Source organism: Euleptes europaea, chromosome 4 (assembly GCF_029931775.1).
Source record: "Euleptes europaea isolate rEulEur1 chromosome 4, rEulEur1.hap1, whole genome shotgun sequence".
Lineage (NCBI taxonomy): Eukaryota > Metazoa > Chordata > Lepidosauria > Squamata > Sphaerodactylidae > Euleptes > Euleptes europaea.
Genome location: NC_079315.1, coordinates 57,933,659 through 58,077,837, shown reverse-complemented (window position 1 = coordinate 58,077,837; position 144,179 = coordinate 57,933,659). Strand labels below are relative to the sequence as shown.

The following is a 144,179-nucleotide window of genomic DNA, read 5'->3' as shown; positions in this document are numbered from 1 at the left end:
AAAAAGGAATTGCAGCTATTGATGTAAACTTCTACTGGGGCCAGCATCCTTTCCAGGATAGTTCTGTAGTCAGAATGCTCATACTTTTTTTAGGGGTCTTAGGCCATTTGGCCTAGGATTAGGGTTGCCAATGGCAGCTTTGGCAATTGGACTCTATGGCATTGAAGTCCCTCCCCTCCCCAAACCCCGCCTTCCTCAGGCTCCACCCCAAAAACCTCCCACCAGTGGCGAAGAGGGACCTGGCAACCATACCTAGGATGACCTGTAATTGTCCTGATATGGAAAAGCAGAGGGAAGAAGGGCTGTAGGAGGCACAAACTATGGAAATGCCATATGCCTTCCCAGGAGACTCTGGGGTATATTGGTACTAAATATGTGGCCTGGACAAGTTGAAGGGCTCTCCCTCAAATGAGGGTCAAGAAGGCAGCCCTGGCTCTGAACAAGTAATCACATCAATGGGTCTGGATACCAGTGACTTTGTTGATCTCTAGTGCTAACCATTAATGAAGTGTGAAGAAAGAAATCCCTCAAGATGGTAGTGGTACTGAATCCTTCATAACTTTCACTCTGAAGTTTCAGTAAGAATTCTTGTGTCCTAACGACAAATCACATTTTTTAAAGACTGTATTTGCTCCATAGCTTGACATGACCGCAAATGAATGCAAATCTACAGACTCGTTTCAGTTGAATGTACAATGCTGCAAAACTGTCTGACCCACAAAACATATGCAGTGTGTTGCAGGTCCGTTGTATATCAGATGGTTATTGGCAGACAGCAAAACCACATAAGCAAACTCACAGAATGAATGTAATTGCTGGCCTGCATGGGCGGTGCTAGGGGATGTGTCTGCACCAGGATATCCCAAACTTCTCTAGTCCTGATTTGATTGCCTCAGCTACTCCTCCAGTATCCACCATATCAGTCCTGTGGCTTTGGTCTGTGCTGCCACGGCAGAACGATTCTATCTTTCAGTCTGCAATTCAAATAAACAAGAACTAGCTCAGAGGGTTTGTTTCCAGGGGGTATAAACCAGCACAATTCATCCTTTATCCCTTTAAATCATAAAAAGCTTAGATTTTTGAGCAAAACAACGATAATTGATGACAGATACATCACTGACTTGTGGATTCCACATTTATCTCACCATAATAATTTTCCACTCTGTTGAGTAATGAGAAACAAATTGGCAACAGGCTGGCACCAAAGCAGATGGGAAGGCAGATTTAACAGACTGTCTAATTACGGTAAATATTTAGGGAAGGAAATCTCCTTGCATTTCAATCTATGTTCAGCTTGTTTGTTGCATCTAAGCAAATTGAATTTCCAAATACAATTACCAGTATGCGTCTATGAAATCTTGTAAAGGATTCATTAGGAAAGGAAATTGGCAGCATTCACAATAACATAAACAAGGAGAGAAACCTATTCCTTGTAATGGTTTGATTGTATTCCTAAAAAGGACAAGCCAAAAGACCCAGGCTGTGGATAATTTTCTACAGGAGTAGAACTTCTCAGCATTGTTTCAACCATTGCATGTTTGCTGTCCAGAACACACTTCTATACAAAGTGTGAAAACAGTATGAAGATTGTTATATGTGGGTGGGCGCACCCACCATTGTTTCACTGGTCCTGTGCAGACATAATGTTGCTCAACTCCTAACAAAGTCAGGAGCATGCTGCAGTTTGTGAACACTTTCATCCCTTTGCTGAGCTCTTGTGAATATTTCCCCTACTTACAATTTATTATTTATTTACTTGGCTGATGCTGGCAACTTGCTGGGAGAGTCTGAGGGGTGGGGACAAGTTTCTTGTCAAAGAAAACCATAGACTTTGGGGGGACCCCTAGAGTGTCACTCTGGCATGATGATGTTACTTTTGGTTTTTTGCCAGAAGTGACATCACATGTTGGTATGATGCTGAGGAGCCACCTTTATCCCCCCCCACCAGTCCGTTAATCATTGGAGGGGAAATAGGGGCCTGCCCCCCTCAATTTAATATATTTTTATCCTTTCATTTCTCCAAGGAGCTTACATCGGTATCCTCGTCTTCATTTTACCCTCACAACAGTTCTGCGAATTAAGTTAGGCTGAGAAAATGTGACTGGCCCAAGCTTATTCACTAAATTTCATGACAGTTTGAAAATTGAACTTGGGTTTTCTAGATCCTAGTCCAACATGTTAACCACTATACAACACTGCCTCCATCGTTTGCTTTAGCCCCTGGTAAGCATTAATTCTGCCTTAGCCTTAATCATATTTAATACTAATCCCTCATGTTGCCAGTGGGGTGTAGTGGTGTAGAGCAGCAGACTCTAGAGAACTGGGTTTGATCTCCCACTCCTCCACATGAAGCCTGCTGGGCGACCTTGGGCTAGTCACAGTTCTGTCAGAATTCTTTTAGCCCTGCCTACCTCACAAGGTGCCTGTTGTGGGGAGAGGTGACTGAAAGCTGCTTTGAGACTCCTTACAGTACAGAAGACGCGGGGCCGGAAAACCAACTCTTCTTCTTCATGGTTGGTGTCAGTGCAGGTATAAAATTCCTTCATGGTCATAAGAAACCACGGAAGGGAGGAGGGAATTTTTGCCAGAGTGAGGAGGTTAGAGAAGGCAGCAGCATGAAAGCATGTTCCTAATCTTCTTACCATGATTAATAGATTGCAAATATCCTATTTGCATTGGGTCTCAGTGTGTATATGGCAAAGTACAACTTGTACATGAGTAGTGGGGTGGGGGGAAGCCTGTATGCTCTTCAAGTTGTTGTTGTTTTGCCAGTTTTCCTACACAGAAGTGCCTTCATCATACGAAATGTATCCCATTTGAAGTGACCTTCATATATTGCCCAGACAAGGTTAAAAAAAGAAAGAGTTGAGAACAAGATTTTTGTCAAGGGCTCAGAGTCATTATACTTTCACATATCTTTCAGCGCAGCCCAGGAATGCTCTTGCAGACTTGTAACAATATTTCCATACTGCACATTTATAGCCATTACTCATTAAGTCAAATGGTTAGCACATGAAGTCATTATGGGGGGGGGGGGAAGAGAAGGATTTAAGACATAACATTTGCTGGATGCAAACATATGTGTTTTTGTTTGTTTGTTCTGTTTTTTAATCAAACTAGTTCACAGTCAAAGCAACATTCCCCTGACCATATAGACTAGGTGGAGATGGCTTTTGGTATGAAAATGGCTTTTGAATTAGTTTTCATAGCAACATTTTGCTTTCAGTTTGTTGTCAAATCAGCGGCATACACAATAGCCTCAAAGCTATTCAATCGACAAAGACAAAATAGCTCTTTGGTGCTTCAAAAAGACATTAAAAGAGGTTCAAGTTTGATGATAGATATGTCAACTAAAGCGGTAATCCTAACAACACTTACCCAGGACCGGGAGAAAACCCTCTTGAATAAAACAAGGCTGCTTTCTGAGGAGACGTGTCGGATTCCATTGTAACTCTTTAGTTCATTCATTGACAGGAACCAATTTTAATTGGTGAGGGGAAATTTTAATGAGTGGGGCTGTGAAATAATTATACACTTGTATTTCTTCAAAGCTATTCTTATGTGTTACTGTGAGAGGAAATAAAAATATAAATGGTGCATGGTAACTTTCTCTCTGTCCCTGCTTTGGTGGCTTTAAGAGCAAAACAATAAAGCAAGCAAAGCATTTCCAACTTGTTTTCCTCTATGTTTGGGAAAAGTTAATTTCTTAACTTCCAGGGCCTGTAAAGATGCTAAGTGTGGTATAGTGGTTCAGAGCAGTGGCCTGTTTGGCCACTGTGTGAACAGACTGCTGGACTTGATGGGCCTTGGTCAGCAGGGCCTTTCTTATGTTCTTAGCAGTAGACTCTAATCTGGGGAACCAGATTTTATTCCCCACTTTTCGGCATGAAGCTTGCTGAATGATGTTGGGCTAGTCACAGTTCTCTCTGAACTGTCTCAACCCTACCTACTTCACAAGTGTCTGATGTGGGGAGAGGAAGGGAAGGTGATTGTAAGCCAGTTTGGGACTCCTTAAAGGTAAAGGAAAATCAGGATGAAAACCATGAACACATGAAGCTGCCTTATACTGAATCAGACCTTTGGTCCATCCAAGTCAGTATTGTCTACTTTGACCGACAGTGTCAAAGTAGCTCTCCAGGGTCTCAGGCTGAGGTCTTTTACATCACCTACTTGCCTAGTCCCTTTAACTGGAGATGCCGGGGATTGAACCTGGGACCTTCTGCATGCCAAGCAGATGCTCTACCACTGAGCCACAGCCCCTCTCTAACTCTTCTTCTTTTTGATGCATTACCTTTCTGATCTTCAGGCCCTTAAGAACAAGGCTTAAATTGCACTGGGGCTTAAGCCCCCTTCTCTAGAGCTGTGGCTACTGTCTCAGCAGTTGGTACCATGTCGTTCAAGTACATGTGAAGACTTCTGACCCATGTGGTTCAGCTTTCTGGTGTAGTAACTGTTGCCAACATTGTTATTTCTATACTGTTCACTGTAGGGTTGCCAACTCCAGTTGGTGAAATTCCTGGAGGGTTGGGGTGGATCCTGTGGAGGGTGGGATTTGCGGGGGAGGGACCTCAAGAGGGTATAATGCCATACAGCCCACCCTCCAAAGCAGCCATTTTCTCCAGGGGGAACTAATCTCTGTAGTCTAGAGATCCACTGTGATACTGGGAGATCTCCAGGCTCCACCTGGAGAATGGCAACCCTACTTTCAGGTAAAGGCTTCTGCTCACATGGTTTCACTTTCTGACTTGTGTATAAATCTTGGGAGGGGTACCCTGGGAGATCCATGTGAGTTATTTGTGTTATAAACACATGGGAAGTCTGAATGTAGAAGAATATGAACGATTAACTTTCAACCTCTTCTCAGTGCTAGGCTTGGACCTGGAAAATGTTATGTGATAAAAAGAGTGCATCCCCCACACCAGTAATTTCAAACAGCCTCCCAAGCATTCAGAACTTGAGCAAAACTCCAAGGTCGGCCGACGGCCTCCCTCTACAAGCATGCACTGTGATATGCATTGAGTAAATTGATGGCTGATGTGTGGAGGATCTTGCCTTGAAATCTTTTTCACAGCCATGTGATACTAAGAGAAGATACTTGGGGGGACGACGACACATATTGACTACCTTAAAGGGTTAAGGGGGAAAGCTTGATCAGTTTCATTTGATCCGTTTCAAAAGCTGGAACCTCATAATGGAGCAAAAAAAGAGCAAACACACAGCAAAGTACAGAGAAGAACTGAAATGTACTGTGTTTACTCTGTCTCTTTGCAAACCTCAGAGCAACAAACAAAAGCAAGCAGACAGCCGGCACCTTAAGATATTCAATCTGGCTTGGGGGAAACACACATTGATTTAATGAAGAACTCCAGAAGAGCTCTATGATGAGGGACCAGATACTCCTGTTTTTTATATTCTTCAGCTATTTATTAAATTTATTCTGCCTTTCTTCCATGCAGCTCAGAGCAGCATACATAGGGTCCCCTGGTGGTCTTCACTGACCAGACCTACTGAGCTTCAGCTAGGCTACTAAATCATACTTTCTGACCGTGCCTCAGGAATTACTACAGCACTGCAGCCAAAGGTACGGATGGATATTAGGATGATATAAGACCAATATGAAGTGAGATTTTTTTTCAAATGTGAACCACTTTGTAGGGTTAGCAACTGCATGGTGAAAAAAAATCCTGTCCTGTTAATAGATGTTACTTACCTCCATGCCATGAAAAGCTTCTGCTACCCATTTCCACAAAAGAAGCCTCTGTTAAAGGGACAGGATATTTTTCTCCAGCCCTGTTGACAGCCCCACCACTGCTGCTATCTTTCCATTCTCTTCCCCGGTTCCCTTCGGTTTCCCCAGCGCTTCCTTCGGTCTTGACTGCTTCTCATCATTACTCTGGATCACACCGGTCTTTCAGTCTTTCTTGCCTAGAAGCCTGTTTCTCAAGCCCCTGCCTCATTAGCCTCTCCTTTCCTAGCTCCTTCTACCATCCCTGTCCAATAGCCATCAAAATCTGTATTGTAGTATATGTGCGTGTGTAAAGTGCCTTCAAGTCGCAGCCGACTTACGGCGACCCCTTTTGGGGTTTTCATGGCAAGAGACTAACAGAGGTGGTTTGCCAGTGCCTTCCTCTGCACAGCAACCCTGGTATTCCTTGGGGGTCTCCCATCCAAATACTAACCAGGGCTGACCCTGCTTAGCTTCTGAGATCTGACGAGATCAGGCTAGCCTGGGCATAGGGGTTGCCTTTTTTCCTCTTTCTGCTGATGTTGCTTTAAAGCAGCTGTGCATCTTTTTTCACTCTAATTTATAAACACTGTAGATTACAAACCACCAGTCCATCCTCAAATGTGATTCTAATTTTACTAGCAGGTCAAATGTATTAGTGAGGTTAATCTATGACAAGCAGGTCACACACACAGGATAAATGTAATTCACAGTAGGTAGCCGTGTTAGTCTGTCTGCAGTAGTAGAAAAGAGCAAGAATCCAGTAGCACCTTAAAGACTAACAAAAATATTTTCTGGCAGGGTATGAGCTTTTGTGAGTCACAGCTCACTTCTTCAGATACCGTTATTTACAGGATAAATGGACAGCGATATAATCCAAATCAGTTCTATGATAGCAGTACCATACTTTTCTGGTATTTAGCAATAAAATAGAACAGATTCAGCCAAAGTCTGTTGTCATACATGAGAGGACTTCTACGCATCAGGGTATTCCAAACAAGAGTCAGCTTTCCAAAATTTTAGGGATGTTATGATTAATAAATAGTGTGTTTGGGAAAATAACTGCAAAACTAGGCAAGACTCTGGGAAATCTATGACTTTTTGACCAAGTGATTTTTAACTGGTAAATAATAGCCAAGGAGGTGAATTGGATTGGGACTACAGTTAGGGTTGGCAGGTCTGGGTTGGGAAATTCCTGGAGATTTAGAAGGTGGGGTAGGGGAAGTGAAGGACCTCAGCAGGATACAATGCCATATATTGTACACTCCAAAGCACCTGTTTTCTTCCGGGGAACTGATTTCTGTTGTTTGGAGATCAATTGTAATTCTGAGAGATCGCCAGGTCCCACCTGGAGGTTGGTAACCCTAGCTACAGTACAGGAGGAAAGGCCTGGGCTGTTAAGTCCGCGTGGGGAGGACACACGAGGTCGAGACGGAGTTCCAACAACAACGCTTTATTGTGGTGAAGAACAGAACTAGGGAACACAGTGTAAACAGCCCTGCTTATATGCTCCTCTGGCCACCTGCGGCCACTCCCCCCCTGATCCGTGATAGGGGGGAAACAACCCCGGGGTACCAATGGCGCGTGCTGGCTTAGGACCAATGGCACGCGCTGGTTTCGGCCAATCGCGTTAGCAGGGCTTTGGAGCCTTTGCACAGGACTCAAGCTCCTACGTTCCCCTGCATATCCCCTAACTATATACATACACAACATGGGTCAAGCCCAGTTGCATGTTGAGAAAACCCAAAAGGGCTTGCTGGAGACATCTCATTTCCCCCTGAACCCCCTTCCCCACACTATCTCCCCTTTTCTGCGTCCTGGCAGTCCTCATACCCTCAACTTTCCCTGTTTCCTTCTCTTTGTCCCACCAACCAATCTTTTATCTACCCTGCATCTTCAGCTACATTTATTTTTTCATTAAAAACCGAAAACATTTTATTTTTAAAAAACCAAGCAGAGCCCGCACACACATGCAAGTCCAAAAAAAGTACAAAAATCAAGTTCAACCATAATACAAGCAACACAGCAGGAAAAGCAAAGAACCAAACAGAAGGAAACAAAGGCCTTAAGGCCTTATTAGGCCCTTTGCACCTTCCCTGCAACCCACCACCAGGCCCAAAGAACAAATGTAAAGATAGAGAACTGAGAAAACTTTAAATAGTTTTAAAATTAACCAATTTGTTCGATCCAGTCGATGATCAATTATCTTCTCCAGGCAGGCAGGTTCCATTGCAGCTCCAGTTACAGCATACTTGCAGGCAGCGGCAGCAGACTTCCAGAGGCTAAGAGCAGTAGCTGAAGGCAAGCTGAGCAGTGCACACTCCAGAAACCTCTCTTTGTAATGGAGTCTAGCTGCAGCCAGGGTCCGCTTTTTATACTCTTTGCCCATGCTCAGAAGAATTTGAAAGGAAACCAGCCATGAAACAACTCCTGTGATTGGGCAAAGAGCACTCCCCCCCCAATGTGTAATTCTATTTGCCATTGCCTCCTTTTACCCCCCTCCTGCTCCCTCAGAAATCTGCTAGTGGGGGGGGCAAGGTTGTTGGACTCCACATTTGAAACCAAACAATGCTGTAAAATAACTCTTGTGATTGGGCAAACAGTGCAGCTCCCCCTAACATGCTCTTCTATTTGTTCTGAGAAATGCCTCATTTCCCCCCACTCCTGTTGCCCTGGAGATCAGTCCAAAGGCAGGAAAAGGGCATAGGGCAAGTCTGCAGACCTTTAACTGCTGCTATTCTGCATTCCCAAATAAACCTAAATCAAGCTGAATGTTCTGAGATTTTTTCCAGGTTTGGGATACAGGGAGATTCTCTGATGTGCATTCAGCTTTAAAAATACCCATAAATACCAGTAAGGTGTTTTTTTGGCTCTGATATACCAAATGCACATCCCTAGCCAGGTGGTAGCAAATCACCTGGCACTTGCTGCCAGACCTAGCCTCAATGAGCCTCAGAGTCCAAGGGCCCTGTTCCCTTCCCTTCCCTTTTACTGACAGAAACAAAGGCTTGAAGGCTGGCAGTAGTGTGTTGCTGTCTAGCAACGACCACTGAGGTGTTTTTGTTCTTTCTAAGATTTTGGATTTTTCTGCAAACCTGAGGCATTTTTCAAGTTTTTAGAATAATTTGTCTTGTCTGTTCATTGCTCGATCTCTGGATTTATGTATTCCCAGATCTGGCAGTGTTGAGAATTAAATGTATTGGTAACCAGGAGCCATTTGTCCTGCAGAAGTAAGTACTCCGCAAGTAGAGATCTTTGTCTTTAACAACTGTTAAAAGTACATGAACCACCCCCAAAGTAGATAGCAGCCATGGATAAAATATAAGATTATGTAATGTAATAATGTTTAACCTGCATCTGCAGGGGAGATGTTTCCTATAAGTTCATTTTGGAATAAAAAATTTGTTTCCCCACCTCACTTCCCTGCTGCCTCAATCTAATCTATGCATTTTTCTCTCCCTACCTTCCCAAAATGTGTGAGGAAGAGGTTTATGAGGAAATGGATTTGCCTCTTTGTAGTTTGCCTGTGCCCTGACCTGGATGGCCCAGGCTAGTCCAATCTTGTCAGACCTTGGAAGCTAAGCAAGGTGGCTCTGGTTAGTACTGGGATGAGAGAACACAAAGGAAGTCCAGGGTTGCCAAAGAAAGGCAGGCAATGGCAAACCCCCTCTGTTAATCTCTTGCTTTGAAAACCCTCTGGGGTCACCATTAGTCAGTTGCAACTTTATGGCACTTTCCATCACCACCATTTTGCCTGAATCCCAGCAGAACCTGAAGGAACATACTGAATCTCGACTGGCTAAAACTCTGGCAGAATGTATGAATACTTTATTATTGAACAGAGTGTTCCACTGGTTTGATACATGCTGCCCAGATCCTCAGTTCCAGAGGCCCAGACAAGTAGTATGGTTGGACATTTACAGCCCATTCCTAATGGGGGGGGGGAGCCACAGCAGCTGGGACAGTGCAGCTGAGAGGCCTCCACAGAGGCTTTCCGGCCACTGCAAGGGGGGGGGGAAGCCTTTTTTCCAATATAAGAATTGGAAAAAACACTTTTCCCCCCATCGGGGAATGTGAGCCTGCACCAAGGTGGTGCAGGCAGGGCAGAGTCCCAGGAGGTATTCCCGAGCTGGAAGAGGTTAGGAAGCTGACTAGAGTCAGCTCCACCCCTGGGAATGCCCCTAGAATGCCCCCTCATGCCAGCACTGCTATTCTCTTCCAGGATTTAGTTCCCAGAGAGACTGTGCTGGCAGAGGAGCCCTGTGCAGCTCCATGGCACCCTGGCGCTGAAGGGAATGTCCCCTGTGCCAGCTTAAGTGCCTCTTATTCCGTGATATGAGGGCACTCATACTGGCACGGGGTCACGCCACCTCCACACCACTTTCGGCCCCCAACCTCAGTAATGAACTGTCAATTTGCTAGTGAGGGAGGTATAGGCAAGATTCTTTTCTGGATGGACATTTGCCAGTCCTCCTGCCCTGGGGTTACGACTATGCCCCTAAACACTTGTTTCATGGATGTACCTGAACATTCTCTCATGTTTGTTGGAAATTTAATTTATTACCTGATATACTCACTAATCACCTAGCCACATTAACTCTGGAAGGAGAATCCAATAGCAAAAACAACAGAGTAGGAAGCTCTTTCAATGAGCATATTAAAAACAGGATGATTGGTCTGAGTATGTAAAGAAGAGACACCACATCTTGCAAGGGACACTGTACACATTATCACAACAATATAATGCTTACTTCTCTGAAACAAAAACAAGGTAACGTAACCTTTCCATACTATGAAGGCAGTTAAGAATTAAGGAATAGAAGATGCAGATGCTGCAAAGCAAAAGGGCAGGGGAACTCCATTTTAAGAGATTAATTAATTAGAAAAACATCAGAAGCAAAGACACACATGTGAACATTATTATTGGAAAGATGATTTTACTAAAGAATTTTTATAAATGGAAACTGCTTTAAGTTCAAGCCATACTTGAACACAACCATATGGGACAGTTGAGAGCAACAGCTGTGCCTAAATATTTTCCTAAGAGAGGAACATGCATACTCAATCCATTCTGTACCCAAACAATATTTACGTCTCTCAGGTTGATTCACAAACACGTTTGCAAGGATTGTTGTTACCACTTTAGCTAAAAAGCCCAAGCTGGCTCTTCAGTTACAAAATGCTATATATCAGCATTAAAATGATAAAATATTCTGTGTCTTTCGGTGCCATATTCTGGATCCCAAAACTGGAAAGTGAGAGATTTTTAAAAAATCAATTTGGCAGTGGTTTTTTGAAAGAAAGAAAAAAAGGAAAAACATTTTAAAAATAAAACAACTGAGCACAGTCATAATAACTGTATGTATTACTATAAAACATAACGTGGGCAGATAGATTGAAATATATCCTATGCATATGATCATATATTATGAAGCCCCTTGAATTTACACTTTACAAGCACAAGGAATTACAGTCTAAATAAAAGAATGACAGATGCAAAGCATGGTAATTATGAATGGTGAGAAAAGAGTATTTACATTATTAAATAAGCAAAGGAGAGAAAGAGTGAGAAAAACAAAAATCTGTGTTACAATCATTCGCATAGCCTTCATCCCAGTAAAATCTGCCCTGCTGCAAGTGGAAACAGGAAGGCAAATGAGAGAGGCCCCGTTGACCCAGAGAATGCAGATCCTGTTTCAGGAGGTTATAGCTCAAGGCAATGAGCCCATGGGAGCTGGTGGTGGCTATTCATTTATTCAGACATATAGATTATCCTGTTCCAAAAATGGACGACTGTTAATGGCCATTTCCCATAAAATCTTGTCCAATGCTATGAGAATGATGATCACACTTTTCTTCCTAGTCCTTCACAGGGAGTTTTTGACATGGTATACTGCCTTTTGTGGAGCAGTGTACTTCTTTCTAACCCCGTTGCTTGTTTTGGATACTGCTCCTTGAGTACTGAGTGACAAATCGTACCTCCTTTCCATAAACTTTGGTTCTTCCAGCCTTTGGAAACCAAAACAATTTCCCAACAGTGTCACACTAAACAGTATCTTCCAAGGAATTTGTATTAGAGTCATAGGAGGCAGCTGAGGGCGGAGATTCCTGGGAAGACAGGAACCTCTGATGGGTGGTTACTGTTGTGTATGTATATTGTTGGGGAGTAAGCAAGGGAGACTTAGGAGCTTGAGTTCTGCATGAAGGATCCTAAACCCTGCTCACCCTATTGGTCAAGCAAACGGACCCCATTGGCTCTAAGCCAATATGTACCATTGGTCACCAGGAGGTTATGTCCCCCTATCACGGATCAAGGAGGGAGTGGCCGCAGGCGGCCAAGGGGGCATATAAACAGGGGTTGTTCATTGTGTTAACTAGTTCTGTTCCTGTAACCAATAAACACGGTTGTTGTTTGAACTCCGTCTCTGACCTCTTGAATCCTTCCCACACGGACTTAAGAGTTACCTTTAAAACACATTATTCTGTGGTGTTTAATAGCTGTTTTGCAAATTATTTCAGTGTTGAAGTTGAAGTTTGTCTCATTAGGGAGACCGTTGGCTATTGCTGGACAGTCTAGGGCCCTCTTGACTGAGTGAAGAAAGCAGAGCAGAATGGAGGGGAGAAGATGGAGGAGAAAGCAGAGCAGGGGCTATAAGAGGGACCGAAGAATAAAAACTGAGGATAAGAATCCTGCCTTGTGTTGTCTCCTTCCCTGCATATAACTACAAAATCCTCCTTATGATTAGAACTTACTTTCCTTTTCAGCCCCTTTTTAGAGTGGGGCCCAGTTACAAGTGGCTTTGGAAATTAAGACATGACCAGCATATGCTACAGAAAAGGGTTGACAAAAACCTCTGTATTCTCCTGGCATATACCACAGATGGGGCAAGACTACCAGATACAGTTTTTGAACTAGATTTTTCAGAAATATGATACATCCCTAATGAAGCACGAATGTGCTGCAACTTCATTTGCTTCAGTTTGGTGTTATTTGGTTGGTTCATAGCATTTGGTTTGCTTTAGTTGTTTCTGTGACTGTGCCCAACCCTTTCACAGGACTGGAATTGCATCCTGTGGACTTGGCACTGACCCATGGCAAATGACCTGAAATTGCTCGATTTACTCTTAGAATAGAAATGTCATGGTCATAACATTTTTTGTGAATATTTCTTCTTTGATGTGTAATGAAAAGGGCAAAGTGTGGTATGAGTGCAGTAAAAATTTTATTCCCCAAAAGCGGATTAGAAGAGATTGGTACTGTGGAGTTGATTATGTGGGGACTAAGTAGACAGAAACTTTCTTCTTCTAAGGTAATACAAAACAGCAGTGTTGCTACCTACCACAGATATGAAGGACAGCACCCATGCACCAGTTACATTCATCTGTTCAGTGCCTTCTCTTTATTCCTTTCCCACCGAGTGGCTTGCTTCATGCTGACTGAGCTTGAGTTTTTTCACTTGCTAGTCAAAATTGACCGAACAGCCTGCCTGAAAATGTGTGGAGGGCTACTTTGTTCTTAAAGTTTAGAAGGTCTAGAAAGACTGAGCTTTTCTCATGGTACCTTGTTACCAGTTCTGCTTGGTTTGGGCTATACATTGTGCATGGAGTTTTGTACTGAGTTATGCTGATTTACATGTTATTCATTTTATACAAAATATAAGCCCTACATAAGTGACTGATATTTTAATATAGCTCTATTTTTATACAAGATGTATTTTATTGTGGTTTTTGCCTCAGCATATTGTAGGCCTTTTTGGATGAAATCCTAAGGACTCCGGAAGCCCAGTCCTAAAGGGGAGGGTAGATCCATGGCAGCCAGGAGCGGTGCAGGCTGCGCTGCCTCCACAGAGGCTTCCCAGCATTTTAAAAAGTAAAACAAGAAAATGCTCCCATAGAACAAAGTGAAGTTACGCCACCAAAAGAGGTGGTGAAGCAATGCTGCAGCATGAGGGGGTCTTCCTGGAATGGAAGGGGTTAGAAAGCTGCCTAAAGGTAGCTCTGCCCCCAGGAATGCCCCCCCCCCCCACCCACACACACAAGCCCTGGCTAGCCACGCCGCCTGATCGAATGAGGCATATATTACTGAGCAGTACTCCTGGGATATAGCCTCATTGACAGAGCCGCCTTTGGGGTATGAGAGATGGTGAATTAGGCAGAATTCCCCCAACGCCTTTTTGGAAACGGGGCAACCGTAAATGGGCCGGCCGGCCACTCACCCCACAGCACACTCTTCTAGAACCTTCTTGGCTACCACCTCAGGTATTTAGCAGGCTGAACGCAAGTTCCTGGAATCCATGGGGACACGCAGACCCATAAACAAGATCCAAAACTCCTTAACAAAACCCTCCCCAATAAATGTAGCTGCTTCCCTGTCCAATAGTGGCCTTAACACCTCACGCCTGATAGGTGTTCTTGCCAACTCACTTAATGAGGTTGAATCATTTGCTGCTTCATGTTGCATCCCTGGCTCCCCTGTCCTTGCGAGCGGAGGGCTGGCCTCCCCAAAAGGGCTGTTGCCCCCCTCGCACCCTTTGTGCATGATGCCCTGGGGTGGTGACCTGAGCAAAGCTCACAAATGTGCTCAAATTTGCACTTTGTTCTAGAGCAGGACCCACGGCTATACTTCCAACACATCCTCTTAAAAGCATCCCTTTTATTGCTCTGTCCTTTCCATTGTCTGCTTTCCCTTTTACGTGCTGGTTAACCACCAGGTTCCCGATATTATTGTTAACCAAGTTGCACCTGGTTTTCTCATTGTAGGAGATCCTTTTCTTGAAATCCTCATCATAGTCAAGGGCTGCCGCTTCTCCTGTCATCTCGCTAGACTGGAACACTGACATCATGTAATTAAGCAGATGCCACTCTCGTTCTGGGTACGCCATCGTTATGACCCCTGTGTAAACCCCAAAGCCTTTAAACCAACTCTTAAGTGTTCATTCCCCAGTGTCTGCTTTATTCCCTCTCCTCTCTTTCTTAGAAATGCTGGTGCCTCTACCCCCCACTGAATCCGGTTTAATTAGGGAAAAGAAATCCACATAGCATCTGTCTAATATTTTTTCATGTATTTTATGAGGTAGAGGCAACCCTGGAGGGTTCTCCTCTTCCCCATAAGTGGGTGAAATTCTCCCCTTGGCCTTGAGCCTCCTTGCATCCCATACTGTTTTTGATCCCCCTTCTTCCTTGGAGTCTCCCTCCTCCCCCTTTCGCCTCAATGCCCAAGTGGACTGGCTGGGTACTTTTGCAGCAGCCCGCCAATAACAAACCAGAACACTGTCTGACTCCTCCCCGATGAGGACTCACCTGTAGTTCCCTATGAGGCCTTGCCCCTTCTTCTTGCCCAGGTGTTTTTGCTTGAGCCCTTGTTACCATCCTTGCTGGTGCCTCATATGAGATCCAGAGCTGCTTGATCCCCAGCTGCTGGAGCTGGAGGAGGAGAGAGAATCTCTCCTTTTCCACCACTGTGCTCTTCCCTGTGGGTGACCCCCAGACGTTGTGGTCACCTCTCCTGTAAAGCTGGTTGCTGCCCCTGTTGTCTTCCCTGCCTTCAATTGCCCCACCTCATCCAAGAGTCACCATCTTTGAGAGGCCCTGCAAGGAGGGCTCTGCTTGCTCAAAGGTCGCTAAGCATTGGGCACACACTTCTTTACCCATTGGGTGGGTTGACGTCTTAGCACCCAGGGCTAATGATTCCCAAGACCTACAGTGCCCCCCAATGCACCCCCTAGTGTGTGTGGTTGATACCTGTTTCTGACAGGCCTTCCCACCGCCTCCGGTCTTCTTCTTTGGGGGCATGGTTCCTGTGCTTTCTTCTTCTTTGCTCCAATCCAAGTCACTGGCCAAGCTCAGCCCAGGACCCAGCAGGCAAAAGACATGGGTGGGGGTTGTTCTCTGTCTGGCTCCTGCAACAAAAAACTTCCTTTCAAGTGATTCAGTGAAATGGTGCCAGCAAGAGTTCTTCCCCGCTTATGATTCAGCACTGGAGGTCAGCCTCCGTGATCCTGCAAGGAAATTCAGCCCTTTAGCCCCCAAGGCTCAGCAGCGAAGGTCCCTCTGCTATTGGCTTCACAAAAAGAAACCGACTGAGGAACCAGCCAAACGGGGCCTCCTTATATGCTGGGAAGTTGGACTTGAATGAAAATACCCAGGTCTGGCTTCCCTGCTGGCCCTGCTCCCTCCCAACTAGGGCTGTAATTGGCCCATTTGAATTCCTGGGGCTGGCTGAGGGTGGACGCTATGCTCCCAGCCCACAGGAGAAAGCCTGACCTTGTTCCCAGGCCACGTGGAGCCCTGTGACTGGAAAGCTCCACCGTGAGCCTGTGCCAACTCCCTGCCTGCTTCAAGCACAAGCATGCAAACAGGGCTTTCAGGTAAGTTGGAGCCCTGCTTAAGCTCACCTATGAACTGTTCATGTCTATGGAGATGGAGGTGGAAGGAAGATCCCATGGATTAAAGGGGGCGCCGTGATGTTCTTTTTATTCACATGTTGATCTTCCTGTGTTTAAGCAAATGCCTCCATTCAATGTCTCTCTCTATGGTCAGCAGAACAGTGTGCTGCAGTTTGTAACGTTTAAAATAATAAACCCACTGCATCTCAAAATATATTTCATCTCTCTGAATTCTTTGTTAAAGTGGAGCCAATAGACATGTGTGTGCATGTCATGATTGTACCTCTGCAAATAGAAAACAAACATTAGCACACATAAAAATCCAAAAGTCATATGTGCCAATGAAGTCTAAACTGAATGTTTCTATCCAAGGAAAAAATCTTGAGGTTATATAGGAGAAAGCTCACTGAAAAAATGTTAGCTCAGTATGTTGTGGTAGTGTAAAAAGCATTTTAAATATCTGTGCCCAGGGAAGAAGTTATTATTACCCAGAAGGCAAAAGGAAGCTTGTAAAACCTACAAGAAACAGATTGTGGCTTAACGATTAGCATACTGATTAGATCCAGAGGAACAGTAAAGAAGAATGAATTTACCATAAAGCATCATTCCATATGAAGAGAGACTGGTACTTGAAGACTGATGCTAAGATGGTAAAACGAAAGGTATCAGTCAGCTGCTTTGAACATCTGGACCCTGCATATTCTGAGGGACCAAACCTGCTTTGTACTCAGAAATCTCCCCTCTTTATTTTATTGTAAGCCACCGTCCCCACTGAAGAGAAAAGTGGGATGCAACTAATTAATTTATTGATTGATTGATTGAGGCATCACTGTGTGTGTGTGTGTGTGTGTGTGTGTGTGTGTGTGTGTGTGTGTGTGTGTGATGGGCCTTGCTTTTGAGAGCTGGATGTGGCAAACTTTACATTCCTATGGTTCTATGCCTGCAATTCATCTTTTCTCAGGGTGAGTCACTTTATATGTTAGTGAAGGCCAGCAAATAGTTTGAGGAAGAATCCCACAGGGGTATGTTCGCATTGGCATACTGGGAACTGTAAAGGATAATTTGTATTATTAGCACTGTAAAAATGACGAAAAGCTCACATCTTCCACATTTTCTTTACTGTGAGTGATTGCTAGTATAAACAAGCCCATAGAGAAGGTTGGATATTTCCTGTATGGCGGTGGCTCTTGAAATGAAACAGCTGGAATAGATGGAGGGAGACCTTAAAACTCTTAAGAGTGAAAAAGGCAAAAAGGTTTTACAATTCTAGTTTCAATTTGCAGAAACCAAGATCTTCCCCACACACACACACACACACACACCAAGCCAAGCTTTTGGCATTTAGAAACATAGCCCCTGTACAACATAGGAAATTCACAACTACCTCCCCTCCCCAGTGCCCCAGTGATCCCTCCTCTATGCCCAAAGAATGGCAACAAATTGCCAGGATCCCTGGCCAATCTGGACTGGAGGGAAAATCCTTCCTGACCCCAAAGTGGTGATCAGCTTTACCCTGGGCATTTAAGAAAGGCCCATGAGAGCCCAGCACTGACTCATTCCTTCCTACCTTCCCCCTCCTAATTTGCCTAAGTTCACAGAATTAGCATTGCTGTCAGATGGCCATCTAGCCTCTGCTTTAAAACCGCCAAAAAAGGAGAGCCCACCACCTCCCGAGGAAGCCTGTTCCACTGAGGAACTGCTCTAACTCTCAAGAAGTTCTTCCTAATTTTTAGCCAAAAACTCTTTTGATTTAATTTCAACTCATTGGTTCTGGTCCGACCTTCTGGGGCAACAGAAAACAACTCTGCACCATCGTCTATATGACAGCCCTTCAAATATTTGGCTATCATATCACCTCTCAGTCATCTCCTCTCCAGGCTAAACATACCCAGCTCCTTCAATCTTTCCTCATAGGACCCCTCACCATCTTCGTTGCCCTCCTCTGGACATGTTCCAGCTTGTCAACATCCTTCTTAAACTGTCGTGTCCAAACATCAATAGTTTTCTAAGTATGCCATTGGAACAATAGAGGTTTCATAGCTATGAAACAAATCTTTATGAAGGTTCAGAGGATAGTTAGACTCATACTGCAAATATTAAATGGAAATTATTTGAAAGTTCTTCAGTTGGGCAGAGTTGAGAAAAAAATATTCCAATAGCATTACAGTCTACATGGCAGAGAAATAATCAAAGCAAAGAACAATAAAGTACAGTAGTATCACTGTAACAATAAAAGTAGAATGAAAAGACTTTTAAATACTGGGGTGGGGGGCGGGTAGGAGAGGTGAAATTACACATCCAGGACAGAAGGCCATATATTATGCTTGGATTGCCTGTCATATTTTAACCCCATCCTTCCTCCAAGGAGATCAAGGGTGTATATATGGTTGTCCCCTTTTCTTTTTTATTCTCACAATAATTTTGTGAAGTAGATTAGACGGAGAGAGAGTGACTAGGTCACCTAATAAGCTTCATGGCCCAGTGGGTACTTGAACCTAAATCTCCCCAATCCTCATCCAACACTGTAATCAATATACAGTACCACACTTACCAAACTGCTTTGGGAATTAGAGGAATATTTATCAACACTGTTCATGATAATAGGGCTGCCAACTTCTGGGCAGTTGTCTGTGGAAAAAAGCAGATTAAAAAAAATCTTTTCAATTTTCTGAGTTGACTTGCTCCCACAAGGCAGGTTTCTCTTAACGCAGTAAATGAATTCCATATTGCTCACAGGCCCCTTTAAAACCATGTTGTACTTCTTATGACTATGATGCCCTAGCCAAAATCAATGTGAAGCAGACAAATTATGGGGCGCTATTTTAGTCTTCCAGTCAAGATTAAGTTTTCCCACACAGACTAACGAAGTGACAAAGCAGAAGAAAAACTCTAGAAATTGGGCTATCTGCGCATTTTTTGCTGTTGTGACTTTTGTTATCATTACAATAACAACTTTATAACCGTTAACTTAAAACTCTGATTGAAAGTTCCTCATTTAAAACATAGCAATGAAAGTTAGTTTACGATAGCAACAAGCATGCTCAACATGTCTAATTCATACCAATAGTTTTGCCCGGCTTAATATCATGTCACCCAAAGGATAGAATCTGAGGCAGAAGCAGATTTATCCATAATCCAGTGACAGTGACTGACTATATGTATATCAAGGTCAGAAACAGATAAATAAAACAATAATGTATCATATCAACAAGCTGAAAAATTGCTAGACAGCTTGTCTGGATTCAGAATATATTAGAAAAGGGATCTCATTTTAAAGTGAAATTGCCAATTGGGAATACTGTGGGAAGAGGAAAAAATTGGTAAAGATACTGGTGGGGTATATTCAACCATGCAGTTACTCTAATAGATTTCTGCTTGCAGAACACAGAGTCCCAGTTTCCGCTGGTTTTCTTCTCCCTAACTATGCCCCTTTTGCAGATCCTAACTTTGCCCCCTATGCTGTCCTTGAAGGTCCATTTGATCCCCAGGAACAAAGGTTTAAGTGGGCTTGGGGGACTGCAGCACAAGGGAGAGGCCAAAAAGGCCCACTATGCGAAGTCCACAGATGGTTGAATACACACTAATTTCTATAAAATCGTCCCACATTCAAAAAACTACAATTTTTATCCCATTTAATCTCACAACTGCTTTGGCTCTTTCATACAGGAAAACCTAAGTTAAGAGGCAAAGAAACCCTGCATTCAAGTCACTGCTGAGCCATGAACGTACCAGGTGCCTTTGGGCAAGGCAAGTGAACTTTGGGCAAGCACCCTGCCCAAAGGGATGTTCTTAATGACCTACCTCATGGTTGCTGTTTTATTGTTCTGAAGTGTTATCAGTTGGTTGTTGAGTTTTAAAAATCTGTTCGTTTCTACTGCTCTTGTTTGCTGATTTTATTTGGGACTGAAGTTTCATAATCGTAAGCCACTGTTGGTGCTAGGGCTGTTGATTCGGTTCGGCCCGAACTGAAAATCAGCCGAATTTCCCCTGATTTGGTGGTTTTTAGTTCGGGAGGAACCGAACTCAAAACTGGCGGGCAACCGGGGGGGCCGAATTCAGCGAGTTCGGGAGTTCGCAAATAAATTCGGCAAATTCGGGGCCGTCAGTAAGCAGCATAACCGTCAGTAAGCAGCATTCTCCTCCCCCGGCCAATCGGTGGCCAAGCTGGGTCTTCTTCTGGCCAATCAGTCAGGATTGAGTACTGGAGGAATCAGCTGATGTGCGGCCCGGCCAGGGAGAGAGAGAGAGAGAGAGAGAGAAATCCTCGTGTGAGTGTGGGGGGTGCTTGTGCACATTCGCTCCTTTCTGTGGCTGCAGGGGGCGTATTTTTTGGGGTACAGAAACAAAACTTTCACTGGAGCTTCAGATGAAGCTTCTTAAGATACCCCCCAAGTTTTGTAAACATTGGGTCAGGGGGTCCCGAGATATGGGCTCCCCCCCTTTTTCTTTCCATGGCTGCAGGGGGCGCATTTTTGGGGGTACAGACCCCAAAGTTTCAGTGGAGCTTCAGATGAAGCTTCTTAAGATACCCAAGTTTTGTAAGCATTGGGTCAGGGGGTCTCGAGATATGGGCTCTCCCCCTTTTCCCTCCCCCCTTTTTCCATTTATGTGGCTGCAGGGGGTGCTTTTTTGGGGATATAGCCCCCAAACTTTTAGCATAGCTTCAGACAATTATTCTTAAGATACTACCCAAGTTTTGTAAAGATGGGTTCAGTGGGGGCAGAAATATCGCCTCCCCCCTTTTCTCTTTCCATGGCTGCAGGGGGTGCATTTTTGGGGGTGCAGATCCCAAACTTTGAGCGGAGTTTCAGACCAGTGTTCTTAAGATACCCCCCAAGTTTTGTGAACATTGGGTCAGGGGGTCCCGAGATATGGGCTTTCCCCTTTCCCCTTTCCCCTATTGGGATGAATGGAGCAGCCGATCCTGTGCATCTTCTCCAGAGCAAAACCTCCGGTGCCTAATTGGAATCATCTTGGATTACAAGTCCTCTTCAGCCCCTCTTGATGGAACAGAAGACAGCCACAGTAAGACCCCTTTGGGGGCTTTAATCTATAATTTTTCTCCTGTGTATGTGTGTGTGTGGGGGGGAAGCAGAGTCTGTGTGTGTGTGGGGAGGGAGCAGTTTCTGTGGGTGGGGGGGAAGCCAAAGGGGGCTTTCGTCGGTTCTGCCTGGGGTGTGTGTTCCCCCTCGAGTCTCTCGCTCCCTGGTTTGAGGGGGGAGGTTTCAGTTGTGTGTTGCAAAGGTGTTGTTTAACAAGGTTGTGTTGTTTTGCAGTTGTTTTGCAGTTGCTTTGCAAATTTCTCAGCTGTTGTCGGGGCTGGGAGCTTTGTGCATGGGCGGCAAGCTCTGCTGAGAGATGCACATTAAGGGTGGGGGGACCCCTTTCAGGGCCCATATCTCAGCCCCCCCTGACCCAATCTTTACAAAACTTGGGGAGTCTTTCAATAAACGTCCTTCGAAGCTCTGCCGAACGTTTGGGACCTCTAACCCCAAAAATGCCCCCCCAGAGCCGCGGAAAGTCGCGATTGTGTTTTTAATGGCTTTATTCGAATTTTTTTCCGAACTTTGAATTCCCGCCGAATTGAATGGATCCGAAGTGGGGGAGTTCGGACTTCGGCATATCCCGAATCTAAACGAGCTGAATTCGGCTGAATCCGAACTATACCGAATTTTTTTTAATTCAACAGCCCTAGTTGGTGCGGTGGGTCCTATCCTCTCACTCCAGCGAGCAAAGTTTGAAGCCTTCTTCCTGCCTAAGCAATCTTCCTCCAACAAGTGGTTCTTCCCAGTGTTTGTAGTTTTCCTGTTTGTTTCACGTTGTATTTTAATGTGCGAAATTTTAGCAAGCAAGTAAATACCGAAATAATGAAGATGCTGTAAATAATAATCTCCCAACTCATCACATCTATAACATTTTCATTTCACTGTTCTCCAAGGATATCAGATATCATAAGCTACTGTTTCCTCTTCTGAACAACCCTGTGAGGTAGGTAGGGCTGAGAAACAGCGATTGGTCCAAAGTCACTCAGCAAATGAATGACACAGTGTGTATTTAAATTCAGGAGTCCACAGTGCAACAACACTCTGATCACCACACCAACCTGTGTAATTTGAATAGAATTAGTTTCCCAGAGCCTATTCTGAGGGGCTGTCAGAGACTGACTATGGTAGGTGACTGTTATACCTACTGTTGCCAACCTCCAGGTGGTGGCTGGAGATCTCCTGGGATTACAACTGATCCTCAGGCAACAGAGATCAATTCACCTTGAGAAAATAGCCACTTTGGCATTATACCCCATTACCGTCCCTCCCCTGCCCAAACCCCACCTCCTCAGGCTCCCCCCCAAAAAAATCTCCAGGTATTTCCCAACCTGGAGCTGGCAACCCTAGTTATACCACGTGGGTCGTAAAATTCTCTTTACCACATAGATACAAATAACTAACTAACTGCAGGCTGAGTAATATGGCTGCCCCTGCAGAGTGACAGATAGGCTCCGCTGCCTCATTGCAAAAACCACCACCACACACACATATACCAAGGAGTTGAACTTGAAGAGACCGCCAGCTCTTCCTAAATATTCAGGGAAAGAAAATAAAAGAGTTCTCTTGGGCCTGGGAGACTCTTTCTATCCCCCTCCTTAAAGAATTTACCAGCATTACACTTCTCCTCTCCCCAGGCATTCTTTTTTATATAAGGGTACAATAGGGTGCTTAAGTTTTATTACTGTGTTAGCTGAGTACTTCAGTCTATATGCCGTATGTCCCTCTAGAGGCCAGCAAAGTATCAGAAAACAGTTGCAGCAAAAGACAGGATGCTGCTGTGTAAACCCAAGACTTACTGCACTCTGCATAATACATTACAATCTTCCGCCAGCTTTCCAAGTTCTGCCTGGCTGTTTTATTCAGTCTGACTTGTACAGCACTTAGTGCTGCAATTTAAAACCTTTCAGTTCCTTGTTAGAACCACAGATGTTAAGAAATGCAAATATGCTGTTCAAGTTAAGGCCTCCTACCCGGATGTCCATAGAAAATATCTGCTGGTTTTCAAAGTAAACACAAAACCATTCTACTTGGAAAAGGCAACAAAACCTTTGCAACCATTCTGTGTTTTAATTAGAGAGATGGAGGCAGGGAAATATGTGTGTGTGTGTGTGTGTGTGTGTGTGTGTGGCCGTCAAGTCACAGCTGACTTATGGCGACCCCCTAGGATTTTCCAGGCAAGAGCTGTTCAGAAGTGGTTTGCCATTGCCTGCCTCCACGCAGGCTGAGAGAGTTCTGAGAGAACTGTGACTGTACCAGGGTCACGTAGCAGGCTTCAGGTGGAGGAGGGAATTGAACCCAGTCTGTGGTAAAGGAGGGGCTGTCCCATGTGGTTCTGGTAACAATTAAATCTCTGGCTCATGTGGGAGGAGTAAATGATATAGGTAAAACCCATACCAGAAACAATGGTATGGACTGTGGCAAGGGGAAGGATTGTACATGAGTTGGTGCTACATAGAATGCTCTTCATACATGACTGGACATACAAATGTTAGTGGTTATGGGATATTTCCATGGGGAAGTGATTTCCGCACTGCAAAGGTAACAAGGGTGATGTGTCAGAGCATTCATGCTGTCAGTTAGCATACTCTGAAATGTTTCACATGATCTATCAATAAACTTTAAAATAGAACTATTTTTATTGCTTTTCTATCGATTTAGTATTCCTTTCGGACATTTTTTACTTTCACTGGGCATTGATCCTTCACTTAGCAAAACTCCTCCATGGGAGATAAGGAAACATTTGACTGAGTAAGGGTTTCATGATTCTACCTTGTGTATTTTTATTTCTGCCTCAGGGAAAAATGATCCTCATTTCTGTTAACAAGCCTTTAAAAAGAGCAACATGAAACGTTCCTTTTGCAATACTTGCTGGTTTTACTATAGGGACTCAATGTGAGGTTGGGGACCTAGAAGTTGAATTTTCCATACTTTCATAAGAAGAAGGCATTTTTCAAAGAGGCTATAGTCATGTGGGTGGGCAAAAGTACGGATGGATAGACAGACGGAAAAGGGAGTTTCCTTCGTGGGTTTCCAATAATTGGTATGTGGTTTACATTCCATTCATCTGAAGGACTGGGATATTAATCAAAACCAGACACAGGCTACTAAAACTACCTCTAGCATTCAAAAACATGTGCCACTGTGTTTTCTCACATGCGTCTTTGCCTTGACACCCACAGTCCCCTAAGAGAAGCTGTGGTCACTTATTACCATAAGCTCAGCTGCAGGTACTATAACAGGCACAGCCTTGTAGATCTTTTCAGGGAGAGGTTTTGCTGATTGCTAGCTTCAGAAGTGAAATTGTTTTGTAGTCAGCAAGGCCTCTTTTCTCTCTCTCTCTTTCAAATTGGCTTTGCTTATATGCAGGAGAAATTGATGTGGGGACCATCCGGCTTTGGGAAAAACCTCATCTGGACAGAGTCATGGAGGTCTGGCAGTCATATCTGGCACCTGGTCGTTGGGCATTAAAGCATCCAGGCAATGAATAAAGTCACACTACTGGCAGTGGGGTTTACTGTGTGGTTCGGAAGTATACGAAGGACTTGGATGGAAATGCCTCACGTGGGACTCAGTGTTAAACATACTTTTGAGCTTTCTCCCAAGAGAGGTGCAAGGAATGTGGCATTGGCTTTGCCAGCCAGTCACACAGAGAATTGGCTAATGAGAAAAGGATGGCCTGGATACCAACCTGTGGTTGTTGTTGGCCAGAGCCACTGTAGTCCAACAGATAGCATCTTGGAGATCCGGGGTCAAATCCAAACATAGCCACTGATTACGGGGTGGTCTTTAGTTTTTCCATTAATCATAAGTAAGTCTCACTTCACACTTGTAAAGCACAAGAGGCATAATCATAATTAGGGATGTATATTAACTAACCAAAACAATTAACCAAATCTCCTGTCCTTCTTAATGTCATTATGTCAACAAATCCAATATTTTAAAAATAAAGACAATTGGTGATATTAGCTAATATTCGGAACTCTTTGTTATTCTAGTGCCTGGCTGTCTTATTGAAGAACTACTGGAGTTCACATCTCCCTTTCTTTGTTGGTGGTGCTGATGCTGTGTTTGAACTCTAGCACTCTTTCTAATAATTTCTACCATGGATAATTATTTGTATCCTGTTTTTCTCTCAAATGGGGACCTAAATTGACTCATAAAAATTAATTTCAAACAAATGTAAAAAAAAGTATTGAAAAACAAGCAAACAACAAAAAGTAACCAAGACATCCACCAGGTCAATTCAAGTGGTCAAGGATACAGACATAATCCTCGGGCTAAGAACCATGGGCAAAGAGCCCTTTGGCTCGAGCTACTTGCCTCACACCCAAAGGTGCTCTCCCCTGGCCATGCCCAGGCCATAAATACCTGCAGCAGGAGAGGGAAAAAACTCAATCTAGTTATATCCTTCTGCTGAACCATTCATACTACCTTTTTCAAACATTCCAGAAAAGGCAACAGTAAATTTAACATTTTCATTTTATATTAAAATAGCAAAGTAACCCATACTTAAATACGGTGACTGGGCAAGACAGATCTTTCTACAAACCTGAAAAGGTCCCCATGTTTGCAGAAACATCTGAAATCTAAACACACACACACAAACACACAACATTGGGGTTTTTAAAAAACCAGAAAATGATAAAAGGAGTGTGTGTAGCTTTAAGCAACGGATTCCTCCAATGGCTGTTGCTAGGCAAGCACAGTATTCTAAGCTTCAGTTTCTGTGAGTAAAAGGTATTGGGAGAGGCCAGGGGCCAGTAGTCTTTGATGGAGGACTTACTGGGGACAAGGCTAGGCCCCCTATTTTGGTCTTTGAGGGAGGACTTACTGGGGCCAGGCCTAGGGTTGCCAGTTCCAGGTTGGGAAATTCTTGGAGATTTGAGGGTGAAGTCTGAGGAGGGCATGGTTTGGGGAGGGAAGAGGACATGGCAGGGTATAATACCATAGAGTCCACCCTCCAAAGCAGCCATTTCCTAGAGAATAACTAGTGCTGCCAACCTCCAAGTGAGGGCTGGAGATCACCCGGAATTACAACTAATCTCCAGATGACAGAGATCAGTTCTCCTGGAGAAAATGGCTGGTTTGGAGAGTGGGCTCTATGGCATTATACCCTGCTGAGGTTGCTTCCTTCCCCAAACATCCCCCTCTTAAGGCTCCAACCCCAAATCTCCATGAATTTCCCAACCTGGAGCTGGTAATCCTAAGGGAACTGATCTCTGTAGTTGGGAGATCTGTTGTGATTCGGGGGGTGGGGGTTGCTGCTGCACTGCTGTGGGGCGGGGGGGGGGCTGGAGAAGAAGCAGGTAGTTAGCTAGGAGCACCTCTGCCATTGCTGCTGCTATGGAGGAGGAGGAAGCAGGTGGGAAGCTGGGAGGGTGATGGGGGCCAGAAAGAGAAAGAGTGATGAGGTATGGGCCAGAAAGAGGAAAGTGACAGGCATGGAGGTGAGAGAGAAAGACATGGGCTGTCTTAACACATGGGCACACTGGGCAGTTGCCTGGGCCCCCCACAAGTATAGGGGCCTCATGCTAATCTACGTATGTTGTGACTTGCATATTTAGCATGTGTTTTACTAAAGATAATGAACAAAATTAATGTTAATTTGGGTTTGGATTAAGAATAAACACTGAAGTATAATTAGGGTTCCCAACTGCCCAGTTATGACAGGCAATCTACCGCTCTTTGCTGTTGTTGCCCACCAACTCTCATCTGGTCGGAGGGTCGAAGTAGGCAGGGGAAGAGAGGAGGCGTGACTGGCATCATCTACGCGATGACATCACTTACCATATAAGTGGAAGTGCCAGGGTGAGGCTTTGCCTGCCCCCTCCTGTTCCTCAGTCTCCAAGCAGCCACCCCCCACCGCAGCTCAGATGTTTGGCAGCGGTGCAGGCTTTCTCATTCCATCTGTTGCATCTCTGCAGCTTCCCTGGGCACCCCAGCAGTGAAAGCCTTCTCTGCCTTTCCTCCCGGGGAAAGCTGCTTGGGAAGCAGGGACGTCAGGCAGAGCAGCAGAGAAGGCTTGTACTGTTGGGGTGACCAGGGAAGCTGTGGAGATGAGACAGAGCTAAAGAGAAAGCCTGCACCACCGCCAAACAGCTGAGCCGCGGTGGGGGGAGAGCGTCTCTGCCGCTCTGCCCAACCTCCCTGGTTTCCCAAGCAGCAGAGGAAAGCCCGCGCCACCGCCAAACAGCTGAGCAGAGGTGGGGAGGGGGCGAAACCAGCTGCTTGGAGTCTGAGGAACAGGATGGGGCAGGAAAAGGCTCACCCCGGCACTTCCGCTTAAATGGTGAGTGACATCATCGCATAGGTGATGCTGGTCACTGCCCCTAACTCCGCCTCCCTAAATCTCCCACCAGTTGTGAGGTGGGACCTGTCAACCCTAAGTATAATGTAAGCAAGGACTTGTTCATTATGGAAGCACTTGTTCATTATGGAATAAATATATCTAATTTTATTGACCATTTTCATTTTTATTCCTGTGAGTGGTTGTGTAGGTAAGGGCTCCGGTGCACTGCTTCTCCCGGGGGCCTAGAATGCTGTTAAGACGGCCCTGGGTGGCAGGAGGGAGAAAGTGAGAGACTGAGAGAAGTAGGGGGAGAGGGAAGGAAGAAAAAGTGGGAGGAATGGGATAGCTGCTCCTGTGCATTTCTTATGGGTCCCCACTTGATGAAATACTAATGGCCGTGCAAATCCTATGAAGTAGAAGCACATCTAGCAGTAGTTGCAAAAGTAAACAATGCATAAACTCCTACATAGGGTTAGTTTAACTGCTGGAAACTCCTCCATATGAAGAAGCCATATGTTCACAGCCACATAAAGTCTAACTTAATGCTGTCATCAGGAACGTGATGGTATAAAACACCATAGGCTGTTTTGTGTTTTTTTTAGCCACATTGCACATATCACTTCTAGGAAGCTGAAAAACCATAAATGTGTGTACTCCCAACATTAGCTTTGCCTCATGGCTACCATGCACAGGAGATTCCAGCCTTGAAGTGACCCACAGAACAAAAGGATTGGAGGCACTGTCACACCATTAATCAGAACACCCCAATCAGTACTCCCGCAAGTATTTCTTGAAAGGCAATCCAGATCATGCCCAATTATTTGATGCCTTCGAATCCACTCTGGTTTCCACTCACACTCAGTTGCAGATTTGATCCATTGGCAGCTTGGTTCCATGCTCTGGTTTGTTGCCGCCAAATGAATTTCAAAGTTCAGGCTCGGAAGCTTATACCCCCAAAATCTTGTTGGTCTCTAAGATACTACTGGACTTCCACCTAGGGTTCAGGCATAACACATGGCAAGTGTTGTAATGTTTGCCTTTTACCTTTGGACACCCACTTTTTTCAAAGGACAGCACCATTTAATTATATTAATCCTCAGAAGGCTTTTGATACAAGGAGTGCGTGCTTACATAGTGCTTTGGAAGGGTAGCTGTAATTGGTTTCCAACCTATCTGATCAGAGGAGGGTAAATTCCTGAGCAAGTTACAGCCAGAGCACCACAGGGGACTCCTATTGGTACAGTCAATCTATTTAATCATTTCCTCAAAGTCCCCCCCCCTTCTGACCATGATCTGGTAGCCGTCTTTACACATTAAGATGGAGCAATCTGGCCTTTGAAATTGAAACAGCCACACCCTAATAAACATTCAGGTTCTCCCCCCCCCCGCTTCTTTTGTGGGTAAGTGCTGATTTAAGGTTATTTTGTTTAAGGGGGGGAAACCCTGAGTTAAATAAGTTCGCTTATTCGCTTTTGCTGATAGTAGCAGTCCACCCACAGAGCCCTTTCAAATCTTTTCAGCGTTTTGGAAAGTGGATAAGGGGCTCATTCAGTGACGCATACACATTTTGCTTGAGCCCGGGCTGAAGCATGCATTTCATAAAATGAGAAAATAACCTCAGACCACACACACAGTGCAATTTCTGAACTCCAGCTCACTCCCTTCTTCTTTCCTCTGCCCTTCCCCCTCCCCCTCCACATGTACCCACTCCTTAAAAAACAAGATGATGACTGACATTCTTAAATCCTTTAAGTATTCGTCTACAACTAACGGCAAAGGGAGGTTTTCAGAGCTTAGGTGGCTGATTGTTAGAAATGAGCTGATGAAAAAATGGATTACTACAGTATGTGCATGCCACGCTGAAGAGAAATCACAGCAATCCTTCACCCCACTCACTCCAGCCACCCACCCCCTGCCTTTATAGGCAGTTCTCAAAAGAAAAGGCAGCTGATATGCTTGCAGTTTTACAGAGTGCCTTTTAAAGGGTGTGCTTGGGAAGGAGGGAAGGGAGGGGAAGAGGAAAAGAACAGACTGGGAAGCAGAAGACAGAATTGGAAAGCTCGTCTTGTTGTAACTTGTCTGGTCAAACTCAAATGAGAGCTTGAAAATGGCTTCCTCCGGTCACCAAAGTATATTGCGCTCATGGGTTTTGCCACACGTCTTCCCTCAAGGCAGAGCTACTGTTGGTAGTAGGTAATATTTTGGATGCAAAGCACTAAGAGAAAAGCGATAATTGTATTTAGATAACACATTCAGTACAACAGCAGTACAACAGCACATGCACATACCAAGGATGGGTAATAGTTTGGTACCTCATGATCACAAATGCTCCCCAGAAAACGCAATAACTTCTCTGCATAGTAACTGATTTACTAACATCATAAGTCACGTGTGGAATGAGCTACATGTGAGTATGAATACAGGGATTGGTTATCATGTCCTTTTTCCCGTGAAAAGGGCCAAAAAGTGTGGTTAAATCAGATGAATCTATAAATACACAAGGATGCCTGCATTAAATGCATTATATACAATGCATTACATGGTAAAAAACAAGGCTGGCCCAGTGCATGAAGGACAAATGTCTGAATCAGCTCATTGCTTTAAGATAATGGTGATTACCCACAAAGCCATTATATCCCTTCAAAGGTGCTTACAGGAGTGAATGTTCACTTTTAGTAAACATGCGGAAATTTAGTAAATATGCGGAAATTCATTACTGCAAGAAAAAATAGGAGTGCTATGTGCCATCATAAGGACTGGCCCAAACCATTTTGTGATATCATGCAATGCTGAAGAAAAAGATGATATGCAGTTCGAAGATAACATGTAATTTTATACAGTTGGAAGATTATGGTCTAGCAATGCTCTTTAGCACTGCAGGAATCCTGGAATGTACCTTTTAGATCAGGAGTCCCCAACATTTTTGAGCTTGTGGTCACCTCTGGAATTTTGAGGCAGGGTGGCACCACAAAGTGGCTGCTACAGAAGGCAGAGCCAAGCACAAAATGGCTGCTACAAGAGGTAAAGCCTATCATGAATGAGAGCAGGAGGGGCTGAGATTGACCAGTGAATGTGGTGACAGCGGAGATGGGAATTTTCAACTTGTCTACATAGGCATGGTTTTCAAAACTAGGAGTGATCAATCAAACAATCTTTAATTTACAGTCATTTGACCAAATCAAAATAACATACGATCACCATAAAACAATATTAATTTCTCAACAAATCCATAGATAAAAATAATCGACACGATCCCAATAAAATCCCATTTCTGAAATGGACCATATTCTAACTTCTAAAAGGTTTATCTAATAGCATTTACTATTTATGACTTACTGTACCTCTTTCCGTGCCTTATATATAGCGGCACAAAGTTCAGCCACACATCTCGAGATTAATGGGTTACTATCTTCCAAAAGTCGTTGAGTACGAATTTCATCAGACAGACCCATATTGTTTTTTTAAAAAATTCCTGGATAATCTTGACTCTTATCTCATGATGGAGAGGACAATACAGTAAGGCATGCTCACAGGTCTCAATTTCCTCATCATTACATGGGCAAGTTCTTTCAGAGAAGGGGATTTTCCTATATCTGCCTTCTATGACAGCCAAAAGCTCCACACCTGGCTAACGTGAAAGCTCTTCTAAATTTATTCACCTCCAATGTCGTCAGACATGGGGCTGCCCTCATCAAATGCCTGGATTCCTGTGAGGCTATAAAACCAGGCGATCTTGCAAGGTCATGCTGCCTCTCAGTGTCTTCTACTCTTTGCCTATTTTTTTAAACTGCTCTTCATTCATTTTCAGTAAATCCTGGGGTGAGAACCCTAGTTTCCTTTAGTTGCACCTCCTTGAACCATTTGGATTGATATGTGTCTTGACTAATCAATGCAAGGAGGCCGGATTTCTGTTCACTTAGCTTAGCCCACATACAGTATTAAAGGACATGAGGTGGATTTTGGCTTCAGTCCTCATCATACCTGACTCCAATCGAATCAAAGCATTTGGGATGAACCTCGGTACTTGCAGAATTGCACGTAAAAATTTGGACTGCACCTTTTCCAAAACCTTCATGCCTGAAAACCAGGAGTGAAAACACACACATACACAGCCGCGGCCCTGGAGTGGCTGGGTGGATTGGCAGACAACTGCCTGCCAATACTACCCACCTGGCAACCCTATACCTATTATAAACAGCTCCTTAAAAGAACACGTGGTACCCACAAAAAACTATTCTTAGAACACTTTAAAAGATACATCTAGATGTATCTAGATATTTCTAGATATGAGGGCCAGCGTGGTGTAGTGGTTAGAATGTCAGACTAGGATCTGGGAGCCCGAGGCTCAAATCTTCACTCTGCCACAAAAGTGTAGTGGAAACTGCGGAAGACCATTGTACTACGAGGAGGTAGATGGTGGTCAATGCAGCCCTTCCCCATGTGAGAGCAATCTCAGGTCATTAACTTGCACACAGCACTGTAAATGATGAGCACCTGGTGATGGGGGAAACGGTTAGTTTTCACTCTGTTAAAAGAAGGGGAGGGCTTCAGATAAGCCAGCCAGCCAGGAGGAGGGCGTCTGGACGGCTGTCAGAGAAGAAGTGGCTTGCTTGCCTCCCAGAAGACAACTTCCCATCCTTATTTTGGATTCAGCCTGGATAAAGGGTATTTTTTTGTTAAAAGATTACTTAGCCTGGGTAAAAGGGTGCATTTTTTGTTTAATAAAACTGTGTACTTTGTTTTCCCCCAATACTTGCCTGTTGGAATAATTTCTTTACCTAACCATGGGTAATACAATTGGCGCTGTGAGCAGGATTCCAGAGGCAATATGGGGACAAAGGAATGCATGGAATGTGCAAAGCTGCGTCCCAGGATGGTCATGTACCAGTGCATGGGCCCCAGCTGCACACATGTTAAATTCAATAACCCCACCTACCAAATGGGATACAGAGCTGGAAAAAGCAGGAGGTCCCACACCCAGGGCAATAAGTAAATGCTTAAAAAAAATAGGAATAAGGGAAGGTGCAGGTGTAGAGGAATGTGGCAAAGTGGGTTGGCTACTTCTCACTGCACTAAGAATGGTCTGGGAGTTGTTGGAAGCTTCTTGGAAGCAGGTGGAAGAGCAGGCTGCAGAAATAAGTGCCTTAAAAGAACAGCAACTAATTCTGCAGGAAGCCTTGAAGAAGGCAAGAGAAGGCAGGAATGCTGCTGAGGAACAGGCAGGGGCTATAGCTGTTCGTGTCACGAAGATTAAACGGAACCGGCAGCAGAAGAAAGACCCCTACAAAATCAGAGCACTCAACATCCCTAAAGACTGGAGTTCCTCAGGTTCAGGGGATTCCAGTGAGGCAGAGTGGACTGAGGGGGAAGGTAGTAGCGAGGAGAAAGTGCACGTAAGACCTCTGGTTACCAACAAGGCCAAAGGGTCACTTGGAGGGCAAGCACAGGTCACTCGCACTGTAAGGGATTTCAGCCAGCAGGAGCTGACTGAAATCACCAAAAATACTAAACAGCAGCCGGGGGAGTATTTAAGCCACTGGTTGGTACGGCTTTGGGACCAAGGCTATACAGGTGTGCATATGAGCCCCCAGGAGCTATTGAAATTAGGTGCTTTATCTAATGATGTGCTCATTAATGGGTATTTGAGGGTGCTACTGGTCAAACACAGACCCTCTTTGATTGGGTTTGCCTGGCCATCAGACAATGGTACCCTGCCCCCATGGACTGGGAAGAACATCTGCCACCCTGGAACACCATTGCTGAGGCAACAGCACAGCTTAGGGGGATGGCAATGCAGACTGGGATATATATCCAGGGATTCCCAGGTCCTGACCCTATGCCCCTAACGGCAGGTATGAGAGCACGGCTAATTAGGGGAGCCCCGCCCAGTTTGCTCTATTAGCCCTGCTGGGACCTGCTCAAGGGCGAGCAGTGGGGGATGTGGTAATCCTTCTGGGACAGCTGGGGGATGTTCCCAGGGAAAATAAGCCCAGAGCACAAACTGCTGTGGAACATAAGCAAGACTGGTCCAAGGATAGAACAAAAGGGCCTAAAATAACTCGAAGGCAGATGTTTTTTGAGCTCCTTAGGCAAGGAGTGGAAAAGGAGAAGATTGATGGCCTTCCAACACCTGACCTGTTCCAGCTGTGGAGACGCAAATGTACTACTCAGGAGCAGAAGGGGAAGGTACCGCAGACCAAAGGAGTCAACGTGAGAGGAGTAACACCAACTGCTCCACCTGAGGAGGAAGACTTCTGGTATTCACCTGTACCCAGTGTATCAAAGGGGTGGGAGATGCCCATACCTTTGGATTAGGGGTGTGGCAAGGCTCCAGTGAGTAGGCTAATGAAGACAGCCATTCCTGGAGACCCACGCCCACATATACCCCTCACAGGAGCTGTGGCTTCAATCCATGGGAACCCCACAGTGTATATTGATGCCTATGGGAACAGGGGGGAGCATCAGCAGGCAGCCCTGGCAGAGGCCAAGGCTGCTGTAGTATCTGCTAGGCCCCCGGGTCCCTTTGTAAAAGGACTTCCATGTGAGCTGCTGTCTGCTACCATAGAGGTGACTGTATGGAGTCTTTGGCAGAAAGGGCAGGAAGGGAAATGTGTGCCGTTGGGCTTCTGGTCGCGGAGGCTGCCAGACGCCATGTCAAACCATTCTCCCTTTAAAGACCCACTGCTAGCATGCTACTGGGCTCTGGTCGAGACCAAAAGATGGACTGGCCAGGAGCTAGTGATAATGAGCCTGAACTGGGTGGAAGGTGACTCAGTCAGTCCTCTGGTAGGCAGAGCTCAACCCCCATCTGAGCAAGTTCGCCCTGGCCCCCAAGGAGTGAGCGCTTTGCAGGAAGAGTTGCCTGTCAAAAAGGCTCCCCCTTATTCAGAAGTGGCTCATGAAACTATTTGGTGCACAGATGGTTCAGCCAAGTATGAGAGGGGAGAACGAGTGTGGTGTGCAGTTGCAACTAACTTTAAATGGCTAATCATAGTGACTTGGGCTGGGAAAGGACAATCCAGCAGCCACTGTGCTGAACTGGTGCCTGTGGTGAACAACTTCAGATTTTGGGAGGGGTGGTATACTTGATTCATAGAGGTAACTGGAAATGTAAATAGTTGAACCCTGAGTTGCCAAAAGGAACACATGGATGAAGGGTGTATTGATCACCAAGGGGTGGAATGTAGTGGAAACTGCGGAAGACCATTGTACTACGAGGAGGTAGATGGTGGTCAATGCAGCCCTTCCCCATGTGAGAGCAATCTCAGGTCATTAACTTGCACACAGCACTGTAAATGATGAGCACCTGGTGATGGGGGAAACGGTTAGTTTTCACTCTGTTAAAAGAAGGGGAGGGCTTCAGATAAGCCAGCCAGCCAGGAGGAGGGCGTCTGGACGGCTGTCAGAGAAGAAGTGGCTTGCTTGCCTCCCAGGAGACAACTTCCCATCCTTATTTTGGATTCAGCCTGGATAAAGGGTATTTTTTTGTTAAAAGATTACTTAGCCTGGGTAAAAGGGTGCATTTTTTGTTTAATAAAACTGTGTACTTTGTTTTCCCCCAACACTTGCCTGTTGGAATAATTTCTTTACCTAACCATGGGTAATACAAAAAGCTTTCTGGGTGACAGCCTAATCAACTTCACAGGGTTCTTGTAATGATAAAACTGAGGACACGATGATGTAAACTGCTTTGGGTCCCCACTGGGGAGAAAGGTGGGAGTATAAATGAAGTAAGTAAATAGGCAGATAGTCAGGCAGGCAGACAGACAGACAGCATGGAGTTGAACAATTAGAAACCATTTTTCATTCTCCCATTTTTAGGTAAGGTGTTGGAGACAATGCTGGCTAAGCAACTCCCAGTATTCTTGGATGAGACAAGGTATCTAGATCCTGGACAACCTGAATATAGACTGGGCCATGGTATGGAAACTGCTAGATGATCTATGCCAGTCTCTGGACCAATAGCCTTCAGTACCATTGACCACTCCATTCTTCTGGACTTTCTGGCCAGGATGGGCCTGGGAAGATTTTGTGTAATGATGATCATTTTGCTCCTTCCTTGGGGGCAGGACTGGAGGACTTTTCTTTGGCTTTTGATCACAAAGATCAATTCTGTCCCCCATGCTTTTTAACATTTGTATGTAGCTGTTCACAGAAATCATCCGGAGATCTGGAAACAATGAGTAAGCAGGTGCAACACACCTTTCTATGTCTAATTTCCATCTATATTTAGGTAGGAAGGAGAAAGTCCGGAATGGACTTGGTGAGGGTTAATAACCTGAAATACAACCCGGAGAATAAGTGTTGAGGGTGGGGATAAAGCTGATCAGGGAATAGCTGTTTTACCTGTTCTAGATTGGGTAACATTCCCCTTGAAAGATCAGGTCTGCAGCTCAGAGGTGCTTTAAGATTCCACGTTGTCCTTGAAAAAAACACGTTCTGATGTTGCCTGGAATGTCTTATTCTGGTTTTACTTGGAATGCCTTTTAAAGCTAGTTTAACTGCCTCGATCTACAGTGCCTGCAGCATATCCTGAGGTCAGGCAGCTGCCAGGGCCCACGGCCACTGAACCCTTGCCCATATTCTTCTCCTGCCGTGCGCACTCCCCTGCCCCACTCACAAGCACTCCTCCGGGGAAACCTGCGTTCCTGGCTGCCCAGTGCCACCAGGGAAGGACATGCGACTGGTGCATAGGGGTGGAAACACTTTGGGGTGGCCATGGAAGCTCACTCCCAGCTGCACACACTACCCCACACTGTCAGGGGAAGGGCAGGTGGTGTGTGGGTTTGCTAGCGGGGGCAGGGCGGGCAGGGTGAGCACAGGATTGTACTTTAATTATTGTATGTTGTGATCCACACAAAATTATCATGAAATTGTCTTATACTTGGATCGATTGTGAGATGTCTTGAGGAAAGGCACTTGATAAACATCCTAAATACATAAAAAGAGCCTGAGTAGTGGTGAAAGAAAATGAAAAGGTCCTGAAAGTCCATTTGTAGAGGTTCTGACAGAATAATCTAAGCCTTTCACAGTCATATGCTAAGGAGCACCCGGCGTTTATACGAAGCATACAAAAATGGAATATAGCTTGTATCAACTCTCACAAGCATTCTAAAAGGTAGCATTTGTGCCATATGCAGCACGTGCAGAACACATGCTGTTATGGTGTAAAGGTTTTATCTGCACTTATACTGGATAGATCTTCATAGCTTCCTTCTGGTTTCACCACTTGTGTATAATGTGGCCATCTGAAAGTCATGCACCCAAAAAAAAAAAAAAAAAGCAGGAGGCTGTTATCACACTACAGTCATTTATGTTGTCTCTGTTTTAATACAGCTCCTAACCCTCAGGGCAAGATGCAATCAAAGTCTCTCAGAGGGGAACACAGAAGCCGGCAACCTTCCCTGATGGTGGTCCCAATTATCAGTTGTGAGGGCAAATAGGTCCTCCCCATAGTAAATCTTCTCTATTTAAAAGCTGGAATTTGCTATAGAAACTATATTAACATGTTACAGACCATTACTCTGTAATGGACTTCAAAAGCTGCATGGAACAATCTTTGTAATTTCATTATAGCAGAGTGCAGGGCCTGATGGACAGGAGAATGAGTGTAGCTGAGTAAATTTTTATTAGTGCCCGAGTCCTAAGGAGTCCAGATAACAAATTTCTCGAGCAAATCTAAATCTGTGTGTTTGTGGGGGGATACATGTAGGAAGAAGCACCAACTGAATAGGCTTTTTGAGAGCTACCATCACTGATATGTATGGTGCTATCTGTGCTAATTCCACTTGTCTCTTGGGACCAAGATTAGGTACTGGTGAGGGTATCAAGTGCATCACTAAATTTGTTTACTTCTTTTGGAACAATGCATAATCAAAAATCTGTCACAATGAAAATAAGTGGGCACAATACTCCTAATACTCAAATGTCAAGGAAACCAGACTTTTTCACAGTAGGTATGTCTGAACACTGCAGGCTTATCCCTGTGACTGTGTATTAAAACCCATCCTTAGGTGTTACCTTTGTATCCATGCCTTCTCTCTGAGCCTGACATTCTAGTGAGGTTCAATGGCCGACTCACTTTTTATGCAGATGATTTTTGCTTACTTTATGCCAGCTTAAGTGTCTTGCAGTGCCATCCTAAGCAGGTCTACTTGGAATCCTACTCAAGTCTATTCAATGGGACTTACTCCCAAAAAAGTACTCTTAGAACTGCTGGGTGGGGTGGGGGTTTCTATACACATGTAATGGGGAGTGGCGCTTGGGTGGGACTTCCCCTGCATATTCTCAATGCAAGTTTACGTACCCTTTTGCTGGTACCTTGTCTGCTATGTCCCGTATAAGTCATCTCAAGAGGAGATGACCCTCCCCAGTGAACATCCTAATAAACAAGTACTGGAGTAATATGTACTAATATGTTCTTTGGCTAGATGAACTTAAGTTCAAATCTCATCTTATCCAGGAAATACTTGTCACCACCCATTTCATTACTACACTGGTAATCTAGATATGTTAATGACTGTGTAACAATCGGTCATAATGACAACAATGTATGGGATATTTTTGTTCTGCATTCAGTGAAAGGAGGGGAGAGGGAGCAACTTAAATACTTGCTGTTGGCAGCAGATGTGGTTCCAAGTTGGTAAAAAGAGTTCCCAGCTTCATAGAAGAGAAATAAATGAAACCATTGCTCCACTTGACATTTCCCAGATTCCAAGTTCCAGCTCGAACACTGGTCCTGGGTGGGCCCCAATTTAAAAGTACCATGTATAATCAAACTGAAAACAAAATGTACAAGATGCATGGCCAGCAAATTGCCTGCATTCCAGCCCAACTAGATTGGACTCCCTCTCATACGTTTGGGTCCACTTTTGCTGGTGCCATAAAACCACCAAAAGAATGAACTTGCTGGCACAGCCGCAAAGTCTGCCAAGTGCATAAGTCCCAAGCCTGACAGTTACCTTCCAAGACAGCTTGCCTGCTTTTCTGTCTAAATGGTATCACATAACCAGATGTTGGTCAGAACAACCACATCTGGCACGGACGCTGGGGTTTCAACCAGGAACCTCAAGATTGGAGTATGGGACCTTGCCTAGTGAGCTACCATGGACTGTGCTTGCTCAACTCTCAGAGCCCTCATCAGGCACAAAAGGTAACAGAAGAGCCCAACAGTGGGCTCTGTAATTTGCCAGGAATAAGGACTGGCCACACCTTGTGTAAATGTTAGGAGTTAGGCATCCTGCCTTTACCTGATCCACACAGCAATATGTTCTGCTCACTGTGTTTTAGATTACAGCTTAGTTTATAGATTCCAGATATTCTGAAGGGGAAATGTTGCAACCCTGAAGTGGTTTACAAGATAAAATTCTGCACAAAAATAGCCACAATAAGATCATAGTATATTTGTCCCATTAATAACAAAAAATCAAGAGAATTAGAAAAGCTTAATAACAATAAGATAAATGATTCCATATGCATAAAGCAGGGGATGCTGCAGAGTAAAGGGGGAACCTTGGTTCCTGTGCCTAGTCAACTGTTGACGATTCTATTCTTTTGTATATGACTGGCTATGTGCCGTATTAATAAATGACTGACAGGTCCCTGTGCCTACCAAAACCTGAAGGCACCACCCAAAATGAAATGCCCGATTTATGAAAGGTCTTGCTTGAATCTTGCTTACATTTTGTTATCTGTGGCAAATACAAAGGTGTCTATTTTTAGCATTTTATACGCATTGCCAAAACTTGCTGCAAGTAACAGTTCCTATTGTACCATCACAAAGATACCAAGGGTATAGATTTGAATACAAACAGGGTTTTGTTAATTTTTGTTTTTTAATTTTCAGCTCATTTCAGTTTGTTTGTTTTAGCTAATTTTGAATTTTCTTTGTTTCCAGTGTCTTCAATGGGAAGCATATTTCCAGCTCTAATTCTCCCCTCCTTCAACTGGGATATAATTTTCAGGAATTATATGTGCCAGATTCCAGACAGAGGGGCTCCCCATTATAGAGGCAATTAATTTACATGGTGAACAGCAGCAAACATTTTTCTACCCAAAAAAACCAATAGTGATGAGCACAAATAATACATGATAGGGTGTTCCTCGTGCTGGAGTCTACCCATTCATGTCTTAAGTAAGGAGTGGAGTCTATTTTGAAACAAAATGGAGTGCACAGGTGAGGGGAGCTAAATCTCTCCCTCACCATCCGAGGGGCATGCTCTCCCAATACACAAGGTACAAGTGACAAAAACGTAACAACTGAAATAGGCTTAAGACAATGCAGCAAACACAGATGATTACTGGGAGGGGGACACAAAGCACATTGCTCCATTTTTGCTCCATTCTCCCCTTCCACTCTGCCTGCATGCTAGCGTATGCGAGCAAAACATTTGTATGGCTGGTGGTAGATACAATCAATCACTGGGAATGGGGGAGGAGAAATATGGCATTTGCCAGCATATGAAAGGAACAAATTTCTCTTTGTACCTAGCACATGCAGCCCCAGAGAAAACAGAATAGCAAGCAAACAGGAGCCACTGCACTTACACAGAATCAAAACCTTCCCCTTCAGCAGTTTAAAGCCTCCTCCTATCTAAGGAGCCTTCCTCCAACTTGAGTGGCATAGTTTCTCTCCTGTGGGGTTGAACTCGCAAAATTCTCTGTTTAGATTTGGCTGCTGCACATGTAAAACAGTTATACAACATGTGTAAGGAGCCTAGTTTAAATTGTGTGAGTGTAAAACCCCATGGATGAATATTTTTGCGTCATTCAGCATCACCTTTAAATTGCCCAATTTGGGATCTGGACAGGGATATTAGAGGTACATGTAGATAGCCCATTCTTTCTTATGACCCATTGTATTGCTTGTGTCCATATCAAAGGAGGGAGAAACAGATCTCTGTTGGACTCTGTAGGGATTCTCCTATATGCTGAGAGGAACTGTGACCCAAACACTTTTGGTATTAAAATAAAATATTTTTGTATTTAGGGTTGAAGCAAAACAGCTGGACCAGTCCATAACAACAACAAAAAGATTAAAATACCCACAGGTGCTGTAAAGGCTTTTATTTATGAAACTGGCCTAAGATACTAACTCTTGCCTCCATTTCAAAGGCATCTTCCATTTGCAATGACTACAAAAGGTTCTATGAAGATATTAACAGGTTCTTATTCTCTGAACAGGATAAATTGAAAAGCTGGGCACGAGGTCATCATTAATAGATGGAAAACTCATGCATAACTCCAAGGAACAACCGAGACAGTCCGGGGCGAACGTGAGTCCAAGTACCCATGCATAAAGGACCAATGTTGAAAAGGACTTGAAAAGGTTGAGAGAACATTGGGTCACATCCAAGATGAAAAAGTAACCTTTTATAGCACCTGTGGATATTTAAATAGTGTGTTCTTTACTACATATTTAGAAACTCAGTCTTGTGCCAAAACGTAGATTAATCATCCAAGTTATTTGTGTTACATCTCTTCCATAAAAAATTGTCATTTTTTTTCCAAAGTGACTTATCTTCATCTCCCTTCTTCTTTGACAAAATGACATGAGGAGCTCTTTCACACAATTTCTCTATAGCTGACATGTCTGTGAGTTTTTGGAGGCTGTCCTCATTCTGTTCATTCAGCATATCCCAGAAGTCTTTTGGTCGGGTTTTTGCTTTTTCAACAGGGCCTGAAGGAAAGCTCTTGGGAGGTTCTCTTGGCTTATTTCCATCACTTTTGAAGAGGTCATTTAAAATAGAGGTGTCCCCTAGTATGTCTGCAAAAGAGTTTTTCTGGCATATTTGAGCCTGTCTGCTTTCTGACTGAGACAGAGAGGGTTTTCTTGGTGACTCCGTCCCTTTCAAATTCTGCTGTCCATTAGTGGTATTTTCAGACAGCCCCTCAATTATTTCTGATTTATTGCTTAATGAGTCAGATGCCATAAAGTCTTTGAATGCCTGGCTGTTTCTCCCACTAATGCTATCTTGGGTAATGACAGTGGGCAATTGTTTATCTTCTGCTTTATGACACATAGCAGCATGTATGCAGGGAACATATGGAAACTGCTTTGTTTCTATTTTATGTCTTTTTTGGCCACACAGATCTGCAGTTCTGCAGAGAGGAACTTGAGCAGCAGAATGACCAGACTTTGATTTTCCATCTTTATTAACATACTTTCTTTTTCTGGGCTGAGTTGTGCACAGATCTCCTTCTACACTTCCTTCTGGAACCAAAATTGGAACATCAATTTTTAATAGGTCCTTTAGCTCTGGATACTTTGCACCATAAAATTCTTTCAACATTTTTTGCCTCTCTTCTGATGTTGCTTTGGCAATGTGCTTTGCAAGTTCATCCACTGAAGCCATACTAAAATGAGATGCCATTTCTTCAAACTGTCTCCTGTACCCAACAATAAACACAAAACATAATTATTTATCCCAGTGAAATAAAAAGTAGCCAAGCAAATTGATCCAATCAATCCATGACACTTACCTCCAATGGGAAAGGATGATATTGCCAAATCACTGCATTTATTAAAAACATATCACTGCAAATTGTGAAAGAAAAGGAAGAAAATATGATGGAAGCAGCGAGACGGCTCCACTTTCATTTTACCATTCTACTCAGGTCAGAGTGGAGTGTTCTGTCAATTCAAGAAACTCTTCAGCTAGCAGCACACACCTTGTGCTGATGACACATGTCATCCCAAAATGGGGTGGGATTTAGGGTTTGGGGGGAGGTTGCACAGTAGCTCATACTACTTGCTATCACCTGTTCTGTCATCCATTGCTGCATCTAGCTCTCCACCCCTTTTAACCAGACATTAAACCAGTTAACCAATATTAGTTAATTTAGGTACAATATTTTATCTTGTACCTAAAAATGCAGTCCTAAGCCCAGAGCCTCCTCCAACAACAACACTAGAAAAACTCAGATTGGGTTAGAAATACTTAGACTTCTATCTTAACATTTACTTGTATGTTATTTCATGCTACTTATAAATGCTAACACCAAAAGGGCATACAGCCTCAATGTAAGACAGAGGTCCCCAATATAGTGCCCATGGGCATCATGCTGCCCACCAGCACATTTCCTGGCACCTGCCAAGCATTTTTAGAAAGTGTGTGGGACCAAGTGGGCTTTTGCCAGGAGGGCTTATGTAAAGGATAGCCAGGACAAGAATAATTTTGTTCTTTTCCTTTTGCATAAGTGCTAGACACGTACAAAATGAAGTCAGATATTGCCAGATGAAATTTTCTTAGCTTACTTAGTACGTATACTTGCTTTATGTGTATCCAAAAAATACTTCTAAACAAAATGTTCACTTGAACATTAATATCTTGTTAAACAGAACTTTCGCCCGAAATGTTAACAATTACTGTCAGAACTATGCATAATTGTCCTCCCTGATATTTTGCAGTTTGCTCCACCTCCTGAGGCGGCTGTTTTGTAGTTGCATCCATCACCCTGTGTCAGAATTCCAAAGGTACAGATTGGGGATCCATGATGTAAGACAATTTCACAATTTTAGCCTCTTCCTTGGGCTTTATTATAATCCACTTGTTTATAAACAGCCTCCAGGCTGTGCACCAATGAAACCTGAGAACCATGCTTTGTCTCTACTCCACTGTCTACCAACTGACATTTTATCCATCATCATGCTATACCACCACTTCCTTGGCCTCAATTCTATATATCTTTGTTTGTATCCACTGTTTTGCTAAAAGTAACCTTGCTGCAACTATTATGTTTCTAAGAATCCATGCTTTATCCCCCAGCTTTTTCCATTTGGCCAAATGAGATTAACATCGAATTACATGGTATATTGCATTCCACAATCATACTCAAGATATCACAAATCTTTTGCCAAAAAAGGCTTCAAAACAGATAACTATACCATATGTGGATGAATGAACCCTTCTCTTGTAAACACCACGAGCAGCGATCACTACTAGTTTGAAACACCTTACAAATTTTAGTGGGTCATACATAGTGCCATATGTTAAAAAGTTTAAAACTGTTTTCTCTAATATTAACATTGACTGAGGTACCAATTATGTCTTTGAAAACTTTTTTCAAGTTGGACTTATAATTCCTATAATAGGTCTAGTTGCCATTTTACTCTATAAACCTTATATCCTAGCTATATGAGCATTCCATAGAATTTTGCTAGCTAGCAGTCCTTTGTGTTCTCAAAAACATTCAATGGTCTAGAGATGTTAATTCACAAACCAGTGTTCTGGAAATAATTTTTGATTTACAACTATTGAAATCTAAATATGTTTTTTGAGACATACAAGTTTACAAACAAGTTTGAAGCTAGGTGTCTGGGGTCTTTAAACACTCCTTCTCACATTTATTTCTGAAGCTATGAATGGCACATTCGATAAGTTCACTTTTTATGGAGGACGGCAACCACCTAAAACTTCCTATTGACATTCTCCAGAATGTTATGTTACAAAGAGTCTTAGGAAAGTAGCTTTTTCCTCCATCTGAACTGGCAGTTTTTGAGATGTTCACTAGGAGGCAACCCACTGTATGACCAAGCCATGGTAAAGTTCATACATTTCCACCTCAGACATAAAGCACCTCTAAGTAAACAAAGTCTCAAATAAAAGCTGACATGTTCATCCACTGCATACCTTTCAGTGGGATTCTAGCTAATCCAAAGGAGGGCAATATGAATGGAAAAGTATTCCATTTCCTTATCCCTTACCGATACACAGGATAAATACCAACTGCTAAAAATGCATATCTATAATAAACGATAAAGAAGAAGAAGAATAGTTGGTTTTTATATGCCGACTTTCTCTGCCACTTAAGGGAGAATCAAGCAGGCTTACAATCACCTTCCCTTCCCCTCCCCAAAACAGACATCTTGTGAAGTAGGTAGAGCTGAGAGAGTGTGACTAGTCCAAGGTCACCCAGCTGGCTTCGTGTGTAGGAGTGGGGAAACAAATCCAGTTCACCAGCTTAGCCTCTGCCACTCATGTGGAGAGTGGGGAATCAAACCTGGTTCACCAGATCAGAGTCCACTGCTCCAAACCACTGCTTTTAACCACTACACCGTGTATTTAAAAAACATTCTCTTCAGAAGTTCACCTCTCAGTCTTTGAAGATAAACTGCGTGGGTTCCAGATACAATTTAATGTTATTTAAATAAACTTACAGATATTCCAGAGCACAGAAATACCAAGCACTACTTTAATAAAGAACATGGCTATTGCAAACATCAAATACTTCACCTGTAATTTATGTATTTCTATGTTGCTTGGTTCTGGGTTCCCACAGTGGCAGTAACTACAACCATTACATAATAAGCTACCACAACCTTTAATGTTTATTGTCCCTGTTTGCAAGGAAATAAAGAAACATCTAAAAGCAGCAGTACGAAGCATTGTATTCAATAAGGATAAAATTCCCTTAACGTTCAACTATTATGGAATTTCAAAATACATTGCAAATACATTTTAAATATGATCACTGTAATGGAACCTAGAAACAAACAAGTATTGGCAGGCCATAACTACCTTTGTGAGGTGGAAAATCTGAACAAATCCAACTGAAGATAGTTGCCATGAGTTAGGGGAACAGCTTATTGATCTTCTTCTTGCTATGTTATATGCTGCAACAAGCCTCTGAGGCTCACTAGCTCTCTCACCAGGATAAATCTGGGAGTAAGTAATATATCCACCAGAAGAAGCAACAAGTCACCAGATGGTGATTTTTCCCCAGTTATGCCACATGCCTCTAAAACTTCAGTTATAACAACCAAGATTTCAAATTAAAAATTTATTGTTATTATTGGTAATTCTCATTGAAGGCTAAAGCATACACAACGGAAGGTAAATGAAAGAGACAAACCAGTGAGTCTATTTAAGGCCATCTTCCCAACCCAAAAATGTATTCTTACCTACGGATTCTTTTGGGCGTCTTTCCAATCAGGAAGGTAAATGAGCCCAGCCGGTGGACCCTCTTCTCCTTCTGGTGTACAGGATGCGTAATACAAAGAACAGACGGGTTTCTGGTTTCACTTATTGAACGATGCTTCCTGGCACTCTTCCATCTTGCTATAACTTCTTCTGGATTCTGTCTCTCTTTCTAAACCAAATTTGAAATAAAACACTTCAATATTTCCTGTTATCTAGTTTCTATGGTTGTTATCATGTTTGATTTCTTTAATACCTGAGATTTTATGACAGAAATCACCTTTATGAGGTCATTATTACAAGATTCCAAAATATCTATTTGAATCTTCTATTAGTAAATGTATTGATTGTTAATCACTCTAAAATAGTAATGGAACCTTTGCATGTTATAAAACACTCACTGAAGAATTATCACTCAACTCATAAACCTCTGAACAGAAAAGTTGTTTACACTAAAGGGTGGGTCTTTTCCAAATGAAATTTGGGAAAATATGGAAATATCTCACAAAATATGGAAATATCCTACCATTGCAGTACTAACATCTAGGATGGGTGAGACAGAATAAGAACTGGTTGCTGAAGAGCTGATGTTGTACTATTGTTGGACAGTTGCTGTACCAACAAGACCAACTGCTTTGTTTTCCCAGTTCCAGTGTTTTTATTCATATCAACCACAAGGACACAAAAGTAACTGATGAGCTATCATTCCTTCATTGTGGTTGGGCTACAATCTAAGCCCCAGAATCTTCAGGGTGCTCAAGACTCTAGCCTATCCTGCAAAAGAAAGACACACTTTTTGAATCCCTGCTTCCATTGTGGTACACCAGTTATCCAATATTTTTCTATTATTCTAGTCAACTCTCAAAAAGTCCATGCTTTGGTAGCACCCACCAGAAAGGGCCTTCTTGGTCATGGCACCAAAACTTTGGGAACTCCCTCCCCAGGGAGATTCATGTGTCTCTATCGTGGTCTTCCGTCAGCAGGGAAAGACCTTTTGCTTTGTCTCTAAACATCCCTCCTCCCTGATTGTGTTGTTGTGTGTTTATATTATATTTTATTTAATTATTTTAAATATTTTATGTATATTTGTATTTTAAATGTTTTTAATGTCTCAAATGTTTTGTTTGTAATGTCTTAATATTCGCCGCCTTGGGGACCCTAAATTGGGTGGAAAGGCAGCATAGAAATGTTTTACATAAAATACATAAATAAACTCAGAGAGGATCCAGCCATTTTTCCCATGTTGCAGTTCATCACATAGTTGGCCTGTGGTTTAGAGATAGGGCTGCCAGGTACCCCGTGGCAACAGGTGGGGTGGGTGGGAGGACTTACCAGCAGCGAACAATAAGGCCAGCATTGCCAGCAACGCAGAGACATTATTTCTGGTATGCACTGCAAGTGACATCATCATGTCACTGGCAATGTAACTCTATGGTAGAAGTAATTTTTACCATAGAGTTTTTGCCCAAATACCAGAGAATCCCCACATCACTGACAGGGGCCTGAGAACCCTATTTACAGACTCCGGCCACAGAGCAAGCTAAGTGTTACCCTGCTTCCACAACTATTTGGAAATTTGTGGATATGAGATGCCTGATAATCTTTTAATTAGGCCTATACCGACACAGACATACAGACACACACACCGATACATCTGCCTAGCTCAGATATCTGCTTTTAAAAAAATATTTCTGCTGGAATAAGCATTAGTTTTTAAGTTGCCACATCTCCTGTTTTATTCTGCTGCTACATGCTAACTAATACGAATTATCAGTATTGCTCTGGACATCTTTTTTACCGAAGGGATACCTAGAGAGGTGGAGACTGGATTGCCAGCAAATTCCTGAACCCCAGTTGTTGTTACTTATGTTTTCACACCGACCTTCCTCCAGGGAACTTGCAGTATGTGCTCATCACGTTCTTATCTTCACAATAATCTTTTTTGAGGGGCAGTTAACTGGTTTTATTCATTTTGCAAACAAACTTGTCTTCAGTCCAACTGGACTTGTGAGGGAGCAGAAATTGAAACCCAATAAAAAAGCACCAGTAAGTCAGGAGCACAAGGGGTACAGGGAACTATAGAACTCCAGGTGGTGTGCTAACCCCAGCTACAGAAGGAATGGTTGATTGTTAAGACAAAGGAATTTTATGACAGCTGTCCACAGTCAGAGATGGTGATCTTCTTGCTTGTCTTGCCATTCCTGGATACAAAGTGCCCCATTGCTTGCACAATGTCCAGTCCATCTCATGTGGCCCAAGACCACATGTTTTACATCCAACCACTCATTCCTGGCAGTGCAGATAAAGAACTGAGACCCATTTGTATTGGGACCAGCATTTGCCATTGACAAGATGCCAGGACCTGTGTGCATGAGGAGGAAGTTCTCATCAGCAAACTTCTCACCATAAATAGATTTACCATTGGTTCCATTATGGCGGGTAAAGTCACCACCCTGGCTCATGAACCCTGGAATGATTCTGTGGAAACAGGATCCCTTGTAACCAAACCCTTTCTCTTCAGTGCTCAAAGCACAGAAGTCTTTGGAACTTTGTCTGCAAATAACTTGAAAGTGACGCACCCAAGCAGCTCGCCATCAGCGGCTATGTTGAAGAAGATGACAGGGTTGGCCATGGCGGGAATGAATTGAGTGAAGAGGGGAAATAAGAAAAACAGTCACTGGCACCAACAGGGATGGCTCTAAAGGGGATGTTCAAGGTGCTGGTATTAACCTTTAAAGCCCTAAACAGTCTGGGTCCATCATATCTATGGGATCTTCTCTCCCGGTATGCCCCTCAAAGAGCATTACACTCTGCAAATAACAACTTGCTGGTTGTCCCCAGCCCGAGAAGTGTCCGGCTGTGCTCAACCAGGGCCAAGGCTTTCTTGGCACTGGCCCCAGCCTGGTAGAACTCTCTATCTAGTGAGACCAGGGCCCTACGGTATCTAGTGCAGTCTGCAGGGCCTGTAAGACTGAGATGTTCTGCCAGGTTTCCACCATAGCTGGCCTCCCTTCCCCCTTCCCTTTTGTCATCTCATCTGAGTTTGCTAATCGGGGGACCCTGACTGCTCTTTCTGGGCTGGCCACAGGCCTGTGTGCCACTGAATGCGTGCCAATTTGATTTTAATGTTAGAGTTGCTGGTTTTAAATTGGTACTGAAATTATTTTTGTATACTGTTGTTGTTTATTGTGTTATGTTTTAATGGATGTTAGCCATCCTGAGCCCAGCTTTGTCTGGGATAGAGGGTGGGCTATAAGTCTAAAAATAAATAAAAAATAAATGAATGAATGTATGAACAGATATTCTTCAGCTGTTTATCCACCCTTCATTTTGCTCCCATGCATTTGTTGTCTCCTTTGTGGCAAATGTCGATTGTATGTAATTTGGGGCAGGGACTGGTCCTTGTACTCTGTAAAGCATCATACAAATGAACAGCACTGTATATAAAACTATTAATGATGCTTTCCTTAATCTTACCTAACGTTATGCAGCTTAAGTGTCCCAATATTACAAAATGTGAAGCTATATATATTGACCATCTACTGCTGTGTTGTCACTGAGCACAACATGATGTAATTATCTAATTAAATTATATTACTAATGTATCACTGATATGTTAAACTGCTTCAAGAAAAAATCTCTGCTTTGAGAACAGCATCACAGAAATGAGTTTTTCACCAGCTGGGTAAGTTCAGCGACATCATTTAAGATGACCAAAATTCCTAATGCTATCAATGACTTTGCCAAAAATGTCTGAAAAATACTCTTCAGGCTTTTGTGCTCAGCCAGTGCAAAACCAGAAGTTAAATAATGCACCCATTTGATTAATTCTTAACATGTGCTATTTATGAAGAAAAATAATGACTTCTCATCACCAAGACTCACGTTTCATGCAGCATATCAAAACATAGTGTCAAGTAATGAAGTCAAAGTATAGAAATAATCTCCCATTATAAAATAGATAAAAATAGCAAAGCATATTGTATATCAATCAGAAATTACACAAATATATGTATTGTGCTTCTGTAGTGAACTGGATGCTGATTAGCTGAACTGATGTAATGCTGGGAAACAAAGCACTTGGCAACAAAAAGTTCACCGTCCATCTTAACACTGTCAAATTGGATGAGCCTGAAATCTTACACAGATCCTACAGAAGGAGAGCAAAGAACAGCTGGCTAGGAGGTAATTTTTGGTGGCAGAAAAAATCTATGGGTCCAGACGCAGGGTGGATGAAGGAAAAGGACAAAATAGAGAACAGAGTACACAAACATGATCTTGAAGAGAGTGAAAGAGAAAGTAGAAGGTGTCCAATAAAGAGGTGTAGGGTCTATCAATTAAGAAATCAAGAGGGCGTAAGGTCACAGATCCAGACCATGAGAGGGGCTGCAACTGTTTGCCATCCAAAATACCTTCCTGGATGTAAGCCCCACTGCACAGACCACAGTTGAGTAGACCTTCTGAGGACTGCATCGTAAGACTAGTGCAGAAGGGAGAATTCTGTGACAGTGCAGTCTCAAACAGGTATAGCCAAAAGGCAATAGGATGAGGTGATATCAGTTTTAATGCACCAGCCAGTTCGAAAGTTACAAGCCTCTTGTCAGTGGCAACTAACTTATAAGATGCAGGGGAAAACAGAACATGTATTTGGCTCCTGCCATTAAGCAGTAATTGAAGGGGAAGAGCCCTCATAGGTTTATCAGCCATGTCAGAGGAAGGAAACAGAACTACACAACTATTGAGTGGCCACCAGTGCCCATAACAGCTGAGTACTAATTTTACTCCCCTGCATTAGCCTCTGCTTCTAGTTCATAATTTATTGGTAATGGTTATTTCGAATATAAATTAAAATTGTCATGCTGCAAAAGCATATAGTAAACATTTATTTAATGATATTAGTGTCAACAAATTTCCTTAAATACTAAAAAAGAATCAAAGCACCAATATGCCAACTATCTGCATAATTAATTCCTAACTCAATTTTATTGTGGCTGTTTTGAGCCACCCCATTTAAAATTATTCAAACTCCAGTTCAAGTACAACCTAGCCACAAGGGATATATTTCATGAAAGTTTGATCCTTTGCATGGTACAGGGGTGTAAAAAGCCAGCAGGTCAGTCAAAGACATATCTTTCTCTATTTTGTATCAGCTTTCTGTTTCCCATTAACCTCCATGCAGGAAGACTCAATATTAGGGATGTGTTCCAGAAGCCATCTGGTTTCTTTCCTTTCTCAAATCTATGAAATAAAGCTGTACTCTTTTACACCACACTTTTCTTGCTTGTATTGCATGACTATCATTTCTATTTTTAAAAAATAACTTCAGCTCCGAATTGAAATCTTGTTAGAAATACCTTAGCATTAACAGCTGGAATATCAAAAGCACACATTACTAAATTAAATAACCACAGAACAGCACCTGGACCAATTATGGAGAATGAATGACTTCATGATAAAAAGCAAAGAACGACATCATTTACAGAACATAAAAATGCATAGGTTAATTCCGAGAAAAATGCAGTCCAAGAAGGGTTTTAATACATTTCATTGTCACGGACCAACACAACAAACTGGGAAATGATTTGGCTGTCCCTATTCTCCCCTCACACACACACACCTCTGTCACATTTAGTCACAAAGAATATAACTTTCCTTGCTGAACCAAGTCTCTACAAATACTCTGCAATAAAATCCACTGCAGCTGACAGAACTCCTTTTGTATACGTGACCTACCAATACCAATGCAATAGAAAATATAAATGCCACAAAGTTCTTAATAACGATACTTTTGTATTTACAGTATTCCACAGAGCACTTAAACCTGCACTGGGCATAGAAAGGGCACATTTCCCCCCCTTGGCTGACAGAATGCTTAGTTCTCTCATTTACACCACACTGCAATAACATAAAGAGGGGTTTACCATTAATCCAGGTTTTACTACAAAGCATCCTGTTATTTCTCTGTCAAACACTGTCAAGAGTGCCAAGTGTCTGTCATCCAATTCAAGGGATTAAGTCTTCTTTTATAGTGTGATACTTGTACAATTTTAAAAATACAGATATAGTTTCTTAGAGCTGGTCACAGTCTATATTTTGGACAGGATTCATGCCGCAAAGGTTGAATATGACAGCTGGCAGGAAGCTGAGGGGAGAATGCATCCTCCCCCTTTTCAGTCACCACATTTCAGTTGCCATAGTGATTAATCCTCAATTCAATGGCTGTCTTTGTACATTTCTTTTCAGTAAAACTTTAAGTAAACTTAAAGTTGAAAACAAGCAGTTGACTGAAAAAAGAGGCTCCACATAACCAAGAGGTACAGTATAATTTTGTGACCAATATATTTCCATGTATTAAAAAAGCAAATTAACTCTAATAAAGAATACAACTTCTTTGAACCTCTAAAATATATCCTGTCCCTGTTCATATAATTATTGAGTGAAGTAATTTTTCCTTTTTATTACCAAGGTTTTTGCTGCTGTGTGTGTGTTTTAAGGGGATCCCTTTACACATGCTCCTCACTAACATCAGTTTTAAAAAAAGGAGCCACACAAGGCCATCCCAGACCCCTGTAATTTTGAATTCTTATTTAGACTCTTTAGAACTTTTGCCAATTAACACAGAAACTAATTAGGGAATTAATTAAGGAATCCAGACATCCAACTCAAAATATAGTGGAAACAGTTGAAGAGGATGTTTCCCCTAGTTCCAGAAGGCTCAGATTACTTTTATGTTAAACTTTTTAAAACTACCTCCATCCCACAAAAAAAAGAAAGAAATGCAAGCTACCCTAGAAGCAAAGAATGTTCGAGGAAATAACACCAAAACACTCACTACTAAGGTCAGTCAGGAGTTGTATATAAGCAAAGTAGTTGTACAACTTTTTAGTGGACATTTTAGTTGACAAACTTCAACTAGGAGTGATAATTCAGTTTTATTTAATTCTCCAGTTTTATTTAATTCTCCCTCAGTTTTGTTCCAGGCTTGAATCCTCTCTCTCCTGTGGAAGCTTGCTTGGTGACCCATCACACACGCTCAACCAACCTACAGGGCTGTTGCTGTGAGGATAAAATGAACATGAAGCTGCCTTATACCAAATCAGATCACCGGTCTATCAACATCAGTACCGTCTACTCAAACGGGCAGTGGCTCTCCAGGGTCTTAGGCAGAAGTCTTTCACATCCCCTCCTATCTGGTCCTTTTAATTGGATATGCCATGATTAAACCTAGGACCTTCTGCATGCAAAGCAGAGGGTCTTCCACTGAGCCACAGCCCATCTCTGCTCCTCCCTGAATTCTCTGGAGGAGTGGGAAATCTTGTCAGCTACTTTGGATTTTCACTGGAGAGAAAACTGTGGCATAAATGAAGCATATAACCGTAACCTCTTTCAAGTAATGGTAAGATAAAAAATATACTAGACAGACAGAAGGATTCTAGGTATGACACAACTACACTTATTGCCCTGCTGGCATCAACTAAGTGTGTTCCAGATGTTTTGTTGCCTGGGGGGGGATCTATGAAGCAGTAAAATGTAAAAATTAATCCCAAAGTTCACCAGTCAGTTACTTGAACAGAAAAGTAGATTGAACCTCACTGTCCATCTTCTAGCTGAAGAGTTTTCATAATCTGTGCTTGATGAGTCACCAACAGGCAGCATAATTGTTGCTCATTTATATATATGACCAGAACTCACAATAAAGCATCCTGCTATGCTGATAATGCCTTCCCTTGTATTGATGGCACCTTACAATACTGCATGGTGGAATAGTGGTTACATCCCTTTATAAAAAACTATTGTTTAAAGCCAGTCTGCTCTATTTAGATGTTAATTATTTCAATATCTACCAGGCACTATGTTCAACAGTGTCTAAGAAGAGTGGTGGATATACACAACACATCTGTGCTTACATTTTCTTCTATATGCTTACATACATCATTAAAAAAAACAAGAAGAAAAGAGATAGGGAAATAAAAGTAACTGAGTCCCACTGATTTCAGTGGGAGCTGAACATGCCTAACTTCCTGCATACAAGCATACCTTGGATATATTGCTGGTTTGGAATGTCACAAGGAAGCGAGTCACACAATTGTTTTTGTTTCCCAGTGCACATAAAAGTTATATTTACACTATAATGTAATCTATTAAGTGTGCAATAGCATTATGTCTAAAAAAACCAATGTGCTGTAATCATAAAGAAAAAGTTTGAAATATTGTGAGAATTACCAAAATGCGACACAGAGACATGAAGTGAGCACATGCTGTTGGGAAAATGGCACCAATATACTTGCTCAAAAATGCAATATCTGCAAAGCACAATAAAGCGAAGCACAATAAAACGAGGTATGCCTGTATTATGGTAACTGAGAATAGATAAGTAGCCAGCTGAAGAGAGATAAGGTCAGAAGAGCAGCAATGATTTGCTTTTTCACATAATATATTTTATGTTCTATGTACTTGTTACAAAGATAGAGTGATCAGAAAAAGAAACAGGAATACAGAAAATTTAGTCCATCTTTAAAAGTTTTTATGAGTCATCTGCAGTTAAATAAGGCCCAAGAAAATAAGCCTTGTATTGAAAGGTGAGTTTGCTTTGTCAAAGTAAGCAGTGAAGGCAGCAAAAGAAACCACAAACAACTTTTCCCAACCAACACTGGTTTCATTTCCTATATAAAGCTCTCTTCAAGTAAATATCCTGTGACTACTGGGTGTCAAGCATAGCCCACACCCCTTGTACAGCCTAGATGCACACCTCCATCTGCAGAATATTGCTCCTAACCCTGTATTATACCTTCTGGGTCAGCAGGGTAAGCATTAGGGTTGCCAGGCCTGTGATTGGCAGTCCTAGGAACTTTACAGGGAAGCGTTGCCTCGGGAGGGTAAGCTTCGTGGATGTTGTGATGTCATTACCGGGAGATCACCCAGAAGTGACAACCCAGCATCTGTGTCATTGTTCCCCCAAGCCCATTACTTCTCCAGCTGCTCCAGTGCAGGTGATGGAGGTCAGAGGTGGCCTGGGATGGAGGGGAAGGGGAGCGCTCCAGGCGCTCTGAAGCTCCTAAAAGCTTTCTAGTCAGTTCTCTGGGGCTGGCCTGCACAAGCACAGTCCCATGTGGGACTGCACAGAAGCCACGAAGATGAAGAGACATAAGCAAAGGGTCAGGTAAAGACATATTTTCAATCATCCTTCCCCACTTTTCCATGAGAAGAGAATACAAAGAAAGCAGGAGATAACACGAGTAATGTGATTGATCTGCACAATTAGCAAATGCATAATATGCAAATTAGGTTACAGAGACTTGGATAACTTGAACATAGCAACCCTATGGCAGCAGCACTGGAGTCAGGTCACTTCATGGCTCTAAAGAGATTCACATGCATCCTCATTTCCTCTTTCTGCTGTCTGTCCTGTGAGATTTTGCAAATTTGGAGATGTGCTCTGTTGAGTTCTGGGGCATGACATCTACAGAGAGTTAATTTTTATTTTAACTTGAACATTGATATATACTGTAAAAAGGGAACTACACCAAGAGCAGCACTGAAAGCATATCGTTTAACCAGCACACCCGCTCTTAATGGACATAATTTTTTTATGAAGTTGGTAGACAATTCAGGTCATCAGTAAGAGGAATTACAGGAGATACAGAGCACTCAAACCAAAGTCTAAGAGTTGCATAGAAGAAAGAACTCTTCTAGGTGTAGCTTATGCCTTCGTTGTAGCACTGTGATCTGACAGTCCTAAAATGACACCGGGAGTCAAGCATCTGCAGGGCACCGCCATTCGTTAAACACATCCTTCGATGTATTATCTAACAAAATAGCGAATACATATCTCTGCACACAGTCATCTCTGGCTTGTGTGAAACAAAACCACATTTTCTAGTGAAATTAACTCTCTTCTTCAAAAGGTAATGTTTGTTCATTTTCTAGTTTCCTTGGTACAGAAATACCAACACTAACTTTCTAAGTTGTTTCCTTGAAGCACCTGTTCCAAGTACTATCCACAGATGCTGAGACTAGAAAGCACAGGAAAATACTGAAGTTATTTATAAAAACACTTTAAAAATTCTTCTCTTTACCTTGGGACTGCACACTGCTACATTTGCAGGGATTTGAGAAAACTGCTGCAACTCAAACACATCTCGTACTGCCCACCAACTCATCTGATTTTCAGCCATGCTTGAACCAACCACTTTTTGGTTTGAATGGACATATGAGACTTCAGCAACATCACCTAGTGATTGAAAAGGACATAGTTTAGATGTTTAACCTAATACTTACTGGGAAATATGCAATAAAAATATTTTTTATGGACAATCACCACCAGTTCAGACCCCATCAACATATAAAACTGAAATCTGAACGTTATAGCCTGCATAACCACACCAATATGGGTTACATCTGGACTGGAATCAGTTTCTCCTGCCTTTGTAGGGAGCACACACAATTTTTAGTTAAAAAACCATTATCACATGGACAACTAAAGAGTAACAATAAAATCAGCAAGAATAAAAATGGGAAAGATTCAACCAAAACAAAACTTAGTTTACATTGTTGTACAGGCAAGCAGTAAATCTCTCTCAAAATCCACTCATATAATAAGTGCATAAAGCTCAAATGGCAATTTCAAAGAGTGCTTAAATAGTTGATATAAGTTATTATGAGACAGCTGAGGCTTTGTCTGACACACTGTTTATTTTTGTTTCAAAAATGGCTCTTCAAAATTATATGACAAAACAATGGGAGTTCCAGAACTACAACGCCTAATACCCGCTTCCTCGGCTTTTCCTATGAACAACATCAAGTTTGTCTACAAAGAAATCCTGTCTAAATCTGAATGGCTGTGAATGCACACATCACAGAAAGTGCCTGGTTAATTATCTTTCTTAGAATCACTTTCAACATGTTCTTGGTTATTCCACACTTTACTGTCCTCCTACTAGCTACATTTTATTGTATTGTGAGGAAACAGTACAATCAACCAAGATCACAGTAACATTGTAAACACAGTACCATAGTACCATGGGATGTGGCCATCATTCAGAGACAGACTATCTGCTTTCCATGTAGAAGGGCCCAGGTTCAATCCCCAGCATCTTCAGCTAAAAGGGTTAGGTTGTAGGTGAGATGAAAGACCCGGAGACTCTGGAGAGCTACTGTCAGTCAGAGTAGACACTACTGACCTTGACAGACAAACGCACCTGACTCAGTATAAGGCAGCTTCACATGTTCAAGCGAATGCCATGATTCTCAAAGAACGTGCCCAATCTGCATACATAGTACAGAAGAAACATCTTCTCTTTATGTCACATATTATGACATACCGTATATTTATTTTCTGACACAAATATTATATTTCTCTAGGAGGAACTTAAGATATTGAAATAAGATTCAAACAATTATTGGGAGACTGTGAGCTTCTTCCTCTAGTGGTCCTAGGTGAGAATGTAGAAGCTGAATCAGAAGATGATATGTTCCCTTTTCATGCATTGTTACAGGAAGAGTATTAGACGTCACCTCCATTTTCTGAGGATTTCTGCCTTCATGTATTACCCTCCTGTGGATCTTAAAGAGTGTTTTATACTCAAATGGTTAATCTGTGTAAAGTGCCATCAATTCGCAGCCGACATATAGCAACCCAGTAGGGTTTTCAAGGCAAAAGACTAACAGAGGTAGTTTGCCATTGCCTTCCTTGGTATTCCTTGGTGGTCTCCTACCCAAGTACTTACCAGGGCCAACCCTGCTTAGCTTCTGAGATCTGACAAAATCAGGCTAGCCTGGGCCATCCAGGACAGGGCAAGTGGTTCTGCTCTTTCTATTTGGTCTGCCTGTTTAGCTCTACAAGGTGAGAACGAATGCCAGCAGAATAACTACCCACGTTCTTCTCCTCACTCTCTGGGAGGAAAGTATATTAGGATATTTTTTTTAAGAACCACTGACATAAGAGGTTTCAAATATTCAATTGCAAGAACAGAGCAGATTCACCTGTACATGCATATCACTTGATGACTTATCACTGATAACTTGCAGATTTATTTACTTCTAAAATTGCTGACCACCTGAGCTTTATTGTCCTGGCCTGCCCTTTAAATACTGAGCCCCGGAACAAGTTTCTAGCAAACATTCTTTCAGGGTCACAATTATCATCTGATGCTGACAGATTAATCTATTTGTTGTCAGATAGGAACCCGTATATTTTCAAAAGATTGGCACTGTATGGTCTGGCGGCCAAGAAAATTAGGGAAAAGCAAACCATGAAGGGTGGCAAAGTTGGTTAGAGCCGACTGGGGGTATTTCAATTTTTTAAAATTTTTTTATTCTTTTAATGATTCTGGTTCTGCCTATTTTAACCTGCTACTATACTGTTTTAGATTGTAATGGCCTACGGCCTTATACAATAAACTTGACTTGACCTGAGCTTTAGGCTCTTGTGGTAACTAATTTACAGATGACCATGGAAAACTCTTCCATTGAAAAGGAATATAATGATGTCAGATGCTGTTTCACATGTGGAACTTTTAAGTGACGAACGTGCACGTCTGAATCTGTCCTAAGTCTCAGTAAACAAAAGAAGGACCTCAGGGAATCTGAAATGTAGAGATGGGACTGGATGATCCAGACAGCAAATGGTGGAGCTCCACTAACGAAAGAGCTCTTTCCTACCTCTTGTCTTCTACAGCCTGTTGGACCAAGCTGCTAAAAGCAAGATCTGTGGAAATGGCAGACCCCCACCCCCATTTTATGAAGAGAACTTCCTCCTGTTTGCTTAAGGTCACCTTTGGCACCAATTTGTTCTATGTCAAGAGTAAAAAACCCCAACAATAAGAGTATTTGGCTACTATTCTCTGATGACGTATTCGTAATTACCGAGGAGGCTATCCAACGATCCTAATTTTTCTCCTTGTCTTGTAAATGTTTGCTTGCTGAAAGAGGTCTGAGATGTATTGGAATTAGTTCGTTTTCTCAGTGTAACAGAGGCATGGTTACCATATCTTGTTAATCTGGATTCAAAGTGAATGCTACACCTATTATTTTTCAGCCTTTGATTGTTAACATCAACCTTCCTAATTGGTACATTGTCTTCTGATGATGAAAACTCCTCAATATTTTGAGAGTCAGCATTATTTCCCCCCACACTTGCATTGTTTCCATGCAAAACAGTTCTGGAAGGGTTATCAAGCTCCTTAGCATGGAAATGGTTTTGTTTCACGCTGTTGGTAGTTTTCTGCATTCCTGATATAGGCTGTAGTGACATTTCAATATCTTCAGACTCATCACTAATATCACTTGCTTCTTTCACAGATACGTTCTTTCGGATATTTTTTAATGATTTTATTTTACTGAAAAGGGACACTTTGCTATGATTCTTCTCAGAAGTGAAACATGTCTGCCGAGTTGCAAGCAGTGGACTTTTTTCTGTATCTGCATTTTCTGTATCTTTTCTAACACCTTCATAGCTTATTGTAGTTTCCTCATCACAAGGAGCCTGAGAGGAAAAGATAACATCGTCACTTTCAGTTGAACTGTCTTCAGTCTCCACAACTATCCCAACTTGATGTAAAATACTCTTGTCCTTGTATTTATTGCCAATGTCCATTTCCCCCTCAGAATCTGGTGTAGCTTGATAAATGTGATCTCTTGTTTCAGTAAATATCTCCTGTTTTGCACTTCTGATTGGAGATGCTGACATTTTCCTGTGTCCAGAAATACTGCAGTGGTCCTGGGGTTTCAGAACAACATAATTTTTGGAGCCTCTTTTGGTTTTTTGCTCCATTGACTTACTATCACCACTTTCATGATCCGAAGCACCAATTCTACTGCCATCCTCATCGCCTTTAATTCCCTTTTCCAAAAGTGTAGAAAACCCACACTGCAATAAAGTAAGCTGTGCCTGTGAAATTTTGGCCTTCTTTGCACTGCAAGGTCTGCTTTGATCAGCTTTTGCTTTAGAATTTCCCATGGTCTCCTCCTCATCACTGATGTCGCTGCTATAATCCAGCTCTTCCTTTTCCAATTGCTCTTTGGGACTAACAGAGTCTTTATCTTCACAACCTTGTCCAGCAGGCTAAAGACATACAAAACAGGACAATATGAAACAAGCGAGTCATTTAAATGGTGTCACAACAATTCCAATTTTCAGTCTTTAAGTATGATAAGGAGATATGAAAAGTGGGGCCATATTGAATAGCATTTAATTAAAAAAATAGAAACTATGAAATAGCTAGCTATTGGTTGAAATATTAAGTTGTTGTACACTATTAAAAACTTTTGCTACTGCTTCTCCAGTTATTATTTGCTGTCATTTAGGCTATATTTAATGTGCCAATCCTATTTAAGTGCCTACAATCTATAAATTATCCCTTGCCAGTCAAAGAACCTTGTACAGTGCTCACAGGAATGCTTTGAAATACACAGAGGATTGGGAAAGAAGAGCAATAAAACCTAAATCTAATTCTCATTCCATCTTATGAACAGCTGTTTGGAAACCTGCAAGAGCTACTCAAAGTGGTTTTCTCCTGTGGTTGAGAATGGGATTTACAACTGTGAGCAACATGGTACCAATGTTTTTCCAGGCACCCACTTGCTTCTTTCCCAAAACACCTCTTCTCCAAAGCAATGATCCAATCTACTTCATTCAACCAGGAGATGCTTTGAAAGATGAATGCGGGCATCCCTTCTGGGTCTGCAGGGAGTACCCATTCAGAAATACCTCCATTATAGGAGAACACTTGGCTTGGATACAGTCATTGTTCCCAAAAGAAGTGTCCAATAGAAATGTTTATTTGGAGGTAATGGGGAAATGTTGTAGAAGAAAGCTAATGGGCCACCACTACAATGTGGGCTTATTACAATTTTAATGGCAAATCCTAAAATCAGTTTATCCTTCTGCCAACAGCATTCTGTTCATTCCATATCTTTCTTCTCCAATTTATCAATTGTAAGTTTATAAGCACACTTGCAGAAAACTTTAGTCTGTAATGTTTCATAATATGCAAAATTAAAAATGATAACTTGACAATTTACCATTTGCTTGTGCTGCTCGGGTTCCTCTTTTAGCCACATTGCAGCTGTCATGACACCAGCTTCCACTCTGCCCTCCCTCTATAAAACAGCAAGGCACATTTACTTATGATTCACATCTACATCACATAAATTGATTGATCTGGGCCAGCAATCCCCAACATGGTGCTCATGGACACCATAGTGTTGGCCGATGCATGCTTTTTGAGTCTCAGGTAAAAAAAATCTAAAAGGTCTTGAATGGAACAGGAAAAAACCCATGTCGCCTCAGATCCCAGCTGACTGGCTAGTAAAACACTGGGCTCAGCAACATAAACATCATACAAATAAACAGAGTCCCTTATGTCTTTGGTAACTTTTCCCTTCTCTCTTTGAAAATTTAAAACAAGCAACATCTCTTCCACAAAGCAAAGAGCTGTCCGTGGTTCTCCTCTTCCTACTTGGAGAGAGGTACTTTCAAATGCATCCAGGCATTGCTTTTGCATCTGCAGGAAGCATCCACTTGGAAGCAACTGCTTCCATCAAAGAAGAATGCTTGACTTGGAACATCAGAATATATTATAAAATTTTCTGAGGGAATCTACAATGCTTTCGCTAAATTCCAGAAGTGCCCACAGTGTGAACAAGGTTGGGGACCCCAGAACACACAAACTGTAATTACGTTCTAAAAACAAACAACAGGTACATTTGGTAGTATGACAGCTTCTAGCTCTGCCTTCCATGAATCACAGCCAATCCCAGTTTCCAACAAATGAAAGGCTGTATACTTGTCAAAAGGAGAAGGGATGGGGAAAGTATGTGGAAAAATAGACAATAAAAGAAACATTCCTCAAATAGGGCTCAGTCATAGATACAGCTGGGTAGATAGGGCTCAGACATTGATACAGCTCAGACTACAATACAGCTGGGTAGACAGGGCTCAAGTGCCTATAGAGAGGCAGGATTAGGTTTGGTATCCTCGGATAGGAAGGTTAGGTTACCTCAGAGAAACAGCACGTTAGTGACTAGTGAGGGTACTGAAGGAAAAATCCTGAGACAAATTAACACTATTTCAAGAGTATGAGATTCTTGGGTTTAGTGAGACATTCCAAGTAAAATAAATCCCTCTCATTCTCCAACAGCATTAGCCTACCATTTTTGTAACACTGAGTGTGTGATACTGTCCCCTTTCTAAAACAGAGCTTTGGCTCCTCTTAGCTGTAAATAGTTATTACATTGGTACATCCTGTTATCTCACCCCACACACCATTCTTTATACATTCCTATAAAGACAAGGCAATCAATTTATTCCTGAGTTGTTGAAATGAGGTGTTGGTGTGAATCACTCCAGGAAACAAGAAAGGGAAAAGGAGTACATATTTCCATAGATACTTGTGGTACCAACACCACCATTGCCACCCCATGTCCCATCTGTAACTGCAGCATGTTATCTAGCATGATTGTTTTCATATTTAGCCTAACTGACCTCTGACAAACACACCAAAACTCAAAGTGCATGGGATTTGGTCACTGTTACTGGAGGTGGAAAACTGAGGTAGCACCCTGCCACCACAGGTAGTCAACTGCTGTTCCATATCTTCCTGTATTTGAAGAGTTTCTCATATGTGGTAACATATAGCAACAATACACACACACACACACACACACACACACACACACACAAAGACAATATTCAAGAGGCCAAAGGTAAATATTATACCTCCAGAATCTCTTTCGTAAGACACGATCCATGGTCCTGAAGCCTGAAAAGATTATTGATACCGAAAAGTTCTCCTTGATGATCTTTCGATCCTTGCACTGCCTCAAAATACCGCTTTGCGTTTTCACTTCCCACCACTACACAATGCAACTGCTAAAACAAGAGAAAACGAAAGATTTCAGAAGTGTGTTCCTGCAACAACATGTCCAAAATTCCTGGATTTACAGTAAATATGTATCATTAGCTCACATATAAACTAAGTTGTGAATGAACATATTCATTTTACCTGGCAGATGCTGCCACTGTGGAATAATATTAATCACACAACTACTTAGAAAAAATATAGCAGGAAGTCACTGGTGTCCTTTGTATACTGGAAATCCTTAGTAAAAGGTGAAAGATTTATACGATCTGGAGAGAAACCAGAGTACAATCTGGTTCCTTTGCATACCACCTGAAATTCAATAACTTCATTCCATGAACTAACAACCTAAAATAACTATACTATTTGCAACATTTTTGTAACTAACAGCAATAAAGGTAACAAACAGTTATTTTTACATATCTAACAATCTCATCCAAATATCCCAGCCGTGGTACATTGATGATGCAAGCATGGTATCCTACGTCCAATCCTCACAAGAAGACATGAAAAAATCTCATGCCAAGGTGCATACTGCATAGCAACTGCATCAGAGCCAAAGCAGCCCTGCCACACCCCATCAACGATGGCACAGGCTGATAGCAATACCTCCAGACAGGAAGCTGCAGACTGAAACATGCTGATGAGTCTATGCTCTTGACATCACCCCCAGAAACATTGTCCATATGCAGAACACAAGGACAGGAACAAGAGGTTAGCAACTCCCCGCCCCCTATAAGGAGTGTGTGACATGACCACTAGCAGCCCTCTAATGAATACATGCCAGGAAGTCACAAAGAATTGGGCTTGAGTCTCCTCCTGCAACCATTTTCCCTTTTGCCAGCGCACACACGGGGAAGAAATGCCCAAGAACTCTTCTGCACAATGGTTCAGGTCTTGCAGTAGGTAGAAGCTAAGGAATACCAGCCTTTTCCCAGGCAAGGGGGATGCAGACACTAGAGCAGCAACAAGAAAACACTGCACATGAGGGAGGAGAATTCTACAGAATTATGGAGAGTTCTAGAAAAATATCAGCCATTTGGACATGAGAAGGGCTATTAGGAAAAATGTATTTATGAGATTCCCCCCTCCACCTACCCCATAAAAATCCCTAGTACAATTTTCTACTAGATATCTAGCTGATGAAGTGGGCTGTGACCCACAAGAGTTCATACTGAAATAAATGTTAGTTTTCAAGGCACCACTAGATTTTTCTTGAACTTTCCAGAGATTTGAAGAGGACGCAGGAATTGAAAATAATGTAGAAAAACTCTAGGTGTCTTCTGTGCATGTATGACTTGGACACATACTCATGTTTTAAAAGACCTATAAGAAAAGTCTGACACTTATCAGGAATGTATTTATTTTAGCACTTCCATTGTATATGGTGCTTTACAGAGCAGCATAAGTAAAAGAAGAAGAATTGGTTTTTATATGCCGACTTTCTCTACCACATAAGAATGAATCAAACCAGCTTACAATCACCTTTCCTTCCCTTCCCCACAACAGACACCCTATGAGGTAGGTGGGCTGAGAGAGCTTTAAGAGAGGTGTGACTAGCCCAAGGTCACCCAGCTGATTGCATGTGTAGGAGTGGGGAAACAAACCTAGTTCATCAGATTGGAATCCACTGCTCTTGTGGAGGAGCAGTGGAGAATCAAACCTGGTTCTCCAGATTAGAGTCCACTGCTCCAAACCACCTCTCTAAACCACTACACCACGCTGACAGTCCCCTACTCCAAGAACACAGAAAACAAAAGGCCGGGAATGAAAGAAGAGGAGAAGAAAGTATAACCAATGAAGAGGGAAGCAAATGGGGATGGAAAGACTAACAATGAATGAATAGGAGCAAATATAGTTATGTGTGTTCATGGTTCTAAATCTCAAGGCATGGCTGTACAGTATGGAAATGGGAGAGTGAAACTTGATCATTTAATGAACTAATTGTTTTTCTAGATATTCTGGGAATTTTTTATATTACATTTTGATATTAATGCTTTTACAACAACAAATTTGATTGTTCTAGTAAATTATAAAAATGAGGATAAATGTGGTCATGTACTAAAGGTATTCTGTTGGCCTTTAGATCCACTGGTAAAGGTCAGAATTTTCTTTGTTTTTAGTTATTTGCTTAGAACCAATACATTCATTTTAAAACTATGTTAAGGATAAATGTGTCTCACTATATTATCTTTCATCCTTAAACAACAGCTTAAAAAGTATAGTAATTTGATCCAAAAGTAGGCTATTTGAATCAAAGCAGTCTGAATCCTTTACCTGTTTGTAAACCTGTCGCAAGTACATTATCTCCTCCACTGTTCCCAAAGAGATTAATCTAAATACTTTCACATCCCTGGACTGACCAATCCTGTAAGCTCTGCAAAAACAAAATTTCCAGGGTCAAAACGAAGCATCACCAAGCAAAAACTAAAGCAACATAATTTTAAAAATTGTACCTGTCAATGGCTTGAAGATCATTAGCTGGATTCCATGTTGGGTCAAACAGTATAACAATATTGGCACCAATGAAATTGAGTCCTATTCCACCAGCCCTTTATAATAATAGAAAAAAATGGGGAAGAAATGGAATCTGAGATCAACACTTTATACATATACACAGTAACGTACATAGTAAATTAGGTCAAAAAGACAAGATCTGAACTTTCCCAAATATTGCCAAAACTTGTCATTATGATAAAATATACAAATACTATTTATTTGATTATAATCAGCCACTTTCAACTAGCCTACAAACAGCCAGGATTGTTCCCATTCTGCTCTAGCCATCACAACAGAGTCACTGCTCTGTCATCTCCAATAATCTGATGGCAGTGGTATAAGAAAAGGTAGCCCACATGTACAGTAGTAAAATGATGCACTTTTACAGAACTGAGTTATTTTTATCAGATACCCTAAGGGCCTATTCCTCAAATGCTAATGTTTATATCAAATATGCTGCTTTGTTTAAGGAAAAAGGGGTCTGGTAAATATATTCTCAAAAAAACCACCTTCCATTAATGTTATCACTCTCTCACAATCTTACATAGCACATAAGGTACCACACTTTAATTTGAAGGAAAAGTACACAATTTGATTTATATTAATTTGTTTTTCAATAAAAATTCAAAGAAGATGTCCTTACTGTATTATGTGCTTGTTACAAATGTTTCAAAGCAGATGAATTTCTGGGTAAAATGTACAAGACCGAAACAATGGCATTTCTTCTTTTACTCCTGATGTTTAATTCAGTATGTTGGTGTATTTTCCTCTACTTTGGCCCAAATCCACCAAAGACTTTAAACAAGTTCTTCAGTTCTAAGTAGGTGAATTAATCCTATTACGTTTCAACAGGCAGGAAATAACTACTCATCTTGCTAAAACTAGATACTGTTGTTTTAAGCTGTCAGTAGTGTATTTTTATGGTCTAGGTTTTTATGCTGGGTTGGGTTTTAAATTCAGGATTTTAATTAATATCTTTTAATGCTTTTCTTTTATTGTTTTTATTTTGTAAGTCACCTCAGGAAGGTTCCTGGAGATGAAGCATGAACATTTTCTTGATGATGACGATAATCATAATCATCTTTCCAATCTTACTTGATTTCAGTAGAAAAAAAGAAGAGGGTTGTTGGAGTTACAATAAAAAACAACAGAAACAATAGCAAAGGAGTTGAGAAAACTGATGGATTTTGTGTATGCCTCCTACAAAGTCATCATTATTTCTCTTGACATTCTGTTATATCATATAACTAAGATAAAAGAAAATTTCAGAATTCTAATGTGTTATTCTGTCTTAAGCAAAACAGAGTGCTTGATTCAAGTGAAAGGGCCAAATGTTGTAGTGGAGGGATGGGGACATGAGAAAATCTAAATTATCCTGGCTGTCACATGAAACTTATTGCTGGGGCGGAAATGTAAGCATTGAAAGAATTAACTATGGAATGCAGAGTTCTTAACTTAAGAGACCAGAGTGCAATACTAGGCATGGTGTTGAGACATCTGTTCTGTAGTATTAGAGGAAGAGTTTTGAAGCCTCTTTACTTTGATATACAGGCTCAGTTCAAATATCATATTAAACCACGGTTTGATATAGTCAGTATGACAGTCCAAGCATGATCTACTCCACTAATTATGGTTAGTTAGGGTATGTCAAATCAGGGTGTTAAACCAAGGTTTGAAGTTGATTTATTAACCATAGTTAGTCTTCACTGTAGCTTTGTCCAAAATATGAATAGAGACATACTGGCTAGTTCGTTGGCATCACCACTGCCACAGTGCAGACCAGGATACCAGCTGGGTCTCTGCAGGCAAACCAGGATTCAAATGACTATACGTGAGTCAGATCGTAGTTTCACAAACTAACTATAGTTACTTGACCATGGGTTCATGTTACATCTGAACTTAGATACAGTGGTTTCAATAAAGTGGACCATCTGTATATATTTGTGATACCACAGACTCATAGGAATGTGGGAATAGAAGAGCCATGAATGTCACACAGCTTCAGATGCTAACATGAAAAACTAGTATCAAATTCAGTAGGATGCCCAACAAAACAGCAGTCTTGTGAGTGACATAAATGAAAAGATACATCTTAAAGGGATAATTATACTATGAGAAATGAATTAAGAAACTAGACCATTTATGTGCCCATAAAAGATGTAGTCACAGTTTTACTGAATTTGTGATTTTTCTATGGGTACATGTTACTACTGGTTTCATGCACAAAACATTTAAGATGAAGATCTTTGAAAATGAATTTATTAGTGATTATGTTGGTTCCAAAAGTGAAACAAAAATAAGCAACTTTGGTCTAAAATTCATTTGTTTTCTTTAATATTCTCAAGCAGTCCCCAAAAAGGAGAGAGGAAGATTTAACAAACATGGACATACGTAAGGGATATGACTCATTTCTACCCAAATAGCTTTGATTGATGCAGTCTACTTCCCAGTCTTATAACAGCAGACAGTAATGTTATTGCTTCTTCCCAAGGAAGTGACAAAATGCAAGATCAATCAAATGGGAGTGCAGTAAATTTGCTATAAATCTCTAACTACCTAGACAAAAGCAGACACAGCATTTTCTTACATTGTAGAAACGAGGCAAATGTTAACTTCTTCCATGCAGTTGAACTCTTTTACTATCCTGACCCTGTCCTCTGCCTTTGTATTTCCATCCAGTCTTCGGTAATCTAGCCCAGATGCCATACAATACTGTTCCAGCACATCAAGTAACTGAAGGAAAAGATGAAGAGAACAGGCAATTAGTACTATTTAAAAACAGCCACCATAAACCAGAGCGATCAAGTGTCCTGAAAGTCTGGAACTATCCAGAGCATTTCTACCATCACCCTTTTATTTTGAGTCACAGAATTACAATTGTTTATCATATAACAGAAACACTTGAACATTCCCATTTTGTATTTGCAGTAATGATACCACTTGAATATCATCACATTCCCTTTGAAAGCTTCAAACTATGCAGAGATCGCAAATTTATTTACATTTATTTTTCAGTCTGGGCAGTCCTGTTTCAACACACAAGCCATTTCCCAAATTTCATTTCTCTCTTGCAGAAATTCTACATGTAAGAGAGACAAGAGAGTCTGGCCTAATCACTTGCTCAAAAGACTAGAGAGCTTTAGTTTATCATTGAGGTGCTTCACACTGGCCCTAAAGGGGAAAAATACTTCTCTTTAGGAAAAAGTGTACAAACTGACTGTAAATTACCATATAGTGACTGTGCACACATCTATTTCACTATGGGAAAACTAAAAATTGCTGATGTTTACACCAAAAGAAACCCACAACCACCAGCCACAGAATAGATCACCATGTCTAACAGAGTACATATGATTTCTAAAGACATTTTTGTTTCCAGTGCTTTACATTTTACCACATAGTGCCGTGTTGGCGAACCTATGGCACGTGTGCTGCAGCCGGCACGCCGAGCCCTCTCTGTGGGCCCGCGCGGACCCGTCTCGTCTGCCTAGGGCTGTGCCGTGTTGCCGTGGTGAGGGCAGTGCTCCTTCTCCCCAAGCCCATGCTCCCCAAGCCTGCGCTGGCGCCCTCCCTTTCCTTGCACCGGGGCAAGCCCCTCCCTCTCTCTCAGCTAAGCTGCGCCTGCAGCTCAGCTGTTTGTAGGGCCCCGCCAGTCTTCAATTTGGACGGGGGAGGCTGTGGCCGAGCACCTTGCCATGCCCCCCCACAGCTGAGCTGCGGGGCAGCTCAGCTGTTTGTCGAGGCCCCGCCCGTCTTCAGTTTGGACGGGGGAAGCTGTGGCCGAGCACCTTGCCACGCCCCCCCCAAACAGCTCAGCTGTTTGTCGGGCCCCGCCCGTCTTCAGTTTGTCTGGGGCCCCGCCCATCTAAAAAAGCATTTAGAAAATTCTACAACATTTGCAGACAATCCTACAAGCCATCAGGAAATCTACAAGGAATTTTCTAGCATTGTAGCAGCTGCAAAGGTGAATTTTAATAAGAGATTTTTACAGTTCCGTAAGATGGAGACAACCCTGTGTTTTCTTACTTCTCCAGATAAAGCCAAATTTGATGAACTTGATCTTTCCTGCCTACACTGGTTAGATTTAGAAAATCTGGAAATCGAGCTAATAGAATTTCAAGAAAGCTCTATCTGGAAAAATAAATTCTATGACCTGCGTGAAACACTTGAGAAGATAGAAGGGATGCCAAAGGACAGTACAGTTAGTTCTGAAAATGAAATCCTTAAAGTGTGGAATTCTCTGCCAAATAATTTTAAGTCAATGAAAGCACTTGGCATTGCTTTCCTTACTTTGTTTGGATCATCTTATGCTTGTGAGCAGCTGTTTTCAGCTTTGAATTATATCAAATCTGACACCAGAAACAGGCTAACAGATGAACTGAGTGCTGCATGTGTTGCTCTCAAACTTACAAAGTATGAGCCAAGGGTAGACAAATTATCAGCATGCACACAACAGCAAAAATCACATTAATTGTTAAAAAAATTGACGATGTCCTAAAGATGTCACAAAAATGGTGAATTACATCATGGCTCGTGCTCTGAATTGTCGACAGTTTCAAGAACTTCTTGAGGAGGTTCAGGCACAGTATAATTGTTTACTTATGTACAATAATGTCTGGTGGCTGAGCAGAGGACGAGTCCTGGAGAGATGCATGCCAAATGCAAACTTTTACCTTTCAATAAAAAGTTGTTTGTATCATTGAAAGCTCTGTTGTTGTGTTTTTCTTTTAACACAAAATATGTGAATGTATGAGTTGTTTTTTCTAAACTAAAACCTCAGTATTAACCTCAGGTTAAATTGTCGTATTGGCACTTGGCGATAAATAAGTGGGTTTTGGGTTGCAGTTTGGACATTTGGTCTCTAAAAGGTTCGCCATCACTGACATAGTGATAACATAAATCATATCAAGATAATGTATAGCTCACCTTGGTAGAAAAGGAAAAAAGGAGCACTTTATCCTTGTTTTTCCTGAAGTGATTTAAAAGTTTCTGTAGAACCTAGAAAAAGAACATTGATTTCAGCCAGCCAAATCTCAGTACCTTCACAATATTTTCCAAAAAAGAAAGTAGAGCAACAAATACAACATATACATCATTTTCAACCACAAAAAATTGGACATCACTCAAATGTCATGATAACCTCTAATGAAACAAGAGATTTGTCAGCGTTCAGCATGAACACAGGTTCTCTCCTCTGCTTGCGCACACCCTTCCCACCTCCTCCTCTTCACACACACAGAGCTTATTTGCTGCAAAGTCCACATATAGTTGCCTTGGTAAACTAGAGTTTCTTTTCCTCCACAGGTCAGTATTCGAAACTGGGATTTAACCAAGGATCAGGACCCCAGTTTGAGTCAGGGGGAGAAACTCCTATTTGCCCTCTTCATTCAGATGTCATAACTAAGGCTATAATCCTAAGAACACTTTCTTGGGAGTAAGCCTCATTGACTAAAATGGGACTTCTGATTAGATCTGCTAAGGATTGCTCCTTAAATATAGTTTAATCAAACCAGAAAGTGTCAAAGAAGGAGAGTGAGAAGGAGGGAGGTAGTAGAGGCAAGGGATGCAGGCGAGCACAACAAACAAGCTGGGACAGTGCTTTAAATCTGAGTCCTGAGAGAAACTTCACAAGCTGTAAAAGTAGAGAGAACACTAAACTGTCAGAAGTCTGTGTATGTGCCAACATGACCAAAATAAATCTTTTAATGCAACTTTCTCTGCTAATACAGAAAAGTTTCTGTGGGACTTTGCCCATACCAATATAAAATTTAATCTGGATAAGTGGACCAGCAAAGGAAAAGTCATTTTAAAACTGTCACACAGCAAGGGCTGCAAAGGACACACATTTGTAATAACCTATATTTTAAAACAGGCAACTAGACTATGTGGCCATGGCTTTATAGACAAACAGATCCAGTTTGTCTATAAGGCCATATCCACATAACCTATATTTTAAAAAATTCATGCAGACACCCTGAAGAGAGCTTTAACCCTCTTTTAAAATCAGCTGTGTTACATCCCAGTTCAGACTTCTTGGAACTTGTCTTCTAAAAATAATCTGTCAGCTGGAATCCCCCTCCCAGCTTCTACTGTCCTCTATTGCTCTGTTTACAATAGGTTCTGGCTTCCCAGACTTCACACAGATCTTAAAATGCCAATATTCCGCCCACACGCAATGTTCTTCTGGTAGAGAAGCAAATAATCTAGGACATTCTATATAATAGTAATACTGTTATTTTCAAAAGAAGCATGTCCACATCTGGAAACAGCGATTCCAGAACACCGTGCAGAAGCAAGACACAAAGGGGAAAAGAAGAATTTTCTGCCCCATGTCTGTAGTCAAATCCCACTGGGCAATAAATATTTAAACAATGTTATTTATTCAGCAATAAATAACCTCTTAATTTGCACAGAGTTCTGGGAAAGCACAACATTAAAATGATAAAGGATAATGCAGATAAAATCTTGAATGCAAAATAACCTACGCTGTAAAATAGTATCATCCAATTATAAAATGAATTAAAGAGGCACAAATCAGAAATATTTGTAGCGTTTCAGTTTACAGCTTGCTTAGAAATTTTCAAATGGCAAAACTGGATAGTTTTAACGTGCAAAAATATACATTCTGCTGTTTCAAATTTATTTTTTTTAAGCACAAGAAGCAAGTTTAAGGAATGAAAAGGTTTTGGTCCAATGCTAATGGGGAAAAAAGAGAACAAATATGTTCATATAAGTAATTCCCTAGTGGAGATCCTGAAAACAAATCACCTTGTTTGTTTAAATAAAGTGAACCAATGTCGAGTCACTTGGGAATTTAGGTATTCTGCAGCTGAGAAGTAGCAGCTTGGAAGTCAGGAAAGGTAAGAAGCAAACCATTAAAAGTCAAAAAGAAAACCATACTAATCCATACTCTTGTTTAATTATTTTGATAATAGGGAGAAAGAAAAACATAAAAAGCAAACTAATCCAAACAAGAACCAACAGACTGCTAAGCAACAGAAGCTCTTGAGTGTAGCTGCATAATGTTTATTGGTCCTACAGAATCTCACGCCTTCCTAACCTTCCAGAAAGGCTGCATGATGAATTCCATAGGGGTGCCTTCAATCACTGATGGGAAGCAGAAACTGATAGGCAAATGCAGAAGCCCATTGACGGATGGGTCTGATTTACCATGAGTGCATTATGCTACTGCCCCAAAGGTCTGGATTGGTTCCCTCCACTTTTCTGCAAACTTTCTCGACCTATACAGATCTCTAATTACCTATGGGATCTTATCCTCCAATATATAGTGTTGCTCTCTCAGGCACACATAGGGCAACCTCCTTACTTTAGTCTTGTGATGAGGCTGTAAAAAGAGTATGACTCTTATTATAACCAGCTTTCTTTTTAACAATTGTATCTGACTTGGGATGTGTGTGTGTGTGTAAAGTGCCGTCAAGTCACAGCCAACTTATGGCGACCCCTTATGGGGTTTTCAAGGCAAGAGACTAACAGAGGTGGTTTGCCAGTGCCTTCCTTTGCACAGCAACCCTGGACTTCCTTGGTGGTCTCCCATCCAAATACTAACCAGGGCTGACCCTGCTTAGCTTCTGAGATCTGATGAGATCAGGCTAGCCTGGGCCATCCAGGTCAGGGCTGCCTTGGAATAGAATTTGATAAAAACAGAACAAAAAAGGGAGTAAATTCTCTTACAATTACTAACACTGTACTTAGGACAGGGATTGAAACTTGATGGAGATAACTACAAAATAGAATAAGAACATAAGAAAGACCATGCTGGATCAGACCAAGGTCCATCAAGTCCAGCAGTCTGTTCAAACAGCGGCCAATCAGATGCCTCTAGGAAGCCTACAAACTGCTGCAGCATTGTCTTGCCTGTGTTCCAAAGCACCTAATATAATAGGCATCCTCATCTGATTCTGGAGAGAACAGGTATGCATCATGACTAGTATCCATTTTTACTAGTACCATGCATTGAAATAACTGCTATAATAAAGAAATTTGAATTCTTAACATTAGATATGGAAAGAGATGACTAGGGGTGAGAAAACAACTGTACTATGCTACCACCCAACATCATGGGGTCAGGTATAACCCCGCCATACACACACACACACCTGCCCTTGTGTGCACAGTCAGAATTCTCACTTACAGAAAGGAAATGACATGCAGAGGGGGGCTATATTTCCTCCAATGCCCCAACATTCCAGTGCCCTTTGGGAATTGGACCTTAGGAAAAAGGAAGCCCCTTGTTCATGCTGCTCCCCTGCCCTTCTCATCTCAGAATGAAGAGTGGGCCCACTCCTGCATGTGAAATATAACACCAGTGCAAGGAGCATCTTTAATGCAGCACTGTGGAGTTACAGCAGTCAGAAAATTCTCTTCTCTTTACCTCCCCTCATGCATCGGGAGGGAGGCTCTTCCCTTCCATCAGCCAGAAAATGGCAAGCACAAGAAATGGCATAGGAATTACACAACCTATGGACTTAAAACTGGGTGGTTATTTTCCACAGTCAAGTCACAATTGACTTATGGAGACCCCGGTGGGGTTTTTAATGCAAGAGACGTTCAGAGGTGGTTTGCCATTGCCTGCCTCCACATCATAACCCTGGTATTCCTTGGAGGTCTCCCATCCAAACACTTTTCAGGGTCAACCCTGCTTAACTTCTGAATTCTGATGACATCAGGCTATCCTGGGCTATCCTGGTCAGGGCTTAAAACTGCATGGCACTTAACTATTTTTTTTTTTTTTTTTTTATAATTTTTTATTGAATTTTACAATATAAAAAAAAAAGAAAAGAAAAAAGAAACAAGAAAAAAAAGAAAGAAAAAAAATACATATATAGATATAAAAGGGTATTCACATAACATATTGAATACATTTCATTTTTTAATACATTCATCAAAAGAAAAATACCCTTTCCCCCCACCCACCAAAAGTGACCCATCACCATGACTTCCATAGAAGTGTCCGGTAGCTTTATTTATTTATCTAAATTCTAATATTGCTTAAAGAATAATTTTCTATAGCTCACTAAATAACAAAGTAAAATCCATTTTTGCCAACTTATCCCAATATGAGGTAGCCTTAAACCATGTTAACTTAAATTCTTCCAAATCATTTCCATGCAGAATTTCTGTTAATCTGGCCATCCTCATATATAACCACACTTTCTCTCTCCATTCTGTAATTGAGGGTTTACTTGTTTGTTTCCATACTCTCGCTATCACAATCCTTGCAGCAGCAAAACTATATTGACAAATAATCCTATCCCGATCATGAATATCGTTTGTGGGTATTCCCAATAAACAAAATAATGGTTTTCTTTTCACTTTACTATTAATCAAATTATTTGTTTCTTTTATTATTTTTTTCCAAAATTTTTTGATTTTTTTACAAGTCCACCAGACATGCATATAAGTTCCTCTTTCTTTTCCACATTTCCAACAGATTCCTTTATCTTGACTGTTCATTTTAGATATCATAAATGGGGTTATATGCCATCTATAAAACATTTTATAGAGATTTTCTCTAATTTCATTAGTTATTGTAAATTTAAACTCCCTCTTCCATAAATTTTCCCATTTATCCAGGTCTATATTGAATCCTAAATCCTGCATCCATTTGATCATGACTGGTTTAATTCTTTCTTGTTCTAAATTAATAGTCATCAATAATTTATACATCCTACCAATCAATCCTTTATTTCCTTTATCTAATATCTTTTCTAACTCGGATTTATTTTTACTGAATCCAAGTTTACTATCTTTATTAAAAATATCTTGTAGTTTATAATATAAAAACCAGTCTTTTATATTTAACTCTTCCCTGCTTTTTAAAGCCCATTTACTCTCCTTCCATTCAATAATACCCCTATATATCTCTATATCTAAGTTTAATTGTTTTCCCCTCTTCATATAAGCTTCTATTGGATTAATCCACCCCGGGGTCGTATTTTCTAAAGTCTTCTTATATTTTGTCCAAATTTGAAATAACCCAGCTCTAATAATATGAATTTTAAAATCTCTGTTTACCTTTTCCTTTTCATACCACAGATATGCATGCCAGCCATATCGAAGATTATACCCTTCTAACTCTAATAATCGATAATTTTCTAATTTAATCCAGGTTTTTAACCAGAGAAAGCAGGAAGCCTCATAATATTGTTGCAAGTCAGGTAAACCTAATCCTCCTGTTTCTCTTAATTGAATCAAATTTTTATACGCTATTCTATGTTTTCCTTTTCCCCACAAAAATTTTTGAATATCCTTCTTCCAAATTTTAAAAACTTTGAACCCCTTAATAATCGGTAAATTTTGAAATAAAAAAAGCATCCTGGGTAATACCATCATTTTAATCACCGATACTCTACCCCACAATGATAAGGGTATTTTTTCCCAATTTGTCAAATCGGTATTTATTTGTTGCCATGTTTTTTCATAATTATTTTTAAATAGGTTAAAATTGTTAGGAGTTAACCATATTCCCAGATATTTTACTTTATGTTCTATACCAAAACCTGTTACTCTCGCTAATTCCTGCTGCTGCAAGAGTGTAATATTTTTGACCAATATTTTAGTTTTATTTTTGTTTATTTTAAAGCCTGCAAGTTTTCCGTAAACCTCAATCATTTTGCTCCATTCAGCTATCTGAGTAATAGGATCAGTTAAAAAACACACTAAATCATCTGCATATGCCTTAACTTTATAATGATTTCTCCCTATTTTATAACCTACAATCTCTGCATTCATTCTAATTTTTCTCATCAATACCTCTAAAATAATAATAAACAACAGTGGTGAAAGGGGGCACCCTTGTCTGGTGCCCTTTTGTATTTCAAATTGTGATGATAATTCTCCATTAATTATTAGCTTAGCAGTTTGACAAGTATAAATATTTCCAATAACCTTTTGAAATTTATCACCAAAACCCATATATTCTAACACTTTCCTCATAAAATTCCAATTTACATTGTCAAACGCTTTTTCTGCATCTAAAAATATCATTGCAAAAGGTGTATTATCAAATTCTGCATATTCTAGTAAGTCTAACACAACTCTAACATTTTGATTGATTAACCTCCCCGGAAGGAATCCTGCTTGGTCTTCATGTATAATACTATTAAGAATTTTCTTCAATCTATTCGCTAAAATCATCACAAACATTTTATAATCATTGTTTAATAATGATATTGGTCTATAGTTTTTAACTTCCATTAAATCAGCGTTTGGTTTAGGTATTAAAACTATATTTGCTTTCTTCCAGGTATTTGGAATGGATCCTCCCTGTATACAATTATTCATAACTCTCAATAAATTTGGTGATAGTTGATCCATAAAAGTTTTGTAATAAAGATTTGTGAAGCCATCTTCTCCTGGTGCTTTGTTTAATTTACTTTTCTTTATTACTGATTTTAACTCCTCTAATGTTATTTCTGCATCTAATAATTCTTTCTGTTCCTGTGAGATTTTATCCCATACAAATTGTGTTAAATATTTTTCTATCTCTTTTTCTAAAACTATTCCCTGTGTATAAAGATTAGAATAATAATCTATAAAAGTTTCTGTAATTTTTTGTTTATCTAATAAAATTTTTCCATCCTTCCTTATTTTCAATATTGGCTTTCTCCTCTCTTTATGTTTAAGTTGCCATGCTAACATTTTGCCTGGTTTATTTGAATGTTCAAAAAATCTTTGTCTATTATATAATATTTTTCTTTCTATATCGGTAGTTAATAAAATCTCATATTGTTGTTGCCAAGTTTTTATTTTATCAATCTGTTCTTGTTTAAGTAATTTGGTTTGTGCTTTTCTTAACTGTATTTCCGCCTGTTTAATTTCCTCCAGTATTTTTTTCTTTTTTGACTCTCTTTCTCTAAACCACCGCGAGTTTTGTTGTATTAAAATGCCTCTTATCACTGCTTTCCCCGCATCCCAGACAACATCTTCAGATGTGCCTTTATTTATGTTATCTTGAAAATAATGTTGTATTTCTACTTTTATTTTGTCTGTAATTTTCTTATTTTTTAATAAATATTCATTAATATGCCAAGATTTGTTTTTCTTAATTCCCAAATTCATTTGCAACAACAGTGCATTATGATCTGAAAGAACCTTCGGTAAAATTTCAAGGTCATCTAGTTTGCATATAATATCTTTAGATAGCCAAATCATATCTATTCTAGAGTGAGATTTATGTCTTGAAGAGTAAAAAGTATATCCCTTTTTATTACCTTTTTTCATTCTCCACGCATCAAACATTTCCCATTGTTCTGTTAAATGATCAAAAATACCAGGTATTTTACCTTCAAATTTCCCCTGTTTTTTTTTTGCTGATCTATCTAAACGAGGATCTGTTACTCCATTGAAATCACCCATCCATAACATATTTTCCGTAGCATATTCAGCCAATGTCGATATTAGATCCATATAAAATAATTTTTGGTTATTATTAGGTGCATATATACCGACTAATACTATTTTTTGGTAACCACACAGAACCTCTACCATCAAAATCCTCCCTTCCCTGTCTTTATACAACATCTTTGGTTCAAATATTAAAGGAATGTACATAGCTATTCCATTAACCTTTTTCTTATCATTACATGAAGTAAACAGTTTACCTAATTTATTTTGTTCTAATCTTAAAACCTCTTTTGTTAAAATATGTGTCTCCTGTAAACAAAAAATGTTAGCTTTTGATTTCTGTAGATGATAGAATATTTTTCTCCTCTTATTTGGAGAGTTTAAACCATTAACATTCCATGATAGTATCTTCATCATTTGTTGGTTAGTAACTCAAATTTTCCCCCAGGTATAATACCCCTTCCCCCCCTCCTCCCCCAATAGTATCCCCATCTCCTTCTCATAAATCCTCAGACCCTAATTCAGTCTGTGTCCTCTTCTTCCGTCAGAGATTTTCCTCCTGAAGCTTCTGCAGCCTTCTCATTCTCTGTAAGATTCTTTTCAACCAGTTCTTTAATTGGTTGTTGTGGTGGTTTACTTAATTCTCCTTCATATCTCCGAAAGAACTGATCAACTTTAGCCATGTCAGTAAGTTTGAACCTCTTTGTTTTGAATATAAATGAGACTCCTTGAGGGTATTCCCATCTATGTTGTATTCCATTATATCTCAGCCTTGCCACCAATTCTGCAAACTCCTTTCTTTTTCTCAGTAGTCTCCCTGGTATCTCCTTCATTAGTCTCACTGGTTGACCTTCTATTGTTAAAGGATTGTTGTAATGTTTATTTAGTATCAGGTCCCGGTGAGATCTTGAAAAAAGCTGTACCAAGCAATCCCTTGGAACTTTGTTTCTGGCTGCATAAGCAGAGTTGACTCTATAAGCTGTAATTATCATCCCTTCCACTATTGCTTCTTCTTCTTGCAAAAAATCAGCCAGGAGCACTTTCAAATATTCTTTCAGGTCAGAACCTTCAGTCCGTTCTTTAAATCCGCGAATACGAATCCAGCTCTCCTTTATCCGCATTTCTAACATCGCCACATTATCCTCTTGCCGTTCTTCACGTTCCTGGCGGGCCTCCAGTACAAGTTCCATAGTATCAACCTTTTTTCTGGTTTCTTTATTTTCCTTTGCTTGTTTTTGCTGTTTCGCCTCCAACTTGTCTTGCTTCACAGTCAAAGCTGAGATAGAGTCCTGCAATGTTGAGATAGCTGCAGTATTCTGGTTAAGACCTTGCTTTACATAGTCCATATCTTGCTTCATTGAGACAACTTCAGATTTTACTTCTGTCACTTCTTTTTTGACTTCAACCACTTCAGTTTTAACTGATGTCACTTCCTGAAGTGTTTTTGTTAGCAGCTCTTGCAAAGAGTTCAGCGTGGCATCAGCTTTCTTAGTCATTTTTGCCAAAGAAGTTGATCCTGTTACTGGGGAGGAATCTGGAGAAATAGCTGGACTAGTGAGAGATGGTCTTCTTTTTGTTTGCATAGATAATTGAGTCTGAAGGGTCTTGGGGTCTTTAATAAGTACTTTAGGGTGCTTTTCTGAGTCCTTTTTATTTTTTCCTTCTTTATCTCCCATTGAAGGGCTCAAAAATGCAACATTTGTAATCCAAAGGAGAGGAGAGGGGGGGGGAGAGATGACAGTCTCACAACATCAGTTCAAAGAATCTCAGTAATGGAGCATTTAACTGGTAAAGTCAATCTTGAAGAGCCAGCTCAGTGATCATAAATCTGCTGGATATCTCTTAAAACTGTCAAAGTCAACAGAGCAGGAAATTCAACTGCGCCACAGTCTGGCAAAAAGCCAAGTTTCTTTTTGTATTCGTTAGCAAGTATAGAAAAAAAAAACCAGCTTGCTTCTCCCTATGAGTTATACCACCAGACACCCCCGTGAATCACTAGTTGTACATCAAAAGAGTAAAAAAAAACCTGTTGTTTCTTCCGTGCCTTTAAACCGCCGTCCCGATCAGCCTGAGAACAATGGCGCCTGCTTCTCCGCTGGTTCGCCCGAACGCTCCCCGCCGCTTCCAAGGCAGGGAGCGCATCAAGGGCAAGCCGCGAGCCGGCCGCTTGCTCAGCTTCCCCTCTACTTCAAGGGGAGCCGTGGCTGTTGTTCGGGGGAGGGGGGATTCCCTCCCTCCCTTGCCACTTTGATCGGGGCTCGAGAATCGTGCTGCCACGGTGATCAGCAACGGAAGTGGAAGTCGGCACTTAACTATTGACTGCAACTAGAATGGAACTGCAAATCAGGTACAAATAAAATAATGGGGACCCATAGCTTCTGATTTCTTGGTGAGAACTAAGGTTGTTTTTATGTTTCTGCAAAACCATTTATTCAACAAGTAATATCAGAGGCCTCACTAGACTTGTTGGAGCAGAAAACAAAAACAAACCAAGATTCTTGTGGAATTTTGTTAGTCTTTAACGCTACAAAATGCTACAAGATTCCAGTTTTTAATCAAGCGATCCCCAATCATATCTCATACAATGTGTCCCGCATTAGCCCTGATATACTCCAGAAGAGCAGCAACAAGTAGAACAGCAGAGTTGAAGTAATTTGTAGCCACAGGTCTTGTAATTCCAAACAGAAGGCCTGCAAAATAACACTTGCTCCTACGATCACTGTACAGTTCTCTATTCCAGTCTCACTGTTTCAAAATTACGGTAGATTAAATTATGCATGCACTTTTTAGATTGAAAATTCTACATTAAATATTTGAGCTTTGAAGTAAAATTCAATTTTAAAGGCTGTCTGTGCAAGATTTCCATAGCTTTCTCTTAGCTGAAACTTTGGCAGATTGAAAAAAAATTACAGAAAATCTCCTGGGGATAAGCGTCCAGTTAAAGCTAAATGCCATATGCATTCTTCTCTTTAAAAAAACAACAACCATGAAGTTGTACAATGCTAAAATGATGCAAGAGACCACATAGATGAAAGTACTGTTAAAATGTACATGGACATTTAGGCAGTGGCAGGGACTCACACTCTGGGCCATACTCTCCTTATGAACAACCATCTAAACAATTTTTAGTGCCTGCCTGAACGCGGTGAGTGCTCACACCCCAGGCAGGCAGTGGTAGGACTTGTTCACTGGACTCAATTTCCCATGCAAAAACAGGTCATACAGGGGAGTAATTTCCACCCTGTTCATCCTGTGGCTCCAGAGCCTGGGCATACAAACCTGGAGTTGTAAGCATTGGGAAGCCAAAGGCTAGAAAAGAGGGTTCTTTCTTTATTCACACACTCTGGTCTTTTGCTTTCTAGACCGTTCCCAGCGGGGAAGAAACAGACCCAGAAATCTGGGAAGCAATGTATTGAGAACTACTGCCTGCCTCCCACCCTTTGCCTTGGTATTCTGGGCTTCCTATGTCTGCCTCCTCCTGGACAAGGACACGACACTAGAAATTTCATACTAACAATCCATATTAACCAAGAATGGGGTTGCTGAATATATAACTACAGTATCCATATGGAGGCTGCTCCATAATGGACCAATGTCTGACTCTACACCACTTGGTAGAGAAATATACTGACAGACCGCTGGGGGGGTGGGGGCTTTATGCAGCCTTCATTAATTATAACACGGCGTTTGATAGCATTAGACATAACAGACTCTGGAAAAAATTAGAAGCTTCCACTATAGACCGGAGACTGCTTGCCCTCATACGCACACTCCATGAGAACAATTACTTGGCAGTGAGATGTAACCCCCAAGGTTATTTATCACATAAGATCCCAGTTAAAAGAGGAGTGAAACAAGGATGCATTTTAGCTCCTCTGCTCTTTAATTTTTATATAAACTCTATGGTACGATGTTTATCCAACTCTAATTTCCATCCACCCAACATGGCAAACAGACCAATCTCCACACTTTTGTATGCAGATGACACAGTAATCTTAGCTCATACAGAGATAGGGCTTACAGCTCTTGTGAACTATTGTAAAGAGGAGCACTCATTAATTAACTTCACTAAGACCAAAATTATGGTCTTCTCTCATAAGACCATAAAACATAAGTGGCAGATAGATGGTCATGAGATCGACCAAGTCAAGGTGTTCAGATACCTAGGCATAGTATTTCAAGCCTCTGGCTCATGGTCAGCTCAGCTGTCCCAAGTGTCTCAGTAATCTCAGAGGACTGCTATGGCAACTCTGAGATTCTTTCTTACAAAAGGGGGTTCCCACATACCTTCTGCTATGAAAGTTTTCCAGGGAAAGGTGATTCCTCAACTCATGTTTGGGTTGCAGATATGCCTCTATAACAGATACTACAAATTAGAAGTAGTCCAGTCTAAGTTCCTCAGATCCCTGTTCGGAGTCCCACAATGTATTTCAAATGCACTGATCAGACTGGAAGCCGGGATGGTGACATTAGAAACACGTGCTTGGTACCATGCTATTTCTTATTGGTTAAAGCTAAAGCTGTTCACATCTGGTTTAACTCCCCTAATCTTTGCAGATAATTTTTCCTCAAGATGGATTTAATCAATTGAGGATAAATTGCAACGTTTAGGTTTATCAAGCACAACTCTATTAAATCTTGGCTACCAAGGAGCAAAAACTATAGCTAAACAGAGGTTTTGGGACACTACCCTTCAAGCTGACAGATCAAGGGCTCATTTGGTTCCAGTAGTGGAAAACCATATTAATTTTTTGTCCCCCACAAATTATCTCTATGCCTTAGATTACCCTAAATATCGGAGAGCCTTTACCTTGGCCTGCTTTAATGCCCTCCCATCTGCTCTTCTTGAAGGGAGATATGCCTGCCTCCCTTATGAACTCCGCCTCTTGTCTATGTCAATCTGGAATGGTGGAAACAGTTGAACATGTTCTTTTACACTGCCCATTTTATCAAGACATACGTAAAATGTTAATCGATCCAATTTTGTCTAGCTTCCCAGATAGTTAGCCACACTACTTTGTTATTAGATGATTCTGTTAAAGATATTACCTATCAGGTTGCGAGATTCTGTGCCAGGGCATGTGTAATAAGGCAGAAGAAGCTGTCTTTTATGTTAAACAGACCATTTTACCAAGAGTTGTTGTAACTATTTTTGTTTTACTTGATCAAACATTTTTAATTATTTATGACATTTCTTTTTCTATGAACTGATCTTTGACCTTGATAAATAAATGATGATATAACTATCCATATGTAAGTCCTTATGGCAGGTTCAGTGTGCTTGCATATTACAGGAATTACAGTCACGTTTGGTGACTGTTAGTGGGCGCAAAATGTTTTGCAACTTTCTATGGAGTTCCTATTGGTGGAGGCAGGTATTTGCCTCCATGGAAGAATATATAAGGTTGCACCCGGAAAACCACTGGGTTGGCAACATGCAGCCTTTCTCAGTCCCATCAAAAGAGAGTATTGACTATATAACCTCACCTCTTCCTCTGCACAACCCTCTCCTGGGTTCAGTTTCTTGGCTGCCTCATGGTATGCAACTACATTATGATTCAGCCCAGGAACTGGTCTCTGTGTATAGGACAAATGGAACTTTGCCATTCAGTGGAAGCCAGGCCAAGAACTCATATGAACTGAGAACATAAAATCATCACTTTCATTAGGGCGGAAGTCTGGCGTTATGCAAAGAACATTCAATTAAGCAGTGCTCTTCAACATGCCATTCTATTGCTTTCTACTGGTAGTAGCTGACTTGATTTACTGATTGATCAGCAAAAAAATAACACCAGAAAAGTACACTAACTTTGAAATATGAAAATAAAATCTTGTGGATACTGCATTCCATTGTAAGGCATATAATGTAATTTTTTGTTTGTGTTTTGTTTTTGCTGTCAAGTCACAGCTGACTTACGGCGACTCCATCATGTTTTCAAGGTGAGAGATGTTCAGAGGTGGCCTCTGCCATGCAACCCTGATATTCCTTGATGGTCTCCCATCCAAATACTAACCAGGGCCAACCCTACTTAGCTTCCAGGATCTGACAAGATTCGGCTATTCTGGGATATCCAACCTACTGATAGCACTAAATCAGTTAAACAATGTTTAGCCAGAAATAAATATCAATTAATTTAGTGGGACTTACTCCCAGGTATGTGTATAAAAGACTGCAACTTTATAGACTGCTTCCTTCCTGGAATTTTATTACAAACTCTAAGAGATACTGTTCTGTTAATGGAAATACCTGTGTTCCAAATTTAAATGGCACACAAAGGAGTATCTTTGACAATTGTTCCATAACTGAGGTATTTTTTTCCACTGCAGGTTTATCTAAATATCTTCTGAAAACAGTTTAACACCTTCCATTTTGTAGAGGGCTGTTTGCAATATATTAAATTTCATTTTTTATTCAAGATCTTCAGTATATTCCTGCCTGGGGTCTGTTGGATAAGTCAAAGCATAAACAAGACAAGCAGAGTTATGTAAACCTATTGGTTATGCTGGAAAAGGCCACAACATACATACAGACTGATCCAAAACCCCACAAAGAGCTCCAACATGTCTATGGAGCTCCCACGTAAGTAACCAAGAGACCAGAGCTACAGTGCTCCGTCATAACTTTTCACAAATGGCATGCTGACTGCAAAACAGAAAAGAGAGCATATTACAGGGTAAAAATGTGTAACAATTTAACAGTGGCAATCATTACACTACTGTTTATGCTTAACATTCTTAAGAAAGTCACAGTGGATTTGCACCAATATATCTTCCATTAGAGAACTACCCTGTAATTAACGTTAACTATGAGACTGCTGTGTGGTCTAAAACACAACTGATATCTCTGAATCCAATGATATGTAAAAGGAGGGCCTTAATCATAAATCTGAAAAATAATAAATACTAGGTGTTACAAGGCCTTAATCATAAATCTGAAAAATAATAAATACTAGGTGTTACAAGGTAGACGACTGTCCTCTCCCTGACCATTGAACATTTACCTTCATTTTCCCACTATACTTCGGATCTGAAATAGTTTCAAAGGCGACATCTTTGCTAAGCTGCATGAAATCAGGAAATTTGGAAAAAACCTGGTTGCACACCCTCGTGATGTGAGCTTCCTGAAATGAAACATAGTTACAGACAAAAAAGTTTCAGAATTCAGTTTCACCTTATTAGTAACCAATCTCTCTACTAAAATGAGTGACAGAATATCCTGACCCCAAACATTTCCCGTCTGCTCTAATCAAGTTGATTGCAATATGCACTGTACCTCTGCATCCTTTACAAGCATTCTTTACAACACCCCTCCCACCTTCTGACTGGGAAAAAGGACTCAGATCTCCATTCCTACTTGTGTCCGAGAAAGGGAGCTTTGACTCTCAAAAGCTTATACTCTGAAAATCTTGTTGGTCTCTAAGGTGCTACTGGATTTGAATCTAACTGTTCTACTGAAGACCAGCATGGCTACCCTCTGAGATTATGCTTGGTATAAAAATATATATAAAGCACTTTTCAATCGCTAAATATTTTTATCATCATTATAGTCTAATAGCAAAGTCAGCCAAATTTTGGAGGCTTAAATCCAGTGTCTGGAACTGTGAATGGGCAAGACAGATCTTTCTACCTGAAACCTGAAAAGGTCCCCAGGTTTGCAGGAAAATGTGAGATCTTAAAAAAAATACACTGGAGGGTTTAAAAAACCCAAAAATGATAAAAGGAGTGTCTCTATCAACTTTGCTAAATACCGATGGGCTTCTGTAGAGCTCGGTTTAATGCCTTTCTATCAGCCTTGCTTAGTGGAAGATCCCAACACTAGCCTATGGAGGTTATGCCCCCGCAGTGCCAACGTGATCGAGTCAATTACTCATATTTGACTGAATTGTGAATTCTATAGGGATGTCAGAAATTGCCTAATCTTGCCCCTGCTGTGCAGATTCCCTGGATATACTAGCCACATGAGTCATGTTAGTGTCTTAAGGGTGAATTTTCTACTTTAAGATAAGAATCCCCTATCTCACACATAGTGGCGAAGTTTTGTTATATTGTTACCAGAATACAAAGATAGTTGTTGCTATGTGAAACAGCTCAGTAACTGTACCATTGTATGATTGCGTACTATTGTGATTGTTTCTTTTTTATTGTTATGTTGGTCAATGACTGTATTTAATAAATCTAAAAAAGGAGTGTCTGTTGCTTTAAGCAATGGATTCCCTCAGCGGCTGTTGCTAGGCAATCACAGCATTCCAGGCTTTAGTTTCTATAAGTAAAAGTCGGGAGAGGCAGCAGAGTCCTTTCCAGGCCTATTTTGGCCTTTGAGGGAAGACTCACTGGGGCCAGGCTTGCCAGCTCGATTGGGAAATTCCTGGAGATTTTGTGGTACAGTCTAAGGAGGACAGGGTTTGGGGAAGGAAGAGGTCACAGCAGAAAATGGCTGATTTGGAGAGTGGACTCTATAGCATTATACTCTGCTAAGGTCATTTCCCTCCCCTAACACCCTCCCAAGGTTCCACCCCCAAATCTCCAGAATTTCCCAACCCGGAGATGGCATCCCTAAGGGGGAACTGATCTCTGTAGTTGGGAGATGTTGTGATTCTAGGTGATCTCCAGGCCCCACCTGGAGGTTGGCAACCCTATAAGGAGAGAAGGAAGCAGGAAAAGGGGAGAGGCTTTGGAGCTTTCAAGGACGGTAAGGAAGAAATTGTGGGGGAGGGGAAAATGAGACACCTCCCACAAGTCCTTGCGGGTTCCTCCTTGTATTCATATATATTTCACAATTTGTATCCTAGACTTCCTTCAAGTAGAATACATGGGGCAATTCCTTATACAAACTTTGAAACAGACTAGTCTTTGACTTGCCCATGGCTGTCCTTCAAACTTCATGGCTGAGCAGGGATCTGAAACAAAGCATGGATCCACGTATTCTTCTCTCTGCCTACAGAAGTCCCTTCTGTCAAGGAATTTGTCACTGGGGAGGTGTCAAACTCTTCCACACCACTGATTAACAATGCTGGAGTCAAGCAGTGTGAAAAAATATAGGGGAACAGAGTGCAGAATATCAAAGCAGAGCATAATGTGGCATTTTCAGTTTGCCCATATTTGAAGCTGAGGCGGAAGGGTGTGGAATGAATTCTACTTATAAGAAGAAAAAGACACAGGTGACATGGATGTTTCAGCCGGAAAGACTGGAGGTGGGGTACGGAAGTCTATTTTGAAATGAATGGGTAATTTGAAAGGCAAGAAATGACACATAGCATGTGGAAAGAGAATTTAGATAGTGGAGAGTGGGAGGAAGGTAATTAGGCTGTGGGAAGGTGACTGAGGGCAGTGGGGATACTGAAAGGCAAGACATATGGAGTTGAGATTATTCCCCATTCACCTTATGGCCTTCAAGAGCACATCTGATCTCTCTCTCTCCCCCTCTCCCTCTGAAAGAATCATCCTGTAGCCAGCCTCCAGTATGCATCCTGATGTTAAACAAGACTACATTCTGCAGACCACTCACTGAATGTCCAGGCAGGACAGACAGAATGGATGCAGAGGCTCACAGCTGTCAAGAGACAGAGAGGAAGAAAAGGATAGCTGTGAGGCTCATGGCAGGCTGTATGGGTAACTGTTACCCAACAAACAGTAGTGGTAAACCCATCTTACTCTATCTGTGACAGAAACCATGCTTTCAAGCCCCTGTTATAAAAACCTTTGTCATAAAAACTGACTGCCCAACCTTCCCAGTAAGCTTTAACAAGTTTGCCAGCATTGCTTGGAGGCTCATATCACCCTGTGTCTCAACATGGGATCTGCAGGTAAAGAAAAAGGCACTCAGGGGAGAAGCCTCCTGTTGGCTGCTAGCACATAGGAAGCAGTGCCAGTTGGACACAGTGCTCCTGCTCTTCACCCTTTTTAGTCTGCTCCTTCTATGCTTGAAAAGGTTGAAAGATAAGCAAGGGGTCAGAGTAGTGTGTGTGTGTATGAGAGAGAGAGAGAAGTGCCATCAAGTCGATTCTGACTTACAGCGACCCTATGAATTCATGTCCTCCAAAATGTCCTATTGTTAACAGCCTCGCTCAGGTCTTACAGACTGAGGGCTGTGGCTTCCTTCGTAGAGTCAATCCATCTCATGTTGGGTCTTCCTCTTTTCCTGCTTCCTTCAACTTTTCCTAGGATTATTGTCTTTTCCAGTAGTAGAACTTAGGAGTGGGAGCAGAACCCAGGCGAGGGAAACAGAGTGCGAGACACTCCTCTTAAAACCTTACTAGTATCACTGTGCTGAAGTGTCAGAAATATACTGAAACTACTAGGAAGTGTATTTGATTTGCAGAATAGCAATATATGCTCCAATACTAAAAAGTCATGGAATTGCAGAGTGGAATTTACCAGCAAGATTCTTCTTCACATCTCTGCTCTGGCCATGAATATTCTAGGAAACTAACCTGCTGTTTGCTAGTGTTGTCGGTTTGTAACAGTGCAGCATGATTAGCAATCTTACGAAGAATTGTCAGGTAACTGAAATACAAGGCTTGCATCGTTTCACCATGTACATTTGTCTGTAAAAATATAAATTGAAAGGCAAAGAGGTTAAACCAGCTTAGAACTATATGCTGTAAGGCAGGCAAAATCTTTATTTTCATCATTGCTGTCCAAAGAAAGAATGTGTTTAGACTTCTGGCTCTGGGACACAAGGTTAAATTTCATGATGTTGGAAATGCAAAAAATTATGTTACATTCTACAAAACTTCCAAAATCATAAAACTGGTAATTAATTATGAATGGATAAATATGCAATTTTCTATACACAATTATGCAATGGTGTTTAAATGCAAAATTATGAGTTCAAAGGGTATGCCAGTTCATCCTCCTCCCCCTAGGAATTGTGGTATTTAGTGATAAAAGAGGCCATACTGAACTTACATCTTGGACATTAAACAGATTACTGGGGTTGGGGTTTAAGGGGACCTGATGTTAATCATTTTTTTTCTATGAAAGGAACTGTTGCCTTCACTAAGATCAGAGGAAGAGAAACACTACATGAAAATAAGTCACTGGAAGTGTTCTAATAAGCCAATCACTTTTCAAGTATCACATCCAGACACAATTGACTGGGAACCACTGATGGACTGGGATGTTAAATTGGTCCAGTAGAAAGCTGGGTTGAGCAGCCCCTGTGGTCCTGTCGGCAGTAATGACAATAATTGGCAGACTCATGTGTTGTTTCCTCCTGTGCCAACACCTGTCCAGTCTGAGCTGATCAGCCCTACCAGAGTTGCTGGAGCTCAGCTAGGCTTGCTCTTGGCTGTTAGCAGCTCTCCGAGAAGTTCCCATCAGGAATAGGGTTGCCATCCTCCAGGTCGGGCCTGGAGATTTTTCCGGGATTACAACTGATTTCCAGACTACAAAAATCATTTCCCCTGAGAAAATGGCTGCTTAGGAGGGAGGACTCCGCGCCCAGTCAAGCTCCTTCCTCTCCCCAGACCCCATCCTCCCCAAGCGTCTCTCCCAAAATCTCCAGGAATTGCACAACTCAGAATTGGCAACCCTAATTAGAAGATTTCCCTGTAAATTAAAGGACCAATACATCCATGCCAAGAACTTTCCTGAATGAGCTCTGTGCCACTGAAATTAATGGGAGTTATGAAGACTTTGATTTCTTCCTTTGGAACTTTGTGCAAGACACATCCACAAGGATTACTTTCTTCCTAACCTGTCACAACTCTTAGCATTGCTTGCTTTTTGCAGAACAAGTTCAGTAACAAACTTAATCACACTTGAACCTTCTTCCAGGAGAATTAATCCCGAGTAAATATACTTAGGGTTCAGAGTGTTACCAGGTTACCAGGCCCCTCTTCACCACAGGCAGGAGATTTTTGGGGCGGAGCCTAAGGAGGGCGGGGTTTCGGGAGGGGAGGGGCTTCAATGTTATAGAGCCCAATTGCCAAAGCAGCCATTTTCTCCAGGTGAACGGATCTCTATCAGCTGGAGATCAGCTGTAATAACAGGAGATCTCCAACTACTACCTGGAGGTTTGCAGCCCTAAGCATCCAGTATAATTTAGAAAGATAATTTCTAAATGTGCATCCCAAAAAAACATACTCCCACTCCTCAATAATTTCTTTCAACTTTAAAGTGACTGACTGCTCTGCTTCAAGGGTAATTTCAGGCACATCAAGATCAACTGGAACATTTTAGAACCAAAATCATCCAGCCAATCAATCCAGTCCAATTTTGTACCATGAGTACCTATTAAATGGGTAGTAAACAAGTATTAAAGTGATGATCAAATTTTACACACTCCTGAACTAATTTTGGTTATATGGCAGTAATGAAAGGAATAACCATAAAACACTTTTTGCATTTTCAAGATGTGTTTGCAAACTGAATTAAAATTGCATTTCATTCTCTCATGCAGCATGGATTATAAACAATTAAAGAAAAAGCTGAAGATAAAACCCATTGTAAATTAACAGATCAAGACACAACAGGTACCATTCCACAATTTTCTTGGGGGGTAGGGGGAGATACAGCCCAGATTCAGAATCAACTCAAAATCAAATAACACAGAAATCAGATAATGCAGAAACAGTCATGCCAGACTATAAGCAGATATTAGTATGGGGAAAAGAAATCTAAGAAAGGACTCTTTAATCAAAGCACTGTACTCTTATTTTACACTGTACACCAAGATTTACTATTTACCAACATTTTAGAATCAAAATCATCCAGCCAATCAATCCAGTCCAATTTTGTACCATGAGTGAGCTACCATTAAAAGGGTAGTAAATAATAAGACTTTTGAAAAACTATACTCCGGGTTACAAAGTGAACATTTTTCCACTCTTGACTATCAACTAGCTGTTTTTATTTATAAAATATTTATATCCCACTTTATCTCCTTAGAGTCAAGGCAGCTAACAATGCAACAAGTTACAAGCAAATAAAACACAATGTAGTCACAGCACACAAAACAAAAACAGAACAGCCAGATCTCTAACAAACAATTAACTGTCCCCCAAATGCCCTTCAAAATAACTCCTCCTTTTTAACATGCCTTTCTGAATAGTGAAACTTCCTCCACATCCGCTCTGGAAAACCCTCCTGCCACAGAAGAAGAATTCAACGCTAACTATAGGCAGACGGGTAGTTCCAGGAGAGGGCTCCACAAGAAGGCGGCTGTCTGAAAAGCGCAGCCAGGCATGGGTAAACCAGGAGATGCAGTTTGAAATGTTTTTTGAAAATGAACTGCTATGGTTGGTCCCCATCATGACAGCACAGATGCAAAGGAAAATCAGCAGCAGAGGTATAATGTAATGGTGCAAAAGAAAAATACAGCCAAGTGGGAATAATCCTCAAAACCTACTTTTGCCTTAACTGAAACAACGACTCAATTCAGAAATAACGCCAAACTACGGTATATTGTATGGATTGGGAGCACTCCTTCTTCCTCTCCCTCTCTTGGGTTCCTCCTCCATCTTCTGCTTTTCACTAGCCATCAGGATGCATCAAACCCTCCACCAGTGCAAAGCGTGCAGAGTTCCCCACCTTGCCATTTCCCTTTTGAGCCACGGAAAGATGAGGCCTGAAACTTTGCGACTGGTGTGTACATAAAGCCATGCAAGATAAGAGACAACAATGAGGAGGAAGGAGTGGGAAATTCCACCAGCCAAACCTTGCTGCAGAAGGCAGCAACCTGACACACACGCCCAGTGGCCCTGTCTTCCTCCTCCCTTCTTTCTATTGCCTCCCTAGTCTCCAAATCTGGAAATCTTTTGAGGCAGGCGCTTGGCTTTTGATGACATCAGTGTCACTTGACATGGCTTTGCATGAACAGTGAATATTATTATTTTGTCTACAATTCCATTTCTGCATCTGAAAAGAGAGGCTGAACCCTAAAAATGCTGCATTAAAAACTAGGTATGAAAAAGTGCTAGTAAAAAGTCATACTTTAAGTACGGTAACCTGATACTAACAGCGCTATCGAAACAAAATAATAGTCCCATAGCTATTTGCAGATTTTGGCTTCTTAATGGAAACTACTTTTTCAGAAGATCAACAGGCTATCCTTGCTCATTAAAAAATAAACAGATGACAAATGAGTAATTAATACAGCTATACAATGATGGGAATTAAAAAACAGAAGGAACAGTCAGTTTATATGCACCTTTTCCAGATCTACAGCAAATGCATGTGCAGAAGGATGGCAGGACAGATGCATGATGCAGAATGGATTACATATATCTCTGAACAGTAGATCTGGACAGCGGAAGTTGAAATCAAGCACAGAAAAAGTCTTACTTTGTAACAACAATTCTTCCTTTTACGGCCACTGTTGCAACTACATGGTTCCTGCGCTTGAAGAACCAAGTGTACATCTTCTGTCTCCAATACAGCCTTATAAACAGCTCTCTGGAACTCCGTTAGAGAACAATAAACTATCTGGCAAGATAAAATGCAATGCAGGGGGAATAAAACAACACCAACAAAAATATGGAAATATTCTGTACAAGGAGAAGATGAACTGGTAGATTCATAGCAGTGCTAATTCTGGGACATTGCATTGTTGTCATTGCAAAATAAGTGTAATTTAGTGAGGAAAAAATATTAGTTGATCATGAAACAAAAATAATCAGTTAAAATAGAAAATTAAACTGCAGCAGTTTGAGAGAAGTACAAGGCACAGAAAAGGCTCAGATGCCTAATCATAAACTAGAGATTTGAATGTCTTAAAAGATCTATTTGCCATTTCCTGGCATTGGCTATTGTAAAATGCAAATGCAACCAGAGAGATTAAAAGAAATGCAGCCAATTCTTAGATGTCTATTGATATTCTGAATCACTAGGGCAGGAAGGAGGGACTCTGTAGAGTGGTCTGACCAACTTTATCCTTCTTCTCAAAGACCATGGGTGGCATCTCCATGACATCTTTTGATCTCAACCAGCAGGATACAGAAATCCCAAGATCTCTTCTGAATTTAGGCCACCCACAAAGCAGCACCACCATGCTGTGCTATAATAATCCAACAGTATCTTGAACATATACTCACATTATCAAAAGAATGAGATAAAATAAAAACCTGCTAGATTAAAGACAGCTGAATGACATTGCCTTTAATCTCCTCTTTTGAAAAGACAGTTTAGACTACATATTACAAGCTTGGGCTGAAAGGCAGGTATAAATGAGGTAGGAAGAGTGACAGACTATATGTGTATCCTTATTTGCAATTGCGTATTCTTTAAAATACGCTCTCATGCTCATCAAAATGTTCTAGTGAGGCAGCTGAAAATCATCATTTCTTTAATCATGATGATGCCAAACTCAAACAGAGTTTTCCATTAAAACCTGTATTTAGCTTTTCCATAAATCATCCATTAAGAACAGGGATATGGGAACAATAGGGGGTTTGGGCCAGTCTTTCAATGCATACATCCACATAAAGCAAACATCCACTCCATTCAGATTTTTTTCATGAGCGCTGAAGAAGTTAAACATGCACCCAGCTATATATTTTATTTATGTAATTACAGATTCTGCACATAAAATTAATGCTTGCAGTGTGAACAAAAACATTGTCTTTAGGGGCACTCCCACATTTAGGAAATTGAGTATGAATGTGAAGAAGTAATGGCTTGCCTGCAATTACCTTTTTGTGAAGTCTTATGGGAATGCACCTATGCTAACAGAAAGGATTTTCTAGAAAGGTATGGAAGACTGAGTGCATTTGCTTCCTCCGTCTGCCCCAGTGTATCCTACGTGCCTTGCATGGCATGAGAGGGCAACACTAGCCACTTCTATCTCAATCCAACCCAATGACCATCACAGACTGAACGTTCATAGAATCCTCTGGGCAGTCTTCTACTGCAGGAACAGAGGATATAAGGCTGGGATATAGGTAAGCAACATTTCTTTTTTACTCTGTAGGCCTGCATGTGGGAGATTGGTAAACTCACTCACCTGGAGGGCAGAGTAATTGATGATAACACCAAGACTGCTCTATCAAAACTTATTCCACATGTTGCTTAGAGAGCCAAATTTACACAGATCAAGGGAGTTGACCAACAGTGGTACAAATGTCAGCAACACAAATTCTTATGGTGAAGTCTGCTGAAATGGGCACAGACCTGGCAGAATGTTGGCATTCTGACAATCTCAAGAGGCTGAGCAGAGACCAAAAGCTAAACTGTTTGATCATGATTTCCTTCGAGATAGAAAGGGGCAATTCTTCAAAGTGATGACAACACAGAAACATCCTACAAGCTTAGAACACCTTACCACATTTTCCATACTAGTAGAGAGTGTTCTCCAACTACACCATTTGGAACTTTCGAACACTAATTTGTTCAAACTACAGAGACTGAGGATGGAACACGGCCACCTACCTACCTCAGACATGAAGAAACAGAATCCTTGATATCAACCCTAGGAGGTTACCTATTTTATTACCCCTTGTGGAGCAGTAAGTCCATTTCTGACAGGAGGAAGGCAGATTCTGTCTTGGCATCATACATTGAGAATGAGAGACAAGTGAATTTTAATAACATAGTCCTGTTTGATCCAAATTTATTTAGAAAAAATGTATACTCCTCTCCAGGAACCTGCCACTTTAACCAAACAAAAAGGAGCACAAATGGTAATTGAATCTGGGGAGTATTTCCATCCTGACCTAAAATAACTGGGTAACAAGAGGGGAGCTGGGAAGTCATAAGTTATGCTTGGATAGCTGATGAGAGTTCTGGGGAGGTTGACATTCCCTGTGTTTTCTCTCTGAATATTACCACCTAGAGAAGAGCTGGTATGCAGCCACTACCATCTGACAGAGAAGGGGCACCATGGGTGAAAAAGAACAAAAGTAGCAGTGAGGAGAGGTAGACACTGGTGTTTGAAACAATAAAAAGATACGAAAATATGTAATGTTGGTCTTTCCCTCTCTAATTTACCTGATAATTTCATTTGTAGCATTGAAGAGTGCAAAGCTAAGGGTTAAGTCTGTATCCCACCTTTTAACAACTACAGTATTACGAGATGGAATACAAAGTCCACATGTTGATGAAATGGCTAAGAAAAGGCCAGATCAGTAATGTACTGTTCTGATTTGTTGTTTTACTAGTTTGGAACTAATCTTCAGAGTGTTTAGCTATGAAAACATTCATTTCTGTCAGAAAAAAACTGAACTGATTCCAGAAACAACAGAAAACCATCAAGTCTTCATAATTAGCCGCTGACCCAATATGTACTTCTCCCCACATGGTCCAGCTTATGGCCAACATTGTCACAGGGAGAACAGTGTAGTGGCAAATGGCTTTTGGTGCTTTACCAACAACAGAGACAGGTGTGGTGTGAAGTACACTATGAGATATTCAACATCCAACAAAGATTTTCTATTCTATGAGATCTAGACAGGGCTGGCAGTTAACATCCTCATCAATGAACAGACTGAATGGCTTCTGGATTTAGGATACCTAAGATGACATCAGTGAAAGGGTTGCAGCATTTAGCAGATGAACCATCTGGTCCCAATAAAGCCTGACACCTCTCCAACAGAGAGGGGTGTGTCATCCATACACAATTCCAGTTGAGTTTCAGAATTATCACTCTTGGACAAGTTCTTTGTCATGCAAGAGGGAAAAGATATTTGAGATAAATGTCTCCAAAAACCAAAGTGAAGCTACTTCCTTGGTGAGAGTAATCAAAAAGGGAATCATTGGGCTGGTATGAAAAACAGTAGTCAAAAACGGAACAAAGGAACTATAGTAGGAGCTGAGGATGTTGTATGCAAAGTTGTGTGCTGTAAATGCTGATGATAGCACTGGGAGAATAGCTGACAAGCTGATGGAACCAAAGGGCAAAGAATGCCTGGAAGTGGGTGGCCAGTGACAAGATTCAGAGGTCATGGCATGCTACAGAGGAGACCCTTCTTCTCTCTGCTGCTCTCTATGCAGTCAAAATGCAGGCTTCACCCAGCCACCCCATGCATGCACAGCACTCTACTGCACATAGAGAGGAGGCAGCAAGGCTCCAGAACTTTACAGATCATGTCTTGTGCTGGACCCAGAGAGGAAGAGGAAGTTAACAAAATGTAAAATCCTGATTTTCAATGGGCAGAAGTGTAAGGAAGAAATGTAATAAATCAGAGGAATGATCCAGCCTTTCCCCAAACCAATTCCTTTGTGCATGCAGACATTATGAGCAAATTTAGAAGTTTAGAACGCTTCCCAGATACATTCAACAAAATCCAAATTACAACAAGCCATGAACCAATTTAATTCATTGTAAATAATGGTTCTCACTCTGTCTTCCTTTGTGGGCAACTGGCTCACAATGAGAGACTTCATACGCCTTAAGAAGTAGCCACGCATTTTCTGAGCCAGCCTCTGCATTGCCTTTCGACCTGTTGCTAACTCTCTTTTTGTTGCCATGTGTCTCTGGCCGTGCTCTACTGGATCCGAAAACTCCTTCTTGAACCTTGCTTCACTACCCAACAGGCCTGGTACAGCCCTGAGAGAGAGAAAGAAATGACAGACTTATTGCCATCCTTTAGTTTCTTGGTGCTGTTAAACAGTGTATCCCTACCACACTCAATTATGATTTAGTTCTGGGGCTGCTACACATATTACACACAAGCAGCATATTTATAACCACATTTAGTTATGACAACAACTCTTGTTACACTCTTGCTACGATACCCAGATGAATGTAACTACAGGATTCACGTTTGAGAACATACAATTGTTGGGTGGGTACGTTAGGGGTTACATATACATGAAAAGCATTTAATATGTGATTACACAAAATGATCTTCTGAGTCATAAGCATTTATTAAAAAGTAACTTACCAGTCCATGACACACCAAAGTTCTTTCATGTTGTTCTGCAGAATTGTCCCAGTGAGTCCTATTCGAACATTACATGTTAGCGCCTTCATGGTTTTAGTTACTTGAGCCTTTGGGTTCTTGATTCTGTGCACTTCATCTATAATGACAGCTGACCACTTCAGGCTGTGAAACGACAGGAAATATTGACTATCTTCCAAATATACAGCTGGTTCCAGTGTATAAAGCTCATGCCCATTGCACTCCCAAGACATTTCTCCCAGGGATTGGGCAACCTTTAGAATCAACATTAGGAGCTATGTTGAGGTATACTGTGGGAAGGAAGAATCTGTAAAAATCATCTTCTCCCCAGCCAGCAGACATGATCTCCCATCAGTAAAGAATGAACTTTGGATCCAATTCATAATACCGTATATACCCATGTATAAGACGACCCGCATATAAGCCGAGGTGCCTAATTTCTCCCAAAAAATGGGGAAAAATTAGGCACCCGCATATAAGCTGAGGGTCGGCTTATAACCCCTCCCCCCCAGCAGGCTTACCTTCGCTCCAGGCCCGGCGAAGGCGGTGGTGGTGGCGGGCCCCCCGCAGGAGGCTCCCCCAGGCCGGTCCTGGGCAGAGGGAGCCGGGCGCGCCCGGCAGAGGCGCAGCCTTCCGGCGGCCGCAGGAATCTTCCCCAGGCCAGTCCTGGGCGGAGGAAGCCGGCCGCGGCCGGCGGCAGCAGCGAGGCCTTCCGGCGGCCGCAGGAGGCTTCCCCAGGCTGGTCCTGAGGGAGCCGGGTGTGCCCGGCGGCGGCACTGCCTTCCGGCGGCCGCAGGATGCTTCCCCAGGCCGGTCCTGGGCGGAGGGAGCTGGGCGCGCCTGGCGGCGGCGCGGCCTTCCCGCAACCGCAGGAGGCCCTCACAGGGCGCTCCTGGCCGGGGGAAGCCGCGCGGGCCCGGCGGCAATGGCCGCGCGGGCCCGGCGGTAAGTTGCCCCCTCCCTCCCTCCTCTACCGTATTGACCCGCGTATAAGCCGAGGCCGGCTTTTTCAGCCCTTTTTTTGGGCTGAAAAACTCGGCTTATACGCGAGTATATACGGTATTTTCACAAGTTATCTTCAACAAGATTTTATATAATGAAAAAACTAACATGAACATTGCCTCTTCAAGGCGCTGGTAATATAGAATAACAATCATCATCAAGTCCCATTGTGTTAGGGGCGGGGGGCTGTTTACAAATGTAAGCATGTTCCACACATTTTCTCTAAAATCTTACTAGAAGATTTCCAAGGTTCACAGCCCTGATTATAACTAATATTCTAGGGTGTTTGGAATAAATACTGACCTTGCTAATAATAATCGTACAATCCATTTACCTGTTGAGTTTATCCAAATATTGATGAAGAGTCTTATATGTAGTTAGCACAATCTCACATTTCCCCTGTTTGATTCGATTCAGTTCATAGTCCTTTCTACTGCCATACAAAACTATAACCCTGAAATAACCCCAAGTGTCCAATTCTTCTTTCCAATTGTACAGCACAGAAAGAGGGGTCACAATTAGGAAAGTCTAAAAACAAAGAACACATGGTGTTGAGGCTGAATAAACATGAAACGCCTTTTGGTACAAAATTTTCTCACTGCTTCGTTCCATTATACAGTCATTGGAATCTTACTTTCAATACAGGAAGAGAAAACAGAGAGAAAAATTAAACTCTTCAAAATCATTAAAATGTCGCAATCTCATCAGATCTCAGAAGCTAAGGAAAGTCAGCCCTGGTTAGTATTTGGATGGGAAACCACCACAGAAAAGAAGGGCTGCTACACAGATGCAGGCAATGGCAAACCACCTCTGAACATCTCTTGCCTTGAAAACCCTATGGAGTCACCATAAATTGGATGGGACTTGATGGCAAAAAACAAAAATGGGATTTTTTTTCACAAAAAAGGAGACAATACACATTTATGGTATGTGACATAAGGGCAAATGCAACAAAGCAGCCTTATTTTGTGGCCTGCCAGTGACTGAAATACCTCTCCCCCAAGCCAATTTTTGCAACCCATACAGGCAGAAAATCAGGAAGTTTATTAAGCCCCTGCATGTAATCCAGCCAATATTAAGCATTTTTGTACAATAAAAATGAGGGAAACTGACCCCTATCCTAGTGAATCAGAATTGTACTTATAGCCCAAATAAGTCCCACCCAAATTGCTACTAATGCGGCCTCCTATCACAGCCACAGAAGACTAAGAGAAACTGAGAACATTTTCCAGAAAGAGGAAGCAATTGTCAAAATAGTTTCTGAAAGCTTTTAAAGGATAAAGGCTTACTGGCTCATTCTTTCTCCAAATCAGTAGTCAGGTGTACTGTTGTCTAAGACAGGCCTTCTTAAACTTTTTCCACTCACAACCCCTTTTTGCCCGAGAAATTTTTACATGATCCCAGGTATATAGGTATATAAAAAAAGGTAAAGGTCCCCTGTGCAAGCACCGGGTCATTCCTGACCCATGGGGTGATGTCACATCCCGACATTTACAAGGCAGACTTTGTTTACGGCGTGGTTTGGCAGTGCCTTCCCCAGTCATCTTCCCTTTACCCCCAGGAAGCTGGCTACTCATTTTACCAACCTTGGAAGGATGGAAGGCTGAGTCAACCTTGAGCCAGCTACCTGAAACCAACTTCCGTTGGGATCGAACTCAGGTCATGAGCAGAGCTTGGACTGCAGTACTGCCGCTTACCACTCTGCGCCACAGGGCTCTTATAGGTATATAAAATAGGTATACAAAATCAAACATTTACTGATAATAAATAAAAAAGAAAGCTTTTACTGTTGTCAAATTTTTCACGCTCCCCACATTCAGTTACACGACCCCATATGGGGTGACCCACAGTTTAAGAAGCTTTGGTCTAAGACATGTACGGTATTTTGAAACCAGTGAGACAACTTCAACTGAAGTCATCATATCAAATAATAATCAGTGATAACACAGGTTGGCTAAAAGATCCTAGTTGCCGCAAGAGACACTTGGGTGCTGCAAATTTCAACATCAGGTTAAGTTACAAATACAGACCAACAAGGTCATAGAACTGATGTTATCACAGACATGAAGAATGCTACTGCAGTGTTTGGTTTTCTGAGTGCTGTCAAAATTAAATGGGCAAAGGAAAAGATCTGGGTGAGCTAAACAACAGTAAGACAACCCATGCTGCATACACCACATTCAGCTTATAATGTATAGCTGAAGCAGAGGATTGGTTGTTGGGACAAGAACCAGAAGCAACACCAAAGCTTATTTTCTCTTGTGCTATTCCATGCAAAATAATTAAATGTCATGTATATAATCCTAACTCCCAGGTTTGGCATGCTCGAAAGAACTTTTCCCGGGATCTTTCTTACCACTTATATAATTTCTCACTTTTAAATAACCACTCAGATGAGTTTATATATGTCATTCTCTCTAGAAAGAACCTGTTTGTTGTGCAATACAGCTTTGCACACTAAAAAGATTTTCTACAATTATTTTATTAGAGATTGTGTAGTGCTTTGGATCACATTTTATTTTCATTCCAATTCTAAACTTCCACTTTACATGGCAGTAATTCCCGCTGAAATATGAAATGTGTAGTTATTAAATGCCAAGTAGGTGCCGATGAGTTTCAGTACAGAGACAGCAAGATGAGGGACCCTTATGACCCTTGCATAATAATGCCCATCCTTCAGCTGCTACTTAAATGGTGCTAAAAATCTGAAAAATATACCCAAGTTACTCAAGTGTTTTGGGCTCACAGAGGCAAGACGCATCTGTTGGTCTGGTAAATGTACAGACTTCTTTTTTAAAATTATGTAAGCCCTCCTCTCAAGCTACTTAATAAGATAGAGCAGGTTCCATCAGTTGTAATAGGAACTGTAGAGGCTCACTGATCAGATACACCAACTCCATCCAAACCTCCTTCTGATTCTTCATCATGCATACTGCAACTGGGATCCACATAATCTGATGAATTTATTTCCATTTAAAAATGAGTTTCATAATATCTTCAAGATGCCCCATTATAAGTGTGTCTAAATTAAGAACTTACATTCTTTGGAACAGGTGGCACTTCTTTTTTCATTGTTCTTAGCAAAAATGTAGGCATGTTGTTTTCGATATCTGAACGAGTTCCTTTTTTATTTAGTACTGCAGCCAGGAATGAGATTACCTAGAGGGGGAAACACAATTTGAAGCTACACAGAACACCAGGTAAAGAAAGTAATAGCCAGAGAACATCCAGAACATAACACAGGATCAGTCACATGCCTTTAGACTTAACCCAGTTTCAGTCTGGGGCTCTCTATCCAATGCCCATTAAACAACAACATTCTGTCCTTAACAAAATGACTGGGGGAAAGGCCTAGATTTTTTTTAAAAAACTCACATAACAATTATGTCTTTCTCCTTATGCCTACTGGGAGGAGACAAGATCACTCCAAAATCTTCCTGTTCTGCCACAGCACAAAGATGTACCAGCACAGGGCATCTACGATGGCATACTGCTGAGAGCTCAAAGAGCAAAAGTAAACTGTGAAGACATGGAGAAGGGGGAAAGGAGCATACAAGGAATCCTATGCTTATCCAGGGTATATTTCCATTCCACATTTTGACATAACATTATGTCCACTGGTTAATGGACAGCCCAGATGATGGCATACCCACACACACACCTCCACCCTCTTTGGCTCTCAGGCCACAATGGAAGGTGACTCTCTTGAAAGTCAATGACAAACCACTGAGGCATATATAAAACGTAGACATTAAAATGGAGTGTTGCTAGAACTGCTAAAATAGACATTGCAGCTATTGTTGTGCTTTCCAGTGTGCTGCTGGAATTGCACAAGATAAAGACTGGCTTGGCTCCTCCCTATATTTCTGTGGATACAAGGAATGGGGTGATTATTTATGATTCTGCCTCCCATGACAGCCCCAAATTCCCAATAGCTGCTCTAGGAAGACAGGGCCCCCTAAGATTAATGGGGGGGCAGGAGATCAGAGGTCTCTTGCAGGAGGGGAGAATCGGTGAAAACTGCCCCCCTCCTTGCAGCTGCAGAAATTTAGGTAAGATCCAAGACTATGTTATACCAGGGAGCCCTGGTATAGTAGCAGCAGCCAGTTTAATGGCTTAGCAGCTGCAAGGGATTACCCTGCAAACATGGCACACAAGCTAAGAAAATACCAGCATTCTGAAGTCTCAAACTGTATTTCAAAATGCAGTTCAACTTCAACTATCAACTTTTTTGTTTATGTTTTACTTGATTTTGATTTTTAACTATCTGAGCATTTTTCTAGGGCCCCAAACCTTAGGGAAGGGCATAAATCCCAAAATAGACAGAATTGCAAAGAAAAATGCTGCTTTTATTGGTGGCAAACCACAGAACAGTTAAGGGTGAATACTTGTATGTTCGCAGTCTATTTTTATTGGGCTCTGTTGATTTGTGAATTATGCTTGTCAGGGTCCAGTTCAAATTGAAATGTTGTTGGCATAAGAATAGCAGAGAGAGAAACTGGTGACTCTGAAAGCAAGGACTGAGGCTTAAGTGACGAAAAGAGCTCATCTCACCCCTTTTTGACTATATGTTCACATTCGAATTGATTGTCACTGGAAGCTAAAAAGAAACTTACTTCAGGTTGGACCTCAGAAGCTTGTGGCACAGGTAGCTTGGACTAGCATTCCACTGTACAGTTTGCATTGATCCATTCTGCTTTATATTTGTTTTAAAACTTGAATTGAATATGACTGCTAGTGTAAAATGCCTGGCCTTGATACAAACACATGTATACATTTCAAATTCTTTATATTTCTAGAATTCTGTAATTTTGCTGCTAACTACTCTCCCACACTATTGTTCATAGTCTTATATTATTCATATAGTAGCATATGTTGGCAGCAGCTCATTTTTATGTGATCAGTCAGAAGAACAAGGACCTGGTACTGTTGGCACCTCATCTTGTTTCCCAGTTTTGGTGGTCCCTAGTTAGCATTCCGCTCTAAACGTTAGCAACTCAATGAAGAAGTTTTCACTTCTCTACAATTTAACTGTACATAGTGTTCTTTGTTCTAAAAATAACACTGGGAAATCACAGCAAAGCTACTGGTGTGCAAAGGTTTGTGGTGTACATAAAAAGAAAAGCAGCAAAGAACACTGATGCTGATATAGTCTGGCTTTCAATCACATAACTTATCCAATCATAGCATAGTATCCTTGCTATCTTTCTTTTTTATCCAAAGGCCATCTCTGCCCCATAGATCCCTAATATATAACTTCTGATAATTTAAGTAAGAATTTTGAGGCACTGGGGGTACATTTTGTAATTTCCTAAACTTCACCTTTTGTTTGTGGCTACTGTCTGTATTAGAAAATTCCTGCCTTTTTTGTGTATTTAATAGAAGAACTGGTGTGGTCAAGTAGTGCATATTTCTTTCGCATCCAGGCAGCTAGAACTTTTAAAAAAATTCCAGCACAATTTTTTAACTTTCTGCTCAAGCATTTAAAAAACACATTAAAAGGTTATTACCCGCACTGAGCCTGGCTTGCTGGGAATGAGGGTGGGCTAAAAATTTGAAAAATAAATAAATACAACAGCACTGCGCTTGGTCTGAGAACATACTGAGAAAGTGATAATGTACAGAAGTGGATGTGGTCTCCAGTCTTCTCCATTCCTTTCTTTAAACGGGAACCACATGAGCAGACAGACCTTATTGCCAACAGAAGGGGATTTATGCAGGTACAGAAGCCCACCAATAGCAGGCAGTTCGCAGAACTAGTTTTTAATGTGCTAATTTAACTACATGCAGTGCTGCCCTGGGTTTGCTCTAGCATTAAAAACCAATACTGCTTTAATCAAGTTAAAATAGCCTGCCTCAAACCAGATGTTGATCACATAGTCCTAATAGCGGGGCTTAAAACACAAATGATTTAAAAATAAATTGTTGTGGCAAATATTTGCATATCGCTCACTGTTCAGCTATTCTGAAAAGAGATGTTTGTAACAGGAATCTGGTTTTCTCATTGTGACCTTCCGCTATTGTCAAATACACGGACAGTGAGATAGATAGCAAATCACAACTAAAAAGTTTTTTTTAAGAGAGAGAGTAACAAAATGGAAGGAAACTAACCTGAATAAATGACCCAACCTGAGTTTTAACTCCTTGACTTCTCATAGAAGTTGAATACGTTTTATCCATAGAGTGATGGAATAAATTGCTATTCTGAGAAAATAATGTTACAGACATCCTTCCCCAAACTGACAAGAAAGCATTTTTACAGGCTATCTTTCCTCACAAACTGTCACTTTGCAATGTGGCTATATACCCGTGTCTGGGAAAGAGTGCAATATAATTTCCCATCAGGCAATATAAATGGGCAAGTGGAAATTATTCTTGTTTTTAAAAGGAAGTATGTGTATGCACAATAGTCTTCTTGGATATTTCCCAGTTTGTGATGACTCTGGGAAAATAAAAGACCTCACACCAATCTCACCAATTGTCTCCTGACATTGGGGGGCTGCCTCTTGCGCCATCTTCCAGAAGGTGTGGACAGCATAGAAAAGCCAGAACAGTACTAAAACTTAATTCAATAATAAATGGGACTACCATTGTTTTCATTTATTATCAATAGTTTAATTTATTTCTAGAGATTTTTAAAGACCTGAGGATTCTAAGGTTAAGATCCCACAAATCCATGCCACCAGTGGTGGCAACTTCCTTCAGGGCAAGGAGCCTACCACTAATGAAACTTTACCAAGGAATCCAGCCCTAAATTTCTAGCCCTTGTAAGAGAAGGAACTAGGGAAAATATATATTCATTTTGAAACTCAAGAATAAAAATGCAAAGGATCAAATAATGTTTTCTGCAAAAAGTTCTTCTTGAGTAACCCCAAATCCTGAGATTTATAAACACTATAGGATTAGAACATTTGTAATACAGCCTTGCCATTTTTTTTTCAACCTAGGCATTCTCACATTAAAGATGGACCATTCTTATAATAATTCCTGTTCTATTTCTTCTAGTGCACCTTTCATAAAAACTAAAATATGAGCACAATCTAGAGAAATGTAAGATCCTTTGATGGGCCTGATAAATGTGTGCTAATGAAATATTTCCTGTAAGGATTCAATCATTGGCCTTCACAGATTAGTTATAAAAGGAAAATGAATTTCAGCTGTGGTGAGAGCCAGTGTGGTGTCGTCATTAAGAGCGGAGGATTCAAATCTGGAAAACTGAGTTTGATTCCCCACACCTCCACAGGCAACCTGTTGGGTGACCTTGGGCTAGTCACAGTTCTCTCAGAATTCTCTCAGTCCCACCTACCTCACAAGGTGTCTAATGTGGGGAGGGGAAGCCACTTTGAGACTCCTAAACGTAAAGAAAAGCGCGGTATAAAAACCAACTCTTCTTCCCTTCTTCTGTGATTCTAGAATTTTCGTAACCTATTTATATTAAAAGTAGTGCTAGAATGCTTTAACTGTACTAAATTTTTACTTAAGAAAATTAACTCAGCACTCATACTAATTTCATTTTTTGTTTCACAAACTAAAAATATATTCTTTCTTCCATTCAAACTGCCAAACACTCAAGAGATTTGTACTGGTCCAGTGTGTCATCAAAATACTGAAATACAGCTATAGTATATAACCACAAAAGCCTTGGAAAATATGAAGCAAGATAAACCAGATATAAACGTTAAGTGTAGCTTAACTCAGTTAATTTTTTGTTCAAGAAAACCAAATACCTTTAGAGTAAAACAAAAAAGAGAAGATACCTGTATTGTTTTTCCAAGGCCCATGTCATCTCCAAGAATACATCCGCGTTTATGAACATAGTGTCCATACAAAAACAGGGCACCTTCCCTTTGATAATCACGTAGGTATCTATTAATTGTATAAGGGATATAATCCCCATCTATGGACAATTCAAAGGCAACTGCAGGTGAAGGAAGCCTTCTGTCAGGAAAATAAGGCTTCTCAAAATCTTCATCATCAAATATGAAGCTCTTCGGTGTAGTAGTTTTAATTTTACGGAGTTTTGCTATGGATAGTTTCCGTTCTTGAGATCCCCCAAAAGAAACAACAGCAAAATATTTTCCATTCTCATCTGTTTCAAGGGATGTTATTATGGCTTCACAAAGCTTTCCATTTTCAGAAAAAGCAGCCAGGCATCTATCACCAGCGCACCACCTTTCTATTAAGTACATATAAACGAATATTAGTGCATTGCCATTCATTTAACTTTTATTTAACGAACGGCTGCTGAAAATTACATAGAAAAAAAGTTTTTCTAACAATCTATTAGTGTTACATTTCTCATCTCCTGCCAGCACCCACACTGAGGACGACATAAAAGTATAAGTAAACAAACTAAGAAATCAGCCAGCTTGGCCTTCTGACAAATACATCTTCCCAATTTTGTGTTCCTTACACAAATATCAACCCAGTTTAAACAACGTTGATCACACTGGATGGGGATGATATATTTGTATCATTAACCAAATTAAAACAGGAACGATTAAAGGAAGGTATGTGAAATATTTGAAGGCAAATATTCAAAACAGGGATGCCTGAACAACTGGTTTTTATAATACCACCAATTTAATTAATTATCAAAGCAGATTTTTTAAAGCCCTTTGCAAAAAAAAAAAAAAAAAGAGCTACAAAACACACTTAGCAGATTAAACTGATACATCATAATTATCATCTAATAGTAAACTGGCTTCTCCCAAACCAATAATAAAAGCAGCAAAACCAAGATGTTCAAAGACCAGGTACATACGTCCCAGGTATGCAGAAAAATATGGTTTTGTCAATTAACCCAAAGCAACACACAAACAAACAAAAACAGAAAGCCCAAACTGGCCTAACAAGAACCAAATATTCTCAAGAATGTTCAGTCCATTAAAAGATTTAAGAACAAGATCAGCCTGCTCAAGCATCTGAGAATTATGAAGTGGGGGGGGGGGGGAGCAGCAGGGAAGGGGAGTTCCAAATTGTTCCCACTTCCTGTGATTCTCTGTGGGCCTCCAGTTTGTAGGCCTCTTTTCCTCAGACAATGGCAACCATAGTTTTCCCAAGCAGAGCCTTCAGTTTAGTGATTTTTCATTTGTTTCAATACTGATATCCAAAAACCCTGGGACAACTATGAAACTTACAAGGTTAATTTTCTCCACAATTGCTTCAGAAAGCTAATGGCAATGGAGGGTATTGAAACTTAAAAAGCCTTTAAGAGCAGAAAGAGAAAGCACAAAAGATCTCCTGTTTCAAAACCATAACAGCTTGCCAAAGTGTAGCAAGTTACATTTCCTTAGAATATTACATTATAAAGAAAAGCAAGATTCTTCTTATGCAGCCTTCTGCCCTTCTTCTAGGGAAGGACAACATAACCAGTTGTAACTGGCAAGATGCTTTAATTGCTTTTCTCTCTAGACATGAAGCAGTCATTCAGCTGCCCAGATCCTAAATTACTACATGACAGAGAACCTCTGGACAAGAAACAGAAAAATCACATGAACAATTTCCACCAATCAGTGCTATGGTAAACGGTCAGTTTGCTTATCTTCCATACACTGCACTTTCACACTGATGTGTCACAGCCTGAGTCCCATGTATTTCAGGTCCTTTGACCACATTGTTAAACAATTTGTGTGTATGTACGCATATTGATATGACAGCAATCCTAAGAATGTCTACTCAGAATCCTATTGAGGTCTATTTAATGGGGCTTACTCTCAACAAAGTGAGCACAGGATTGCACCGAATGCCCGCCAGCTGAGGATCCACCAGACACATCAAATGAAGTGGGCTCTATCTCACGAAAGATTTATACCACAATAAATTTGTTAGTCTTTAAAGCTGCCACAAAACATCTTTCGTTTACAATATATGTAACTATGAAGTGACCAGATTTGTGTACCTTGTGAAGGAATGTACAAAGTACCGGACCCAAAAAAAAAGTGAATAGTATTCATTTGGCCTCTGAATCAAAAAAAGATATGTGCTTTAGAAGTAAATCAGGCTTTACATCTTATGACCGAAGTTTAATTACCATTAGAAAGGGCCATTTACTTAGGCTAAGTAAACTTGCCTAAGATGCACTAAAATAAAGAATATCTATAAATTACAATATGTATGGGGAATGCCCATGGAACAGTGAGGCCTACTTTTGAGTAAATATGCATAGGATTGGATTGCAGATAGTACTCCACATTAGTACAATAAATTGAGAGACCTCAGCACCATCCCTTACCTTCTTGACTATTAATAAATAAAACACCTACCTTTGAGATTGTCACACATTCCTAGTTACAGCTAAGAATGGCTCTCCAATACCTACGAAACTAAAAAAGGGGAAAATTAATCTGTGCAAGCTAATATACAACTACTATCAACTGGCAATTCACTTTATATAGATGTTTATCTCACTATATTTTGCAGGGTCATGGCCAAACCCAAAAAGATAACCTCAAAAGCTACATCAAATCCTATCAAAGTAAATGTTCAAATAACAGAGAAAGCAAATCCCCAAATCCCCTTCTTTTGGTTGCATCAAAACAAGTGTCCAGAGCTACTTCGAAAACACTCAGGATTGTTCACAAGTAGTCATGGCAAACCCTGCCCATGTAAGAGCCAACAAGGTTCCTTTTCTGTCACCAAGTGATGCGCTGCCAATGCCAGCAAATATGCCAGTGCTGCAGCTGGGTTAGGTCTCTTCAGCACCAAAACCTTTCTATGTATTTCATGAACTGCTGGGCGACTACAATGCCACACCAATAGCAGCACCAAGGCAGCTGAACTATATCATGTGAGGCCCAAGATGACATATGAAGTTTGGTTCACAGGACTAGAGTGTTCCTCTATGCCCATATGTATTCATGATTAAAAGATAACAGCAAATAATGAACACCAAAATAACAATGTAATTGCTCACACAAAACAACACTTCTATTACACTAGAGATCACACTATATTAACATACAACTGATACCATGGGGGTCCACCAGGAAAGGAAAATACTGAAAGTTAAAATCTGGGGGGGGAATCAAAAAAACAGCATCAAGAAAGTATTAAAAACACGTGAAAATGCACCAAGGAGATTGTCCATTAATACAACTTATGATGCATGTATCAAAGACATGTATAGATCTTGTAATCTATTTTAAAAGGTTGCAGTTTCCTTATCACAGCTCACTGGACAAGACTGCTATTGGCAACCACTATAATCTGTAGAGGGAGGGAAAGTGGTATGGTATAGTCCAATCTTAATATATCTCGAAAGCTAAACAGGGCCAGTGCTTGGAAGGGAGACCACCAAGGAAGGCTCTGCAGAGGAATGCAGTAGCAAACCACCTCTGCTTCTCACTTGCCTTGAAAGCCCCTTGCTGGGGTCGCCTGAAGTCAGTTGCAACTTGATGGCGCTTTATGCACATAGATGGAAGTAGCACCATGGATTCAGGAGCACCTCAAAGTCTTGAATGTGACTTAGGAGTCTTGATCTTAGAGGAAGGAAGCTGGGAGGTAATACAGAAGGACAGTACGATCAGTAGATCTGGATGGACATTGAAACTCATTAAGTGAAACAATATCATCTCTCTATGTTCTGTACTCACAGTCAATGAGATGGATTGAGATTATACCCATTCAAGATCACTTAATGCTGTTTGACAGTAATGACATTACTATTCTACTTAACAACCCTTGTAGCACAAGGGAGCAGGTTATTTTCTAATCTTTCTAATTTAAACTTTCCAACCCACACTATCAACTACATGGAACCCAGCGAAGGGGTAGGCAGATGTGGAACTAGAGAATGGTTTGCATACATGTACATAAACATATATAACCTTCAACAATGACAAGGCGAAAATGAGTTTTTGACAGACAGACCCTGTAAGGTACATGACACTGAGAACAATGACTGGACTAAAATTCCTCGGTGAGCTTACCTGCTAAAGCAGTAAAAACCCTTTCCTCCCTGGTCTTGGTCCTAATACTGTCCAACCACTATACTACCTGATTCCCTTTATAAAGCTTCTGGGCAAAACCCTCCCAACGTTGATCAGGCTGCTACAGGATGGAATTTTATTTAGCTATACTGGACTGTGTATTATTTATCCTTGCCCTTCCTTCACTTTGCCTTCCACTCACTATATTAAACATATACATATAGTTTTGTGGGTGAAATTGTGATGGACAATAAACACAAATTCCAAAACCTCACTTAACAGACTGTACAATACAGTTTGGGGGATTTTAGGTAAAGGTACTTTGCCAAGTTAGAAACCAAGGTCCTCAGATATAACTCCTTTCTCTTTGGCAAGGAGAAATCCCCACATAGACCTAGTGAAAGCGTTCCTTTAGCTATGCTTCAACTATCATGTTAGCAAAAAAAGCCTCTTCTAAGCCAAGAAACCTAGGGGTGATGGTAGGGATTCACATGTTATTAAAATAGCTGTCATGGCATGGAATGTACAGAATGCCTCGCCCTTTTTTATTCCAGTGACAGAAATGTGGTCATTTCATTAGAATAAATTCAAGAACACATTCTAGAGGGGCAGTCCTATGTGAGCTTTGTCTCTCGAAAGCTCATACCAGAATAAATGTTGTTAGTCTTTAAAGTGCCACTAGACCTCTGTAGTCTTGTTAAGCCTACTGTTACAAAACTGATGAAGACTGTTGCGGCATTTTAAAACAAATTAATTATGGAAGTAATGTCACCAACTAGATCTACTGCATCCATGGCGTTTTCACCTCCACCACTGACATTCTTTCCCATGAGAATACATTTGCGGTATATATGTAAGTATCTGTGGGATTAAGTCTCACTCTGTGAATCGGACAACCCCCCTCAAAGTTTATGCTTCAGTAAAATTACTGACCTGGACGGCCCAGGCTAATCCCATCTCGCTGGTTCCCAGAAGCTAAGCAGGGTCAGCCCTGGTTAGTTCTTGGCTGGTCAGGCCACAGTTGAGCAGCAAGCAATGACAACCCACCTCTGAATGGCTCTTGCCTTGAAAACCTTTGAGGTCACCATAAATCGGCCGCGACTTGATAGCCCTTCCCACCACCAAATTGCTGGGCTTTGAAGTGCCACAGGCCTGCTTTTCTGCTTTCACCGGGGCCAAGCAGCCTGTCCCATGCAACTTTTAAAAAAAGGAAATTTCACCTAAGCAAATGCTGCACCTAATGCAGCTGTAGAAGTCGCAGAAAGGTCTTTTTAAACTGTTACCACCGGCCTCGTAGGGAAGACGTTTATCCTATCTAACATTATTAGATTATTAACATTATTAAATCAGTACCTAATATAAGATTAAAATAACATTGGGATTAGCTCCGTTAGCAAAAGTTTATACAATTTATTTTTAGATGGAAGAGGGAGAGGGGGAAGTCATTTTATTGGTAAATTAGTGATATTACTTGTTTTTTTATTATTATTACTATTATTTTTAGTATTGGATACTGTTTCTACGTTGATATGTTAAATGAAGAAAATAAAAAAATATATTAAAAAAAAAAGACTTCTGTGAACTTACAGCGGCGCAACTGTGCCTCGGAGTGCAGTGGGAAAGGGCAGCCAATCCACAGCCCTTAAGGAACCAGACTGAATCACGTAAAGCACGGAAAAGCCAAGCGCCGACGCTTCCGCTACTTCCGTGAGGAACTGGCGAGTTCCGGGTGGGCGGGAGGGAGGGAGGGAGGGAGGGCGGGAGGGAAGAGGCCGGCTCCAATTCCAACCCCGCCTCCGCGTCACTCCCGCGCACGCGCAGGCCCGTCTCCTAAGCGCAGCAGCTGCTGCCGGCTCCAGGGTCGGGAGGCTCGCCGGCTCTTGGCACGGGAAGGCCACAGAGGAAATCTCGCGAGAATAGCAAGCTCCTTGCGATGCCGGCTTTCCGAGAAGTGGTTTTGCTTTCTAGGGCTCGGCCAGTTCTCGCGATCGTGTCGGCCGCCGTTTTCTCGGGGCGGGTTTGGTCCGGCTCGTCTCCCCACGGTGGGGCTGCGCAGTCAAAGCCTGTCTGTCTCGCGCGGAGGGCCCGCGGCGCCTTCGGGGGCCACGTGTTGTTGATGGTGGGCAGCGTTTGCTCTTCAGAGTCCTGCGCTTTCGTTTTGTTTTGAGTGGCTGAAAAGCAATATTTTTGTTTTATATTATTATTTTACTATATTATTTTTATTATTTTATTTTTATTATATTATTATTTTGTTATATTATTTTATATTAAAATAAAAATTATTTTAAATACATAACATTTAAAGCACTTTAAATATTGCAAGATCAGTTTATGGCGCAAACTCGTGCCCCGACGTCTTCCGAAGCATTTGCAGCCGGGCCGCCGTGGCCAGTCGTCCTCCTTGCGTGCCGCCCTCCTTCAAAGAGAGTTGAAGCCCTGTTATGAGTTCGAAGGGAGGCACGCGTTTCCTCCAGTGCAGGCTCCAAAGTGGACTGCGAAGGCATTCTGCAGTCCAGCGTGGACCTTGGTTACTGCAGGATCTGGCAAACGTGCCAGCCGTCCAAGTCAGGGATGTTCTAAAACGAATCACCGGATTGCCTATTAAAAACAATGGGAGAGGCTGCACAGCCCATTGAAGATAATGGGAGCCGGGATTGCCAGTTGACTTGCATGGGCTCTATTGAAATGCATTACAACACAAAAAGAGTAGCAAAGAAAATGTGGAATGGATTTTCCATTAGGGTCTCTAGACCAGGGATGGGGAACCTCAGGCCCGGGGGCCGTATGTGGCCCCCGAGGACATTTTTTGTGGCCCTCGGGAGCTCCGGGGCCCTGCCACGGAGGGGCAAGGCAGGGCAGCCCTCCCTGAGGGTGTTCCTGGGACCATGACTTGCAGAGGCGCTGCGGCGCCCTTTGGACCTCCTCTCACCGACTGACAGCTTCCCCCAAGGCTGCCCCCTATAGCTGCAGCGTGCAGGAACACCAGGGCACTCTGTAAGCCCCTCTCGCTGCCTGTCGGCTGTTGAGCAGCGAGGGGGGTGGAAGAGGCCCACGGCTCCCAGTGGCAGAGCATGTGCGCAGTAGCCGATCGGGCTTCGGGGGCTTTTTGTGGACTCTGTGGGGGGGAGGGCATGGAGCCTGGGGCCAGGTTGTTTGGGGCCGGTTGTGTGTGTGTGTGGGGGGAAGGCTTTTCTCTCTCCCTCTCTTTCTGTCTCTTTCTTTGTCTGTCTCGGTCATTTTCTTTTTCCCCCTCTTTCCATTTCTTTCTCCCTCTCTCCCTTTTCCTCTTTCTCTGTTTTCCTTCCTTCCTCTCTTCCTCCCTTGCTGATAGACTGCGTGCTGCGCCCCCCTGGCGCCTCGTTTGCTCGGTCCCACCGCTGGCTACCCTCCCGCCTGGGGGGGGGGGAGCGGGGCACCCTCCAGGCCTTCTCTGCGTGGCCTCCCCTGGGGTTGCCAACCTCCAGGTGGTGGCCAGAGACCTGGCAAATCTAGCCTCTCCCTCCCACACCGGGAGATCTACACCTGGAATGGCCCCCGAATGATGTTATAAATGTGCAAATGGCCCTTGGCAGGAAAAAGGTTCCCCACCCCTGCTCTAGACCAAGATAAACTACTCTGGGACTGGGCAACCCCTGGGACTAGCAGAAGTGTTCTGGGACTTGAATGACAACCCCCAGGCTTAGCACAGGGGTGTTGCACTCATTTGTCATGAGGGCTAGATATGACATAAAAGTCACTTGGTCAGGCCGGGCCATGTGTAACCAAATAAATACCATAAAATGTAATGCCAGGAACTGGAGATACGAACTTTATGGACCTGAGCATCCTTATGAGCCGGAGCAAACCCCTCAAGCGTTTCAAAAAGCAAAACTTTGGGTGGCGGGAGATAAAAACCAACACTAAAGTCTTTTCGCCAAGCAATCATTCTTGTGGCCCTGAGCAAACCCCTGTGCACATTTTTATCACAAGCATTTAAAAAAACCAAAATGCGGGGGGGGGGGGAGATATGAAAACCAACACTAAATAATATTTCTGCCAAGCTAGCATTCTTGTGGCCCTGAGCAAACCCCTTTGCACATTTTTATCACAAGCATTTTGAAAAGCAAAACTTGGGGGAGAGGAGAGAGATGAAAATCACAACGTCTGAAAAGAAAAATTAAGAGGCCACTTTGCCGTACTTTGGATAGCCCTCGGAGCCTGCAAGTGGCTCTGGCCAAGTTGGGGAGGAATTGGGCATTAAGGTGTTACCCACGTGTTTAACCTAGAGATGCCCCGACCCCTCTCTCAAGATCCAGCCCAGCCTATCACTGTTTGCAGGCTCCAAAGTCCTCATCTCCCAAGCCTGCAGCTCAGAACCTGGTCCACCCCACCCAGTTCCTTCTGGTTGCTTGAACCTGGTCATGTGCCACAGCACATAGGTGACTAAGGTTTTTAGATCTTGTATTTCACTGAAAAATACTTTATCTTATTTAACCAGTCCCCCAAGCACTGATACAAACTTTGAATTAAAAAATTCCTTTTGGTTTGTAGTTACTTCAGTATAAAAAATGAAAAATAAAATCACAAAAATATATGAGAGTTGGTTACATGGAAAAATATAACATATTCTAGCAAAGTAGTATAGATCTGGATACAAGTACATAGAAATAAAAATGCAAAGTTACATACCATCAGAGTCATGTTGGGGAGCCCTTCCCAACCGCCCATCAGCATATAGGCCTCAATGGGAGAGGATCTCTCAACCTTGCCCAATTTCAAGCCCCTTTATATACCCTTTCTAGAGGTCCTTTGCTATGAGAACCAATGAGAATCAAAAGACATCACTTGTAATAAGACAAAACATCCCTTTAACGAACATCTTTCTCAAACTTTGATCTCATATCAGACAAACAGATGTTATAGGAATAGCCCAAACATATTTCCTTTCTCATACTTTCATCTTCAAGGCTTATTAACCACAAAAAACAAATAAAAAACAAATAAATATTCACATTTATCTAGAAACCACGAAGACAAAATAAGTAATTATCATAATAGACTTGAAAGCTAGGGAAAATACTTGAGAAACCATGAAAACAGATAGGCTTGTTTTCTACCATTTGGCATTATCAAAAAACTTTGACTTTGTTTTGGCTAATCCCAGACTTCAAATGACTATACAATATCTGGGAACATAGTATCTGACCTTGTTTTGTGGTTTCTGTGGTTTAACATCCTGCCTCATAAACAACTTGTTTTTCACAGGTGTCTGCCTTCATGCAGGCTCACATTTGAAGTCTTAAATTTTAACTTGGATTATAGATCAATGTTTGTCAATAATCTATATCTCAAACATATTCAGGAGAGATAGAGACTTTTTTGTTCATCCCCCCACCCTCCACACAGAATTTATCTGCAAGTGCCTCTGGATGACTGACAATAGAATGTACAGATCTCCTTTTTAACTTGTTTCCCATGTTTGTGTCAGGAGCTGGGGTGGGGTGGGTGGCTGGCTCAGCGGGCTGGTTACAGTACAGTACAGCTCATTAGGCAAGGAGAAGGCAGACAGGTGCACCGTCAGCTGGCCGGATGATCCAACAGCAGCCCAGGAAGCCAAGCTTGCTTTCATGCCTCTCTCGTTACTGCTGCTGCTGCTGCCAGGACACGTTGTGGGAAGGCTCTCTGGGTGGGCAAATGCGCCTGCAGCCTCTGCCCGTGTATCTCCCATGTTTGCACCCGGAGCTGGGGGGGGGGAGAGTGAGGGGGGAGGTGGCTGGCTCGGCGGGCTGGTAAACATCGCTCCGCAGGCCAGTTCCAGCCCGCGGGCCATATGTTTGACACCCCTGGCCTAGCAGAAGTGTTCTGGGACTTGAATGACAGCCCCCAGAGTGGAATGATAGCCCCTGGGACTAGCAGAAGTGTTCTGGGCCTGGAATGACGGCCCCTAGGGTGGAATGACGGCCTCTGGGATTAGTAGAAGTGTTCTGGGACTGGAATGACAGCCCCTGGGTGGAATGATGGCCCCTGGGACTATCAGAAGTATTCTGGGCCTGGAACAACAGCCCCCAGGTTGGAACGACAGCCCCTGGGACTAGCAGAAGTGTTCTGGGACTGGAATGACAGCCATCAGGGTGGAATGGCGGCCCCTAGGACTAGCAGAAATGTTCTGGGACTGGAATTACAGCCTCCAGGGTGGAATGACGGCTCCTGGGACTAGCAGAAGGTCTCTTCTCCTTTGAAAATATAAATGCCAGAAATCACTCCTAGTATTTTTTGTTTATTCTATTTTTTATTTGTCACAATAAGTAACCTATTGAACAAGTAATCAACTAGGACTATCTGATAAAGCCATGATTCTTAAACAGTGAACTGCGCTCCACAAAGCCTTTCCTATGACTGCTAGCCTGGTGGAAAGGTCTGTTCTGTTCCTAAAATTGTGTATGCTCGTAGCCCTTTCACTCTTTCCTTTTAGTGAAATGTGTAACACATAATAAAAATTCTCTAAAGGATAATTAATTACATTGATTCCATGGAACCAGAGCCAGTATATAAGTGAGATTGTTTAACTAGTCCTCAAAGTGTTCACATGCTAGAAAAAAACCCCAAAGAAAACAGGACCACTGCACATAAATATCTGTTACAAATCCATAGAACGGACAAGCATCATTATGTAGTTCCCATTCCAGGCAACTGGGTACGTTGAGTGTTGCTGACATGATCCATTTATGGACAATATTTATTTAAGGAAGAGATTTCAGAGTTTCTTCAGGTCACCCATTAAACAGACACAGTGGGGAAATGAATCAATACTTCAGAGCACTTGTGGAATCAAATGTTTTCAAGATTATTCAGGTCTGAAGAACTCACCTTCCAATTTGCACAGCCTTTTGGAACAAGTAATTGGACCATTACTGTTCTGGTTTTTGAGTGGTTGGGAATATGTTGATTCCAAAAGTTTGGTTAGTCCCTTGTCAGCAAACACAAACTGACATGTTATACATAATAGCTGATAAAACTCTGCATAACCTATATGACCATGCACTTCAGCATCCCCCGGCTTGTTAACAAGCTAAATACTTGTATTTAAAGCACTAAAGAGTCCTCAGAGAGAAACTGGATTCATGATGTGTGAATGAGTTTGTTAATAAGCCCAAAAAGGCAATTCACTGGGAATTATGAAATTTGCATTTGATCTCCTTAAAAGCTGTAAAACAGAATTATCCGATTTTTGACACAGCTCTCCACATCATAACACATAGCTGCTGATGTATCATTAGACAATGTTTTAAACACTACAGAAATATCTTTAAGTCCTGTCCCTTAGCAATAAAATCCTAAGATTTCTGCCAACCATACACTGCCCTGGATTTGTTACAGACAATAAACCCAGATAATGTATTTTTTAAAAACACCCTTAAGAATGCAAAACCTTGAATGTCCATTGCATGAGGCAAAATAGCAAACTGAAGTATTTTTGCTAGATTTGAATCCAGTAGCATTTTACAGACCAACAAGTTTTTTTTAATTTACTTTTTAAATTTTGAATATATAGGATACAAAAAGGAAAAAAAGGGAGGGAGCAGGGGCAATCCATCTGCAATAGACGTGTAGTCTTATCAATCTAATAAATTCAAAAAACATTTAGAGAATCATACTGCAATGAGTAAACATTTACTACAATAGACATGTATTGTTGTTCAGATACGCTTTCATATGGTTAATTCTATAAACTAATTTGTGTGTATGTGTGTTAGTTTTCTTGTACTATGTTATGTTTATCTATGGATTTATTGATATATAGGTATAAAATGGCTGTCATTTTTCGTTAAACTGCTCCAGGGATTCGTTGTCGGTTAAATTTGTTATAAAGGTCATTTTGGCCATATTTGTGTATTCCAGCATCTTATCTTTCTATTCTTCTATGTCGGGTAAGAACGTTTGTTTCCAGGTTCTGGCCAAGACGACTCTCGCAGCCGATGTAGCGTATTTGAACAAGTGTTTAAGTTTCGTAGGTAGATCGACAGGTGTTATACTTAATAAAAAATATTTCGGATCCAGTTTTATTTTTTGCTTGAGCATGTTTTGCATTTCATGTTGGATATTCTTCCAAAACATTTGTAACTTCGGACAGATCCACCAGACATGAAAGTAAGAACCATCTGTCTCATGACATTTCCAACAAGCCCCTTCTTCCCCCTTTGAACGAGCCATCTTGGATATCATATTGGGCGTCATGTACCATCTGTAAAACGTCTTATACCAGTTTTTTTTTACTTCTTGGCTTACGGTATATTTCAGTTCGTGGGTGCAAAGCTTTTCCCATGTTTCCAACGTAACCATCTCACCGAACATTTGCATCCATTTAATCATGTTTATCTTGACTTGTTCTGTTTCCGAGTCGTATTTCAATAAAAGTCTATAGATTTTTCCTAATAAATGGTCATCATTCTTAGTTACTGTTGTTTCAAATTCCGTTAGCTGTCGGAACGTCCCGGACTCCAGACAGTCTCTTTTTATGTTAGCTTTAGTTGAAAATATGTCAACCAATTCATATTTCTGAACTTTTCTTGGAGTACTGATAAGCTTTTAATCTCTCCTGTGAAGTCTACCATATCATGGTATGTTAAAAGACAAACAAGTTTTGGGGGGTATAAGATTTGGAGAGTCAATACTCCCTTGGTATCTGACAAAGGGAACACTGACTCTTGAAAGCTTACACCTTTAAAATCTTGTTGGTCTCTAAGGTGCTTCTGGAACTGAATCTAGCTGTCCCTGTTCTACTGCAGACCAACACAGCTACCCTCTGAAATCGAAATATTTTTGTTTGCTCTATTTGCAGTCAACCTCCTACAAAGATAATTTTGCTCAATTGCAAGGCATGATGATTTGGTGTACTTGAGCTCTTTAGATTTCCATATAGTAGTTTGACAGATGCAGACATGTTTTGATTAATCACTAGTACCATCGTTTAAGCAATTCACAGATGAATGCTCTGAAGCATTTTCGATTAACAAAAGCAAATTATGAGCTAGTAAACAAGAACCAAAAGTTGTGCTTCTGGGGAGGGGGGGAGACTCAAATCATCTGGCAAATGTATGATTTATTCCTTTATCCTTTTACTTACCCACAAGATTACAATATGGAACGAGGAGGCAGAAGTTGATTGAAGAAATTCAAGTTTTGTTTGCATTTGGACACATGTATTCTTGGATTGTATAATCTATTCAAATTAAGGACATCCTGTTTAGGAGAGGAATATAAGATTGGAAAAGTAAGGGCAGGTTTATTACAGTGTAGACAAGGCAAGATGAACCATTATGTAAAAACAAAGTTGGCAACCAGTTAGAGGCCTCTGCTATTATAAATAGTTATCAGGGATTTTCCAAGTATGAAGTCTTTCCATCCTAATATCTGCATTGGATGACATTAAATTCCTTGCAAATTTAGCAGTGATCCCACAACCACAGGACGTGGAAATGGTGTATATGTTCCCAGCTGGAAGAAACCTGAGGATATTTTCTGAGAATATAAATGAGTGGTGACAGAAGAAACATGACTTATGCTTCCTGTAGAATGTGAGAAGAGGGAGTTCATGCTTCTCCCTCATGGAACGATGCATGAGCTGTATGCGCATCTGGAGCTCACATAGCTTATTGCAGGGGAGAGGCACAAATTCTTGCTTCCCACATTATACAGGATATGCAAAAAGAAGAAAGGGTCTTGTGCTTCCTTTCTCACTCCTTGCCCATAATGTCTTTCTGTAGATGTCAGGAACCAAGCAGGATAGGCTCATCATCTGTTAGTGGGGCTATGCGTACTACTTTGCAAAGATGACAGCATGACTTATCGGTCAGATATGTTTGGACACTCAGAGAATGTGTCAGCAAGCATAGGGGTCCTGTTCTTCACCCTGCCCCTTTGTATGGGAGTGGCATACAACATAAGAGCACTTGTGTAAAATGAAAGGTAGAGAGATGGTAAACCTGCTGAACAGTACTACATACAATTCCATATACTTCAAGTGTCTGTTTTGCCCACTTTTGTACAATGCACAATGTAGGAGACCACTTTTGTACAATGCACATCAGACTTTACTGCTCCCTTTAGCTCCCTTCCCAAATCAGGGAAATATTGTTTGCTGTGTTTTGAATTGCAACAAATACAACCAGATCCATTGGTAAATTAAATCTTCTGTCCCATTAGTTTTGTTTTTAAAAAGCAAAGTATTATAGTTAGTTTACTAACACACTCAGCTTCAATAGCCTCTGCAGAATAAGCTATTGCAGAATAAATGAATATACCAGGCAGAAAAGAGCCATCAATTGTGTGTGTTTTGGGGGGGGGGGAGCATTGACTGCCATTGAAAGTTCCCTTTAGGTCCCTTATCAAAAGGGTCAGCACATACCTCTCCACTGTGTTAGCTTACTGTCTACAGTTGCTAGGTATGTGTTACCTTCTGGTCCATTTCCTGATTCCCCAACAAGAAAAGCATGTAACCAGAAGTTGCTTCTTTTTGAAAAATTGGTACACTTGGGGAAAAAATATAACAACCTGCTGTTTAATACTGCAGTGAATTTATTAGTGACATATCATCAATCCAAACTGTAGAGTGTAGCTGTACTTACTGTACAGCTCCAACTCCAATTAAATTCAGAAATTGTTTTTGCTTTCAAAAGCAGAAAATGGGGGAAAGCTTCCCAGTCAGTTCACAACATATCATGTAGGGCAACGTACGTTATTTCTCAAGGGCAGGACCAAACCACGGGTGTTTATTTTGTCAGCATTTTATATTAAATACTGTCCTGCGTTCACAGCTCACATTTAAGAAGGGAATGTTTCTTGTGGCATTCCTTTGGAATGAATGCAGTTAAAACTCCAATTGTTTGTATATTTTGGCTGGTACCAATTTATGGGTACTGTATTACGTCTAATTTTTTAAGGCACCCTCACTCAATTCCAAAATTGCCAGGATGAAATCTGAGTAGCCTTTTCCGCATGCTGCAACAGAACTCTGATGGCTCATTTTCAGAGGATTAACCAGCCATAAACCATCTTTCATAGTTTCTGTTAAGGCCACACTCTTCTCCAGAAGCAAACAGATCAGATAACTGCATTCAGAAGGGAAATCTTTACAGGGGCTAGGAGGTAACTGTTCTCATTTTGAGGTTGTAAATCAATACCAGAACCAGACTGGTGATTACTGTTGTGGAGCTACAGTACTATGAAAGAGGGAATACCCACATTTTGTATAACAATGCACTGATACTACATTATTAATAATCATGGTTAATAATAAACCTTTATACAGGCATTGGAATATGCAATTGCTTTAAATATTTATTTTGCTTAATTTCACAATGGTCAGTTGGTCACTATTATTCCCAGTTTCTGAATAGAAAACTGAAGAGTTGGTTTTTATACCCCGCTTTTCTCTAGTTTAAGGAGTCTCAAGCGGCTTCCAATCACAATCCCTTCCCCTCCCTACAACAGGCACCTTGTGAGGCAGGTGGGGCTGAGAGAGTTCTGAGAGAACTGCGACTAGCCCAAGGTCACCCCGCAAACCCAGTTCTCCAAATTAGAGTCCCTCGCTCTTGACCGTTACACCATGCTGTACCCAGGCAGATGGCTTAGTGCTGCAGCACTCAACCAGAACAAGGCACAAAAGTACTTCAAGAGAAGATAGCAACTCATCCAGTGGTTTTATGCCATCATCATAATCATCATCTGTCTTTTGGATTGTGCTGATCCTGCCATCCACTGTTCTGCCATTTGGAGCAGAAGGAATTGGCACCGAGACTGCCTCGGTTTCTGCTTGGATCGTCCCAACAGAGGCCCCAGCCGGGTCATCTCGGGCCATTTCCCCCTACTCCAACCACTTACCTCCATGCCAGCTGGGGAAAGGAAAGCCTCCGAAGGTGCTGGGATGAGCTGCGTGCCTCCTCCAATGCTCCCCTTTCCCCTACAGGGCAAGCAACGGCTGGAGGAGGCTTACATCAGCAGCAAGGCGACCTGGGGCCCGGTGAAGAGGGAGGAAGAATGGAGCCAGCCGCAAGCTGGCACACCAATGCGCCCGCTCCACGGCACCTCCTGGGACCCGATGGGGCGGAGCCAGAGCCTTCGAAGCCTTGGCACCACAGGCAGGATTGGTGTGGGGTGAGGAAAGCCTCACCTATATCCTTATATGGACTCTGGGGGCGGGGATGTGGGTGGAGCTCCCAAGCCCTCCCCTACTTAAGGGCCAGTCAGAGAGGAGGCTAGGGAGGAAGAGGCCTCGGGTCTAGCTGGCTGTGTGGAAGCCGAGTCCCTGGCCTCCTCTGTGGAAGAGGGCAGTTCAGACTCCCCCTCAGAGTGGTCTGAGGCCAAGGAGGCCCCCTCTGGCCTGGCCTTTCCAGGCCCCTGAGGCAAAAGGGGCGGGGCTCTCAGAGTTTGCGCCTCACAAAGTGGTGGAGAGTGTGGGTGGGGGCTGGTGAAACGCCCCCCACCTTGCCTACCTGCTCCCCCAGCTGGCAAGGGGGAAATTGCTCCTGAGGCCCCCAATGCTGGCAATGCCTTCATCAGTGCCCAACCCCAAGATAGACCCTGCAGAAGCTGCAAAGCCAGCGCCCATGGATTTTGGCCAGTTTGGGTGCTGGATGGTCAAACAACAAGGAAAGTTGATGCAAGAGCAGCAACACCTCATGAGAGACATGGCACTCCAACACCAGGATGCCCAGGCAAGCCTGTTATGGGATGTATGTAAGACCCTAGAGAGCAGAAGATCCAGCATTGGCAGAAGCACTGTAAAGGGACAGGCGGGAGCAATGAGCTGAATGCCAGCGGTTCCCTGGCAAATCTCGGATCAGAGGACAAATGGATGGCTATCTGGACAACTTAAAGAGAAATGCAGAGGCCTCGGGCTGGCCCAAGGAGCGCTAGCAAAGGGAAAGGGAGAGGGGGGGAAATCATCTTGATGATGTCCTTGTGAACAGTGAAGGAAATGAGTTTTTAGGGTTGCTAACATCCAGGTGGGACCTGAAGAACTCCCAGAATTATAACTGATCTCCAGACTACACAGCTCAGTTCCCCTAGAAAAACGTTTGCTTTGGAGGGTGGGCTCTGTAGCATTATGCCTCTCTGAGGTTCCTCTCCTCTCCCAACTGCACCCTACCCAGAAATTTACCAAGCTGGAGCTGGCAACCCTAGGTGTTTTAGAAATGCTTTACACATACACACACACCCCTCAATGGTCCCAGCTTTTCACTATATGCAATGGTTAACTGGCTGGTCATCATTAGGATGAACAAAACAGCAAATCCATGCTTCCCAGACAAGTTAGGAGGTCTCAACGTAGTTGGGGAAATCTCCAGGTATGTAAAAGAAACAGAAAACTCCCTCAAAAAACAGCTTAACAAGCTATAAATATGAGAGCAGCTGAGTGTCAATTAAAGGGGTAAAGTTAGCCCGTTCAAGCACCTGAGAGCTTCGAGATAAAAAAGAAAAGAGAAATTACAAGCAATATAATGAAAACAGTTACAATTAAATCAGTTACACCAAACAAACAAAAAATAAATGAATATACCAACAGCGATAACATAAACAATATGTAACAAAAGTTGATAGCAATTATGAACAATGTATTAATAAAGTAGTAATGACTGTTAAGCAGTAATTATCCTAATATTTTTAGCATAAATCATAAAATACTTAGTTTGATGCTTGGTAAACACTATATTAATATTAAAATGAATTATAAAATAACAGATACAATAAGTAAAAATACATACAGTGTTAATTATTGTTTTATAATTCTAATAATACTTCCCAAACATTAAACATTTCAATGGGAATATTTTTGTTTAAATTAACAGAAATGTCAACATGTATAAAGCAAATATCAACACAATATCCTTCATTACCTAACAAACTTCATTCCAAGATCGGTTTGGGGCATTTATTTTTTATTTATTTTATTAAAACATTTATAGCCCACCTTTCCTTATGGTTCAAGGTGGCTTACAATAATATTTAAAACATCCCCAGCTTAAACAGAAAACAATATAGCAAACCCCAAATCTCTCCCCCCTCCCCCTTGTAAAAGATGCCTGCCATTCAAACCACCTCAAGAGCCCTGGCAAACAGGCAGCCTTTGCAGCACCTCTTGAAGATCTCCAGGGAGGGGACCCCTCATCTCTTCAGGGAGCCCATTCCACAGAGCTGGAGGCATGATGGAAAAGGCACAGGCTCTGGTCAGTGCCATACAGACTACCCTAAGTGGTGGGATAGCCAACAGATAGCTGCCTGATGACCGTAGTTGGAGCACAGGGACATAGAGAAGGAGACGGAACCCACATATTTGAAGGACCAAGTCCTTAAAGACCTTCATAGGTCATAACTAGCACCTAGAACTGAACTCAGAAACAGACTGGCAACTAATGTAGTATTTCAAAATGGGCAACATATATTCCTGGCAGCTAGCCCCTGTAAACAGTCATGTTCCTATTTTCTGAACTAGTTTTAGCTTCTGAGCTGTCTTCAAGGGCAGCCGCAAATACAGCGCGTTGCAGTAATCCAACTGTGAGGTTACAGAGGCATGGATCAGCGAGGGCAGATCAGCTGAGTCTAGGTAACAAGAAAGTTGGCGATTCAGACGCAGCCGATAGAAGGCACTCCTGGCTACCATGCTCACCTGCTTTTCAAGTACGGTAGCAAGGCTGTGTCCATGAACACTCCCAAACTCTTAACCTGCTCTGCATTAGATCTGTCTTGTCTGGATTCAGTTTCAGTTTGTTCTTTCTTTGCCACCTAAGTATATTGTAATCAATGATATAAGAAATTGTCATTTGTCTGTTAACTTTCTGGAAATGTTCACTTTCTGGAAGTTTGGTACTGTAACCTTTCATTTGCGTAAGACAGGAATCTCACAATAAATTACATAATCTCTTTCCGCACATTCCTGAGGGGTGGGGCCAAAGCTCGTTAGGAGCCAGCATGACCCCACAGCAGTGTAAGTGCCCAGTTATCCCATGATAATGGGCACTTACGCCATCATGGAGGGCATTTACGGCGGCGCCTGGGTGCCACAGAGCTGCACCGGCCTCCCCTGCTAGCGCGGTCACTCCAGGAACTAAATCCCAGAAGAGAATGCCCACACCAGCATGGGGGAGACATTTCCAGGGCATTCCCAGGGGTGGAGTTGATACTAGTCAGCGTCCTAAGCCCTTTCACCCCAGGAACATCCCCTTGCACAGTGGCATTGCTATGACATCTTTTTTGGAGTCATAGCCTCGTTGTTCTCAATGGGGTGTCTTTTCCTTTTTTCTTTTCTTTTTTTATATAAATTTTATTAGGTTTTATACTAGAAGTTTTCCATTACATTGAACAACATCTATAACAATATCAAATTTCAATTCTAACTTAGAGTTGTTGTAGTTCCATATCTTATAATAATCTGCCTCTTAATAAAAAGTTCATCCCGTCGTAGGTAATCTAATCTTAGTAAACTATCAATACCATATATAGAAAAAAAAATCATAGTCTGTTAGTAAATATACTTATACTTAGTCATTATAAAAAAGATCAGAAATAATCCTCTGGATCAGATTAGAAAATATTCTTCCATTCTTCCCATTTTTAACTCATATTCACAATAATGCATCCACGCCCCCCATTCCCCCAAAAACCGAACGTCATTTTCTTCATTTAGAATAGCTGTGAGTTTTGCCATTTCTGCAACTTCAAACATTTTAACAATCCAGTCTTTTTTCTCAGGAGTTTCTAGCCCTTTCCATTTCGCTGCATAAAGCAGTCTCGCAGCTGTTGTGGCATAAATCAAAAAAGTTCTTTGTATTGCTAAGTCGTCTGGAATCATACTCAGTAGCATCATTTCTGGTATTTTGGGTATATTCTTTTGTAGTATTAATCTCAATTCATTATAGATCATGTCCCAGAAGTCTTTGGCTTTGTCACAGGTCCACCACATGTGATAAAAGGAACCAATTTCTTTGTTACATTTCCAACAAGTAGGGAACATCGTTTTATAAATCTTTGCAATTTTCTTGGGTGTTAAATACCATCTATACATCATTTTATAAATGTTTTCTCGCACTGACTGTGCTTTTATTCCTTTTAGATCTTTGGACCATAATCTTTCCCATTTATTTAAAACAATATCATGTCCCAGATTTTGAGCCCAATCGATCATAGTTGGTTTAATCGTATCCTGCTCACAATATATTGTTAAAAGGAGATTATACATTTTAGAAATCAGTTTTGTATTATTATCTAGTAAAATCCTTTGAAAAGGAGATTTTTCTTTAGAGAAACCTTTTTTTGCATCTTGTATAAAAACTGATTTGATTTGGTAGTATTGGAGCCATTGTAAATCATCCTTAAGAAGTTGAAAGTCTTTTAGTGAGCATTTCTTTCCTTCCCAGTTAATTAGATCTTGATAAGTAATAAATTTGTCTGGTCTAAGTGGGCGCAAAGTTAGCATTTCTTGAGGCGATATCCACATCGGTGTTTCTGGTTCCAAAATATGTTTATATCTCGTCCAGATACGAAGTAAAGAGGACCTGATTATATGATTACGAAATGTTGCTTGTAATTTAATTTTATCATACCACAAATAACCATGCCATCCACTTAAGTTATTATAACCTTCCAAGTCTAACAAACGTATATTTGACAAGTTCATCCAGTCTTTTAGCCATACTAAAGCTGCCGCTTCAGCATAGAGTTGAAAATTAGGCAGTGCTAAACCTCCTCTAGTTTTTAGATCCACCAAGTATTTATAGGCAGTCCTTGGTTTTTTCCCTTGCCAGATGAAGTTTGAAATGTCTTTCCTCCAAGTTTCAAAATATTTAGTTTGTGATATAATTGGTAAATTTTGGAATAAGAAGAGCATCCTCGGTAAGACATTCATTTGGATCGTTGAAATACGTCCCATTAGTGACAATTTTTTGTTTGACCATATAATCATATCAGTTTTAATCTTACCCCATAACTTGAGGTAATTGTTGGTTATCAGATCTTTATTCTTTGCAGTAATCCAAATTCCCAGGTATTTAACTTTGTTAGCTTTCTCCCAGCCAGTATAAGATATAAATTCCTGTTGCTGTGTTTCCGATAAATTTTTAAATATTATCTTTGTTTTTTCTTGATTCACTTTAAAACCTGATACTTTTCCAAAATCGTCCAAAGTCTCCTGAAGTATATTCATTGACTGTGTTGGATTTTCCAAAATTAGCAGTAGGTCATCCGCGAATGCTCTCAACTTAAATTCATGTTTTTTAATTCTTAACCCGCGGATGTCCTCCATACTTCTTAGTTTCACACATAGCGGTTCCAACACCAACAAAAATAAAAGTGGAGACAAGGGACATCCCTGTCTAGTCCCTTTCGTGATTTGGCAATTATCTGACATTGATTCATTAACCAAAATTTTAGCTTGTTGGGAGGTATAAATAGCCGATATACCTTTCTGAAAACGATCTCCAAAATTCAATTTATCCAAAATCCGTTTCAAAAAGTTCCAAGAGACCATATCAAAGGCTTTTTCTGCATCCAAAAATACAAAAGCCGCAGTTTGTTGAATATTCTGGTCATAGTATTCCAGTGAGTCTAGTAAAATTCTTACATTGTCTTTTATTTGCCTTCCTGGTATAAAACCTGCTTGGTCCTCGTGTATAAGATCCTTAATAAATTGTTTTATCCTACATGCCAAAACCGAAGCAAAAATTTTGTAGTCCACATTTAGCAGCGATATAGGTCTATAATTGGATGTTTTTTCTGGATCTCTTCCTTCTTTAGGTATCAATGATATAAATGCATGTGACCAAGTCTCCGGGGATGTTCCCTCGTCCAAAATTGCATTGTAAAGTGAGCCAAAAAATCCAACTAAATTGTCACTAAATGTTCTATAAAATAGTGCAGTAATTCCATCTGGTCCAGGTGTTTTATCCGTCTTCTGTCTCAGTATTGCTTCTTGTATTTCTTCCCTTGTTACTGGAGCTTCAATACATTCTCTCTGGGTCATTGACAAAGCTTTCATCTGTATTGAGTTTAGAAATTTATCTATTTTCTGTTTTGGAGTATTTTCTTTCTGATATAGCTTAGAGTAGAATGAAACAAATTCTTTCTGAATTTCTGAAGTTGAATAAACTGGTCCTTTAACAGTTTGGATTTTTGTTATAATCTTTTGAAATGAGTCCTTCAGTTGTGTTGCTAAAAATTTTCCTGGTTTATTTGCATATTCAAAATACTTTTGTTTAGCAAGTTTCAGATTTTTATTCATTTCCTCCATTATTACCAAATTTAATTGGTGTTTAGATGCAGAAATCTTTGTTTGAATTTCTCTTTTCTCCTCTTCCTGTGTTACCGTTACCAATTTCTGCTCCAAATTTTGTAAATTCCAAAGTATATTGTTTGTAAATTGCAATTGAGTCTTCTTCCAGGCCGAATGTTTCTGTATCATAAAACCTCTCAGAACAGCTTTGAATGCATCCCAAACTGTATTCAAAGAAGTTTCCCCATTAAGGTTAATTTCAAAAAAGTCTTTCATTAAAACCTGTAATTCCTTTTGTATCTTATTGTCTTTTAAAAGTTTATCATTCATTCGCCATCTAAATGCTTGTTTATTGTTCCAATCAAAAGTAACAGGATTATGATCAGAAAAAGTTCTAGGTAAGATATGAACTTTACGTAGTTGCGTGAAGATTGATTTACTGGCCCATATCATATCGATTCTGGAGTGTGAATCATGTCTTGCTGAATAAAAGGTGTATTCTTTAGCTGTTGTATTCATTGTTCTCCAAATGTCTTGTAATTCTAATTCTGAAGCCATGGTAAAGAAAGTTTTAGGCAAGCATCCATCATTGATGTCTTTTGCTTTTGATTTTTTGTCCAGAGATGGGAGAATAATTCCATTGAAGTCGCCCATCAATAAAATTTGGTCTTTTGCGTGCTGGGCTATCAAATTGTGTAATTTTTCGTAGAAGGGTTTTTTCCCTTCATTGGGTGCATAAATTCCAACCACTATTGTCCTTTGTCCCAGTATTTTAGTTCTGATAATTACAATTCTTCCTTCATTGTCTTTATATACTAATTCTGGACAAAGATTGGGGTGGGCATAGATTACCACTCCCTTTGTTTTAGTTTTGGCTGAAGCAATAAATGCTTGTCCAAGCACCTGTTTCTCCAAGTATTTTTTATGCTTCGAAGCTATATGGGTCTCTTGTAGACAAATTAGGGAGTATTTATATTTCTGTAGATATTTGAAGATTCTAGCCCTTTTAGTTTTCTCATTCAGTCCATTTACATTCCAAGAAATTGCTTTTGCCATAATGTAGTATTTTTTAGCAGAATAAAAAGTCTATAATTTGGTACCTCCTTCTGCACCCTGTACCTCTTCTTCTTCCTCTTCTTCTTCCTCCTTCTCTCCAGGTAATTCTTTAAGGTCCATCTTATATTTTCTCAGAAATTTCCCCACATCTGCTTGAGATAGAATTGTCATTTTCACTTCCTTGTAGGTGAGAGCCAAACCTTGTGGCATAATCCAACGGTATTTGATACCATTAGCTTTCAGTGTAGACACAAAGTCTTTGTAGTTATTCCTCTGTGAGAGTAGATGCCTTGGAATATCCTTCAGTAGTATAAGAGAGGAATCTCCTGCTGACACTGGATTTTCATAATGAATCTTCATAATCTTATCTTTAACTCTGGTGTCATAAAACACTATCATCAAATCTCTTGGCTTAGATCTCATTCTGGCAGGTAATGGTATCCTATATATTCTATTAATGGCTTGTTTTAATTCTTGTTCATCTATCTGAAATAAGTAGGCCAAGTTTGGTATTGCAGTTTCTTTATTGTCTCCCATCATATCTGGAAAGTTGCGTATACGAAGATTGGTCTCTCTCACTCTCATCTCCATCATTGCCATTTGATTTTTTGCCGCCATCTGATCAGTTTGTATTGTTTCAATCTGTTTTTCTTGGCTTGTTAATTTTTTCTTTGTGTCCTTGTGCTCATCCATCACTTTCTTAATTGATACATCCATCGCTTGCATATCTGTCTTCATAACAGTCATTTGAGTTTTTACTTCTTTCAAGTCTCCAGTGACCACATCCAACTTCTGATTAATAGCTTGGGATGCTTGACCAAGATTTGTCATCATAGAAGTCAACTGTGCCATCTGTGTAGACATCTGTTCAAACTGTTTATTTGTTGCCTCAGTTTGTTTAGTTAGCATATCCTGTAACTTTTTTTCCATGGTCGAGGTTTGTAAAGAGTCCCTTAGTTTAGTATAGGCAGGGCTGTGTAGTGAGCCAGAGCGGGGTCGAGACATTTACATTCAAAAAAAGCTGGTAAAATACATGTCCACAGACAGGGCCTTTAAGGTGCTGATTAAAAGATGATAATTCAAACATCAGCCTAATAATTTTTTCGGGTTGAAAAGAGTCGAAATTGGCTTTAAAATTGCATTTTAAAGTTTTAAAATACCAGTGAGTTTTTTCGGTCGCTCTAGATCGGGTTAATCAGGAAGTATACCGGAAGTTGCAAGTGCTGCGGACCTTCTACCGCCTCTTCTCGATGGTTATTCCTTCAGTAATGATTTCAAAGTAACTCGAGTGCGACGCATATTCAGTCCCACAGCTACTTCCTGTTGTTTTAGTTCCGATGATAGAGAGGGTGTTATAGAAAGTCTTCCGTTCCAGGCGCTCCCTTACTACAAACGTGGCAGGAAATTCTTTTCGCCGGAAAATCAGGAAGAAAGATCACCCTCCCCTTCCCTCGGACCTTCTCATTGGTGATAGTTCTTGTCAATCTAAAAGGTATCCTTCCGACTCTTTGTTATGGTTTAGGCTGATCAATTTGATAAAGGTCCTGTCGCTAATCCCGATGACTAACTCAGATCAAACTTTTTCAGTTCGAATTAAGGAGGAATGGGGGTCTCAGAAATGTTCTTATCAGCCCCCCGTCTGTTCAAATATTCCAGTAAGTAGGCGCAGAGTTCTTTGTACTCACTTGGGTGTCAAGAGGTGAGGTTCTTTTCTTTATGTAGTCCTTATGCTGGTAATAAGGTGGTGGAGGGTAGAGCTTGAGGCCAGAGTTGCGTTTTGGCGATGTCCTTCCCTAGTGCCCTCGCAGGACCGGCGTCCAGGACTCCGAGGGGCTTAAAAAAGCCCCCTCAGAGTACCTAGGAGGTCAAACCGCGTTTGCGGGCTGCAGGGAGTTCCTGCTTTCCAACCCACTTGCAAGGGTCGGATTGGGGTATCTATGTACCCCAGAAATAACGCAAACTTGGATTTCTCCCAGGACAGCCTGGGGAAATGGAGTGCTCTCTCCAGCGGCACCACCGCTCACAATAAATTACATAATCTCTTTCCGCACATTCCTGAGGGGTGGGGCCAAAGCTCGTTAGGAGCCAGCATGACCCCACAGCAGTGTAAGTGCCCAGTTATCCCATGATAATGGGCACTTACGCCATCATGGAGGGCATTTACGGCGGCGCCTGGGTGCCACAGAGCTGCACCGGCCTCCCCTGCTAGCGCGGTCACTCCAGGAACTAAATCCCAGAAGAGAATGCCCACACCAGCGTGGGGGAGACATTTCCAGGGCATTCCCAGGGGTGGAGTTGATACTAGTCAGCGTCCTAAGCCCTTTCACCCCAGGAACATCCCCTTGCACAGTGGCATTGCTATGACATCTTTTTTGGAGTCATAGCCTCGCTGTTCTCAATGGGGTGTCTTTTCCTTTTTTCTATTTTTTTTTTAATTAATACTTTTTTTACCTCCACAGTGGCCAGGAAGCCTCTGAGGGTGAGGCGTGGGTGTGCCACTCCCAGCCACCACGGAAATACCCCCTCCTCAGGAATGGGCTGCCTGTCTTGAATGGGATTGGGACATAATTAACTAAAATAGTTTCTTGTTTTCAACTGAGGACTGGGATAAGTGATTCAATCATAAGTTTATCCATTGCATTTCCTTTTCCATTTATAAAATTACATGCAAACCTACCAGTTGTCCAGGGCTTCTGATGTAGCTGATGGAGTAGAATGTAACCTTGCAAAGGGTAGAATTTTCAGCAAGAATACTTCTGTCAAGCACTGTTGTTATCATGGGGGGACTGGCCATTTAACTGGGAGGAAAATCTCCCAGTGGGCTGCTGGTGGCCAGGGGCAGCCATAATAAAGATCTAGCAACTCTGCCAGAGTCTCAGGGGCCACTTGGCTCAGACCCTTCATCTGCAATGGTAACTTGTATTACTTCACTGCCTGTCCTTTCCCCACTTTGCTGCCAGTTTTCAGGAGGAAGCAGTGAGATAAGATTCATTGTTTGCACCACTGAGCTGAGTGGCCTCCACAGTGTTGTCTTGCAGAGCCACAGGGGCCATTCAGCTTGTCTTGTTCCAGAAGCCATTTTCACTTCCCAGTCCACTCCTGGTTGTTGTTACTATTATTAGTTCAGCATCACCAACTATCTCCAAAGTTCTGTTGCTGCTGCTGCTCCTGTTGTTGTTGTTGTTGTAGAAAGTCAGAGTGGTGTAGTGGTTAGAGTGTCATACTAGGATCTGGGTATGAATCCCCCACTCAGCCCTGGAAGCTTGGCGAGTGACCTTCAGCCAGTCACATATACTCAGCCTAGCCTTCCTCACTGGGTTGATGTGAGGATAAAATGGAGGAGAGAAGAACTATGGGGGTTACTGCACTTTGTATTCCCAGCGATGTATTAAGAGTTTGAAAATGTTGTAAAAAACATCGCTTTAAAAGGGTTTTTGGATACCACGGCTTATAAATGGTTGGAAGACGTCTTCACAGCTAAAGGGGCCAAACAAAGTGCGAACAGTATTTTTTATAACGTTTTCAAACTCTTAATACATCGGTGGGAATGCATAGAAAGTGCGAACAGTAGTTTTTATAACATTTCCAAACTCTTAATACATCACTGGGAATACAAGTGCGGTAACAGCCTATGTAAGCCACTTTGAGTCTTTACTGGAGAGAAAAGTGTGGTATAAATGAAGTAAATAAATAAATGCTATCTCTAAAGCACTCTCAAAACCAAGAGCTGCACAATAAGTAAAATTAAAGGTATGCTCTGCCCACAGGTTTACCATTTAATGTTTCGATGCATTAAACTGATGGCTTCTGTCATTTCCCCTAAAACTAGCTACTTTTCTGGAACAGTATTTCTGTTTTGTTTTGTAAAGTCTCCATGTTGTGTTATGCCATTGTGTCAGGATTTCATAATTGTTCTTTCAAAGACCAACACAGAATGCTTTACAGAGCCCTTTATTTTTCATGTATGAAAGCATTGTGCACATTTATAATTAGCTGGATGTTCCAGCAGTGTTCTGTTCTCTTCCCAAACTCCTCCTTTATAAAAGCCAAGAAGCAGCTAAAACCCATTGTTTCATGTCAATGGTTCTAAACCCTCTGGGCAAAGCAGCGCAGCGTGCAGAATCTCCCTTTGTCATAAAACCACAACTTTTAACATTTCTGGGTGTTGGCTTTGCAGTTTAAAAATAATGTGTGGGCCTTTCAAAGTGTATTATTTTCCTATGCATTCTGAATTCAGACCACACAGTCATTTTACAAAGTACTATTCTTCAGACTGGCATGTGGCCAATGTTCATACTCTCATAAGCGGTGAACTTCACCCTCTGAGCTTGTAAGGAAAAGCTGTATAAAATATGTGCAAATAAAATAAATAAACTAGAATACTGACCTGCTAATGGATTACAAGAGTTTTGTGAATAAGTGTCCAAATCACTTGCAATAACATTGGGGTACAGAGTAGAGCAACTGAAGTGGGTGTGATTTCAGGATCCCTGGTAGAGTTGTTGGCTATACAGTGTCATCCAGGGCTACACAATCACAGGACAAGTGTCGCCACCTATGTCTGATGGGGATGTTTGCCATACAGTATGGGGCAACAAATCTATGAAGGGGTACCATCAAGGGAGTCAAACAGCATCCTATACAAGCCTATACAAGTAGACAAAGCCCTCAGCTTTCACACTATACTCCCATGGACCTTGGAAGCTTATTTTATTTATTTTTTTGTTTGTTTAGTTTATTTAAAAATATTTTTTATTAAAATACGTAGAAAGAAATTATATGAACAGAAAATACAAAAAACTCCCTCCCAGGCCACATGACCAGTCCCCAGGACAGACAAAATGGACAGCAATTTTTTTTTAATATCTAGTAATTATATATGTTTTGAACACAAAATAAAAAATGTAATATACGAAAGCCAAGGCAATTCTAAGGTGGAAATCACCCCCACCTCCCAAATGTTCTGCAGCTCCCATACCCCAGAACTACAATGAAGTCCCCCAGTTCTGAGTGTAGCTAAGCATCTTCATAAGCAGCCATTAAAAATTGAAGATCCAGGGCACCAGATAGGACCCCGCAGATAGACCGACCCCCTGGCGCCTTCCACTCAAAGTCACATCAAATGTGTCACACAAAGGACATTCCGCGCTCTCACAACTCTGACTTAACAAGCAAATGTCTAACAATGCATTGCATAACCCCTGCACAATTTTAACTAACATCACTATGGGTTCTATACCATCATGATTTAAGGGGTCATAATTCAGATATTCAAACATCTGCAGACTTCACCCACTGAAATTTTCCTAATTCCCCTTCTGCTGTAGCCCACTGAGCTCTCTGAAGTTTCATTCCTGGTTAAGGAGGGTGTCAGCAGAGTACCCTTGGGTGCAATTCATCTGGCCCTGAGGACTTCATTTCATTTAAAGAAAGCAGGTGTTTACATACTACCCCTATGCCAATCCTAGGCTGCAACTCTTTCCTCATCATGTGTTCTGTTTTTGACATGCTGAGCACCATTTCCCTCGCAAGAGAAGACTGAGGAAAAGTAGGAATTGAGCACTTCTGCCCTTTCTTAATCTCCTTAACAATTTCACTTTCCAGTCCCCGCAATGGGCTTGTTCTTATTCTTACTCTGAACATAGGTACCCTTTTTTGTTGTGTTTAGCATCTATCGCTAGCCTAAGCTCATACTTTTCTAACACTGTCCCTACAAGCACTGGTTATGTGTTTATCTTCATCTTTCGTTATATGGTCTTCCTTCCACTTCCTAAATGAGTTTTTTTAAATTTCTCAAGTCTTTAAAAAACTGTTTATGGAGCCACCCTGGCATATTTCGGCTCCTCCCATTTTCCCTTCTCGTAGGAATCATTTGTGATTGTGCCTTCAGTATTTCGTTTTTAAGAAACTCTTGAACTCCCTTCTCCTTGAGTATTTCTGACCATGGGATTCTACCCAGCATAAGTTTAAGTTTGTTAAAATTTGCTTTCCTAAAGTCCAATCTGTATGTCTCACTACGTACAGCTTTTCCTTTCCCCAAGATTGTAAATTCCAAAATTACATGGTCACTACTACCCAGGGTGCCCACTACTTTAACCTCATCAACCAGTTCTTCCCTGTTGGTGAGAATCAAGTCCAAGATAGCAGATCCCCTTGTTTCCCTCTCCACTTTCTAGAAAATGTTGTCAGCAAGACAACTCAGGAATTTATTGGATCTTGCATTTTAGCAGAGTTGGACTTCCAACAGAAATCCGAGTTATTGAAATCTCCCATGATCACTGTGTCCCATCTCTTTGAGAACTTTGTAATCTGGTCTAGGAGTGTCTCATCCAAGTCCTCTGCCTGGTTTGGTGGTTGATAGCAGACCCCCACCGTAATATCACTATTATTTCTTACTCCTTTTATTTTTGCCCATAGACTCTCGACTGAACTTCCATTCTCAGATTCATATATTTCTTCACAAGTATACATATCCTTGACATATAATGCTACTTCTCCCCCCTTCCTTATCTGTCTAACCTTTTAAACAAGTTGTACCCCTCAATCCTAATATTCCAATTGTGAGTGGCATCCCACCAAGATTCAGTAATGCCTATTAGTTCAAAATCCCCTTCCTGTATTAGGACTTCAAGTTCCCCTGCTTGTTTCCTATACTCTGTGCCATTGGTATCCATGGCTTATGTGCCCCGAGGTTTTTGTTTCTGTAGTTACCTGCATGCTAATGTTTCCTCACATATGTGCCACTCCCCACAAATCTTTATTGTTCTCATCTTCAGTTATTGTCATTATACTAGGCTTTAAGTTTTTGTCTCACTCCCCCATAGGATTTAGTTTAAAGCCCTCATCAGGTTTGCAAGGCTCTCACCAAACACATTTTTTCCTACCCTCATGAGGTGCAAACCATCTCCCAATAGAAGAGCTTCACACATGAACACATGAAGCTGCCCTATACTGAATCAGACCCTTGGTCCATCAAAGTCAGTATTGTCTGCTCAGACATCTTGAAAGCGTAAATGAAGCTTGTCAGTCAATCTCTTGCTGCAGTTTCATATAGATATTTAAAAGCATGGTGGCATTCAATTCTTGCAGAAGCCTGCATTACAGCTCCTATGGGGAAAAGCAGTTCCCTCCTCTAATCTCAATCAGTAATCTGTGTGTGTGTGTGCTGTCAAGTCACAGCTGACTTTCGGCAATCCCATAAGGTTTTCAAGGCAAGAGATGTTCAGAGGGGAATAATCTCTGTAGGCAAGTGGAAGTGGGTTGAATGGACAATATGAACAGGATCAAGCATTGTGTCTGCATCAAACTCATCCAATGAAATCTGAAGAGAAGAAGACAACGATTTGCTTGCTATTTACTGTTTATACACACACAAAAAAACTATTAAACTGCGAGCTACCAAATATTGAGATGCGTGTATCTATAACAGCCCTTTAACTGAATGAAAAATCTATGCCGATGCAGCAGTGGAAATAAATTTGTTTGTTGCCATCACACCACAGAACGAACCTTCCAAATACCTTAAATTGTGGTCAGTTAGATTCACTATAGATGCTCCTCCACCACCATTTATCCTTCCTTTCCTTTATCCCTTATAAGCTCCTTGATCCATTGATCTTGAGCAGCATATCCACCCCCATTTATGTCATCATCCATGTTGCCATTATTCTCAGTTCCTAATTTAATAATGAGAGGATTGCATTCTGACAGAAAAGGATACACGGGTGCTATTAGATTATAAAAAGTTTCCTGTCCAGGAACCAACAGGATATCTGGCCAGATCAGCTGAAGAATCACCCAAAGCTATCTGAAAACCTCAAATGTATAGGCATTTGGGGTCATGCCATGCTAATTAAAAATGAGTTTGCCATCACTGTAGAGGTCACATCAGAAGGACTTGCAACATATATACAGCCACATTTGAATAAGCCCATGACCTGCCTTGACCTGTAAATTAACATTCTTCAGAACTATAAACTTGGTAAACATTGGATGTATTATACCCAATGCATTTATTCTAGAACACTCTCCTTGTCTTTAGTGGGTTTGTGGTCTGCCTGATAGTGCTAAAATTCTCTTGGGGCGGGGCTCATTTTCAAGTATAAATTGAACATATTGAGGTAACTAGCAAAAAAAAAAAAGGCTAACAGCCAAAGCCCATGATTCTCCTCTGCAAATTCCATTGCTGCTTCTTCCATGCATAGGACTCTTAAATAAGATAAAACATGAAAAAGGGTAAAGGAAACAAAACCGTAATTCCTTTAAAATGTCAGGTCTGTTGATGTTACAAATTTCAGTAACTTAAAAGCCCTACCCTTTCATTGCCAAACTAATCAGAAAGAACAGTGAATGAAAGACTGATATTCACTTTTCATTTTCTGAATGCCTATATTTTCATTTTGTAAGAGAGAGCTGATGATGTCTTATCAGTGCAAAGCATTTTATCCTATTTCTGTAGCCATCTCCCAGTCTCAGTCAAAGTCTAATTCACTTCATTTATCTATAAGTCTTGGGAACTAAAATAACTGTAAGAATTATTAGATTACTCTTGATCCTCAGTGACATAAGAGCAATTTAAAATTAACTTCCGAATACATTTATGTAAACTGTGTATCCTCCCTCAGACAGAATAATCCACTATGTTCATGTATAAACAGAACCTTTAAATATGCAACAGATGTTCTCTTTTTTGAAATGGCTCTTGAATTCATTGACAGGCCTTTGGCTAAACGGACGAATTAATTTGTTCGGGGCATATTTCATAAACCCTCTAATAATTCTTACCCATACACATCTTGACTTGATTTCTTGGGTCTACAGCATGTGTTTTAAATGTTTTAACCTTTACTACTTTAATCAGGTACCATTTATTTCAGGTTTGGATGCTGATCGGTCTTTGAAAGATATAGTTAACTAGGAAATAAAATCCAATTTGTCAGTTAAATAAGACCCACAGATCTAAATAAACATAAGAAATCAGTCTGTTCTGTTGAATCTTTTGAAATGCTTGCAGCTTTGACGTCCTATTCACACACAGCAGGGTCCACTGAAGATGGATTACTCAGTTATCACCAAGTACCATGGACAGGCAGTCATTGTATGAAAAATTTACATTGCATTTTGGTGCTTTGCCAAAACGGAAGAGTTAACACATTAGAATAAGCATGGTGTAGAAGGCCTTGCATCTAAAGTGCAGGCTTTGCTAATAGACCCTTGAAACCAGGGCTCACTTATCACAGCCTTTGAAGGATGTCCCCAGATACTTGTTTTTAAACAGAATGGTCAAATGATGTAAAACTAGGTACATTTGTTTTTTCTTAAGCCACTTTACAATTCAGAATCAAATGCTTCTTGGTTTTGCAGAGGAAAAACTGCCACCAAACCATGGGGGCTGAAGAACCATTGTTTAGTAGTGTGGAACATATGCCTTCACTATTCACCCATTTTTCTCTCTTGCCTTTCTGTCCATATTGGTAAGCCAACAGAGAGGTAATTACATGCAGAGATAAACATTATAGGCTGAGATGTGGGAAATCAAATTCCAATCTATGTGAGTTATTGGACAAATCACTATCTTTCAGCCTAACCTAGATTCTTACTCATCATAGGAGGAGGAGCAGGATACAACTATAGCAAATAAATAGTAAACCAGGAAGGTTTGTGGCAGGATATACCAGAAAAACAGCCAGAATCCCAAGCAGGGCTAATATGCTATTTCAGTGCACCATTCTGCAAGAGCTGCAGTTCATACAATTAGAGCTCAGTCTTAGTGATTCTATGATTCCAGAAAAAACATCCAAGATGGGGCCCCAGGACAATCCCCTGCACTCCTATACCTGCCCCCTAGGCCACCCCAGGCTCAGAGAAAGAGTGGCCTTAGCCCTGAATGCCTTCCTTGCTGATTACTTTAGGCATTACAAAAGCCATGTCCAGGATTGTGACCTCTGTGGCTAGAACGTGTAGTAGAACGGGTAGGGAAAGGTTAGCATAAATCAAACTCCTTGCCCTAGAAAAATCATAAGAACATAACAACCCAAGAAAAACCATGCTGGATCAGACCAAGGTCCATCAAGTCCAGCAGTCTGTTCACACAGTGGCCAACCAAGTGCCTCTAAGAAGCCCACAAACAAGACAACTGCAGCAGCATTATCCTGCTTGTGTTCCACAGCACCTAATATAAAAGGCACACTCCTCTGACACTGGAGAGAATAGGTATGCATCATGACTAGTATCCATTTTTACTAGTAGCCATGAATAGCCCTCTCCTCCATGAACATGTCCACTCCCCTGTTAAAGCCTTCCAAGTCGGCTGCCATCACCACATCCTGAGGCAGGGAGTTCCACAATTTAACTATTTGTTGCGTGATGAAATACTTGCCTAATGTATTGGGGCCTCTAGCTGCAGCTCTCAGGAAATGAACAGAAATAACATTTTGTGCAAATATATGTATATCAAATGTACCTCTTGTAAAAACTAGATCTTACTTTATTTCTTTGCTTAGCTATATCTACAGTTTTCTTAGCCTATTAACCTAAGATCTTAATAATGCACTCAGAATTCAAACGAATTCTTCTAATATTGTTGTACTCCAGTGTGGGAATGGTGTAGTTGAATCACTGTGCAGTACTCCATCATCTTGCTTAGAAATATAGCCACTTAGATGGGTATCTCTTTGCAGGATTTAAACTTTATGGATTTCAATTGAGCCTTTGATTTAATATGCACAGTGAGACTATGAGCTAAATTAGCTAATTCTACTATTGATAAATGACTACTCTGGCTTATCCAACGATTTCACATGATCTCAATGCCCTGGTACGATGTGGCTCAGAACACCAATTGTCAGGACTGTTTAAATTATTTAAAGGAGTGAGGCAAGGAGGCCTCTTAGCCCCCATATTGTTCAATCTTTATATGTCTTCTAATTTTTATAAGTCCACCCATCCTCCTAAATTTGCCAAGTTCAGTTTCCTTATCCTTCTCTGTGCAGATGATGCAGTTCTTGTTTCCCAAACTAAAGCTGAACTCCAAAGATCATTAAGATTGCTTCCACATTACTATTTTAAGGAGGGTTTGTATATTACCTAGAAGAATTCTTTTCTCGCTCATCCAGTTTCTTTGGAAGCTGATGAATGCCCCCCTGGTGCTTTGGGCGTTGCTCTCTGGGTAGAATTTGGCCAAAAATTATTTAATTTATTAATTTATTTTATTATTTATATCCCATTCTCAATCCCCACTCAAGGCCAGCTAACAGTATAATGCTCGTTGAGTAACATACTCTTGTCAGCTATGCTAATTCTAAATTAAATACTAAATTAAGATTTCTGAACATTCAGAGATTGTTCAGATCAGCCAACCCAAACAGGGGCACAGTTTAGTCTGGAGTCTCTTTGCTGGCACTCTAATCTTTCTAAAGAGAGTAGATAATGAGCGTTGGATGGCCACTGAAGGGGACAGTTGTCATCTGTGGTCTTCAATTTCCTGCTTTGCTCTTCCATGGCAGCAAGGACCTGGGGACTTGGACACCTGAACACAGATGGTTCTTATGCCCCATGGTTGTGCTCAATTCAGAACTGTTTGTCTCACAGCGGCTCATGTCCCAGATGAAAACCGATTGGTCTCCTAAATCTTTGTCCCAATCTTCTTTGCATGGAGGAGACTGCCATGTGCTTACCACGTTTGGTTCTTTTCTGTAGTTGCCCGACTGACTTGCAATATCCTGCTCAATGATTCTTTTGTCATCACAGCTGGATATGTGTTGGCTGACCTCTGCTCTTGGGACCTGGTGGAGGGCATTAAAGGGGCATGTCACCAGCTGCTCCACAATATCAGGGTGATTCTTGTGGCATTTGATGAGGTGATAGGGGAACCTACATGCTCTTATTTGGTGGTTCTTGTCATACAGACACTGTACTAGTTTCTCCAGATCCAAAGCATCAACGTAGTTTTCACCCATATCTACTTTACGGAAGTTGATACTATGAAGACTGCAGTATCCCTGCCTCTGGGACCTGTATGCCGCTAAGTAGTATTTACCCAAGCCCAAGAATTATTATAAATCAGGACCTGTCTTTCTGCTTTCAGTCTAAAGCTCAAATAGGTTTTCAGTGAGAAGGGGTATTTGCAAGTACTTCTTTAGATCTTCTTGGATGAAACTTCTTCACAAAAAGTTGCTGGCCTTTGGCATAGCACCTGACCTGATGAAAAACCATGGCAAACACAAGATGCTTGTGTTAATTAAGAAGCATACTACAAACTTTTATTATTTGGCTACTAAGTTCAGAGCAGGTCACATCTGTTCCTCTCAGTGTTTTGGTGTTCTCCCCCTGAAAACTCTTCTATCATATGCATATTATTTAACTATCCCTTGCTATGCGAGGGCTTTTTACTTGGCTAGGCTTAATGCTAATCCTTAGGTTTGTCAGGGTAGATTTTTGAATATTCCATATTCTGACCTTCTTTGTGCTTGCTATTTAAGTAGAATCAACACCACCTTTCATATTACTTTTGAGTGCACAATATTGGAGGATATTAGAGCATCTTTAAGTATTCCTCTTCTAGCTTGCCATTCTGAACTTTCAATCTTAATTCTTTGTAGTTTTTGTGTTGTGATAAGGATCCTAAAACTACTTTACCAGTAGCCAGTTTTTCTTCCAGTCCTTTCATCCTTTAAGTCATGGCCATTTCTGCTGCTCAAGAGCATTTTCTCATGGAGCTTCAATGGGAGAAAGGAAAGAGCCCTGCAAGCAAAATGTATCACAGGATGCGGACTGTAGCAATGAGGGTGACTCAAGTAAAATTGACTCTTCCCCCCTTTATTTAATAGCTGCTTATTGCTGCTGCTGCTACCATTACCACCACCACCCATCCTGTGGTGTATTTTGCTGAAAAGGGTCTGCCAATCCTCAGAAAGGGACGTTTCAAAACAAAAAAAGCATGCTGCTTGAGGAAGGTAGGGAAATATCCCCTCTGCCAGCACTTTCCATGAATTCTTCCAGTGGATCCAATCCATCACATAATGACGAGAAGAGAAGAGAAGACCGTGAGATATTTTTATGCATAACCGCAAAGGAGAGTAACAATAGAATAATTCTCCACAACTGCCCAGACGGGCAGCTCCCAATGAGAGGGAGGAAGATGGTAGGAGCATGTATTACATTTGTCTGCTCAGGGCACTTGCCCTTGTTGCCACGGCATCCGAAGGGGCTGTTTGTCTTCTTTGTACAAAGAACAGAGCCTGGGTTTTGGTGAGAGAAAAACCTCACAAACCAGTTTTCTTCTCCTGAAACTACTTTTTACCTGACCCAACTTGAAAATGGTGCCTCTCCCTCTGCAAGTTGCAAAAAAGGTTGAATGGTTCCTGACGTCATGAAGATCTGTTCATAGTCAAAAAGGGCAAGAGTCCAGTAGCACCTTAAAGACTAACAAAAAATATTTTCTGGTAGGGTATGAGCTTTCGTGAGCCACAGCTCACTTCTTCAGATACCTGAAGATATCTGAAGAAGTGAGCTGTGGCTCACGAAAGCTCATACCCTACCAGAAAATATTTTTGTTAGTCTTTAAGGTGCTACTGGACTCTTGCCCTTTTTGACTACTGCAGACAGACTAACACGGCTACCCACTGTGAATTATGTTCATAGTCAGTTCTTCTGCAGCATTTGTCTAATCCCACTCTTCACTGCTCCCTCTTTCTTTCCCAGCTTTCCAGGCATCGCCTATTACAGAACTAATGGAAAGGCTTTCCGAAGTTCTCATAGCTGGGAACGTATGCAAATCAGCGTACCATCTTTCCCCTAAACTGTAGTATCCCAGGTGGCCATATGTACAGTAGCTTACATGGTTGGGCAAATACAAGGTACCGGGTACCCCAGCAGCAAACATTTCTATCAATCAAAAGAAATATAGGAGCGCCACCCACACTAACTCTGGTTCAGTAATTTGTATGTAGTGTATGTAGTGGCAGGGTTGCCAGAAGCTAGAGTGGGAACCCCTACAGGCCTTTATGTTTGACAGCCCAGACCTAGATGTAGTTTTAGTGTTACTGACATGTGGATACATATCTGATAATTACACCTGATAACTGCAAACTTATCTTGACTCTTTGTAAGATAACTTGATAAATTGATTTGGATAGAATAAAAATATTGCATCATTCAATATACAGTCACTAAAGAGCAGAGTTCACTGAAAGCCAGCGCCAAATTCAAGTTTACAGTTTGTCTTTCACCAGGATGAAGAAAATTCATTGTGATCGAGGTCTCTTAAAGGTCCTAAGCAAAATAAGCCAAGTTCCTTTTGGACTGTAATCTGTATCATATATCACTTTTGGCACTTTGGCTTTGCTCTGCTAAAGGCCAGGAATGAATGTTCCCGAGAAGTGAGATGCTTTCATCTAACTCACTAGAGAGCAATTCTTGCAGGTTAAGTCTGATTTACAGCACACTGAAGGATCAAGGCACATGACAACATGCTGTCCACATTGCATTGGAAAGGTAGAAAGGACTGAGCAGCTTTGAATCCTTTGCCAATAGTACCAAAATTATAAAAGTCCCACTATGGAAGTTACAGTTAAAGATCTTCTAAAGAGGAATGTAAACCTAAATACTGTGTTTTCTCATGAAATTTGATACAATAAATAGTGGTAATCCTCAAAGGAAAGAGTTTTGTAGGTTTAGTGGGGAAAGGTAGGCTGCTATGTCTATGGGCCTTACTCATCTACTGGTCCATGAGGGAAATATGAGGCAAGTTTGCCCCCAATGAAATGCAAAGCATGTGACTCAGTCATGGAAATGAAGAAAATGACTGCAAGGTTCTGAGGATTCACAAATATACTGTTGTTTTTCTACTCCTCCCCTGAAAAATCCATGTAGAAGCAAAAGATGTATTAAATGCAAATCCGTGCAGTTGGAGCAGCAAAAATGAGGAAATTCCTCCCCTCCCCCAGTATTGTTTCTGCATGGGAAAATGGATTGAGGGAGAAGACAGGAGCCCTTCCTCCCCAGCACAGGTATTCTGAGCCCATTTGGCCTCTCCTTTGTTTTTTTGAAAGTCATTCTCCAGAGCTGCTGTATGTGGCTGTAGGGAACCCCAGCAGAGTCCCGGGAACTCTAACCCAATTTTTAAAAAACAAGAATGTGTCGTTTGGCTCTTCGTTAAGTAATTTTAAGTGTATTTACCTACTTGAATTCCATCTTAGATAAGTTTATATTTAAGCATACAGGTAAAGGGTAAAGGTAGTCCCCTGTGCAAGCACCGGGTCATTACTGACCCATGGGCTGACGTCACATCCCAACGTTTCCTAGGCAGACTTTGTTTACGGGATGGTTTGCCATTGCCTTCCCCAGTTACCCACACTTTACCCCAGCAAACTGAGTACTCATTTTACTGACCTCAGAAGGATGGAAGGCTGAGTCAACCTTGAGCCGGCTACCTGAAACCGACTTCCGTCAGGATCAAACTCAGGTCGTGAACAGAGCTTTTGACTGCAGCACTGAAGCTTACCACTCTGTGCCACGGGGCTCCTCAGATTTATGCATAAGGGGAATTAAATGGAGCAAAAGCCAACTTTTGGTTGGTACTTATAGCATTCTTATACCACTGAAAAGGATTCAACTGTTTTCCCTTACAATGCTAGCAGCCAAGGAGAGTCTACCAAATCAACCTGTGGCTCTTTGCCTAGGGTGCCCAGCTGGAGCCCACCATTGCATGGAATGATTGAAAGAAGGTCCTCTACTGTTGGAGAGGGAGAGCTACACCAGTTACATACACCAGTTACATATGTTACAAGGTGAGGCTTGTGGATGGTTTGTCTTCCTCCAAAAAGGACTCATCCTCCCTTGCTACATCAGGGTGGTCCATGATGCCACTCTTGCTGCCTTGTGGGGGGGGGAAAACAAAAATGGAGCTGCTGCCTTGTGGGGGGGGAACAAAAATGGAGCTGAATTTTCAGGACACCCCCCCCCCAAATACCTGGCAGGGGGGAATCCAAAACAAGTACAGCACTTCTGAAAAATGAGGATAATGA

At 41.3% G+C, this 144,179-nt stretch overlaps 2 protein-coding genes and 1 pseudogene across 2 annotated transcripts; all 3 read right to left on the bottom strand.

Moving 5' to 3' along the window:
- Nucleotides 1-47,321: 47,321 nt before the first annotated feature.
- On the bottom strand, nt 47,322-47,997 carry LOC130476330 (peptidyl-prolyl cis-trans isomerase A-like; annotated as a pseudogene).
- Nucleotides 47,998-62,073: 14,076 nt separating this feature from the next.
- Nucleotides 62,074-104,965, bottom strand: ERCC6L2 (ERCC excision repair 6 like 2). Its single transcript, XM_056848261.1, has 13 exons — nt 104,685-104,965; nt 99,967-100,086; nt 97,262-97,455; nt 95,908-96,069; nt 95,363-95,570; nt 91,373-91,513; nt 87,517-87,630; nt 84,088-84,207; nt 69,647-69,718; nt 67,308-67,453; nt 64,678-64,773; nt 64,499-64,598; nt 62,074-62,232 (listed from the first exon to the last, which is right to left on the bottom strand). The coding sequence occupies exons 1-13, from the start codon at nt 104,706-104,708 to the stop codon at nt 62,074-62,076; spliced, it is 1,656 nt and encodes a 551-aa protein (XP_056704239.1). The 5' UTR covers nt 104,709-104,965.
- Nucleotides 104,966-139,628: 34,663 nt separating this feature from the next.
- On the bottom strand, nt 139,629-140,186 carry LOC130476906 (gametocyte-specific factor 1-like). The gene has a single exon (XM_056848917.1). The coding sequence runs from the start codon at nt 140,109-140,111 to the stop codon at nt 139,629-139,631; it is 483 nt and encodes a 160-aa protein (XP_056704895.1). The 5' UTR covers nt 140,112-140,186.
- Between the last annotated feature and the right edge of the window lie 3,993 nt (nt 140,187-144,179).

Bases quoted from the DNA above. Each gene is read 5' to 3' on its own strand.
- ERCC6L2 (XM_056848261.1), bottom strand. From the start codon at position 104,708: ATGGGCCTTGGAAAAACAATACAG. The intron at 91,514-95,362 runs GTGAGAACCATT...TTATCTTGCCAG, and splicing joins TGCCCACAAAGGAAGACAGA to ATAGTTTATTGTTCTCTAAC. The intron at 67,454-69,646 runs GTGAGCTATACA...CTTTTCCTTCAG, and splicing joins TTTTTTCCTTTTCTACCAAG to TTACTTGATGTGCTGGAACA.
- LOC130476906 (XM_056848917.1), bottom strand. From the start codon at position 140,111: ATGGGTGAAAACTACGTTGATGCTTTGGATCTGGAGAAACTAGTACAG.